The 144,179-nt window shown below is 47.3% G+C and overlaps 1 protein-coding gene across 1 annotated transcript; it reads left to right on the top strand.

Annotated features, from left to right (window-relative positions):
- Positions 1-24,544: 24,544 nt before the first annotated feature.
- PIN4 (peptidylprolyl cis/trans isomerase, NIMA-interacting 4) lies at positions 24,545-108,109 on the top strand. The gene is made up of 4 exons (XM_078663799.1): positions 24,545-24,673; positions 34,705-34,775; positions 86,404-86,523; positions 106,787-108,109. Exons 1-4 carry the CDS (start codon positions 24,634-24,636, stop codon positions 106,943-106,945), a joined length of 390 nt encoding a protein of 129 aa, XP_078519925.1. The 5' UTR covers positions 24,545-24,633; the 3' UTR covers positions 106,946-108,109.
- Positions 108,110-144,179: the final 36,070 nt, after the last annotated feature.

Genomic DNA, 144,179 nt, shown 5'->3' with positions numbered 1-144,179 from the left:
CCGGTTTGTGGAGTTGGAGCATCGCTGCAGAAAACACCCTGCCCAGCGGAAACCTGAAGAAGAGGGCCTCCAGGACATCTCGTGGCAGGAGAATACCCGCAAGAGGGGCGTCCCAGTGAGAGGGGTGCCTTTCAACCTCTCCCTCCTTTGCAATATGAAAGCTGCAAGACAGTGAAGAAACCCGACGGACTAGTAAGACAACCTCCATCAAGTCTACCATCTGGTCATCCTGTTCGGTGTCACCCCAAAAGCGAGATCTCAATGGGCTGAATAGCACACTGCCATGGCGCAAGTCCAGAAGAGCACGCCCACCGAAGACCAGGTCGCCGAGCCCAAGAGAACGAACATTTCAGCTGAAAGTTTCCACCGTCGTCATCTAGCAAGCAGCTGAAGAGACTCCTTCTAAAGTTATGAGATTGCATATGTTTGTATTTTTTCTCCCACAGGTTCGGACTTTATTTTGTCTCAACTTTTATTAAATTTGGGGAGGAATGTAGTGTCCTGCTGGACACGGTCTAGTTGTTTGGAGGATGTAACCCACATTCTACACCCACCCACCACTGGTGTCACGAGTCACATGACCCAGTTAATAAAGAGGGCCGGGCGCTCGTGCTCGAGGCCAGTTTAGTAACACACTACACTGTGTCCGTGTCTCCATGAGTGCCGTAATGCGGGCCTAGGGCCCAACACCACACTACGCATACAAAAATAAAACGTTAGCTAAGCGAAGAATGCAAAGAATGTCACTTAATTGACGAGCAGTAAAGAAAGAGAAAGCGGAAGGGACGTCATAGGATTATATATTGTGGGCTGTTACAGGATTGGACTATGGTTACCATGGAGACTGCTCCCCTATGGTTCATGGGATATGTAGTCTTATTGATTTTTGTATAATGTTCTTTTAACCTGCTATGTATAATAAAGTGAAGAAAGCTATGCATAATCTTTGCCTCCGTCCTGCGATAGAATGAACTCAGTCCTGACAGAATCAGACAAAAGGAGTTGATTTCTGCTCGGGCTGAGTGCAGGGATACACAGGGCTTTAAGTGGGCCGGGTCTGAGCACCAGCAGTTTTTTTAAAGGAGGGCTCGAAACGGGTCTCTATCGGGCTCTGTTTTGTGCCCTAGCACAGGCGGTCTGTCTTTTTTCCCAGACTGCAGTGACAGCAGTCTGCTGTTACTGCAGTCTGGGAAAAAGTGCCAGGGCACAAAACAGAGCCCGATAGAGACCTGTTTCGAGACAGCAGGCACATCATTTGTGCTGCTGGCCCTCGTCACTTCTCACCAGTGTGCGCTGCTCACTTCTCGCTAGTGGAGAAGTTACGGCATGTGGTCATGCCAGGTGAGCGTTGTAGGGGAAGGGAAATCCTTTAAAGAGAGTCATTTTCTCTCTGGATTTCCCTCCCCTTTCTGAGACTCAGGTGCAGCAACATTGTTGTGGTGTCACCAGGGCTTTAAGTGGAAGCTTTCTCAATATTATCTACAAGCCAAAGTTGCTGCATATTTATCTTTTGCAACTAAAAACCATTGACAAAGACAATAGTCCTGACTTGTAGATATGATGTTACTTGTTGTATAATATATTTGGATGCAATGACAGAACCAGCAAAATACAAGTCTGGCGGCACACTATGTTAAACACAGATTTTTGGTTTACAAGTTTTAAGCCACGCCCAAATTATTTTGGGCACGCCCCTTAGACAGACCGCCCCCTTTTTTTTATCCCACTTAAAGCCCTGGAGAAAAACGATTTCATGGGATACCAGACTGAGGTCACGCTATAAATTACCTGACGTTTCTGTAATGCTGGGACCACTGCTGCACAAGAAGAGACAGGAAGCAAATCGCAATTAGTTAAAATAACGAAAGGTTAAATAAATGAAAAAGGGGCAGGGGATTTATTTTTATTTATTTTATTTATGCGTTTTTATATAGCGCTGACTTTACCCGAAGGTGTCAGAGCGCTTCACAAAAGGAACAGAAAATTACAGGTGAACAAATTACAAAAGCAGACGATAAGTTACATGAGGTAAAAGTGACAATTGTGAGCAAGCAAAATACATGAGGTAGCAAACAGTGCAATACAGGAGGAGAGAGTGACAAGTGTGCAGGTTACAAGAGAAAACAAAGTACATTTAGAGGTAATATCCTGCAATATATGCTAGACACAGAGGCACAAGAACAAACGTTACGTTGGTAATGGTGGCACTTGTGCAAGTATCAAAAGCAAACAAAATGTGAGAGGTAGCAATCAGTGTGTTACCAGAGAAAAGTGGCGTGTGCATTTTACAAAAGAGAACCAAACAACGATACAAGTATAATACTGCAATAAATGGCATACACTCCAACCACACGAACGCACTGGGAAGGCACTTCCATAGTCATGGAGAATAGAGTTTTCAGTGATGGGAGATCTTCCTTCAGATAATAGAGAGAGCGTGAATTACTTCAGGAGGTGTCTTTGGAGTAAGAGAACTTTGAGGTCTGTTTTGAAGACCTGGGAGGAGGTGGTGGTCCGGAGCCGAGGCGGAAGTGAGTTCCATATTCTCACCGCATTGCCTGAGAAAGTTTGGGCCATCGATCTTTCCTTCTTGAAAGTGGGAGATTCAAGGAGTAGATTGTCCGCATTACGTGATGGTCTAGAGCCTCCAGAGAGTTTCAATTTATTCGCCAGGTAGCGAGGACAGGAGGAGTGCAAGGCTTTATGGGTAATGCAGGCAGTCTTGTAGATAGCTCTAGCCTCGATGGGAAGCCAGCGGAGGGTGGATAACATCGGTGTGATGTGGTCGCTTCTTTTGGCCCCATAAATGAAACGAGCTGCTGAATGGAGAACAGATCTAAGGGGGACAAGTGGGATTTGGGGAGGCCAGCAAGAAGAGAATTGCAGTAGTCCAGTCTGGAGAGGACCAGCGATTGCACCAGGGTTTTAATGTCCTGCTCCGGGAAAAAGCGACAAATTCCCCAAAGAAGGCGCAATTGGTATCGAGCAGACTTTGCAATGGAATTGACGTGGGAGATTAGATTGAGTTTTTTGTCGAGTATGACACCAAGGGATTTTGCGCTGTCGACAATGATGGGTTTATTGTTATGTAGATTCATCTGATCCATCCATGATTGAACCGGGGGAGGAGAGAGTGAGGAGGAGAGGAGGAGGAATTCAGTTTTGGAGGGATTCAGAATCAGTTGATGAGTTGACATCCAGTTTTGAATGGAGTCGAGAGTGGAGCTTAGGATGGAGAGATCGTGTATGGAGGCGACCTTGAGGTAGATTTGAGTGTCATCTGCATAGAGATGATAGTGGATCCCGGATTTACTTAGGAGATTTCCCAGTGGTTCTAAATAGAGATTGAACAAAGTGGGTGCAAGTATAGAGCCTTGAGGAACACCTTGACCTACCGCCACAGGAGATGAAAGACTGTTCTCTATTTTGATCATTTGGGATCTATCTGAGAGGAAGGAGGCAAACCATTTAAGAACAGTGCCCTCCAAGCCCATTCTCTGTTGAAGAGTGTTGAGGAGGGTATTGTGATTGACAGTGTCAAAGGCTGTAGAAAGGTCAAGGAGAATTAGAAGACAGGACCCCCCCCCGAATCGAGTATCCTCAGCGCGTCATCAACCACTTGCAGTAGGGCTGTTTCAGTGCAGCAGTTTTGGATGAAGCCGGACTGACAATCGTCAAGAAGATCATTGTCCTTGATATGACGAGAGAGTTGTTTCGCTACACATCTTTCTGTGATCTTCGCAAGAAAGGGTAGATTAGTGATGGGGCGGAAGTTGTTGAGGTCTTTTGCATCAGCAGTGGGTTTTTTAAGCAGAGGGGTGACCTGCCCAGTTTTGAAGGAGACAGGAAGGGAGCCTTGACAAAGGGAGAGGTTGACCAGAGTGGTCCAATAGGAAAGGGAATGGGTGTAGAAGTCAATGGCAATGGCACTGGGGATGGGGTCCAGAGAATGGTTGGAGGGCTTTGTTTCGCGGATGCACTTGAGGAGGTCATCTTCAGAGATGGGGTCAAAGTTCTGCCAAATGGCTGAGGATTTGTGCTCCTCTGGAGGGGTAGGATGAGCGACCTGATCCACATGTGATTTCACTTTTTCATCGAAGAATATAGCGAAATCCGCTGCTTGCTTTATAAAATCCTCCAACTTGGAGTTGGGGGGGGAGCAGTTAGGAATCTTGATGAGATCGAATTGTTTTTTAGGTCTATTTTTGGCTGAGTCAAGAAGGGTTTTGAAGTGCGATGCTTTCCCAAGGAAGATGTGCTTGTGGTACTTGGATCTTGCTGAGCGAAGCGTGGCCAAATTATCTGTGGAGGGCACTTGCCTCCATTGTTTCTCCAGGAGTCTTAGCTGCTTCCTTTCTTCATGGAGGGATTTGTTGAACCAAGGAGCTGAGGGAGTGGGCCTTATCTTTTTGCTTTTGAGTGGAGCGACGTTATTGATTTCGGCTGCAAGGATTGTGAGGCATTGGGAGGTGAGTTCGTCAACATCTAGGTTCGGGTCTAGCCTTGGAAGTGATAACAAAGCTGATTCACAGAGGGGTCCGACATCAATATTTTTCGCATCACGGAACCAGGAGGTAGCCCTCTTAGGTTGACCAAGGGTTATAGAGTGTGATAGGTGAAGAGAGAATGGGATGAGGAGGAGGTCGGACCAGTCTACATGAATGGGGGTTGTGATAGAGAGCATGCCTACTTTAGAAATAACAAGGTCCAGGACAGAGCCCTTAGAGTGTGTTGATTCTGTGCAGTGTTGGATAAGATAGTTTGCAGAGAGGAAGGTGGCCAGCGAGTTCGCTGAAGAGTTATGCGGTACGCCCCAGTGGAGATTGAAGTCACCCACGAAGGTCTGATTGTCAGTTCGCAAATATTGGTAGCTGATGAAGTCAGTGAGTTCCTCCATAAATGAAGGGCCACTACCAGGCGGGCGGTAAATGACATGGAATCTGAGGGGTGAGCGGTGGTGCAATTGAAGCTCAAGAGAAAGGCATTCAAAGGTGTGGAAGGAGCTCATAGGAGAAGCCTTAAGTTGAAGGGAGTTTCTAAAGATGACTGCAACACCTCCCCCAATGTTGTCAGTTCTGTCATTCCTAAATATAGAATAGCCTGTGGGTAATAGGAGATCAAACATAGAGTGAGATGAATCTTTGAACCAGGTCTCTGTGAGGAAGAACATGTCAATATTGTGAAAAGGGGATGTATCGGAGATTTCAAGTTTGTGTTTTACTGCAGATCTGCAGTTGTGGAGCAGACAGTGCAGCTCTGTCAAGAATGTTTTGGTGACAGGGGCACTTGGGCTCTGAAGGGTGATCGGGATATTGTACTTATGCGGGGGTGCTCGGGAGGGTTTAGGTGGATGCCTGGTTCTGACAGAGGAGATTGTCGGAATAGTGTAGATAGTAGGGTTACTAGGCGATGCAGGTTGAAGAGGGGTGGCGTTCAAGGGCTTGTGTCAGTTAACGAAGTTTGCGGACGACAGGTTGGACTTGGCTGTATTGGGGTGAGTGGGCGGGGTGCATCTCGTGGGAAGTTGGGAAGGAGTAGAGGTGCATGGAAAGGTAGAAATCTTGGAGCTTAAAAGTGAAATGGCAGCTACAAGCTGGGAGATGGAGGTGATAAGAGAGCCTAGCTTATTTTCCAGAGAGAGTAAGGCATGGCACGGAAGGTTGGGTGGCTCGATGGAAACAGGAAGGGGTGGAATTGGTGGTGAAAAGCAGGGAGAGGTGGGGGGACAGGAGGTGAGTTGGGGTATGGGGTTCAAGAGTGGGGAGAGGTGGAGGTTGAGAGCGGGAGTTGGTGAATCAGAGGTGAGGGGAGAGTTGTCTTTGTTGGCGTTGCAATAGGGAGAGGAATTCATGATATATTTAGGAGGAGATGGGTGCGGAGCAAGGCGGTAAGGTGGAAGGAGGGAGGAGGACTGTGTGGAGTCATGGGAAAGTAGGAGGTTTGGGAGGGAAAGAGGCGAGGTGGTTGTAGAGGTCCTGTCAGCTAGGAGAGGTGGCTGTGAGGGAACGGGCATCTGGTAGAGTGAGGGGGGTTGAGAGAAAGGGAAGTTGAGGAAAGGAAGTGGTTCTGCTGGGCCCGAGGGAGGGAAATGGAAAGGGTTACCAAGGGGGGAAAGGGAGTGGTACAGCATTGCTGGAGGAGTGGGAGGGAGGAGAGAGATCCAGTGGGTTTGTGGAGAAATCGGGGTAAATAATGAGGGGAGGAGGGGGTAGAAAAGAGGGTGGGAGGGAGAAATAAGGGGAGCGTAGGAAAAGTTAACTGTGGTAGAAGGTTGGAGGAGAGATGGACTAAAAAGGGGAGTGACAGGAAGGAATATGGGGGAGGAGAAGAGATTGGAGTACCGGGATGGTGCAGAATGGACAAGGAGCGCATTAGCTAGAGGTAAGGCTGAAGTGATGCGGGGGGCATACTGTGAGGGGGGAGGAATAGGAGAGGAGGACATAGGGGAGGGCCCCTGTGGTTCTCGAGAGTGCAGCCAATTGGAGTGTAGGGGGGTCAAGGGAGGAGAGAGGGAGTAATGGGTGGAGCTAGACGGAGAGTCAGGGGAAAACCCGGTCGCAGAGGAGGGGAGTAGTGAGGAGAAGAGGTGGTCAAAGAGTGAGAGACAGGTGTCTTTGTCTTGGATCATGACAGTACGGTTGTTATAGACTGAGATAGTGAGGTAGCCCTTGAAACACGCAGAGGGGGACATTTTTAGTTGTTTCCCATGAGGGATAGAGGAGGAGGAAGTGACGTTAAGGGAATTGTATAAGCTGGTGGACCAAGAGGGGGTGTCGTGAGTGAAGAAGATTAAATCGTTTTTTAGCCTCCCAAAGCGGCCATTGTAAAATTGATCAACAAAGAGGCAATCCGGGAAACGTTCAATAGTGTTATGCTTCAAACGTTTTATTGCAGCTTTTGTTTGGTTGGGAGGATAATTGATTTTGTAGCAATTACTTCCAGCCTTAACTCGGGAGGTGGTCATGTTGGGAAAGTGAGGCGGAGGAGGGTAAGGGGGATATGAGAAGGGTGTTACTGGGAAAGCGGTGTTGAGAAGAGGTAAAAGGGCAAAAAGGGGGCACATATTCCAGATGTTGGGTGAAGATATCAGAACTAATGTGCTGTCCGGGAAGTGAGGTGGGTATTTGTTGGGCCCTTCATCTAGGAATACATGATGCCACCTGGCACTAGATAATATTTACGAGGGAATTGTTTACATATGATAGGACCAACTTGACCACTTTCAGAACCTTCACAAAGCAAATATAGTTGAAGTAGAACAGAATATAAACGAGCACCCAGTAACCATTGGTGAACACTGTACTTAACACCAGCCGGTTAACAGAACCATATTTGGCACCAACCGCATTGTACGCCCATGATCTCATCAGACTACTATTGGACCCTAAGCTCCTGAGAATCACTAATGTTAGGGTGGGGCAAAATCTGACTAGCAAAATCTAAATATGCACAACAACCTCGTCATCTTAAGACCACCTGTAGAGGTATTCAGAACAGTGTGCGGAAATCATATTACATGAAAAACAATTCCTAGTACCACATATACGTACAAGGGCCTGGTGCCCTACAAACCTAGCAGTCTCCCTGGCCAACTGGCCCTGAATCCATAGTGTCAATGTTGCTGCCAATGCAGCTCGAGTCCTATCTCAATCAGAACTGTCCCCACGGATAAAGTTGCCTAGATGGCACTACTAGCCGCGCATCTATAAAAAGCCCTAAACAGTGCAGCTGGCACTACTTGCTGCGCAGCTGTAAAAGGCCTAAACGGTGCAGCTGGCACTACTTGCTGCACAGCTGTAAAAGGCCTAAACGGTGCAGCTGGCACTACTTGCTGTGTAGCTGTAAAAGGCCTAAACGGTGCAGCTGGCACTACTTGCTGCGCAGCTGTAGCTTAAGTATTTCATGAGCGCCTCTTCCAATGGTTTATTAGGAAATGAAATTAAAAACCGCACTGTAAGTTGTACCATTTAACCACATTCCACAAGCGTTGCAGAGAAAGACGCCAAAACGCTGGCGAAAGTCAGTTGTGTTACTTCGCTGGCCGGCTTGGTGCATTTGAGGTGTGAATAAATTTGCATTTTACCACTTTCGACAATTTGGTTTTGAGGCAGGAGGCTGGGCTGGAGGGAGTGACATTTGGGAGACCAAAAACACAGTTTGAGGTGACCTTGAACAACAATCTGCAAGGAAACCGAGAGGGATGGAAAAACCCACTGGAAGGGGGGGCCTGGGGCAGTGGTGGGGACCTTCCCCTTTTGGAGATCCCTTCTCTTGAGCTTTTGTCCAGTATCGTTTTTCCCGAGTTTCGTTCTCTTCCTCACTTGGCCAAGTTTCGTTTCCCCTTCTTCTCCCTGTTATCACTGGGGTGGGGGAGGGGTGGGAGCTGTGCACATCCCCTAGGCTGCTACTAACGTGGCTATAACAGGGTTTTCTGCGCGCAGAGAAAAGCAGAGTTGCAAAATTTTATTTCCTGCGGTATGTATGCGGTCACGCATAATTAATGAACATATTCGAGGACCCCCTCTGAACATTAGTAGTGTGGGTGTGCAGTCCTGCCAAGCATCACGCATCGGGTGTGACACCTACGCATTTCAGTGCGGTGCTCCGCATCACCACACTGAAATGCATTGTCACGCATATCTGCAGAAATGTCAGCTAACACTGTGAAGCGCTCTGGAAGTCACTGTGTGTGGTAGGTGGCAGCGCCCTGCCTGTGCCTTGTGAGCGCTGCTCCTGTAGTCAAGGGGACTCCCAGCGAAGCTAAAGCGCCGCAGGCAACCTCACAGTACTACAATGTAATTTAATGTCATTATTCTGGGGCGCAGCGCAGTTATAATTCAGACAAGCTGACTTCGGGGCTGAGCCTAGTCAGGTTTGTTTGCTACAATTGTCCGATGGCGCCACAAGGAACGTCACGTCACGTCCTACTAGAGCACCCCAGGAAGCTTGAAAGGCAGGTCGGTGCCGTGGCGCCTCACTGGTTTACGGTGGTGCTGGCATGTCTCAGTTCTGCTGTTTGTTGCGGGGTGCTCATAGGGCCTGGCCACCCGCGCTGTGGGGCTTATGTTGGCTGCTGCCTGCTGTGAATTCAGTATTGCCAAGCCCGGCCGAGGGAGAGTGCAGTGGACGTTGTGAGATTCGTATGTCCACTCACTGAAAGGTAAGATTTATTCAGTGGCTTCCAGGACTGACATAATTCACAGCAGAGGCAGTAAGCTGCTTGGACTAACTAGGCGAGCTGTGTTCTAAACAACAAAAAAATGAACCAATCCTTTTCTGTTTCTTCTGCTTATATTGTTTGTGCCTGGAAATATAGGCCGAATAGAAAATGCCCAGGCGATTGCAGCGGGGACGGGGAGTGGACCAGGGGCAGAGTCTGCCTGGCACTCTTGCAGTCCCCGACGGCAGTCACTCTGCTTCCCTGCCCATACATAACACTCTCACGTACTCACACTGCTTGCCTGTACCATCTCTTGCCTTGAGAAGACACAGCTTCAGAGTCCGAGGGCTCATTCACCTCTGGCCCCACCCTGTGAATACGGCAGCCATGCATCATGGTGAGCACAGAATGTGCAGCTCCATATACAGTACTATTCAGGAGTCCCGGAGTGGAGAGAGCCTGCATCCTCGTGACATAAGTTAAGTTTCACAGCATTTAGGGACTCACTTTAATTAGGCCACGCCAGTGATATCATTATTTTTTGTGTCAGTGAGCGGAGGGGTAATTTGTAAGATAATGCCGTTGGCTGTCAGTGGCATCTGCTACTTCTTTCCAAATCAATACCGGTGCCTGTGTGTGTGGCGGTGTCCACTAGTCAGCTGTGTTCACTGACTCTTAATTTTAAATTTAGGCAGCTCATCTGTCACGTGCTCTCTGTGCCTGCAGCCTGGGTGTCCCCTTAGGGGTGCGAGATGCACAGTAAGGCAGAGAGAGCACCACAGAACCCAAGGAGGGCTAGAGGTCCAGGTTGGCAGAGGTATGTTTAAGAGGCAGAGCGGCACACACATACACACATGTAGCATGACCCTACATGAGTTATTTCTGAGCGTCTGCAGCCTCGGTGTCCCCTTAGGAGAGTGAGAGGCATAATAGGACAAGCATTTGCAATGCAATAGGTCTCGCATTAGGAACGTTTGAGCTATTGGTATTGTAAATGACAAATTTTGTATTTATGTGTTGGCTTTGAAAATAGCTAAATTAATAGCTTTGTCATTTACAATGCCAATAGTTTTAACTTTCGCAAATGTGACACCTATAGCATTTGTAATGCAATATGTGTTGTATTTACGTGACTTACATGTCCCATCTATGTTAGGTGGAGAGGTCATTCATGACGTTTAAGGGGAGCAGAATGGCTTGCTGTCAGAAAGGCATCTGGGGCATGAGGTCTGGCTGTGTCGCTCCCTCCAATAGGTGCAGTAATATTGTAAAATAAAATATGCCACCAGGGACAAGAAAACATACTGGTTTTACAAGAATACAGAAAAAGTAAGCAGTGACATATTTACAAGGCAACACTGATGTTGATACGTTTGACATAGTGACATGATGCGTCATATGTCTACTTAGCAGTGGAGTGCATTATTTCATTCATACGTTTGTCGCACTGGTACACAACTTTTAAAGGAAAGACTACGGCTATTTACAGTTTTGAACGAGTAATCCAAACTCCCTGTTCTGCTCTTTTCTATTCTCCACCTCATCAGGTACAAGCAGAAGGCATTTCATGTGGCACACAAAAACGCAGCGGGAAAGGACGGACAAGTAAGGGTTAAAATCAAAGCGGATAAGGCTACTTCCGGCTTTGACCGGGTAGACCAAATTCACCGGTTCTGTTCTTTTGTCCCCCCTCACCTGGTATTGACCAAATGCCTTTCCTGGGCAGACTGCGGAAATGAAAACGCAGCTGGTGAAACTGATCTCAAAACATAGTGCCCCTAAGGGACGAGTCTACTCACCTGCACAGACACATCACGCTGACGATCACTGCTCTCTGCAGGTTACTTGCTCGGCTCGGGCCCAGGCGCCGGTGTTCTCAGGCATGCAAAGCAGATGCAGTGGCCCAATAAGAATCAACCTCTCAAGTGGACCAACCCACTGTTAGAAGACTGCAGGGACGTGCAACTGGCACGTGCAACCTTTGGAGCCTCGTAGCCAATGAAAATCGTAAAAACTCCAATCACGCTCAATCGTAAACCTCAGTACAAGCGTCACAGGATAGACATCCAATGGGAAACTGACAAGTGCTCTCTCAACCAATCGCATGGCAATGTTTTAAAAGCACTGGGCAGAGAGTATTTACGCTGCGAGGAGACGTGGGAGGGCGGGGCCTGCCCGCGCATGTGCAACATGCGCCATTTGCGAGCCCGGAGCCAAAGCGAAGTGCGCGAGCCGAAGTCCCGGGTCCCAGGAGGGGGCCCGGGTGAAGAGCAGCGGATAGCACGGCGGGGCTCCCATGCCTAAGGGGAGAGCCCCGCATCGTGCTGCCAAAGGAACTGGAGTACAGAGATGAGGTAAGGGGGGGGGGTGTGTACGTGTGAGCGTGTGTGTATGCAGTGCGTGTGTGCGTGCATGCGTGTGTGTGCCTGCCTGCGTGTGTGTATGTGTGTGTGAGTGTGGCTGTGTGTATGTGTGCGCACGCGACTGAGAGAGGCATTGCTGACTTCCTGGGAATCTGAGATAGGATATGTGCACGGCGCCGGCCTGGGCGTGTGCGCCCACGAGGTGCAATCGGCGCGCGTGTCCGAACCCTGTCTCAGATTCCCAGGAGACTGATAACAATAGTGGTCGAGCTAGACGCATGCTACGCATGCGCACTCTAGCTCGACCTAATAAAGGGAGCACCTCAGAACTCAAGAAGGGCTGAAGATGCCAGGGGTCAGTGCCATGACGTGCTTAGAAGCAGAGCGCTTCACACATTTCTACCAATAGCACAAACTGCACCTGCTCTCTTTGCCTGCAGCCTGGGTGTCCTCTTAGGAGTGCAAGTGGCATGATAGGGCAGAGGAGCGTCCCAGGACTTAGGGAGGGCTGGAGGTCCTGGGGGTCAGAGGCATGAGGCGCTTAGAAGCAGAGTGCTTCACATATTCCCATCTAAGTGCCCTTCCATTTCTGGTGCTTCGCAGCAGTTTTAAAATCTTCTTGAACTTTTTCAGTGCCCCAATGGGTGTTATTTCTGACAATGTATATGTTTCCTCGTCTCCGTTGCTTGATTTTGATCATGAAAAAGTGTCACTCATAGTCGTTGAAATGTCACCCATATTTGCAATGAAATTATGAACATGTCACACATAGCAGTCTGAAACCTTGGCAGCTATTGGTGTGATGACCACAGCACCCCTGGAAACGCGCCGCACACCGGCACAGCTCCGCCTATTACTATAGAGCCGCGCGCTCTGAGGAAGAGAATATCACGCGCTCAGTGGCTCCGAATTGAGTTGCCTCGAGGCGCTACGATCTCGGAGGACTGGGCACATTGGGGATATGTGTGTGCGTGGATGGCGGGGGCTGCGTGTTTTAACACAACGCACCACCACAAAGAAGGCACGCCGGGACTCAGGGTCAACTTTTCAACTCCTTTGAGGTCCAAGCGTGGTCCGGGAGTCGCGGGTCTGGTCGGACTTACCCGGTTCAGCTGTGGTGACCATGGGCATCCACAGAAATTTTTCCAGGGGGGGCGCGAACCTGGCAAATGAAGGGGCGTGGCTAATGTTAATCAGTAGGGCGGGGCTAAAATGGCAGACAATCAGGATCGGGTAATGCTCAGGCCAAGCTGAGAAAAAAAAAGTGGTGAATTCTGCATTTGAAACTGGACAACAATTAGAGCACACATATGAACCCTAATATTACACCCTGCCCCCTTAAAACTCATACATTGCCTAATCCCTGAAATTAGCCCCCTGGCACCCCAAAACCCATAACCCATACCCGCCCTGACCCCTAAAATTGTCCCCCTGGTACCCCAAAACCCATACCTGCCCTGAACCCTAAAATGTCCCCGCTTGCAACCCAAAACCCATACCCACCCTGAACCCTAAAATTACCCATGCCCCCCAAAACTCATACCCGCCCTGAACCCTAACATTACCCCTGGCACCCCAAAGCCCATATCCACCCTGAACCCTAACATTTCCCCTAGCACCCCAAACCCCATACTCGCCCTGAACACTCAAATTATCCCTGGCACCACAAAACTCATACCCATCTTGAACCCTAAAATTATCCCTGACACCCCAAAACCCATACCCACCCTAAACCCTAAAATTACCCCACTGGCATGCCAAAAGCTGAACGCTATGGGGCAGATTTACAAGCCCCTGCGCCACTTTTGCGTCACTATTAACATGGGAAAAGTGTCGCAAAAGTGGCCCAAGGGGCTTGTAAATCTACCCCTACAAGCTTACACTACATTTGCATATTCGGAGGGGACTGTCCTCCTTGAGGTTTCCATGCATGTAAGTCTAAAACACTGTAACCTAGATATGCAGCCAGTAGGTAATACTGGTGATGCTGCAGAATGCATTAAAGTTACTGGAACTTACTTAAAAACTGCTGCCTGCTCTTCTGATACTATTCGGTGGAGTCGGGCTGATCAGCGGCACTGTCGTCCTGGCATCCAGCCCCTCCCGAAGGTCTCACTTTCTAGATAGGTGTCGGTCAAATGTCTCCTGGATTCTCCTTGCCTGGGCCTCCTCTGCTTTTTCGTCTGTGCCCTTGGGTGCAAAAAGAGACAGATCCATGGCCCTGTTCACCATTTATCTGGTGAGCAGCGCCATGGATGTGTATTCCATACAAGTGCACAGACAGCAGGGAGAAAGGGATGGCAGTGCAGGTGCCGCTTTCCTTTGTAAAGTCATTCCTGCAGGCGTCATAGCCCATGGTTTGCTGTCTGTGCACTTGTATGGATACACACCTATACAAGTGCATAGACAGCAAACCCTGGGCTATGATGCCAGCAGAAATTCCTATACAAAAGAAAAGCGTCACCATCCCTTTCCCCTTGTTGTGCACATCTTCCCACTCCCACACCATGACCAGGCAGCTAGAAGTGGTGATTTGTCATTCTGAGGGGTGTGAATGTTATAAGAATGTGTGTGCCCGACTGAGACAGCTTCCCGGCACACCACACACAGCCGCACCCAAGTACTTCACACAGGTCTTTAAAAGACCATTTACTTGGTAATAAGGCTTTGTTGTGTTTTCACCCCTACTTAGAGCCCCTGCATCTCCACTCTGCACATGGCTTTGGCTGGATGAATTAGGCCCCCCTCCCGAAATTTGAGGGAGAGGCGTTGACGTGAGGTTTAAAAGAGGGGTGAACAAGGGATTAAAGACACTGAGTGGTGACCGTGATGGGGCAGACATTTAATGCAGTTTCCTTTACAAATAGGTTTATTGTACAAATCTAATTTGACATACTCGCAGACAGAAAATGCTGCTGCCTTTCCATGGTGTCTGAAAGTTTTTTTCAGGAAGTTGGGTCGACGAGCTGATCGGGTTATTTTCTTCCTTCATGTGGTGGTGATGAGTGGGTTGCAGGGCGCCTGCACTTGTCGCCTCTGTCATTGGTAGCCGCCTCCATCTGAACGCCAAGGATCACTGCCCCCCCAACCACCGGCACCTGGAGGGGTCGCTGTGATGCCTAGAGTGACCAACTGGCATGGGTGCAAATTCAGGAGAATGAGTGTAAAAATTCAGGACAAAGGGTCAACATTCAGGACAAAAATTCAAGATAGGAGGTCAAAATTCAGGACAACAGGTAAGGTTTAAAGACACATCAGAGAAGGTTGCGCAATAGTATATAAGTAAGTAAATAGACAACCACTAAAGTACAAGTGAACATAAGTTTATATTAGGTTGAGACAATTGCGCACTTCATGGTTTGTCAGTATACGCGCAGCTTTAAGCAAATGTGCAGGTCTTTTTATGGTAACAAAACCGGCCCCACCTTTCCAGCTCCCAGAGAAAACGCCTGATGCCCGTTCGGGCCAGTCTGGCATTGATACCACCCTCCAATGGCGCCCCTCATCTTCACATAGACCCTCTCTCATGTGTATTTAATTTCTTGTATAGTGCTACTCATCCCAAATATGTGGGACAGAGTTTTGGTGTGCGTTACATCACACACATATTATATAGAGACAATCACTCATATAAATGAGAAAGTCAATATATAGGAAATGTTGCTTAAGATAATGGGGCTTACAATGGTAATCATACTTTCATCCATCATTCAGTCTTTCACGATTCATTCTGTCCTTCCATATGTGTGCCGATCCATGTCCATATTCATCCATTTACAAACCTATCCATCACGTTTCCTTCCATCCATCTGTACACTCATCCATCCACTCTTCCACACATCCATCCATTAACTCATCCATCCAGCCATTCACCTGTTCAGTCATCCATTTACACATCCCCCTTCCTCTTTCAATTCCCCTTTAACTTAGCCATCCATCCTTCCATTCACCCACCCATCCATCTACTCATGAATCCATCCATTGAACCTATCATTCATCTATCCTTTCTCTCATCCATCCACCCTTTCACTCCTTCACTCATCTATCCATCCTTTTGTCCATCTACCCGCCCTTTCACTCACTCATCCAGCCTTACATCCACCCTGATACTCACCGTCCATCCATTCATCCTTTCACTTATCAATTCATTAATCCACCCTTTCACTTATCAATTCATCAATCCATCATTTCACTCATCCATCCACCCATTCACTCGCCCGTCATCCACCCTTTCACTCATCCATCCATCCATCATTTCACTCATCTATCCAGCCATCCATCCATCCACTCATCCCTTAACTTACTTACTCACTCACCTTTTCACATTAATTATGAGACCCATCAAGGACTCCACCCTCGCTGTAGTTCCTAAAGTAAGGGGTGGGGTGGAGCAGGGTTCACTATGCCCCTGCACATAGGCAATCTGAAAAAGTGGAAGGCATGAGTCATGCATGATGCGCAGGGCCTTGACGTGGGGCGACTGTCACATGGTGTTGTTTCCAGAGCTTTAAGTGAGATGAGAAAACTAGGGGGTCTCTTCAAAAGGGTGTTTGATGTAACAAAATGCGTGCCTTAAAACACATAAGCTAAAATTTTGTGCTTAATATAATGTGCCGCCTGACTGGTATTTTTGTTGCTTCTGTCATTGCATCCAGATATATAATACAAGTAACGTTACACTTAGAACAAGTAACGTTATACCTACAACAAGCCAGAACTATTGGCTTTGTCAATGGTTGTTAGTTGAATAAAATAAAAAAGCTAAAACTATAATCCTTTCCTTTCAACTTCTTTCACCGCCTTCCTTTGGCTAACTGGATTCTCACCTAGCAGCAGCATGGGCGTTTTTGCACTTTCATGTGACAGAATGCCCTGCCCTGGACCTAGGCTGGATGAGGCCATGCTGTGCCAGCCCAGACTGACCCATTGTCATTCTGTATGGGGCAATCAGCCCCACGCAGAATGATAATGGGCGGGGTGGGGCTGCTCTTGTGCTCAGAGGAGTGCGAGGCGCCCCATCAGGGAGCTGAGGCCTCTTGCAGGGGAACAGCTCTGTTCCCTGCAATGCTTAAAAGCCCCGGCGTCAGGCCTCACTCCTGGATGCATTTGTACAGATGGGCTTGCGCAGGGGGGGGCAAGGAGAGGTGCTCCAGGGGAGGGCAAGCGCCCCTCCTTGCCCCCCCTGCGGACGCCCATGCTGGTGACCCAGAGCGGCCGCGGTACTTCGGCCAGGGCCGGGCACCGGTGATGGTACTCTTTGTGCCGCTGCCTTGGGTTTGAGGGACAGGACCAACCGGGACTGCGGGCTCCGGAATCCCGACCATCTACCTCCGGACGCCAGGCTGGCTCGGGGCTGCTCCTCGTCGAGCCGAGAGCTGGAGGGAAGCTCCGCCGGTCCGGGCTGGCTGCTGTGAGGTCCTCGCTGCATGGGTCAGTCGCCCTGAATGCACCTCCGTGGTCCGTCCGGGGCGCCGGCGGGTCCAGGCACAAGTTTGTGTCTCTCTCCAGGCTATGGGAGACAGTTCAACAAATGCCGGGGCTGCCCCCCTCCCGTGAGTGGCAGAGGGTCTCATACACGGAGCAGCGCTGCTTTACCTATCATGGCCTCACGCAGCCAGGTACAGGTTCTCTTCGCTCCTCTAGCCCCTCGCTCCCAGTCAGCGCTCCGGTGCCCTCCCGTGAGTGGCACGGGGTCTCACGCTTAGAGCCCTCCCGTGAGTGGCAGAGGGTCTCACGCTCAGAGGTGCCCGCGGCCTAGGCCTCGCCACTGCCACCAAAAATCAACCCCTTCTGGCCGGAGCCCTGGCTCCAACTCTTCTCAATCGTGTATCCCCACGGGATTTTTTAAATTTATTTTTATTTATTTATTTATGCGTTTTTATATAGCGCGGACTTTACCCGAAGGTGTCAGAGCGCTTCACAATAGGAACAAAACTGATACATGAGAACATTTCAAGTGAGCAAAATACAAAAGCAAACGTTACATTAAATTAAGCAAAAATGACAATCGTGAGCCAACAAAATACAAGAGGTAGCAAACAGTGCATTACAGGAGGAAAAAGTGACGTGTGCAGGTTACAAAAGCGTACAAAGTAAACATAGAGGTAGAATACTGCAGTCGGGACACCAGGACAGTTCTTTGAAAACCGGGACTGTCCGCATAAATCCGGGACGCCGGGTCTCCCTACTCTTGTATCACCGATCACCGTCTGCAGTGGATTCATTTCTTTCCATCCCATTTCCTTAGGCAGTTGCGCTTGTTGTCAGAGCTGGGCTTAGCAACCGCAGCCCTACAGAACAACAAGGAAGCACCCCTTAGCAACACGAACACGAGCGCGCAGAATGGAGGGACAGTCTGTGAGAAAATTAGAAAGAAACGAGTCTGATTCCAAGAAAAGCAATGAGAGTTTTATGAACACGGATGTTGACTTTGAAGAAAAATATGATGAAGGTTTACTATTGCTCCAGCAAAGAAACCGGATAATAAAGCAATCGAAAACCAAGGACCCACTGCAAATTAAGTTGGAGTGTATGGAACAGGGGTTTTCGTTATACTTAAATGGAGCTAATTCGGACCTTAAAAAGCAGCCTCGACATCCAGTCCTAAATGATGAATTAAGAAGTGGGACTCGGACTGCAAAAACAAATGGTCGATCTTCGGCTTCTCCCTGCCGGCCCCCTCGAAAAGAGGAAACCACAGATAGTGAGCTGATCAAATCACCTCAAGATCCCAGAAGCCAGTGTGCCCCTGCCAAGACACAACGCAAGAGATGGAGTCAGGACTCGTTGAAAATGAAAACTGAAACTGGTCCTTGTGTGAACATCGATCTCCCTCCTAAATACTCAGAGGATTTTGAAATGGATGAAAGCGTTGACATGGGCATAGATGGCCTTCTTGCTGATGACTCCAAGGCAATACGGGCAAGCCCAGAGCTGTCAAACAGCCGCCAAACGAATATGGAACCTGCCTCTATTGAAGAAGATGTTCCTGAAGAATGGGATCCAGAAGCAAAAACAAACAGCAGTTGTAAAAAACTGTATACAAACACAGCTTCTTCACATATGAAAAGGAGTGAGTCAGAAATTCAGAAAACAAGAAAACAGTGGACCATAGATCCTGGAAGTTTATTTCTATTGGAATTTAGACCTAGCTCCAAATTGATACACAGGAAACAAGAAAAAATGTTGTCAGCACAACGGAAACATGATGCGGATTGCTACATTCCCCAAAAGGCTGTAATTGTAAAAAGCAAACCAGAAACGTCACATTTTGACTTTTCACTGTCACGATCGTCCAACAACCGAAGACCACTCTCTGCAACCCGGAAAACTCTAGATGGGAATGAAGATTGCGAACATTTCGCTTCAAAAGTTATAAGTGCAATGCAAGCAGAAAACAAGACTTTAAAGACAGAAAAGAGTTCTTTCTCACATGACATTGCTATTGGCCAACAAACAGTAGCCTAATATATATGTTTTTAAGAGACGTAAAATCCAAAGTGAATTAATTATCTTAGCAACATGTTTGAATAAGTGCACGGACTTCTTTTGTGATGTTGTCTTTTCGCAAATTAGCTATGTGTCTTTCTTACTTGTTAAGTTAGACTCTATTTCCCGGTTGTAACGCCCTTTTATTTTTATTTGTTGCATGCCTATGATGATAAAAAAGTTTTCCTTTTTAATTGCATAAATCTACTTTTCAAATACATAAAAAAAAAAAAGCTTGTTTGAGTAGTTCAGGCTAGGATCTATATTAGAATTAGATTACTGAAAATGTAATTCTCTGTTGACGTAAGATATATGCTACAAAAGGTCACAATAATGATTATCAGAAAAGAGGTTAAGCTTTGCTATTCAATAAACTAGAAAATTGACCATTTCGCACACATAGGAACGCCACCTGTGACTCTTATTTAGGTTCTTCTTTAGCACAAACACTGAGAAGTACTGTGAACTTCCAGCATAACTAGAGCTCTGCCAGGACACAGTGGACTTTTGGGAAGGCCATAAGGGAGACAAGGAAATGTGATTAAAAGAGTTTAATGCTCAAAAGCAGTTCAGCCCAGTGATTAGAGACCATATGTGAAGTGAAAGTGTAGTTTGCCAATTGTAACATACATACAAAGACTTGGTCTATTATACACCCACCCAAATGTCAAAGAAAGAACACTGCCTTTGAAAAAGGTACTTTCCAGAGACACACTTGTTCCCATTTCAAAGTGGGGGAGAGGGGGTATGAATCAATAGGTGACCAGTATGGTGGAAATATTGTTGCAACAGAACTATTCCCTGCATGGTATATGAGTGTGCACCGTTGTCCTGAGTGCTCAGCTGCTTGCAAAACTGATATATTTACTTTATATTTTGAGACTGCATCGCGTGACTCTAACGTGTGTACAGACCTTGGACTGGCCCTAGTAATGTGAGTCCGAGAACCTGTTCTGTGACCTGGTGGTGCGAACCAAGTCCCCATAGTGGATATTGAACTACTGTCCCTGCTTTGGGTGCATCACCTGAAGTAGTTTTGGCAGCGTACCTTGTTTTGCTCATTTTTAGTGTGACCACAACTTTTTCTCTGTCAGAGAGAGTGATGTCTACTGACACCTTTCATGCAAACTTCCTCTGTTATGTGAGCCCCAGAACCTTGTTCTGACATTCCATGTACATGTTAGCGTGTATGTAAAGTGAGTGTGAAGCACATTCATGGTAGCATGACTGTGTGTGGTATGAGATGCATAGGACTATTTTGGATGCCATATGTTAGCATAAGACAAGATGGAAGAGGACAGTATCCCCAAACAGTGGACGTGTATCGATTTTTCTTCTGTCTGTATGGTTGAATCTCTAACTCTGGTGTGAGGAAGGGTGGAGACTACGTTCCACTTACAAATTCAATGAGGATCACGTTGGCCAAAGTCTGCTGATTAGTTCTTCCTGAGCACTGTTATTTGGTAGATGTTAAGGGTGAGGTGTGGGACTGCAAGTTCTGTTGTTCTAAGTGAGGAAATTTCTATATCGAGCCGTTCCCCAATTACTGCTTTAGGAAAGCTGATACCAGCAAAGTTGAGAGATCTCACACTTCATTTATCTTTGTTCAGTATAGTCTTGCTTGAAGAAAACACTGTTGCAGCCAGCTGTGAGAGTCACCACATTGAACAAAAGCCATGTTTGAGAAGCAGACAGAAAATGTGAAAGGGAACCACTCCTAACCAATTTTGATACTGTGCACCGAGGATTCACATCACGTATGGAAAATTTGTATTATAGTGGGATCCGACCCACCCCACTTTACTCCAGTTCCAAGTTCTTCTTGATTAAGTGAGTACTTCACAAAGTACTCAAAGTGACCACAGCTGGTGTCAGCATTACAGCCAGTCTTCCACAGGTAAGGGGATATCACCTAAGTTTGAACAACTTGCATGAGAAGGTGAAGTTCTGCTAGCACCTAAAAGCCTGCCTGCTCGGGGATGAAAGGAGAGTGCCTGGACTTGCAAGAAGAGAGACTGTCCAGAAGGAGAATCCAGCTGTGTTCCCAGAGTGAGGAATATCAAGAAGTAGCTGATTGTCATAGGAAGCAAACATGGGGCTGACTCATAATGAACTGGACAACAGATTTACTGTATTTTTTTTTTTTTTTTTAGTTCTGATCTCTTACTCCCTATACTACCTAATTGAGAACTCTTTGACTGTTCGCTACCTAAGTCTTGTGTGAAAAGGGTGTACTTCGCCCAGTTGCAGAGCCATAGTAGGACGGACCCCATAGGCAAATTACCTCAACCCCCAATAGCTGGGGACCAGTAGCTCCTGTCTGTCTTAATCCTACACCTCCCCCAAACAGGAAATTATAGATATCCTTTGATGTGGAGAGGAAGCTAGTGATTAGCACAGGGAGACTAGGAGAGAGGTTTTGTGAGTTTATGCAGTTTTAGAAAATGCAGCAAATGCAAAATACAGGAGAGGACAGTTAAGGAACATTACCGTTATAAGTATAGTGTCACAATCAATCACTGCAGGATTAACAATACAGAGTAGGGCTCCCACCCTCTGGAACTCCTTAATGCTGTTGAAATCTGGAAATAGAAAAGTAATGCAACTGACATATTCCTACCACAGGAGACCTAAGACTAAATTCCTGATTTCATTTGACTTCCAAGATCTTAAGGCTAATGTCATGCTCTATAGAAACTGACCTCTTGCTGGTTTTGCAATGAAAAGAGACCTCACACTGAACGAAGATGGGCACTGCTGTTCATCTACTCTCATGAAGGCTGTGATACGAAGAGGTTCTCATGAAACAGAGTGCACTGGGATGGCCTGGAGAAAATCCGAAAGCCAAGTGTGGACCTGAAGAGAATGGTTGAAAAGTCCATATCACACCTAAAGATTTGGGGATATTTCACAATGAAATATTAGCCATTTGCTACCAGTTCTGAACGTTTGTTCACTTGTGTTCATCATTACTGTTGGAATGGGGCATTTGCTACACAGGTGACGCTGTGGTTCTAGACAGTAAGCATTTTCTTGTAAACTGAACTGCTTTAAAAAACATTCTCTGATGTATTCTTTGTTCTAGTGTTAAAAAATGCACCATTGTCCCCTAGTGGTTGCTTTTGAAAAGTGCAACCAAGTCACAATTGTACTGAAATACATTTTCCAGAACTGCTTTAAACACAATAAAAATCCAAATTCATTGTTTCAACATTGCCTCATTCCTACATAAGATTAGATTCTTTGTGTGACATTTTAAGCAACTATTTTAACTTTTTGTAATTTGAAAGAGTATTTCTGAAGTTGAATGTGTTCTTTTTTTAACATCTATTTATAACCCGTTGTGTTTGTGCACTGCTGTCCATAACCCATATGTACTTTCTCGGAGGGAAGCCTGCACACTTCTATGAAGTTACCAAAGGTAAACCCAGAATACCTCACAGAAACCTACTTTGATTTTTTTCGGAACTAGATTATTCAATTTGTGGGAGCTCAGCCACAATTTACATCAGGATCTCCCACCTTCCTACTCATCATTCCAATTTGTTTAAGAGCTATGTTCAATATACTAGTTCTGCTGCTAAAGTTCTGGCTCAGCTTGTCAAAAGAGCTACATATTTCAACTTCAACTTGTTCTAATTTCTTCTTGGTAACTATATCAAAACTTCCATTTAAAGAAACATTGAAATACTAACGGATTAATATACCTAAATGCAAAATTATAAACAATTTATTCCCAGCAATTGCTTGCAGAGACTCCTGGGTAAAATAAATGTGGCGTCAACCACAACGGGCAGATTTACAAGAAAGTGACGAATCTATAGAGGTGCGTCACCCTGAGAAACCCTTGCACCACCATGGATGCGCCGTATTTACAATACGGCGCACAATGTTGCAAGGATTGACAGATGCGTCAGAAATTTTGACGCATGTTTGCGCAAAAGTCACGCATTGCTGGTGTTATGTCGCAAGCACGATGCAACTCCAGCAATGCATGGGGAGACCTATCTTCATTAGGCTGCTTCACTCCTTACGCCTGCTCCAAGCAGGCATAAGCTTTTGACACACTGGTGTCCTAGAAGTGGCGCAGTGAAATCTTGTAGTTTTCCCTGTGTCACTTCTAATAGGCTTTTTTGCTTGGGAACGCCCACCCTGCATACATTATACCTGAGGCAGGTATAATGTGACCCAGGACTTTACAACTTGACGCATCTCCCTAGATGCGTCACGTAAATGAGCCGCATTGTTATGCAGCAGCTGCGTCACAAAAAGTTATGCAACTGCAGCGCTAAAGTGACGCATGGGTCTTGTAAATCTGCCCCTATGTGCCTTAAAATGCACCATTAGTTACAGAACTGTTCCAAAAATACTTGAAGCTGAACCCTTCATTTCCCATCTCCACATGAATTATTGAAACTAGCTTTCAGAAACGTAAGGGGAAAAAATAAGAGAGAAGTTCCTAAAAACACCATTTACTAGTTTTCTTTCTCTCTCACTGGACAGCATCTACTGCAAAATATTCGGGTGGGTGGCGTCGCTTGCCTTTCAAATTCATGTAAATCTAGTATCATTCATGGAGATTTTAAGATAAAATAAGAATAGTAAAGCTTTAATGGAGTATTTTTAAAGCATGGAGACGTAAACAATAAAAGAAAAAGTCACATTTTAAGTGGATGATGGCAAGGGGGTGTCTCCAGAATAATGAGTTTAATTAACTGTGAGGCGGTCAATGCAAAGTAAAGTAGCATAGACATCAAAATTGTGCCTATTTTTTTTTGCAGTTTCAATAGGGAGAACTCGAGCCGAAGGTATCAGAGCACTTTATATGAGCACCAGTTCCATTACAGACGTAAACATTGATTTCTAGACACGGGGAGATTAAGTGATTTGCCCAGAACCACAGGATGTTTGAACCTCCCGCCAAACTCGAACCCGGTTCCCTAGTTTAAAAGTCGAACGCTCAAGCCGGGTTACAGCCCATATATCTATTAACGCTGAGGAAACAGACTTCCATGCCTTAAGCAAGATCTACCATTCTTCATTACAAACCGGAGATGTGAAACGAGCTGAAAGTGTAATTGTCTTGTATTTTTTTCCTTAGAGTATTCGACGCAGAAATTACGTATGCGAAAACTCAAAAGTAAGAAAAAAAGACTAGAGATTCCAGCTTCCAAGAAGCCTTCAGCAGTCACGACAAGAAGCGGCCATATTGGAAAATTAAATTGCTATATTTACGACAAGAATTGCAGAGAAAAAAATGGTTTATGTACAAAATACTTAATTATAATATTTAATTCACTTTTATTACTTCCTTTTTATAATTATGTAGATTTTTTCAATTTCAAAAGTATAAATATTCACGGAGTTTATAGAACAGTTAGCCCATTATTACACGTGTTTAAACTATATCTGTATATGAAAAGGTCTGAATGAGCAAAACTTGTATTTTGCTTTCTCGTATATGGAGATTCCCCGCTTGTTCTAACAACGGCAGGCATTTCAGCGTCTAAAGAGCTGCGCGCAGCTTGCTCGCCCTTCTTTTATGTCTATGCTGTTGAAGTCCCCCGAATGAGTGAATCTGTGGATGCGGGCACCGTGCAGTGTACTCTGTAGGCTGCGGACATGCCTCCAAAGGGGAAAGGTGGTGCAAAAAGCAGCAAAGGTACTGTGAATGAACAGTCATGTAATCTTCTGTTAACTACTGTATTTTAAGTTTGAACAATAAATACATTTTGGTTGATTTACTTGCTCCGTTCACTAGTTGTTTGTAGAGGTGTGTACTCTGCCAAGTAGTGTCTTTATTTTTCCGGTATATACTGATTTCTTGGCTCCCAACTTCTAGCCCTCTACATGGATATTTCCCTCTTCTTGCATAGCTATTTTGGGTCTTAAAACTGTTCGAAGCTTCACATATATATAACCGAGACAATGGTTTGTGATCTATATTTCCCTATTGAGTTGGTAACTCTGTTATCGGCCACATTAGGAATTATGAGGTCTGCAAAGTTACTGCAGACCTGTAAAGCAGCCCCCAGATATTTCAGCTTCTGAAAGCAGCAGAAATCCTGCAAGGAAACCCACTGTACCCCCGACGTGCCCACTCAATATGGAGCTGCAATTAGAGCGAGGATCACGCCGCTAATCAGTGGGCTGTGCGGAATCTCACGTTTGCTTTGCATTAGGGAGCTGCAATCTTTTGTTGTGCTTGCCTGTTTGTCCATTGCACAGAAGCTGCCTGTCACTGGCTCTCTTCCTCTTCTTATGCTCCCAGTGTGGACCGGTCACGTCACCCTTACTTTACTGCTTGGGCTTTAGAACACGTGTACGGTGAAAGATGCACATTCGCCGAGTGGTGGCTGTCACCATCGACAAGAAGAACGTGGCATGCATCTATATAAAACCTTAAAAATAAATAAGTGACCAACCTGTGGTGGTAGCTGACAGATGAGGGCATTTACGTTTAATCCTAGTTTAACCCATAAGAGGCTATTGCTACCTGCTAATTCCTTAAATGTGAATGGTGAGCAGAGCCGGTCTGTTTAAAACCCCTGCATCCTTTAATTCACACCTTTGCAAGGCATTCTTTGGTACTGGGCCCCCAAAGCCCTCATACATCGCATGGAATCTAATTCAGCGAGCCCCATTTCTTTCTCACGCTCTCCAGGGCACAGTTCCTGTCAGTAATAATTGTTGGAGTTCTAGTCCCGGTGTCGCCTCAACATCACTTCATCTCGCTGGGCCTAAAAGAAACATGTGTCTTTCTGTACAATAACTGGTGTCAATATAACCTGGTCGTGCTCATGCAAAGTGCTCCAGTATGAGTTTGCACTACATAAAACTAAAAAAACAGTTTCAGGCACCATGACCCTTTAATCAACAAATCTAAATCAGTAGAAGGCGAGAGAACAACAAACATTCAGTCTTACCAAGGTTTTTTTTTTATTCCTGGTCCATGTATGATGTGGTGCTCAAGTTTTTTGTTAATTAATCAAAAAGAGACTAGCTCATGTTTATATTAGGTTACAAAAAATAAGAAAAGACTCAAGTATGTTTCGTCATCGGTTGGGAACACCTGGTGAGTGTGTTCATAAAGCCCTCACCCACCAACCTAGTTGGTGGCATGCTTCATCATCGGGCCCACCCAGTGACACCTAGCATGCCCCGGGTGTGCTTCGACGCCTGATTACAGCGGAGCTGAGTGTGCAGTGAAGATAGTAAAGAAACTGATGTTTAAAACGGCTTGGCGGGGGTCCCAGTACCCGAGGGTAAGATTAAACTTTAATACCTGGGCCTCCGTCAGCGGTTAAAAAATAAGGCTGGAGGATGTTAGAGGCTAGTTACGACCTCCCACATCCAATGGGTCAACATGTTTCAGCCAGTGCCTTATGTCTATGCTGGCTTTCACCCCCGCCCACTCCGAGAGAACCTACCCTACGGACAATTACTGCGCATACGCAGAAACTGCTCCTACATCTCGGATTACAAGAAGCAATCCGCGGAACTGGCAGGCAAGTTGGAACAACGTGGCTACCCCAAGTCCATTATTAAAAAAACCCAGAAGAGGGCGAGAAACCAGAATCGGGAAGCCCTACTTGAGACTGTCATCAAAGACCAAGAGAACCAACCCATCACCTGTGTGACGACCTATAACACAGCATCCAAGGAAAGGGCCAAAAATTATCAAAAAACACTGGAAAATCATCAACTCAGGACAGAGGAAATGGGAAACTCCTAGATTTGCATACAAGCGATGCAACAATCTCAAAGACCGCTTGGTCAATACTCGCCCTAAACAACCACCCCAAGCCCCCACCAACACCATTTTGAATGCATGGGGCCTCCCCAAAGTTGCCGGACATTATCCTTGCAATGACTGCAGTGTGTGTCACCTCACCACACACACCAAAACCCTGGACCTGGAGCCTAACAAGGTGTGGACTCAACGTAGCCACACTAACTGCAACTCCCGAAACCTAATATACCTCATCACATGCACGTGTGGTCTCTGATATGTTGGAATGACCACCCGTAAAATAAAAACGAGAATAACAGAACATCGAAGCACCATAAGATGCAAAAAGAACATCAGCAGAATGACCAACAACTTCATTACCCAGTGTCACACACCCAATGACCTAACCTGGACGGTCATAGAACAGGTGCCTGAAGGCACTATGGACAATGACAAGAAACTGCTGCATGCAGAACAGCGATGGATTTATCGCCTTTCCACAGCTACCCAGGGATTAAATGATGCCATCCCGTGGAACTCCTTGACCTATCATTGACTTACCCCCATTGTCACATCCCATTGAACTTTGAACTGTGAACTGGTTACCTGTCCCCTGGTAACACACCTCCCCCGAGGTTGAGCCTTACAGTACTGAGTATATATATGTTTTTAGATTGTCCCCCAACTTTATTTAAGGTTCCACACACCATTAGTGATTATTATATCCCATTGGCCCCACTCGCAGTGACTCCTGCAATCTTCACACTGAACGGGCACAGACGATGAGGACAACCGTCCTGTTCATGCGCGTCGGAGTCACTACCGACTCGCGCATGCGCAGACCACACCCGGTCACATTATGCATGCGCGCACATCGTACTGCTAGCTCCCGTCAGGCTCTCCACGGAGGAGGACACGCCTAGACTCACGCATGCGCACAACGCGCCCTAACGATAGCGCGTACGCACTCTAACTGCGCCAATACTCTCCTCAGGCAACATGACTCGGCTATCCGAGTCTTTCTACTCTTGCCTCCAAAATCTGCAGGTGCATATGGTTATCCAATTAACCAGGGTATTTAAGAACCGGGGAAAACTGCCATTCTTCACCGGTATGCGAAGGAGGCACTACAGGTCCAAAGAAGGCTCGGTCCAGTAAAGTTGTGAGTATGGGAAACAACCACCACCACTCCTGGTAAGCGCTTTTTCTACTTCTACAGGTCTCTCTAATCAGTGTGGTCAATTGATTGTTCCCCTTAGGGTCAAGCCCTTGCCACCTCTCAACCATGAGGTCAGACTGAGCAAAAACTAGCGTAAGAATGCTCTCTTGTGCCACTCTACACTTATGCACTATGTATGTGATTACCGTCTTTTAGCCACCTCACCCTCGAGTTATTTGTGCGATCCTCACTTAATGGTACCACCAATACCATTACACTTTAGTCGCCTATAGCCTACACGAATACCGCTATAGTGACGGCAATCAGATGTGCCCAAACCTCATACATCTGAGTGACTCAACCCCTTTTTTCCTGTATGTTCTGTCTTTGTCCATACATGTTACGTGTACAGGTGGTCTTGAGAAGGGAATCCCCCCTCTCACACATAGATAAACACTTTAGGGCGTGTAGACACATAGTCTGTATCACACACCCACTAGTTTACTTACACTCACCCTTTTATTTTAGGTCCTGAAGAAAGCCAGCATAGACATAAGGCACTGGCTGAAACATGTTGACCCATTGGATGTGGGAGGTCGTAACTCGCCTCTAACATCCTCCAGCCTTATTTTTTAACCGCTGACGGAGGCCCAGGTATTAAAGTTTAATCTTACCCTCGGGGACTGGGACCTCCGCCAAGCCATTTTAAACATCACTTTCTTTACTATCTTCACTGCACACTCAGCAACATACCAGCTTCGCTGTAATCAGGCGTCGAAGCACACCCGGGGCACGCTAGGTGTCACTAGGTGGGCCCGATGATGAAGCATGCCACCAACTAGGTTGGTGGGTGAGGGCTTTATGAACACACTCACCAGGTGTTCCCAACCGATGACGAAACATACTTGAGTCTTTTCTTATTTTTTGTAACCTAATATAAACATGAGCTAGTCTCTTTTTGATTCATTAACATATTACCCCGGGGATAAGGACTAGCTATCTGGTCCTCTCTCTCTCTCTCTTGATTTCGCGTGCTCAAGTTTTTCACATAGCGCTGTGACCAACATCGGTTTGACATTCATACATTCATTCAGCCATACACAGACCCTATCAGAGGAGAGACTAGGGCCGAGTATCCAAGGCTTATCAGTGAGTTTTGCTTAGAATAATAGGATGTTGGGCATCTGCTGCTCACGTGATGTCACTTCCTGCCGTGATGTCACTTCCTGTGACACCACCTAACTTAGAGAGTCCCCCCACTTTTGTTTTTTTGGACTTGTGCCCTGGAAACTACATAGGAAAACCGGCAACACCCCCCTGATTAGAGCTATTGTACTTACTGCTATTCTTTAATGAATGAAGGAGTTAAATTTAGCCCCAATATTTCACGTAAAAACTCACTCAAAACGTTATTACAAATAAAAATAACTATTGTTCATGAATCAGAGAGGTAATTTATGGTACTTTTGGGCCTGCTACAAATTGGCATTCTTGAGTGACTGTCAGGGTCCATAGCCTTGTTTGTAAAGTTATTTTTGTGTTCTTTTTAATGACCGAGAGATTGGCTGGACCATTCATGATGGCTCAATGCCGTTTCGTTCCTGTGATTATTTGCGAGATGATTCCCACTAACAAGGTAGGAAACATCAGGAGAGCTGGAAATACAGGCTCGGCCTGCCCATAATCTTGGCACAGCATCAGGGCTGTAATTCCCAGCATCCTTCTGTTTATATTCTCTGTTGATTTGAGAAGGACGTCGGGAGTGGAGTCCCCCTCGGCTTGGTCCTCCACTTCTTGTGTTTATTCTCCTTTCCTACTGGGTGAGGTGGACTGAGAAGCGTTGACGGACCAATGGCGGTAGGAGTGTGTGGCACTGAACCTCAGCCGTATCAGAGGATATTTAATATTGGACCTTGATTTGCCTCCTACATTCGCATGGTTGGAAATGCACCAGCAGGTATCGTTTGATTTCTTATGCGAGAATCGTCCAAGTGCTGCACATAAACACTCGACTTTCCCTTCAATCGACACAGATTGCCCAATAGAGCTACTAACATAAGTTAAATCAGGATCACCAAAAGACACCTGTCTTCCGCAGATCCTAAAAACTATCTCCTTCAACTCCGTCCACTATCGCTCGCTGAATCAGGGTGGGGTTCCCATAGCTTTCAAAGCTGCAATTGCGGTCCCACTCCCCTAAAAACCTGGTGAGGACATTCTCTCCCTAAAAAAATTATTGGCCCATATCCCTTCTCCTGTGCTCAGCAAAAATATTAAAGGCTCATGTTGCCCAGCATCTTAGTTTCTTCCTCGAGGACACAAAATTCCTAGACTCTCATCAGGCAGGTTGCCAACCTATCTACTCCTCAGAATCAGTCATCCTCTCAGTGGCAGATGACATGAGAGAGGAGGTGGATGGAGACATCACTCAGGCATTGAACCTCCTGGATCTCTCTGCGGCTTTCAACACGGTCGACCATACTCTCTCTTGGTCGACCGTGTTGAGGCTTTGGGTCTGGAAGAACCTGCCCTCGACCGGCTGGAATCCTTCCTGAGAGTGATCTCCCATTTCATACCCCCCCCCCTTTCTGTTCTTCTAGAGTCCAACTCAACTGTGGAGTGCTGCAGGGATCTTCCCTATCCCCTCACTTATTCAACCTCTATATCCGCCCACTGGCACACTCCTGAAATAAGCAAAAATAAGGATTAACAACACGCTAATGATATGCAGCTCTTGTTCACCATCAAAAACACTGCAGAATCAAGGGATGTCTTCCGCAACACCATGATACACTTACATGACTGGATACACAACAATCAGCTAAAACTAAATTCAGAAAAAACTGAAATTGTTGTCACCATAAAACAAAATCCAGCACTGGACCCCATCTTTCTGGCCCCCGGAGATGGACCTGGCCTCAACTCCCAAGAAGGCTGTGAAAAGCCTAGGGGTCCTCATTGATGAAACCTCAGATCGGAGCAGTATCTCTTCATGCTTCTATCAATTATGAAAAATCTGGAACTATTTCACCCATGAGGCGATCATCCTAATTGTTATTGCCATGGTGATCTCCCGGATAGACTATGCCAATACCCTTTACCTGAATTTCTCAGTTGGCCTAAACCGTAGATTGCAATCGGTACATAATTGAGCAGCTAGGCTGATCTGCCAATTGCCCAGACACTGTCGTATCTGCCCAGTAATGGAAAGGCTACACTGGCTCCCAGTGGTGCAAAGATCAATTTTTTAAAGACGGAATGTATCAACTTTAAATCACTGAACGATAAAAGCCCAGCTTTCATATCTTCCAAATCAAGTGATACACTCACACTTGTAATCAAAGATCCATATCCATGAATCTTCTAATGGTCCCAAAGTTAAACAAGCATTGGAAATGCAATAGGTCTCGGATTTATTTGAGTTAGAGCTAATGGCATTGTAAATGGCAATGTCTTTTAGCCATGTGTTATGGAGTGTATGCATCTGGTGTGTAGTGGAATTATGTGGGTTGGATTAGAATTGTAGCAATGGTGGCATCCTGCGCTTTAGATGAATATGTTTAAAAGTGAAGTGCACCATACTGCGATTGCTACAATAGTTAATTGTGGATGCATTAACAATTGATGTGTGCACTGATGGCTGGTGGTGTATGTGCCTTTAGAAATTTTGCGCTGGTGGTGTGTGTGCCTGGTGGATGCGTGCACTGCCGGCTGGAGGTGTGTGTGCCTGGTGGAAGCGTGCGCTGACGGCTGGTGGTGTGTGTGCCTGGTAAAAGCGTGCACTGACGGCTGGTGGTGTGTGTGCCTGGTGAAAGCGTGCACTGACCGCTGGTGATGTGTGTGCCTGGTGAAAGTGTGCACTGGTGGCTGGTGGTGTGTGTGTGTGTTTGGTGAAAGCGTGCACTGACGTCTGGTGGTGTGTGTGCCCGGTAAAAGCGTGCACTGACGACTTATGGTGTCTGTGTCTGGTGAAAGTTTGCACTGACTGTCTGGTTGCGTGGTTGCGTGTGTGTGGTTGCGTGTGTGTGGTTGCGTGTGTGTGGTGTTGTGTGTGGTGTTATGTGTGTGTGGTGGACTTAGTTCGAGTTTTCGTACCCTGCACACTCACACACTGCTCACCCTGCACACTCACAAAATGTTCACCCTGCACACTCACACACTGCTCACCCTGCACACTCGCACACTGTTCACCCTACACACTCACACACTGTTCATTCTACACACTCGCACAATGTTCACCCTACACACACACAATGTTCACCCTGCACACTCACACAATGTTCACCCTGCACACTCATTCACTGCTCACCCTACACACTCTCACACTGCTCACCCTACACACTCTCACACTGCTCACCCTACACACTCTCACACTGCTCACCCTACACACTCTCACACTGCTCACCCTGCACACTCTCACACTGCTCACCCTGCACACTCTCACACTGCTCACCCTGCACACTCTCACACTGCTCACCCTGCACACTCTCACACTGCTCACCCTGCACACTCTCACACTGCTCACCCTGCACACTCAGACACTGCTCACCCTGCACACTCTTACACTGCTCTCCCTACACACTCACACAATGTTCACCCTGCACGCTCACACACTGTTCACCCTGCACGCTCGCACACTGTTCACCCTGCACACTCGCACACTGCTCACCCTACACACTCTGCTCACCCTACACACTCTGCTCACCCTACACACTCTGCTCACCCTACGTAATGCGAAAAGACCTAGCTCTGCCCTTTGGCCTATGTTGTAATCGTACAGTAGGTTGTGAGTAGTTCGCTTTGATTGGTTGGGGCATCCCCTCCTTGCTGCTCCCCTCACAGAGGGCCGGCTGCCTCCATGAAGCTCCCAAGACACATGTTCAGCTGTTCTTTGTTTTAGCTCCTGTGTGTCAGTGCACCGTGTAAGCGCACAAGCATACCCTGCTCTCTCTGGAACACTCACGCTGCTGAGTCTCTCTCACACTGCTGAGTCTCTCTCACACTGCTGAGTCTCTCTCACACTGCTGAGTCTCTCTCACACTGCTGAGTCTCTCTCACACTGCTGAGTCTCTCTCACACTGCTGAGTCTCTCTCACACTGCTGAGTCTCTCTCACACTGCTGAGTCTCTCTCACACTGCTGAGTCTCTCTCACTCTGCTGTCACTCTCACTCTGCTGTCGCTCTCACGCTGCCTGCTGTCACTCTCACTCTGCTGTCACGCTCACTCTGCTGTCACGCTCACTCTGCTGTCACGCTCACTCTGCTGTCTCGCTCACTCTGCTGTCTCGCTCACTCTGCTGTCTCGCTCACTCTGCTGTCTCGCTCACTCTGCTGTCTCGCTCACTCTGCTGTCTCACTCACTCTGCTGTCTCGCTCACTCTGCTGTCTCGCTCACTCTGCTGTCACGCTCACTCTGCTGTCACATGTCTGTGGTAGGTACTTGCTTTGGTGTACTGCACACCCTAAAAACTTTCCTACAATACCAGCCGTTCACTGCCAAAAAACGGTTATCCAGGCCCTGATAACCTCGAGTTTGGACTATTGTAAAGCTCTCTATTTTGGTCTGGCAGAACACCTGGTGGATAGGCTATAGGTGGTCCTAAATGCTGCAGCTAGTTTTCTCCTGAATCTGCCTGTTAGAGGGCATATGTCCCCTCATCTGCGTGGTCTTCACTGGCTTCTTATCAGGAAAAGAATCTTGTTCAAGGCTCTAGTACTAGTTCACGGGACACTTTACCAGACCAGTGCGGTCTACTTTAGAACAAGGTGCACCGGTCTACTTCAGAACAAGGTTCGGTTTCTATCCTTCGTCAAGAAACCTGAGGTCTGCCAAGCAGTGACTCTTAGCATTCAGTGTGTTAGAGCGGGAGATATGTCACTTGCCCATCTAGGACCAGCAGCTTGGAATTGGCTCCCTCTCAAGCTCTACGCAGCAATCAATATTGCAGTGTTAAAAAAAAAAACAAAGGCTGAAAACCTGTCTTTGTGTAGGATGAAAACGTCTGGACCTTCTATCACATCTGAACTGTGCTCGGCGCCGGGATGCGCCTTGGAGTAGCTGTACGGGATACAAGTCAATTTCATCATCATCGTCCCCCCTCCAATCTACTCCTCTCCAAAGCTATCTACCCCACTCTATTCCAGTCTACCCCACTTCAATCTACCCAGATCTAACCCACTTTATTCTAACCCGATATATCCCACTTCAGCTACCCTGATCTATCCAACGTCATTCTACCCCACTCCACCCCAATTTACCCCATCCAATCTACTGCGCCAATCTACTCCAATCTACCCCACTGCACCTCCCCATGCTACACTCCACTCCACTCAACTCTACTCCACTACAATATACCCCACTCTACCCTTCTCCCCCACTCCACTCTACTCTAATCTACTCCACTTAAATCTACCCCAGTTGACCCAACTACACTCCACCTCACCCCACTCTGCCTCAGTCTACCCCATTATACTCTACCCCATTATACTCTACCCCATTACACTCTACCCCATTACACTCTACCCCATTACACTCCACCCTATTACACTCCACCCTACCCCACTCCATGCCACTAACGTTTTGCCTTTCTGAACAACAGCCACACTGGTGTACGACATGGCTAAAATACATTGCCAAACCCAGTGGCCCTTGCATAGGAGAGACCTATTGGCTTTGCCAGTGCTTGTTTACAGTTAGCTTGAGTACAACTGAAATGCAATGATGTCCTCGTCATGCAGTGCTGTGTACATCTGACCCTTCAACTGTGATAGCAGTCTTTTTTTTCTCTCTTTTTCTTTGAAGGTGGAGGAGCATCTGGCAGTGATGGTGGCGATAAAAAGGCTCAGGCTCCCAAAGGCGGCACTGCAGTAAAGGTGAGTTTACATTCCAGCCTTGTAGCTACTTGTTCAAGTAAGGTCCTTTTTATGTCTCGGCTAGACACTGCATGCTCTGTATCGAAGAGACATTTTTACAATTCGTGGGCTTCAGCCCTCCCATAGGCTTACCATTTGTTTGCTCCATCGTCGCTTTCAAATCCTTCCTTCGCGTTTGTTCATGGCATGGCATGGCATTCTTATGTTTAGCCTTCTCCCAGAGCATGTACCAAGTACTTGTGTCCATGATCCACTGTTCCCGTTTTAGGAGCTACTTTTTCTTTGTTTCAGCATTCCTCACAAGTGCTGCTACCTCTTCCCCCTCCCATCTGCACATCCCAACCAGATCTATCTCACATCCAACGAAGTTCAACTCTGTAAATGAGATTCATTAGTTCAACTCTGTATATGAGATTCATTTGTATATGAGATTCATTACTTCAACTCTGTATATGAGATTCAAGACTAAACAAGCATTTGCAATGCAATAGGTCTCGCATTTGCGAGAGTTTGAGCTATTGACTTTGTGAATGACAATGCTTTTTATTTATGTGTTTTGAAAACCTGCAAGCAATGCATAACCACACACTTTGTACTTATAGTCCTTGCTTATGAGAAGCAAGGCAGGCAGTAAAACAGGCCATTACGGCTAGCTTTGCTTCTTGTAAGCAACGCCTATAACTAGAAATGTGTTTACGCAACGCTTGCAGTTTTTCAAAACATATAAACGCAAGACCTATTGCATTACAAATGTTTGTTCTTCCTGTGTTCCTCTTCTGCCCTTCCCAATCCTGAAAATAGTTGAAATGTAAAGCATGCAAAAAAATGTTGAATATGGTAGTGTCTCTTCAAAACTAATCAGAACATGCACATGCAAGACCCATAAGGGGAACCTTTTGGGGTTTATCATTCGAGAAACACTTGTAAGCAGAATGGTGCTTAATCAATAACATATCCGCTTTCAGAAAAAAAGTGATGGTTTGCTTGCTGCTCTGAGCAGGACAGATCAGTCATGCTAAATCTAAAGTGTGCCTTGACCAGAAGTAGTGTGCTGCCTGGAACAAGTACACACACACACACACACACAGCAAACATGCACCACTACCTACTGCTTGTTCACATAGGGCCCAGGCCACCATCGGGGTGGCTTTGAGTTCCCCCACCTTGAGTCTGAGTCACTACAAGTGCATCTCTTATTGGCCGACAGAGGGTTCCTTGCGGTTGCCATTGTGGTCACCTTTTTAGGACTCTTCTGCTGACACTTTAAACTGTACTTGTTTTCTGTTGGAGAAGTTTGCACAGCTGCTGCCTGAGCTAGACCCAAGTCCATCCTGCCAGGTCCCACGCATCAGACTAACGCATTTCAATGTGGTCCTCCGCATCACTGCACTGAAATGCATTGAGCCACAAATTTGCATGATACGTTGGCTGTAACTAAGGCACTGCAAACCTGTGTGTAGCAGTTGTCAGAGTGCGCCGCCAGTGGTTGCACGCTGCTCCCGCAGGATTGGGGCGCTCCATGGTACTTAACAGGACTGGCAGCTAAGGTCACTCTGGCAAGCCCACAGTCAGCGCTATAATGTATTATATTTATTCAGTTTTATGCCGGCGTTGCCTGTGCAGCTCTGAGTAACGACACTGCTCCGAGACAGCCTGACGACACGGCCGGCCCAGTACTATACCCAATAGTAACTAGTACTACTGAGACTGTCCGGTTGTTGGATAGATTGGCTGCGGCGCCGCAGGGGGGGGGGCGTGATGTCCTGCCTCTTACTAAACCAGTATCACCACGGGATCCAGGAGTGTGAATGCGGGCGGCTCAGTTGTTTGTGGGTGGCACCACCAGCCACAATTATTATGGCGCTCCTGGCTCTGCTCGCAGCAGTCCATGCCGTCTCGAGCAGTGCTGAGTGATCTAGGGCAGTGCTGAGTGACTAGTGCTAGCACAGGCCAGTGCCGCCCGCAGACAATTCAATATTGCCGAGCCCTGTAGGGAGAGTGCAGTGCATGGCGTTGTCGGAGTCATGACCTGTGACCGACTGCCACACTCACTCACTTCAGCGGCCGCCAGGAGAGGACTCTGACAGGCTACCTGAACTAACCAGGCACTGGCGACAAACTAAAAACTAGCTTAACAAAAGAAACCCTCAGAAGCTGGGAGCAGAAATGGGTGTGAAAAGAGAGGCTGAATTCCAACAGCATGATCCCACCTGCTGAGTTAGAGACTTCTCTGCTCTCTTATGCCTACCTTAGCACTATTGTATTGCAATTGCATTTATATAACGCATACAACCCCTGACGAGGCATTGAAGCATGCTATTCAGGAACTCAAAGAATTAATGGCAAATCGCTGTTAGCGTCTGTCGCGTTGTCCTGGAAACAGAGTGGTGACATTCGTGTCACCCCCACCTCGGAATACGCAGCTCTTGTTTGACGCGCAGTAGATAGGACGATCACAACACAACTTACAAAAAAATCAATGGCCGCGCGGCCTGAAAGTGTAAGCAAACCAGTGGTGCGCACGTACCACAGAGGAGCGAGGGAACATGGCAGAGGCCGCGAAGCGAACGCGCGCCCCTGGGCGTGCTAGCCACGGACGGGAATGAGCGGAGCTAAGGCAGATCATGCGCCCGCCTTTGACCAATTGCGTGCCTTACTTTTAAAAAAAACCACTTGAAACCCAATGGCTGCCGGCAAAAGCAAAACGACACGCACAAGCGTGTGGTTAGCCTTCAAAACCCCCTACATAAGGTCTAGTGCTTCGCACTGCAAGGCAAGGCGCGAGACCTGAAAACTGTTAATGCTCGGCTAAGAAGTAAGCAGGTTAAACATGTTAGGGTGAAAAGTAAACAGTCATAAACTGGTCACTATGCACAGGGGACTTTACCGACACAAACTTGAATATAAATGTATGTATACTAATCAAATGGAGAAGGATCACTTGTCCTGCACAACCTTTGGTACGCAGGAAGGGTGTGGGGTGTCCCAAATAAAAGACCCTCATTTATTTGGGACACCCCACACCCTTCCTGCGTACCAAAGGTTGTGCAGGACAAGTGATCCTTCTCCATTTGACTAGTATATTTACTCAGGAAACTGAATGGATCAGTTTTTCCACCTCCCTCTTTTTGATTAGAAAATATAAATGTATGTAGCCACATATTTACTTCCAAAACATTACTTTTTGGGGCTGTTCCTACGTTCACAAAATGCTCCTTGCCTATATGCAAAGAGCTGTGCGTGCCCTCATTGGAGGTTTCCTCTACCCTCCTTTCGCCCGCCCCTTTCGCATGTGCTCCTCCATTGGTGTTTTATTGCGTCTTTCACTCCCAGGCCACGAAAACGCAGCTTTACCTGGGTTTATCCACGCATGGCGGACAGGAAATCGATCTTAACCCCTTAGCTGCGGCGGCTATTCCGCCGCAGCGCTAAGGGGGAGGCGGGGCCGCGCGGCGCTCCCGTACTCGTGACGGAACCGCTCCGTCACGGCCCTCGGGTGAGCTGTGCTTGTGACGGAACGGTTCCGTCACAGCCCCGCCCGCTCTTTAAAACGTCAGCGCAGGCGCGGCGAGCGGGCCGTGACGGAACCGTTCCGTCACCAGCACAGCCCACCCGAGGCTCGTGACGGAACGGTTCCGTCACCAGCACAGAAAGGGTTAAAGCAATAAAGATGACCCTGGTCTTCCTTCCCTTGTTGACTCTGGTACAGCCTAATCCACTTTGCTGTACAATGAAATTGCAGCTGATTTTTATTTTCAGTTTAGTTCTATTATTATTTTTTTTTTTTTTACTTTATTTTTGGAAGTTTTAGCTACAACATCTCATCAAAGAGTGCATTCATATGTACACATTTTAGTCCACAATCCATAATGCATGTACAGAACCAGGGAACCGGATACATATTCTTCAGCACAATAGTACTGTACCATTATCAGTTAGTCTTGTATTGTACTCAGCTATAGTCCACATTGCATCTCAGGTGAGCTGTATCAACAATATATTTCTACAAAGGGAGAACTTCTATAAATTAGCATATCGGAAAAAAGCGCCCAGCTTACTCCAGCCCAGGTTACAAATAACATCAGAACAGTTAATCCAATGCATGCCTGTATATTAACACTTCCCCATCCTCCGGAACAAGAAGTTACACAGTACTCAGTTCATCAGTTCGGGTCCACATTCTCATCACCTTGTACACGCCTGTGCACTTTAAGAATATCTTAGTGAGGACCCTTAAGGGACCTCTTAAGTGGTCGTCCCCTCCTCTGTATCTTCATTCTCTTGTAATAGGTAACAGTGCAATGGGGCCCAGATATCTTTGGGCCGTGAGGTGATTGGCAATAATTCGGAATATGTATTTAACTGTTCTTGGCAATAAGTAAGGTCACGAAGCCAGTCCTTAAATTTGGGGGCCCTGCCCCTGCCCCATCTACATGCAACTCTCCTTTTGGCCACCAAGAGGGCTAACGCGATAAATTTGCGGTGTGCTGCCTGGAGGGGCTCCACATATCCTAAGAGAGCTACAATAGGGGAGGGGTCTATCTCGGCATTAATCATTTTGGACAGTGCTGCGAGCACCTGGCTCCAGTAGAGCTGCACTGCATCGCACGCCCACGCCAGATGTAAAAAATCAGCCCCTGGGGCGCGGCATCTGTCACAATTGTCAGTAGTGCGAAGTTGAAATCTACACATTCGGGCTGGAGTGTAATACAGTCGGTGTACAAATTTGTAATGTATAATTCTGTATCTGCTACTGGAAGAAATACGCTCTGTCTGCTGGAGACAAAATTCCCATTGCCTGTCCGTGAGAGGTGTCTCCAGTTCTTGGCCCCATCTTATTCTAGCTGCTAATGGTAGGTAATCTATTTGTGTGTGTACTGATCTGTATATTGTTGATACCAGTTTACAAGAGGTGTCATTTTGAAGCATGTGCTGTAGAGGAGCAAAGGTTAGAGGCTCATGTGGAAAATCAGGCGTAAGTGCTTTCAGTCCCTGACATAGTCTAATGTATAGAAAGACGTCAAGTGGAGATGGCTGTATGCCTTCATATAAATGTTCCATAGAGCGGAATGTTCCATTGTGGTACAGGTCTCCCCATGTCGCAACGTGTATACTGTGGAGCAGCCTGCGAAAACCCGCCTCCTGTAATAAGGGCATATGTGGGTGGTAAGCAAGTGGCAATAGTGGCGCATAAAGCATTGCAGCCTCGAATCTAGTAGCAAGTCGGGTCCACGCGGTTACTGTGCTCATCACCGTCGTGGGCGTCTTGTCCCTGCCTGGCACCAAGGCGTATAACACGCCCTCTATGGGGATTGGATGGGCCAGCCAGTGCTCCACCGCCAGTTGAGGCATATATCTAGGCTGATGCACCCAAAAATTAGGCATAGTGAGCCTGAGCAGCCTGGTAATACAATACAAAGTCTGGCACGCCAAACCCGCCCTGATTATAGAGCCTAATCAGGGTGTCCCACTTTAGTCGAGGCGATTTCCCGCCCCATACCAGTCTGATGAGTTCTGTTCGAAGATGCTGGAAAAAATACCTGCCAGGGTAGAAAGGGATACTCAAAAACAGGTATAGCAATTGGGGGAGGATCACCATCTTAATCAAGGATTTCCTACCAGCCATAGGAAGGGGTAGGGGGATCCATCTCGTAATGTTATCAATAATGCGATTCATCGCAGTGCCATAGTTGGCTCTAATTAATTCATCTCTATCCTTCTCTATGTGGATACCCAAGTATTTGAAATCTCCCTCGCACCAAGTAATGGGGTAATCCAGCCCAAACTGTGTCGTGGATGTTGTGAGTGGGAGTATGCACGACTTACCCCAATTGATCTGAACTCCGGAGAGTCTACCAAAACGTATAAACTCTCTGAGAATGGGGTTCAAGTTTTCGCTGGGGTCGCGCACATATAAAGTGATATCGTCCGCATACATGGATATTAGTATTTGTCTCTGAAAACAACGCAGCGCACTGTCCTTGTGGTGTTGTCGCAGCTTCGCCGCCAGGGGCTCCGTAGCTATAGCAAATAGAAGCGGCGATATGGGGCACCCTTGCCTAGTGCCTCTGGTGATGGAGAATTCAGAGGAAAGTCTGCCATTAATAAGCACTCTGGCCACAGGACGCTCATATAGGAGCTTAATCCATGAGATAAATATTATCGGAAAGCCCATTCGCTCCAGGACTCGGAACACATAGTCCCACTCCAGAGAGTCAAAAGCCTTAGTGGCGTCGAGGAATACGGCAGCCATCGGTTGGTCTTCGTGTACCGAGTTGAGGACTGAAAAGAAAGTACGTAAATTATGTGACGTCGCTCTGCCAGGCACAAAACCTGATTGGTCGGGTAATATCAGGGTAGGGAGCAGGAGGCTGATACGAGTAGCAATTAGTTTGGCAAGTATTTTCACATCACAATTTAGCAAGGAAAGGGGCCGGTAAGAGTCACATTTATCCGCCGGTTTCCCGGGTTTCAATAGTGATGTAATAAGTGCTACACGCATAGAGGGCGGCAAGTGGCCCACCTCAAGGGCATATTCGTAGACCTCCCGTAGTACCGGAGCCATAAAGTCTATGTATGTTTTATAAAACTCTATTGGGATCCCGTCTAGTCCCGTAGCTTTCCCTGACCTCATACTCATGATCGCTTCTCGCACCTCGTCCAACTTGAAAGGGGCACTCAGAAACGCTCTCTGCGCATCACTAAGCCAACCAAGGGAAACATCGGCCAAATACTCTTGCAAGTGGAGGTCACCAGCCCTAGTGGACGTGTATAGCGTGCTGTAGTGCGTCACAAAGGAATTGAGGATTTGTGCGGTGTCTTTAAACACCTCCCCCTCCGGGTCCTCGAGCTCTAGTATAATATTAGGTGCTCGTGCCAATCTCATCGTCGCAACCAAGGCCTTCCCTGGTCTCTCGCCTTCGCCATATCGACGAGCGATCCAATACTTGCCCCTAAATTTCGATTCCCTAAGTCTGCCGAACGTAGAGTGATTTTCACAGGGGAGTGATCAGAGTACGTTCTGGGGAGATGCTGTGATTTAACAAGTGCAGTATAAAGCTGTGGTGCTAGAAATATATAGTCAAGCCTCGCCCATGAACGTGCTTGTGCCGTAAAATGTGTACCCTCCCGTGTGTCAATGTGCAAGTGTCTCCAGGTGTCTATCAAATTGTGATCCGCGAGTGCCGCATGCAGTGCCTTCCTTGCCCTAGTGTAATGATGAGGGGATGGGCGCGACCTGTCCATGGCAGGGTCTAGGGTAGTGTTGAAATCTCCCCCCCAGATGAGGTGTTGTGGGCCCGTTCCCACAATTGCCGCCCACAACTCCGTGAAGAACTGAGGATCATCAATGTTGGGACTATAGCAGCACACCAAGGTGACCGCAATGTGTCCTAGTCTGCCCCACATCATACAGTACCTCCCTTGAGCGTCCACTCTGGTACCAGCCATAGTAAAGGGCGTACCTCTTTTTACCAGTATCGCTGTGCCTCTAGCATATGTCGAGAAGGACGAGAATACCGTGTGAATCGCCCATCTGTTGGCAAAGGTGTGGGCAGTCTGTACCCTGAAGTGAGTTTCTTCGAGAAAGGCTATGTGCACCGAGTGGCGGTCCAGGTATGATGGAATATGATGCCGTTTCCTAGGGTCTCCCAAGCCCCTCACATTCCATGTCTACATTTAAATCAGTGTCCCCCATGAGTGGTGCGGTCTCTAAACACCAGGTCGCCTATCTGGGACATCCGTGAGGGCCTAAGGCCATGAGCAGCCGCTTCCGCGAGCTGCTCTTTCACTGTAGGCCAATGATCAAGCAATCCGGGCCCTAAAGTAACATACATGCTAGTGCAGTCTTGTGGATCAATGCTTGTGTGTACAAAATGCACTGCGGGAGTATCCTCCCGCCTATTATCATCACAAAGGCCTGACGGATCTAAGGTAATACACATGCTAGTGCAGTATTGTGGATCAATGCTTGTGTGTACAAATTGCACTGCGCGAGTACTTTCCCGCATACCATCATCACGAAAGCCTGTCGGATCTAGGAATAGCAACTCTTCGATAGTCATTGCGCCCAAATTTATACCGTAATCTGTAAACAACCACCCCTCCCCGTCCCCCCCTGAAACAACCCCAATACTTCAAAAGAAGAAACTCCTACTGCAGCTCGAATTGTCACTGCAATAAGTCCTATCCACTACAATGCAAGGTCCGTACCAATGCTTTCAAACACCTCTTCAATATCGCTCCTGGAAGCATAAAGCTCCGAATCATGCACAGAGGTCTCTCCCCCACCCACCTCCCACTGAAGCATCCCCAACTTGCCAGAATCCTCATCCCACCCTCCACCCCAAACAATAAGTAAACACCCCAACATCTGCAATGCAGTCAACATGTCCAATGGGGTACACCCTATGGGGGTCGTCTAAGGTATGCACATAGCCACCCCCTACACCTTGCCCTCCGTCCTGTTTGGCCTCAGGTGGGCACACTCAAGGGAAGGGGGTGGTGCCTGGAATACATTACCACCAACAGTCCAATACCCATCCATGGTATTCTCGATCAGCAGCGGTGTCTTTTCACAATTGAAGTCCTCGTGTGAGCCCCTAGGTTAATGACAATGGGACATCACTGCACTTCAGCAATCAGAACCCCAGATTAAATGTCTCCATTCAGCTATTGTTCATCTTCCTGCCCTTCGTCGCTATCGTTTCTATGCCCAGAACGTAATCGTCAACTTGCTGCGGATTCGTGAAGAAATGCTGCTTTGCTTGGTGGGTCACTCCTAGTTTTGCTGGGTACAGCAGCGCATAGTCAATCTGTAGTGCACGGAGTTTTTTCTTGACATCCAGGAATTTACGTCGCTGTTCCTGCACTATGGGCGTGAAATCTGGGTAAATGGAAAAGCTGACACCATCACACGTGAGATTTTGGTTGGTGCGTGCTGCCCTCAATGCAGCATCACGGTCTCGGTAGTTTAAAAGCTGTGCAATGATGGGTCTTGGTGGGGCTCCAGGCTTAGGCTGAGGTCCAAGCGAGTGGTGTGCTCTTTCAACGATGAATTGTTTGGAAAACGCTTCAGGCCCGACTGCAGCAAGAAGTATCTTCTCCACGTATTCTTCCATGCGCCCCGTGTTAGTAGATTCTGGCACGCTTATCACGCGAAAGTGTTTCGCCGGCTGCGAGCCTCCAACTCCTCATTCTTCGCAGCAATAACTCTGAAGACGTTGTCCATTCTCGAGAGTTGCGTGGTATGTGAGGCCGTGGTGTCATCATTATCAGATATTCGTCTTTCCGTTTCCGTGATGCGCTCTTCGTGGATGTCCATTTTCTGTGCGATGGCATCCATCCTCGACGAGATCCGGTCGACTTTGTCTACTATTGTGGCAAACCCCTGCCGCATCTCCTGCATCAGTTGTTGTATGTCCGACGTTGAAGAGCTAGAACTCGCTCCAGTTGTCGATGGGCTCTGGGAGCCCCCTGTGTCCGGCGCATTTCGCAGCCCCTTTTTGGGAGCGGTGGATTCAAATGTCAGCTGAGATTGCCGGTTATCTGGCTTACCCATAGTGGGTCTCTTGTAGGGACTCGCGGCGGCTGGTGAGGATCGCCTTCCACGTTCTTCCCGGAGAGGGCAGGAGCCTGTACTCATGAACACAGTGCAGTGCAACTGGGCGTCCCCACCACTAGTGTGCAGAGAAGTCTGTGCTGGTGACCCCCGCTGTGGCGCGCAGGTGGGAAAAGGGGATCAATACACTCCCTCTAGCAGAGTAATCTCCGCCTCATACAGCCCCGTGGTATTTATATCAGTCTCAGTGGGGGGTGGGGCTATAAAGGCAGCAATGGACCCTTACCGCCACGTCATAGCAAATCAGTGAGGCACCTTGAACAGTCGCTCATGGTCCAAGGCAGCAAATAGGGCTTGTCCACCTGGCACCTTAGTTAGCTACTTCACGCTGTGGACGAATGAGGGAGTAATGTGGGTCATACGTTCGTAGGCCAATAAAGTGCGGCAGGAGCCTGTAGAGCCCGTGTCACAATAGTACCTCCACTATGTCCGCATACGCCAGTACGCAGAGTTGTAGCACCAGCGACGTGCGGTATTGCGAATGGTGTGCCACCACTGCCCCTCCGCGTTATCAAGGCGTATCTCAGCTAATGTCTAGTAGTTCCTGGGCCCGTCTGCACATCCGCGGCGCCGCGTCGGGCAGCGCCCTGGTTCATATAGAATATCAAACTCGCGCTGGTTCGTGGCGCTCCTCTCCTGCGCAGTACCTCAGCTCCTGGGTGCAATCCGGCCGTTGATGCCGCCAATGTGCGCACGGAAGGGTCAGCGCAGAGAGTCACCTCATTGCCCCCACGCCACCCCTGTTGTAATAAAGTTTGTGCAGTCACCCTATTTAATTATAATTAGCCGCACCATGGCCGTGTATTGTCTCTGTGAAGGTGTTGCAGGGCCCTTCAGCGCGTATATCCTACTTCCAGCAGCTTTTCGCGCCTCTTGTTAGGGTGTGCTCACCCGCGGCCTGCCGGTCCCGTAGCGTGCCATATCAGGAGCTGAGGTCGTGCAATGCATCAGAAGCCATGGTCACAAGCATCCACAAAGGCAGGGTCAGTATGGCAGCGCACCACCCACCGGCAGGGTCCGGGCCTCCTTCGAGAGACGCTCACGGGCAGCTCAGACGTACTTGGGCAGCACAGCAGGGGGGCCGCGTCGGGCACCAATCGGCCCCCGCCAATGTTCAAAGCCTATTTATCGATTTCCAGTTGCAAGGGGGGGGCAACTATTTGTGTCTGTGCCCCACTGACCGCTGGCCTTCGCCCAAGGTGTCGCCCTCCATTCACGGTATGCAGCCGCCTGTAGTCACTCCCGCCGTCTGCGCTCCTCACCGCAGTCTTACGGTGTTCAGCTTTGCACAGTGTAGCCGCCTGTTGCACAGGAGCCCCGTTGGGTGCCTCAAACAATAGCGGCAGCTGGCATTATTGCTCCGGTGCCGTGTGATGCGACGTCCCTCAGCAGCGCCGAAAGGTGGGCGCTTTCCCTGCGTTCTGTCGTCCCGAGGCCTGTGCGCCTCGTGGAGCGCCGCGGTCTAGCGTAGTCTTCCGGTCCCCTCAGCTCACCACGCCAGCTCCAGCCCAGGTCTCGGGAAAAACTCCGCTGCCTCTAACTTTGTTGTAGTACGTCGTGGAGCTTCCAAACTTTCGCCGAGGCTGCAAAACTGCATTCACCGCACTCGTGTGTTGTTTCAGTCGGGTAAGGAGTCGGTTTAGCCGGATAAATGAAGGATTATTGTTCCAGGCTGCAGGAGCCTCACACTAGTGCGGCCATTCTGCGTGTGTGCCCTCTAGCGCCCCCAGTTTAATTCCATTATTCTCTTCGTTAACCCTGTGTGGTGGAAGCTTCTGGCACCCGCTGGCAGAAGATGGTACAGAGCAAGAATTCTGGCCGGGATTAGAGACCTGAAGCCGCCACAGGTTTCTGTCAGCTATAACAAGCAGCTAGGCTCTGCTTCCTCTGCACAGTTTCTCTGTAATAAGGTAAATATGGGCGTGCACTGGAAAGTTCCACACAATCTGACTCCAGCTGCAACTTGGTGACTTTGGCCTCATCTGTCATAAGTCTTCCCAGGCTTATTAGGTTAGATGAGACCCGATTTTACTACAGCACACAGCCCAAGAAAAAACAAGCTGTTTCATCTGCCAAACATAAAAGAAAATGTACCAACTGATTTAATTTCTGATGTAACTTTGCACTTTTTACTTCCTCTCTGTTGAAGCTCACCTTTTCTGGCAAATATTCTTTTTGAAATACAAACAGAAAAATAAGTGTACTCTGGTTCAAAACATGTTGCTTTTGATTGGACTAATTGGATGAAAGCAGCAACAACCACTCAACACTTTTGAAAAGCCAATAGCTCTCACATGGCGATTATTTGCGAGCTCAGTGCATTAATATACATATTTTGTTTTCTTTGAAAACAAAACTTCCCTTGCCCAACAAAGTGCACGGACTGTGCACGGGAAATTTCACTGCTCACTAATAAAAGTATTAGTGTTAAATCTGCCAGCACCATTATTTCCTCTGCAATTCCTTCAAGAGATCATGGTGGAACAAAGATGAACCCTCACAAACTGCAAAGTTTTGGTGATGGGTCTAATTATGTACTTGTGCGAAACAACCTGGTGATAAATGCAATAAACGTAAGTAAATAATCCAAAAAGACGTTTGTAGCTGCAAAATACACTTAGGAAACAAGGCTATACAAAGCCTATTAGTCTCACATCTGGGGCCTAATGGCTTTTCAAATGGTTTAAAACCATGCCCAACAGCATCCCTGATGCTGTGTAGCATGGGTAAAGCATTAAAAAAAAACGCTTTTGACTCGGCTACCCATGCACTTTTATGAGCATATAGAGGAAAATAACCAAAATATAGCTGCATTTTGTTTACATTTCAAAGCCATAATATAGAGAATTCTAATTGGTAATAACAAATGTTCTACTGGTCTCTGTTCCCACTTGTTCTTCAACAAAAACTGTCCCTTGCTTGTATGGCTGGTACTGGCACCTGCGACACACAATGCCCAAAATCCAACCTGGAGACATCATAATTCACACAGCAGAATCCACGCTTAAAAAAAATAAAAATGTTTACTATGTGGATAACTGGTGTTTAGGTCTTGCTAGCGAATCAGCGCATGCGCTGCTTCGCTTGGCGAGACCCTATTGTTGTCGCCTTGGTGCTGGAAGGGAGACAAACCATGTGCGCGCACGGACAGGCGATGTGCGAGCGCATGGTATCTCCTCGCTGCCTCACACCATGGCTGGACTTCATGGTTCACTGACTCGTGCCCCCACCCCCCTAACACACACACACACCCACAGCTGACCCGGACTAACCGCCAGGGCAAGTGGCGTCGCTAATTTTTTAACATTAACAATGCAGCCCCCTGGGCCCTAGTAGGGAGTGCCGAGGTCAGCAGCCACGCATCCACCTTGTTGGACAGGCCACATGAAGGGCTCGCTCCCTCCCCGCAGGACAGGGCCCGGGCCACCGTCAGCACCATTGCCCGGCCCAGCCGCCATCTTGGACACGGCACCACGCGGCCGCGCGGCCTCAGCCCGACCCCAACCCTGGGCCTGGCCAGGCCCCGACATCCCGGCACCACCCTCCACCCAGGAGGTGAACGGCCCACTTGGCAGGTCAATGGGAGTACGAAGTGTCGATGGCTCTCCCCCGCCAGGTGCCGAGCACCCCCAGCCTCCTCGGGCGCTGGCTCCGCCCCCCTGCTGGGTGTCTGGACTCCCTCATCCCGGACCTCCCGACCTCCAAGAGCGAGGGTCCGGACATCAAAGGGCGCCAGACCTATAACTGGGGCAGCCCCAGGACAGGAAGGCAGTTGTATCCTGGAGTCGAGAGACACCGCGACGAACTCATCCTTGACGGACTGTTGGCGCTGCCACAGCCCTGCCTTGTGAACTATTGTCCTGCCTGCTGGCGCTGCCGCGGCCCTCTGTAACCTTCATCCTCGTTGGGACCTGCTGGCGCTGCCGCGGCCCGTTGCAACCTGCATCCTCGTGGGACCTGCTGGCGCTGCCGCGGCCCGTTGTAACCTCCATCCTCGTTGGGACCTGCTGGCGCTGCCGCGGCCCGTTGCAACCTGCATTCTCGTGGGACCTGCTGGCGCTGCCGCGACCCGTTGTAACCTTCATCCTCGTTGGGACCTGCTGGCGCTGCCGCGGCCCGTTGCCACCTACGACCTCTTCGGGACCTGCCGGCGCTGCCGCGGTCTGACCCATCCGAACACCGAGCTCGAGGATTGTGAGCTATCACCGTTACACACCCGTACCCGTGGGTACCAAGACTGTCCCGCTACCCCCTTCCCTTACTAGAGACTAGAATTGAGAGGATCATCGTGTCCTGATCGCCTTGTATCGTACCACACTACTACCCGAAGTGCCTATAAAAGGTGTTACCCTAATCTTTGTGTGGTGTCCATCTGTGGGGGGAAAGTTACCAGTCTGTGCGATCACTGTGCTCGGCCGGCCCTCCCGGTCCCCGTCTAACATTGGTGGCTAGCGGCGCGATCCGAACCAACGCGTACCGTACAGACAGTAACTCACCCTACGACTAAAACCACAATGACGACCAAAGAGAGCGGATCGGCGGAGAAGTTCCAGATGGAAAAGCTGGAAGAATACAACCACCGAGAGCTCAAACAATTTTGCATGGACTTAGGCATTGCTACCACCGGGCTAAGCACAAAAGAAGACTTCTAAAACGCCCTAGAGGCCTGGACAGAGACAAATACCGCAACCCCCCGGGACCCCGCAGCCCCGGAAGTCAACACCACCCGGACGGAGGAACGGAGAACAGGCCCCTCCCATGAAGAGATCCAAGAGCGGGAAAGAAATAGATTACACGAGTTAGACTTGGCACGACTCAGATTAGACGGAGAATTGAAACTGGCGGAACAAAAAATAAACTTAGAACACTTACGGCTCAGAGAAGAGCGAGAGGAAAAACAGAGACAGAGAGACCTCGAAGAAAAAAGACTGGCATACGAGCACGAGTGCAAACTAGCGGAGATAGAAATACGCAAACTGAACAAAAACCATGGGGTGCCCGAGCAACCGCACTCCCCGGGTCCTACCGAGCAGAAGGTCCACATCCCCAAGGATGTGGTCCGAGAATATCACCGGAACGACGACATACAGCAGTGGTTCAAGGCCTATGAGATTGCCATGACCGCCCACCGGGTCGCTCGAAGTGACTGGGGAGCCGGTCTATGGGGGAGATTCGTCAACGATGGTCGTGATGCCCTGCTGCAGCTTCCGGACCATCAAATGACGTCCTATGACCACATGAAGGCCGCCCTCCTCAGTCGATATGGACTTACACCCGAAATGTACCGCCAGAGGTTCCGCAACTGCACCCGGATCCCAGGTACGACGTGGTTGGAATACGTGAACTATTTCAGCCGAGCCTTCGAGGGGTGGATCAAGGGTAACAACGTAACCACTTACGAACAACTCTTCAATCTCATTGTGTGGGAGCACCTCTCCAACAACTGCTTTGTCGAGCTCAGGCAGCACCTCCTCGACAGTAAATTGACTGAACCCCGGCAGCTCGCCACCGAGGCTGACCGGTGGGAGAGCACCCGAGTGGCCCGGAGTGGGCCGAATGAGCAGAACAGAACCAACCAAGGTCACCATCGTCCCCGAGGAGGAGGCCCGGGCCGGGGCAGAGACGCCGCCCCGGCCGCACCCACTAACGCCACCCCCGCCCCAGCAGGCCGGGGAAACCCCCCGATGCGCCCGGGGTTCCGAGCTAACGTGACGTGTCATCGATGCCAGCGAGTCGGCCACTATGCCAGTGACCCGACCTGCCCGAAGAACCAGGCCCCCGGGCCCCGCCAGATGGCGGCCGCCGCCCTGGGAGAAGAACAAGTCTCCGAAGACACGGAGACCTATGAGTCGGAGCAGTTCGAGTGGGAACCCGCCGCCATGACCCTGGCATGCCTAGGAGGAAGAGACATGGTCCCGCGGACTCCCCTGCCCGCCAACACTCGGAAGTACAGCCAATGGGTGAGCATCAATGGGCGCAAGGCCGAGGCCCTGCGTGACACCGGGGCCAGTGTGACGGCCGTCCGCTGTCACCTGGTGACCCCAGAACAAATCCTACCAAACGTACTTTGCCCCGTCCGATCGGCAGATAACTCGGAGAGCCTGTGTCGGATGGCCTGCGTCCCCTTCGAATGGGGAGGAGTGTCCGGCATGCTGAAAGTAACTGTCCGTGACGATGCCCCCGTAGACTGCCTCCTGGGGAACGATCTCGAGAGCTCCCCGTGGGCCGCTGTGGAAAGAAGAGAGCATCTGGGGATGTTGGGTCTCCCGGACTGGGCGTGCGTAACCACCCGGTCCATGGCCACCCGCACCATCCCTAGACCAGAAGAACCAGAATGGGCAGCACCTCCGCCCTCGATCACTCCAGAAGAAGACTTCCTCCAGACCGACCACCCGGACCCCACCCCAGAGGGGTCCACACAGCCCCCCGAGCTTCCCGACCTGGCTCAGTGGCGTCAAGAAGGGGGGCCCACCCAGGAACAATTCCGGCAGGAGCAAAAGACCTGCCCCTCCCTCGAGGGATTTCGACAGCAAGCGCTCGCCCAGAGCCAAGGAGACACCACCGGGGCCCACTGGGTTTATTGGGACAATGATCTCTTGTACAGCGAACAGAAAATCGCAGAACTGGGGGCCGGGCGAGTGCTGGTGGTGCCCCTCCACTTCAGAGACTTCCTGTTGAACCTAGCCCATGATGTCCCCCTGGCCGGGCACCTGGGCCAAGACAAGACCTACCACCGCCTGGTGACTCACTTTTTTTGGCCCAAAATGAGAAATGACGTATCCAACCATTGCCGGTCCTGCCCGACCTGCCAGGCCAGTGGGAAGAGCGGCCGCAAACTCAAGGCACCCCTACAACCATTCCCCGTGGTGACCACCCCGTTCGAAAGGGTGGGAATAGACATTGTGGGGCCCCTGGACCCCCGAACAGCACAGGGACATCGCTTCATCCTGGTCCTGGTGGATCACGCTACCCGCTATCCTGAGGCGGTCCCCCTTCGTACGATAACAGCCCCAGTAGTGGGTCGAGCCTTGATGGGGATCTTCTCTCGAGTGGGCTTCCCCCGGGAAGTCGTCTGCGACAGGGGTACGAACTTTATTTCAAAGTATATGAAATCCCTCTGGCAGCAGTGCGGAGTCACTTACCGATTCACCACCCCCTATCACCCCCAGGGGAACGGACTGGTCGAGCGGTTCAACCGCACCCTCAAGGGGATGATCATGGGGCTGGAAGAACCCCTACGCCGCCAGTGGGACGTGCTACTACCGTGCCTCCTCTTCGCCTACCGAGAAGTCCCCCAGAAGTCCCTCGGCTTCAGCCCCTTCGAACTCCTGTACGGACACCCCGTTCGCGGGCCTCTCAGCCTAGTGAAGGAGGAATGGGAAATGGCCCCCCTAAAGACCCCTCCGGACGTCTACAAATACCTCCTGACCCTCCGTAATCAGACCCGGAAATTCAGGGAGATCGCTAAAGCCAATCTGGAGGCCAGTCAAGAGGACATGAAGAAGTGGTACGACCAACATGCCTCCTCCATCGAGTTTGAACCGGGTCAACAGGTATGGGTGATGTCCCCCATCGAACCATGTGCCTTGCAGGACAAATGGACGGGGCCCTTCAAGGTGATCGAGCGCAGGAGCCCCGTCACCTATCTCATCGACCTGGAGTCCCCCCGGAACCCCCTCCGGGTCCTCCACGCCAACCGACTCAAACCCCACTTCGTGCGCTCAGAGCTCAGCCTGCTGATGGCTACCGACAGTGGCGCAGAAGGAGACTCCGAGCCCCTCCCTGACCTACTGAGGACCCGGGAAAGAGATGGTTCGGTGGACGGGGTCCGACTCTCTGAGGCCCTGACCCCAGAGCAGCGTCAAGATTGCCGGGCCCTCCTGCTGCCGTTCGCAAACCTGTTCTCTCTCGCACCCGGAGTCACCTCCTGGTGTCTGCACGACGTGGACACGGGGGACAGTCCTCCTGTTCGACACCGGGCGTACCGAGTACCGGATCGGGTACGTACATGCATCCAAGAAGAAGTCTCCAAGATGCTCGCCCTCGGAGTCATCGAACCTTCGGACAGTCCCTGGGCCAGCCCGGTCGTCCTGGTCCCCAAGGCCGCGGCCCCGGGCACCACCCCTGAACTCCGGTTCTGCATTGACTATCGGGGTCTGAACGCGGTCACCCGAACCGACGCTCACCCTATCCCCCGAGCAGATGAACTAGTCGACCGCATGGGGGCAGCCCGCTACCTAAGCATCTTCGACCTGACAGCGGGCTACTGGCAGATCGGCCTCACCCCCAGAGCCCAAGAACGTTCCGCTTTCTCCACCCCGGATGGGCACTACCATTTCAGAGTGATGCCCTTCGGCATGAAGAACGCTCCAGCCACTTTTCAAAGACTGGTGAACCAGGTATTGGCAGGCCTCGAAGAATTCAGCGCCGCCTACCTGGACGACATCGCGGTATACAGCCGCCACTGGACGGATCACCTCCACCACCTCAGAGAGGTCCTGCAGGCCCTCCAACAGGCCGGCCTCACCATAAAGGCCAGCAAGTGCCAAATCGGCCAGGGGTCCGTGACCTACCTCGGACACCAAGTGGGGAGCGGTCTGGTGGCCCCCCTCCAACTCAAGGTAGCTGCCATTCAGTCCTGGCAACCCCCCGAGACACAAACCGAGGTCCGAGCCTTCCTGGGGCTCACCGGATACTACCGGCGGTTTGTAAGGGACTATGGCAGCATTGTGGGGCCCCTCACGGAGCTCACGTCTAAGAACCACCCAAAAAGAGTCAACTGGACTCCCGACTGTCAAGCAGCCTTCGAGACGCTGAAGGCCGCCATGTGCACCGCTCCTGTGCTCCAGGCCCCCGACTACAGCCGCGAGTTCATCGTGCAGACCGATGCCTCCGACCAGGGTATTGGGGCCGTCCTCTCCCAACTGAACCCCGAGGGAGTGGACCAACCAGTGGCCTTCATCAGCAGACGCCTACTGCCCCGAGAACAGCGCTGGAGCACCATTGAGCGAGAGGCCTTCGCGGTGGTATGGGCCCTCAAGAAGCTCCGGCCGTACCTCTTCGGAACCCATTTCCGGGTACAGACGGACCATCGGCCCCTGCAATGGCTCATGCAGATGCGGGGGGAGAACCCCAAACTATTGCGATGGTCCATCTCCCTGCAGGGGATGGACTTCACTGTGGAACATCGCCCTGGCCAAGACCACGCCAACGCGGATGGCCTGTCCCGCTTTTTCCGCCTCGACGAGGAAAGTCCCCAAGAAGATGGGTGACTCTCCCCGCCTTCAGCTGGGGGGGACGCATGTTGGACAGGCCACATGAAGGGCTCGCTCCCTCCCCGCAGGACAGGGCACGGGCCACCGTCAGCACCATTGCCCGGCCCAGCCGCCATCTTGGACACGGCACCACGCGGCCGCGCGGCCTCAGCCCGACCCCAACCCTGGGCCTGGCCAGGCCCCGACATCCCGGCACCACCCTCCACCCAGGAGGTGAACGGCCCACTTGGCAGGTCAATGGGAGTACGAAGTGTCGATGGCTCTCCCCCGCCAGGTGCCGAGCACCCCCAGCCTCCTCAGGCGCTGGCTCCGCCCCCCTGCTGGGTGTCTGGACTCCCTCATCCCGGACCTCCCGACCTCCAAGAGCGAGGGTCCGGACATCAAAGGGCGCCAGACCTATAACTGGGGCAGCCCCAGACAGGAAGGCAGTTGTATCCTGGAGTCGAGAGACACCGCGACGAACTCATCCTTGACGGACTGTTGGCGCTGCCACAGCCCTGCCTTGTGAACTATTGTCCTGCCTGCTGGCGCTGCCGCGGCCCTCTGTAACCTTCATCCTCGTTGGGACCTGCTGGCGCTGCCGCGGCCCGTTGCAACCTGCATCCTCGTGGGACCTGCTGGCGCTGCCGCGGCCCGTTGTAACCTCCATCCTCGTTGGGACCTGCTGGCGCTGCCGCGGCCCGTTGCAACCTGCATTCTCGTGGGACCTGCTGGCGCTGCCGCGACCCGTTGTAACCTTCATCCTCGTTGGGACCTGCTGGCGCTGCCGCGGCCCGTTGCCACCTACGACCTCTTCGGGACCTGCCGGCGCTGCCGCGGTCTGACCCATCCGAACACCGAGCTCGAGGATTGTGAGCTATCACCGTTACACACCCGTACCCGTGGGTACCAAGACTGTCCCGCTACCCCCTTCCCTTACTAGAGACTAGAATTGAGAGGATCATCGTGTCCTGATCGCCTTGTATCGTACCACACTACTACCCGAAGTGCCTATAAAAGGTGTTACCCTAATCTTTGTGTGGTGTCCATCTGTGGGGGGAAAGTTAGCTGTCTGTGCGATCACTGTGCTCGGCCGGCCCTCCCGGTCCCCGTCTAACACACCTCAATTTTTATTTTACTGTAAAAAGTATACTGTGCAGAGAGAGTTATTATGAGTAAAAGTTTAATCGCACTATTGTTTAGAACTTATCGTATTTAAGGCATAGTAGATAGTGATGTGTCAGGCTCCCAAAATGTATAGCGACAGCTCCGTTCGTAATGAAGTTTCGAAATGCTTTAGTTGCAGAGTTTAAGTAGAGGAGCAGGAACACAAGCTAGCTATGTTTTAGGAGTAATAAAACATGAACACGTAATGGGAATGCAAGGAGATGGTGTGGAGATGGCTAGGTGTCATTAAAGAGCGTGTAAAAGTCGTAAAATGCAGATAAAAGGAGCCTAGAAAAGCAAATTGTCTGCTACCCGAGAAAGATAACAAGCATTTGCAATGCAATAGGTCTCGCATTATGAAAGTTTGAGCTATTGGTCTTGTAAATGACAATTTTTTTATTTATGTGTTGATTTTGAAAATAGCTAAATTAATAGCTTTGTCATTTTCAATGCCAATAGCTATAACTTTCGCACGGGACGACTATAGCATTTGTAATGCAACATGTTTTGTATTTACGTGACTTAGATGTATTGATATTACAAATAGCAACGGCTTTTAATTTTTTTAAATAATTAATACTTAAATAAAAGTGATTGTAATTTATATTGGCAATAGCTTAAACTTTTGTAAATAATGTTTGTGAAGATTATGTTCAGTGTATTTTTTTCAGAAAGCATCATCAGCGACGAGTCCCTCTAGAGTGCATGAAATGATGCGATGAGCACGGACCAGAGGTGTTCCCATGGATGCGTACATTTCCCCCCTACCGTCAGATTCACCTCCATTAGTACAAAATAAGGAACTAATTAGGGACGTGCAAGTCTGTGCTGGTGAAAAGAAAGGTGCAAGATCCCGGGAATAAGCAAAAAGATGCTCGTCTGTTTGAAATCTAAAATTGACGCGAGGACACCCTCAAAATAGGACACTCTTCATCACAGGCACCTGCAGCAGTAAGGACCCTTGCATGTACAGAGGAGTTCCTTAGTATACTACAGCATTGAGACTCTGCAGATAATGCAGTGAGAGAATACACTTACCAAGGGAAGCACTTATTCAGAAGAGCCGCACAAGTGACAGTGGCAGAGTCCCAATTGTTACAGATTATCATCCATCAGCACTCAAGTGGCAAATTCAGAAAACAAGCGGTGCTGTAATTTCCTTGGGACAAAGAAAATATTTATCGAGTAAGACTGTAAACTTTAGTGTCGACTAGCGGTGCTTCCACAGCTAGACTGCGGCGATGATAGTGGCTGTTTCACTCGCATTGCAACCATGCGTGCATTGCAGACAGTCACTCGCAGGCAAGTCATTGGAGGGCTCGGCCAGGAAGCTGACGACATCCTAAGGCTGAAGTTGCAAGTTCGAACCCAGAGACCATGCACAGCTCTCGCGTCTCCCATCTATATGTGCGAGAACCTCACCCAGTCCAGGTTTCCTTTGTCTTTGACCATGGGTCATCGGATCAAGAAGTCTACAAATCCCAGAATGCATAGCAAAGTCTGAACTAGCCGAGGTACCCGTTAATGGTTTTAGGGGGGGGGGGGAGGGAAGAGAAGCAGACCACCGAGCGGCCAATGCTCATATTTAAACCTGAGTCAGCTGCCAGTTGCACATTCTGGAACTTGCAATCCCGCTTTGGAAAGTAAAAAGCAAATAGCCAAGCACATGAATTCAGTGATGAACAAGAAAGGGTGGAGGGGGCAGGGGAGGAGGGGGCAGGGGAGGAGGGGTCCGGGGAGGAGGGAAGGGCCAGAGGGACTTGATGGGAGTGGTGGGGGGGAGGGGGAGGGTATAGAGAGGGAGAGGAGGAGAGACAGGACAGGGGGAAGCAGCAGAGACACGGCGGGTAAAATAAACAAACAAGCCTTTCACCGTAACACGGCTGGCAGGGGAGGGGGCGGAGAGGGGAGAGGTGCGACACGGCAGTAGGAGGAGGAGGGGGGAGGAGAGTAGGGGAGGCACGGCCTAGCGGCAGGCAGGCAGGGGAGGAGAGGAGGAGGGGGGAGGAGAGTAGGGGAGGCACGGCCTAGCGGCCGTGCAATCAAGTAGTGAGGGGGCGGAGCTGGGGGAGGCTGTGAGAGAGAGTAGGCAAGGCAGGCGGCTGGGGGCATGTGCACGCGCTTTTAAGCTCAATGCACATGCGCATTGAGCTTAAAAGTCACGGGCACTGCAAGGAATCGCCACGATTCCTTGCAAGTTAGATAAAGTCTGGATGAGCCCCTATAGTCTCGCTTGCTCGATGCGCATGCGCATCGACAGGCGAGACCTAAAAACTACAGCAGCCTGTTGAAGGGTTTGTTGCCAAGGCATTAAACTGATTACTCAGAGCCTGATTAACGCATTCCACAGAGTAAACAACAACATCTTATAAGATCAGATTTGTGCTTGCAGTACGACGTCCAGTGTTGTTGCAGGCGCAAGCATTCTTTAGTTGAGGGGATGAATATTTTCAACCTTGCAGGTTGAAAACTAACAGATAATCCTGATCTAGCATTGTCCAATTAATTTATTTAAAAGTTGTTCCTCATTCTGGCCCTTAAAAACGTGAAGCAGCCTTTCGTCACCAACAGAAAACTATGTATTTCTTTCCTCCCCTGCGGCTGCATCCTTGTGTTGCATCCGCGGGCAGTGATTCATATCTACACATCCAAATTCCCAGATGAGCCATGTGTCAGCCCCAGCCCTGAGTGTCTGGCTGCAGACCTCAAGCGTGGATTGTAATTACAATGGAAAAGCTGCAGCACCGAAGCAAGCGCCTGCTAACGAGACGTGGGTCCCAGTATCATTTACATTTGTTATTGCCAGGGCCACTGCAATTATGCGGCAGGAGAGGGCCAAATTATGCGGCAGGGGTGAGTAAATTATGCAACAAGAAAAGAAAAGAAAACGGCATCATGTGACACATTTTGTAATTGTATTACTTCATTATTTTGTCATTTTCAAATTTGTTACAAGTCGGAATGGGAAATAAGACATTAATGCTGTACGTATTTCTCCATTCCGAGGTTTGAAAATTGCGTGTTTGCTCTATATGCTTAGCCGATCTGTGTCGGGTTTCACTTGGCTAAAATGGGCCTTGCAAAATCCCTGGTCTGAGCAATTTGCTACTGACTCGGGTGTAACAGGAGTTTGTGCATGATTGGATTTTTTCATTCCAGAAGGAATTCCATCCTGATTGTGTAGAGAACGTAACCTGCTGAAAGAGCCCATCTTTTCTTTGGAAAAACACAATCCTTTCAGAATGAGTTATTCTTGGATTAGATAAATACTGGAACTTTAGAAATATTTAAAAGTAATACGGGATGAAATACCACAGATAGAGGCGCACAATGACATTTTAATAATGACAGTTTGAAACTTTAAGAGGTGCGGTAAAAACCTTGAATACTTTTACCTTTATTCCTCTGGTTTGCAGTCTGAGAAAACTGACTTTGCCCAGTCTATGTCCCCAGACACGATTTGTTAAGGCGCTTTTTCAAGTGTAATCTGATGCCTATTGTAAAGCCTGAAGACATGGCCTGACCTCCAGTCTATTTTATTATTTTATCTAAACTTCATGGGTTGCTAGAACCCTATCCTAAAACCATTATGTAATCTTTCATGACTCAAGGTAGTATTTAATTGTACATGAATGAAACAAGTGTATTCTCTTTTAGGTTTACGTTGTGAAATCAAGATATCTCGCTTATGGTGTTGCATGACAACGTTGCCTCCAGCTCCTGGCAGCCACTGCTAATAAAACAAGCATTTGCAATGCACTAGGTCTCGCATTTACGTGAGTTTAAGCTGTTGGCATTGCAAATGACCATGCATTTTATTTATGTGTTATAAACTAAAATAAAAGGCTTTGTCATTTACAATGTCAATAGCTCAAACGTGCGTAATTGCGAGACCTATTGCAGTGCCAATGCTGGTTATTCCATAGTGTTGCAGGGATTCTACTCATGCACAGAACTATGCACAGGGAACCAGGACCTCTGTGTATTGTGGTGTACCAAAAAACCCATCTCAGTGCCTAGAACAGCAATCCGACTATCATCAGCTTCTCATTCGTTCTCCTTTCTACAGCGAAGCTACCAATGATTAGACAACCCAGAACAAGCGACTTAGTGAACTCTCAGGAATAGTGGTAATCAAGAACACTCTTTCGTTTTTATTCTCATACAAGTCCACAATGTGAGTAATCTGAGACACAATATATTTTAAATATTTATTTTAACTACGTGCTCTAAGATGCAGTACTTTAGCCAATACCAATAAAAAGATGCATACTAATAATACAATCAGCATTGTTACAATTCCATAAAGCACAAAGGGAGAAATCCTATTATAATGATAGTGGAACCAGGTCTATAGCGCCTTGTGTACCACCCTCCCCTTGCTAGGAGCTAGCTTTTATAATAAAAGAAGATCTCTAGGTTAAAATGGGGAACCCCATTCCTCGAAGATCAGATGAAGTAAATAATAATAATAATAATAATCCACATTTGTAAAGCGCACAATCACCCGTTAGGGTCTCTAGGCGCTGGGGGCCGTCGGGAAGATTAAGAGAGCTATTGCCCAGAGTCACATGGTGCTGGGCTAATCTGCCGCCGGAGCCGGGGATCGAACCCTGATCCCCAGATTCCAGCGTCAGTCGCCCTGGCCGCGGCGCCACACCTCTCCCATCACATCCCAGGATCAGCACAGCTCTCTGTAGATGGAAAGGTTTTCTCCAAGTGCCCCCTTAATGCATGCAATGCAATATTAAAAGCACCAGAGTTTCAGTTATTTGCAGCTGGGTTCGGGTTATGTCTAAGTGCGTGGGCCTGATCAACCCGAATCAACAGCATACATTGTTATTCGACCTTGAACACACTGTGCAGACTGAGGTCGCAGTGTAAGCCTAGACCGATCTCATGTGAAGAAAAGCAAGCAGTTTCATGTACGAGAACAGAGGCATGTAGTGTTGTGTGCAAAAGCGGCAAAATGGTGTCTAAGCATATAAATCACTTATGCCAACATAGCAATGTCTGCAAGCAGTATCGTATCTTCTCTACATTAGCTTAGCCTCCGCCCAGGGAAACCTACCATACCTATACATTTCTGAAAGCTAGACTCCTAAGGCTGTCGAGGGTGGTGTGACTTGTGTGGCTCTCACCCAGTTTCTGTTCCCAGAAGCCCTTGCAAAGTTAAAATCTAGGCTAAAAACCACACATTTTCTTCAAATTTCTGTGAGGAAAAGTTCTGGAATTTGCAGAGAGCCACGACTTTCCTACCACCTACCATTCTCCAAGGGCTTCAGATAAATATGAATGTTACTTGTGTCAGTGGGGCTAGCGCCCATTACAGGAAAAGGCCCCAAAACGCAACATGGATAGATCAAATTTTGCACTCAAAACTGACTCTCTTTTTTTTTTGCAGTTTGGGTAGCTGTGGATTTGGGCCCTAGTTCAGCTGGCACCTAGGGAAACCTACCAAACCCACTCATCTGAAAACTAGACACCCAAGGTAGTCTAGGGTGGGGTCACTTTTATGGCTCTCACCAATCTTCGTCTTACCCATAAGCCTTTGCAAACCTCGAATTGTAGCTAAGAAAAAACATTTTCTTCGCATTTCATTTTGAGATGGGATCATGGCCTTGACCTTGATGGGCAGCTCCCACCCCTCCTTTCTTTCAGTCTGCACCCCCACACTCCAATGGGCAGATTTGGGGCAACCTCCAATGTGCCCCCCCCACCGCAGCACCCAGCCATATTTCATATATACTTCTATCTATCTCTCCATTAGGGCCGGGGCGTGGTTAAGCGCAGACAGAGATGGACGTGGTGTGAAAAAGCTCCCGCAATCGAAATCCCCCACTGCCATATATCCGACCAAAGTATCCACCAAAAGGGAAGAGAGGGGCACAGCAGACTGCGGTCCTGTGAGCGTTGTCCCGATAGTCTGCAAAAATCGTTTTGCCCGACTTGGAACTCCAAGCAGGCCCGACCTGGAATCGCGGGCTTGTTTATCCTACGTCGCTCCACGTTGAGGTAACCAGGGCGGACTCAGAGAAAAGTACGGCTCGCAGGAACAGCAATCCTCTGTTCGCCACAGCGACTGCCCGAAGGAAGAATCAAGGTGAGGACCCGGACCCCGTGATGCCCCACGGCTGGCCCTGTGGTGTATGGAGACTCTGCTGACATGTGCGAAACGACTCGTACCAACGCCCGGACCTGAACGAAGGCCCAGCCTCAACTTCCTGCGTTAACAGAAATAGAAACAGGCTGGCAGCAAGTAAGAGGTGCTGCTTTACAAGGCTTGTAAATTGACTCGTCTGCCGTGAGGAACCCCGATCGGCCACGCATATAATAAATGATTCCGCCGGGCGGCAGGTGTGTCATTAGGCAAAGGAGTGGTGTGGCCGGGACGGAGCTTCCTCTTCACGTCACAGAAGCACATATTGCAGGCTAATCAGTATTATGAACTGCAAGCAAGGATGTGAGAGCACTGTGCACACTGTATACCCAAACATAAGTCAGTAATGGCAATAATTACACCCAGTGACCACTGCCAGGCAGGACAGACAAAATCAACTTGGTGCCAGCAGCCCTAATTTTGCGAATTAAATACCGTCGACGGGTGTACTTGTGAAGTGAAGGTAATTGTAAAAAGACAGTCTGCAAACTGACAAGCAATTGTTTAAGTCACCACCATGATAGATTGAAGCGGACTGGCAGATTGGGCCATAACCCTGGGGAGAACCCCGACAGGCCACTAGGAGACTTGTACTCTGCGCTCCAGGGCCAGTCGGCAGAACGTACCCACTAGGGACTGCAGAACAGTCTTGCGGTGGGAGTTTGGTGGTGCGACCCCTCCTCCCCATTGGTGATGCAAGCAGGCAATGTCTGGAAACGGGGGAGCAGAAACCACGCACCTGACTAAAATGGACAAATATGCCTCCTCCAAGATTGCGGAGGCAGATGGGGCCGGAAAGACCAAAGTGAAGAGTGCGACCAATCAAAATGTCGAGGATCCCTCCCTGAAGGCTATCATGGATGCCATCACTGGTGTGCGTACATCGCTCGATACTCGGATGGACTCAATCACAAATTAAGTCATATTAATTCGAGCATATCTACAGAAAATCTGTGAGAAGGTTAAATCGATAGATACAGTCACAACAGAATTTTCCCAGGAGTCCAAAACACTGCAGCAACAAATCAAAGACCTGCAGGCGAAGAGTAAGATGATGGAAAATAAACTAGACGATTAGGAAGGGCGATCACGCAGGAATAATGTTAGAATGTTTGGAGTGCCGGAACAGGCTGAGGCATCTACTCCTGATCTTTGTTGAAAATCTGATCACGAAACGCCTTCCGACCTAAAAATCTCTTAAGCTTCTTTTCAATGGAGAGGGCGCATCGGGTCCCAGGTGGAAGGCCGAAACCTGGGCCCCCCCTAAGACCTATACTGGCCCGCTTGTTCAACTTCAGGGACCGCGGCGTGATCTTACAGACGGCCCGCACGGCTACGCCCCTCAGGATTGACAATAGCACAGTGACATTCTTCCCCGGTTTTACAATGAACGTGCAACGACAGAGGCGATCTTTTCAAGGCATTAAATCTTGACTCTGAGAAAAAGGGATTAAGTATGCTATATTTTCTGCGAAGGTCTGAGTGGAGGCTGATAGGAGGGTTTAGTTTTTTTTTTATAACTTCTTTTATTAAACAGTAGTCAGCTTGCATAAACATGATCTTATTCTTAAGTTGGGTTACATACATTTTCAATGGCATACCAATTCCACTTAACAAAACATGTCATGATACTCATAGTTCCTCTTGTTTCCAGCTGTCGGATTTCCCCATCCCCGCCCCTCCCCACCTAAGTAGTCTATACCCCCTCGAACCCACTATAGTCTTCCCACCGTTGCCAAATTTTCTCCAATTTCTTGGGACATCCCCGGTTTTCGAAGATTGTTTTTTCGGCCGCGCAGCACCAATCCATATCTTTTTCCCACTGGGAGACTCTAGGCGGCTGAACTACCCCCCAAGCCGCAGCAATGTTACTTTTGGCCACCATTGCTGCCACTTGTCGCCATATTCTCTGATATTTAGGCCAGTTTGATTCACCTGACACACATAATATATGCCACCTGGCATCAAGGGCGACTTCTTGTTCCCACACCCCTGACATGATTCGGACCACCTTTCTCCAGTATTTTTGTATGATCGGGCAGTCCCACAGAATATGGAAAAGGGTCCCCTTCTGAGTACACCCCCTCTGACACTCCTCCGTTAAGATGCGTCCTAGCTTATACATAAGTGTGCTAGTGTAATAAGACCTATGCAATATCCGTAATTGGACACATTTTTATCTTGCTCTGATTGCTACCTCTCTGGGACTCTGTACAGCCTCTACCCAATCATCATCTTCCAACAGTCCTACCTCAGATTCCCATGCTTCTCGCACCTTGGTTTGTAGATCTGTTGAGTTGTTCATGATTTTTTTTATATGTGCAGGACAATGCCTTCTCCGGGATCAGATCCAATAATAATCTATCTTCTAATGGACTGTACTCGGGGACCTGGTCCCCATCTTTAATATGGCTGCCCAGCGCATGATTCAATTGCAGATATTTGTAGTGCTCCGTGGATGCCAACTGAAATTCTTTCTGTACCTCTGAGAACGACATCAATACCTGACGTCATCTCACATCCCCTAAATGTACAATGTCAATCATTTTCCATTTTGAGAAACCATGCAGTCGACCCTCCTCACGAAGCATTTCGCTTGTCCATAGGGGAGTGTGCTCCGTCAGTGTTCCAGCCCATCCCAGGAATCGATTAGCCTTGGTCCATGCCGACGGTTTTGTTTTTTGATACCCCGGAACTGGCACAATACTGGCTTGATGGCTGGAGAGTGGTTAACGGAAACGGTGCTAAGGAAAGATCAATTATCCAGACAGTCAGACACAGCAGAGACTGCTGATGAACGAGCGCTATAAAAGTTCCTATAAACATAACATAACTCCATTTTTTTTGTTAAGAGTTCACTATGGGGCGACAGGCACCCTGCATCGTTGGGGATAGGGGCACTGTTCTGCCCAGATTGCAGGGAAGCAGGGAGGAGGGATGGCGATTGCACTCATGTTTAGTTTTGTCACTTAGATTAGTTGACACTACTACATTAGACACAAAAACAGGTGACAACTGTTCAAGATACTAGTCTGAAAAAGTTATCCACAGGCTACCTCAGCGTATTGGTTGCATATGCGAGCGGGAAGCAAGCGCAGAAAGAATCGTTCAACAGACTGGGTTGTATAGACCAAGAGATAGATAGGCTAGATCGGGAAACAAAGCTTTAAGCTACTGTTGTGGAATGTGAATGGCTTGGGTGATGAGTTAAAAAGGGGGATTGTAGTCCAGCTCATAAAGAGGCACTCACCGGATGTGGTGCTCCTCCAGGAGACGCACCTGATGGGAAATGCGTGTTGGGCCCTCACTAGATGGGGATATAAACTAGAGGCACATTTGGCGTTTACGTCCAGCTCTAGAGGAGTTGGCATTCTGATCAAGAAGAGCTTTCCACTTCCGATTGACTGCACATGGACAGATAATCTGGGCAGATACACTGCACTATCAGGTACGTGGGTGGGTCCCACTTTAACACTACTCTCCATGTGCGTGCCCCCCGGCCTACAGGCGGCAGCATTTAGGGATCATGGGCACCTGCTTCTGACTCTCCCAAATGGAATATTATTAATGGGAGGAGACTTTAATTGAATAGTCCACGGACAACTAGATTGTCATCCGCCAAGGGAGGCCACATCCTCGAACGCAGATTCAAGATTTCATGGAGGCAATGGGTTTGGTAGACCCATGGCGAATTCTTCATCCAATAGACACCTAGTTCACGTATCATTCCTAAGCTCACCGATCTTTATCCAGACTAGACTATATAATTGTACCAGCGGCACAGATGAGCCATGTTAGGGAGGTACGGCAAATGGCAAGAGGCATATCCGATCATTCCTCACTGCGGACCATAGTGGAGACTGGAGAACGACAGATGGGAAGGGTGGAACCGATAAATCCCTGGTTTCTCAAAAATCATATAATATAAAATATAATAACCAAAGAAATAAAGATGTTCTTTTGTGAAAACGGAATGATGTTAGAATCGACACAAACGCTGTGGGAGGCCTTTAAACAGTGATCTGGGGTCATGCACTCACCCAGATAGCAGGGGTACGCACAGAAAAAGCCAACCAAGTGGTGGAGCTGGACAAGGCAATACTTGGACTAGAGGGGAGGCTGGGAGAAGAGGACGAGACAACAGTTAAGCACATGCTGGAAATGAAGACCAAAGAATATACAGACCTGGCCACAGAAGCGGGCCGAGGGCACCGTAGAGCCACTCCGAGTAAATTATACGACATGGGGGACAAAGCTGGCAAACTTTTGGCATGGTTGGAGAGATGGCAACAAGCCAACAGACTAGTGGTAGAATTGATGATAGAGACAGGCCAACACCTGACAGAACCGCAAGACATAGCGCAATGGTTTGCTTACTACTTCCATAACATATACACGTCACACACGACCTCCACGGAAGAAGACGCTAGTGCCCTTCTGGTGGATATGGCCCTCCCTGCTCTGGAGAGGAGTCCTCTAGCTTAGATGAGGTACTCACACATACTGAGATTGCACAGGCGATCCGGGATCTGCAATCTGGGAGGGCGATGGGTCCCAACGGGCTACCCATCGAATTGTATAAACTTGCACCTTGTATAATAGCGCCACATCTCACTGATCTGTTCCTGGAGAGTCTGGATAAGGGGATGTTCCCGGAGGACCAGAGACTGGCCACAATAGTAATTGTAGGCCCAGAGACAGATGCTCCTCATATAGACCGATATCATTGATAAATGCTGAAGCAAAGATCTTGGCCAAGTTATTAATCACCCGTCTCCTGGGGGTAATCGCAAAGCTTGTACATCCGGATCAATCTGGCTTCATGCCGTTAAGAAACACCTTGCTCAATCTCCTGCGTCTACACAGAGTTATGGGCAGAATAGGGACATTGAGAGAGGAAGCAGTGGTGATATCCTTGGATTCCACATTTGCTTTCAATACGACAGAGTGGCCCAATACGATAGAGTGGCGGTCCAAAAGAAAATGGGCTTCGGCCATAACTTTGTTGGTTGGGTGAGACTCCTATATAATAAACCACTGGCGCAAGTAGTAGTTAACACCAGAAAGTTAAAGACGTTTGTGCTAGAGAGAGGAACCAGACAGGACCGTCCCCTTTCCCTGTTGCTCTTTTCCCTGCTGCTTGAATCCCTGGCGCTGTCCATAAGGAAGGACCCAGTCATGAGGGGACTTTGGTGGGCAGAGGACTGGAAGGATCAGATCTCCCTGACCGCGGACGATATACTACTATGTCTGGCGTCACCAAGAGCTTCCATCAATAGAGTACTACATATCTTCACGAACTTTGGTAAATATTCTGGTTATCAAATAAAAAGGTCAAAATCGGCCATTTATGTATTGAGGGGAGACATTTCGGTCCTGCCTAGAGGATACGAGATACAGGAGGCAAAAGAAGGGTATCTTCATTACTGAGAGTCAGCTATCTATTATGAGCGCAATCACCTCCCCCCATTGCTGAAACTCAAACGCGATATTCTACATTGGAGATTCCACCTACTGTATTTTTTGGGACACGCCGCACTATTTGAAATGATTGTATTGCTGCAATTCCTGTACATATGGCAGAACTCTCCGAGCCCAGTACATGCAGAATACTTTAAAAGAATTGAGAACGCACAGGGGAACTGGTTTGGGAGGGGAAACCATCACGAATAGCGACCCGAACGTTGACGAGAGGGTGGTACGCCGATGGCATAGGGCTCCCGGGCATCAAAAAATATTATTGGGCGGCGCAATTGACCGCAATCAACCATTGTATATACAGAACCAATGACGACCCCGGCTAAAGGATGGATAGATGGCTCCTCCCTGAGGGGCACTACACCCGGGCACTATACACAAACTCGGCAAAACTAAACTTGACGGGCCCAACCAAGCATGCAGTCCAAATATGGCACACTGTGAATAAGAGCATGGGATGGTAAGAGAAAATAACACAGGCAACCTCTTTGTGTGTCACAGAAAAATTAGGCACTTTAGGAAAATGCAAGGGATTCACAGCTTGGGACTTGATAGGCATCTCTCATGTAGGTGACCTATGTGGAAAAGGAAAGGTGATTCTATTTCCCCAGTTTCAAAGAGAAAATGACATGGCAGAGACAGAAAAGGTCGATATTTGCAGACCCGACACGCACTGCAAGCAGTCATTCCGCGGGGTCTGCAGCTCCCCGAGTCCTCCCCACTTGAAGATAGGATTCTAGAAGAGTATATCCCCAGGAAAGCAATCTCATTGGTGTATAGGAAGTTAATAAATAACATGCTCGACCCCCTTTTCCAACTTCGAGAATACTGGGGAAAAAGACACAATGGAAATTGTAGACGAGGAATGGCAAGAAGCTATGTCGTCCCCTAAAGAGGTTGCAATCATGTCAAAACTGCGACTGGTGCAACTAAAGATACTACATTGAGTATATTTAGCAAACACTGTTCTCGAAGAGGATGGGTTATAAGGAAGATCCCAGATGTAACCGGGGGTGTGGCCACGAGGGATCCTTTTCTATTTCTATTTTATTTGCTTGTAGAGCGCCCGAATCACCCCATAAGGGTATCTCCGCGCTAGGACCGCCTAAATGAGCTGATGAGGGCCGATCAGAACAGCAAGGTTTTCAACAATTTTCTGAATTCCAGGTAATCCGTTTATTGACGCATGTGAATGGGGAGTTTGTTCCAGTAGTGTGGGGCCAGATGGTAAAAGGCCTTACCACCGCGGCAGGATTTTTTAAAGCACAGGACTTGGAGCAGGGCTTTAACTTCGGAGCGGAGGGGTCTGGAGGGAACATAGTTAACAAATTTATCATTTAGGTAGCTGGGGCCTAGGCTGTTACGGCTTTGTATGCCATACAGCTGATCTTAAATTTGATCCTTTTCCGTATTGGCAGCCAGTGTAGTTTTTGAAGCAAAGGGAGTGAAGCGGTTCCTGGGGGGCATTGGTCACCAGTCGGGCCGCGGTGTTCTGAACCACTTGGAGTCTGTTTAAGGAACTTTCATTGGCTGAAATCAGCATCACATTACAGTAGTCCAGGCGGCTTAAGATTAGAGCCTGGATCAAAGTTTTCCTGGTTGATAGTGGCAGGAAGGGGAAGACTCTTCTGAGCATGCTGAGGCTATGGAAACAAGCTCCAACGGTGGAAGAAGCGTGATCTCCCAGAGTGCGTTTGTGGTCCAACCGAACTCCAAGGTTTTTTACCACCTGTTTGGGACATGGGGTAGGACCTAATTCCTCTGGCCACCAGCTTGGGGACCATTTCACAGTGGCTTCGCCCTGACTTAGCTGCATTAAGTTGGAGAAAATTGACTTTCATCCACTCCGCTATGGCGTTCATTCCTTCAGCAAAGGTGTTCTGAATATTGGAGTTGGATTTGTCAAATGAGAGCAATAATTGGGTGTCATCAGCGTTGGATATGGGGATAAATCTCAATTTCCTCCACAGTCTCGCAAAGGGAGTAAATATTAAACATGGTGGGGCTCAGGCATGAGCCCTGTGGTACTCCCTTGGTCACCCTGTTAGTCTGTGAGTGGAATGGGCCTTGGTTAACGGAATGAGTTCTGTCGGACAGAAAATTGGACAACCATTTTAGTGTATTTCCTCTGAGGCCTATGTCTCCCAAACTTCTAAGTAGAGTCTGGTGGGAGATGGTATTGAATGCTGCGGAAAGGTCACGCAGCACCAAAAGCACTGCTTGACCATTAGCCAGCAACATCCTGATGTTGTCCGTGACTGCCACCAGTGCGGATTCTGTGCTATATCTGGGAAGGAATCCCGATTGTGAGGGTCCAGGCAGTTAGTGGATTCAGCGAAGTCTGAAAGGTTGTTATTAATGTGTTTTTCCAAAATTTTGGTGTGAAGGGGAAGAAGAGAAATGGGGCCATGGTTACGTCTACCGTAGAGATTTTAGGATTCCTTCTAATTGGGAGGATCTGCGCAGCTTTCCAATCCAGGGGGAGGGTGCCTTCCTTCATGGAACTGTTTAGAATAGAGTAAATGGGGCCGGCTAGTTGTTTGGACAGAGTAGCAGCTATTTTCGCAGGAATGAGGTCCAGTGGGGACCCTGATTTAGCGCAACTTAATTGAGCTTCTGTCTTCTCTGTTGTGAGTAACGGGAAGTTCTCTAACACGTGAGAGATAGGCAATTCTGGTGGGAGATCAAACTCTGGGTCAGTCTGAGGATCTTTAGTAGAGGTAATTTTATTATAAATCATATCAATTTTCTGGGTTAGATGGCTAGCTATATAGTCACACAATGTTTGAGATGGGGCAGATACAGTGTCGCAGGCCTTAGGGTTTGTGAATGTTTTTAGGATCTGATAGAGAATTTTCTGAGAGCTCCCTGCTTGTTCAAGTGTGGTTGCGATGTGTGTTTTTCTCGTGTTTTTTTAAATTATGGTGGTAATGAGTTAGTGCATACTTACATTTTTCTTTATCTGTAGGGTCATGTGAGCGCCGCCACAGGCGTTCAAGTTTTTTACATAAACTTTTTTTTAGCCGCAGGGGGCAGAGTACCACGGTGCCTGGCGTTGTTTTATGTTCGTGGGGCATTGTTTCAAAGGGGCTAGGCTGTTCATGGTGGATAGAAGGCTGGCATTGAAGGAGGCTAGGCGTTTTTCTTCATTTTCCGATTCAGAGTGTTGAGGTGGACAAAAGGTGGCTTCAAAGTGTGCTGGCCTTTATACATACCATTAGGAACTGTGTGTATATCTAGCGTTATTGGGCAAAGGTGACTCAATGCATGACAACTTACAGTGTAAGCAAGTAGAGCCCAAGATACAACTATGTATTCTGAATGTATGGGGCCTCACAGACTGGATAGGGAAAGAAAGAACCTGGGTGGCATTGGGATTGATAGTAGCTAAGAGCAACATTGCCAAATTATGGGGGGGGATTGAGACGCCCTCACTGAACTCATGGAAAAAAGATATGGACTGGTACATGGTAATGGAAAAGACGGTGTATATGTCACATGGCTGTCCTAAGAAGTTGTTGCAGATTTGCACCGGGGTGGGCAACATTCATAAGTTATAGATAAGAATGTATGAGAATGCTGGAATGTATAATATGGAGAATAAAAAGTTTAATATTTACTTTTAACTATTGAAGATGTCCACAATAAAAAGAATTTTGTAAAAATATTATAGTTGGGACCAATTTTTCCCATATACAAAGCGTTTTTTTTGTTTTGCTAATAACTTTGGCGTTGTTTGATGAATTTGTACAAAATATTCAAAACTAGTTTGCCACTCATTTTAGCAGCGGTCTGGAAGTTTGGGGGTCATTTGTCAAAGGGAGGGGTCGGGGTCACAAAACACTTCTTCCCCATGCAATGTCTGAGTTTTTTTTAAACACTACTACAGACCAAACCACTGAACGGATTTACACCAAATTTGGCAGAAGTCTAGCTCTTGGTCTAGAAAGAGTCCCTTTCGTAGTTTAGTGTAGATCTATTCAGTAGTTTGGGAGTTATTAAAGAAATAAAACATTCTATATCTGGGATGTGGATCATCCGTGGATACTCACGGATCCGAAGCCCAACTTGAGGGAAAAATATCTTACCCACTCACACACCATACTCCTGCTACAAAGTCCCGTGTGCAACATGGGGTTGAGTGCAGGACCTGGCCATAGGCCAGGCCCTGCAGCCATCCCCCGCTGCCCTCGGCTGAAAGCAGTGTGTGGCAGTACTTGTGTTAATGTACGGTAATTCTGTATTACTTAGCGTTAAAATACCTTAGGAAGTCACGGAAAAAAACAAAGGTTAGAGGGACATTATAGTTAAGTTTAAGCTTTACCCACATAAAACCATAGAAATTGAGCAATTATAGTTATACTTATCGTTATGCTGTTAAGTAACCTTAGGCCATGGGGTTTAGCTTCTTAACACAAGTATAACTATAACGCACCAATTTCTATGGTTTTGTGTGAGTAACATTTAAACCTTCACTATAACCTTTAGCGGTTTTTTTCAGGGAATATATATATGTATATATATATGTGTGTGTATGTATATAATCACTCCCTGGTGTCTAGTAGGCTTTCTGCTCCCCCCACCCTTCCCCTAGAAAAGGTAGATTGGGGCAAACCTCCAGCCCCCCTGGGGGAGGGGTGGAGGAGAGATCTCTTTCCACAATTTCATTTGTCTTTCGAGATCTTTTTGTATATGAAGAAACATATAAAGCAATAGAAATGTCAGCAACAAACAATGTTTGTTTGCATTCCGCATAGTCAAAATGACATAGTTGTATCCTCAAGTCTCTTAATGTTGTAGGAATATTTGGGAGATTTGCCAGTACCGTATGTCTGACTGCAGAAATATTTATTTTTATCTTTAGAGATAACAGGCTTAGGGAAGTTAGAGCATCATTCTGTAGTGTTTCCCTTTGGCTCTGTATCTGGCTCTGTATCTGGGACAACCGTTTTGTCCACATTTGTGGCACTGGAATTTAAATACTTGCTGCCTATGGGTTCCATTTTGAGACTCATTTGGAATCTCACAAATAATCTACAGCTCACTGAATGATAGAACTGACTCATCCGTATCCTGCCCGGATTTGGCAGCACCTTTAATCCACAGTAACTTGTGAATATGTGGAGAGTCTACAGGTTAGTACTCTAGTCTCCAAAAGATGTTGGTAACCTCACCAAGTGGAGGATTTGTTTTTGCTGCAGATGAAGCGAAGTAAGGCTTGAAGCCTCTGATTAAAGTACTTACAGGCATTCGCTGAATCCATGGAGCTCAGTTCTCCAGGCTTCTTGAAATTGATACCAGCAATATTTCAGTTACCCTGCCTGAGGAAGTACTGCAGATCATCTCAACTACCATCTACACAGCTGAGAGTTACAACACAGGTAACGGCACCTAAGTTACTCAACATGCACTTTAGCACATCATGCCAATGGAGCCAGTACTTGTTTGCAACTATTTGACATGCTATTAGATTAATGAGGTTGCAGTTAACGATTTAATCTTTGCAAAAAACTTCCTTCTCAGATTTTCATATTAAAGGAATCCTGCTAGTTTTTTTTTTTTACAAACATGTGCTACAGCATAGCGCATCCCAGCCAGATCACTTTCAAACTGAGGATAAAAAGAAAAAAAGATAATAAACATTCTGTCTGATATGTGGATCTTCAGAATGTTACCTACACTCAGAAGCGGGACTCATTAGATTAGACGATCATCATAACGACTCTTCTCCCGTACACTAATTGGGTCTGTTTAATTAGCCTAATTTGATAGGCCTCTAAAGCTTCACCCATCCCATCACTTGAGTGTAGAGGGTGAATACTGTAATGCTTATAAATGCCATGTGCTTTAAGATAAAGAGCTACACTATTTTACATGCTATGTACGCCAGTGCAATTCTCAGACAGTTCACTTTACAAAATTCTCTAACTTTGCTGACAGAGAAAGAAGAGTAAACCCCAAACTCCAGGATAAAATAAACAGCAATTTATAAGAAGACGTAAGCTGACATTTGACCTCTGTCTAGGAACATACAGCAAATGTGACAAGATAAAAACAGGATTTAAAGGAATCTGTAGCACTCATTCACTTTCTGAATGAACATAACAAATGTTCCTAGCCAACAAAAGTTCACTCGCCAGAACGAATGGGTGAGTTTTCCCACCTAAACACCCAACTAGGTAGACACAGTAAAGAAAGGTAAACTACAAAGAGGTTTAACGATCTTATACGCAACCAAACCCCCAAAAGATAAATTACTACTTAGGTGGCAAGTAATAGGTGAGGCTAACACTGAGTCACCAAACACAAACTCAAAGATCAGCCCACAGACTATCACCCAACCTAATAACAAACCACCACCAACTAGACAGACGCAATAGAAAATAGCTAAACAATAGAAAATAGATAAACCACCAACTAGCACTAAGTAGAGATGAGCATTGCCCAGGATATCAACTAAACAGACAACACCCTTGGACCGCTATCCAAAAAGGCGGTGATTGCAGTCTTTCCCAAACCTGGGACAGACCTTCTGCTATGTGGCGGTTACAGGCCTATTTCCCTACTAAACTGCAACATTAAAATCCTGGCCAGCGTTCTGGCAGACCTTTTGAGTAACCTTTTGAGTAACCACTTGCAGGTAGGCTTCGTACCAGGCCTCTCCAGAAATCCTCTCCATACATTGACACACACCTTTTGGACAGACTAAGATCTCCAGACGGTTGTGTTGACTCTGTCCATTGACGCCGAAAAAGCACTCTACCGCATGGAATGGGACTACCTATTTGCTACAATGGACCGCTTTGGCTTGGGAGACCAATTCAGTGCCAAGGTGCAGATGCTGTATGACTGCCCAGATTAACTGGGGGGGAATTCCTGTCCGACCTTTTTCCTATTCGGAGGGGCACACCCCGGGGTGCCCTCTCTCGCCACTCCTATTCCTTTTGCTATGGAACCCCTAGCTTCTACTATCCGCAACTCTGCCAGCATTGTAGGAGTCTCACCCCTAACCGCCACTCCAATATATACCTCCATGCAGATGACGTCCTACTTACTCTGACTGATCTTAAACTATTCCTCCCGGCCTTGTTGTGTGTAATCGATGACTTTTCGATCCTCTCTGGCTATAAAGTAAATTGGGACAAGAGTGAAGCCCTACCAATTTCGGTTGGCACCACTAAAGCAACCATACATGGATACCCCTTCCGTTGGCTGCCCTCCAGCATTAAATACCTAGGGATACTGGTGAACAGGGGCACTGAGTGGATGATCTCGGATAACATGGATCCATTAATAGTCCTGATGAAACGAGACTTTGAGAAGTGGTCTAACCTGGGGTTCTCCATGTGGGACAGTGTGGAGGCGGTACGAATGGTTATTATGCCGTGCTTCACATACACGCTTAGGATGCTCCCCATCCAGGTGTCTCTCTCCACACTACGCCTCATTGATTCCCAAAATCGATCTTTCGTATGGGGATCTTCGAAACCCAAACTAGCCATGATCAAACTGATGCCGTGCCATTCATGCTGTCAGTCCATACTGATGGCCGTCTGAGCCTCAAATCTGTGGAGCATTATGCCCTTGCTCTCCTAACTGGGATGTGTGCTGCCTGGTATCCTGGACCTACCACAATGGGTCCACATTGAATGGTAAATATTCTCTGCTGGCACAGGACTTTCTATTCTATACAGGGAGCGCACCCATCAACCAGGGCCTACACATCCTGTGCTACGTGCCGTGCACAAGGCCTGACTGCAGGCCCACAACCTCATGAAAAAGCTCCCCCCGTGGGGCAACGAGGGTATACACATAGACGGACAGACTTTGTCTTGGATTCAATGGAGGGCAGCGGGCATATACACACCTTAGATCAGCTCCTACTTAATGGAGACCTTAAACCATTTCATCAGCTGAGAGGGAATTTGGCCTACACCTGATAGTTTGCGCTTCATGAAATTGCAGCACTGCCTAAGGAGTGGCCTGGGCCCTCACCCCTGATCCCTACAGTCCTTGGCCGTAGTATCTTAGATGACCGTGTGGGGGCGGCACAAAGGAGTGATGCCAGGATTATACGGCACATTCTTATTCCACCTTTTCTCGCAACTGTGTTTCGCGAGCTCTTCATGCCAAGTGGCACACCTGCTTACAGGTCACCTATGAGGACGATAAATGGGCAGACGTCCTAGAAGCTCTGGACAAGTGTGCAAGGGAGGCCCTCTTGAAGTTCTGCCTTTTCAAGACGCTACACGACTGCCACTGGACACCGACAAAATTAAACCAAGTAGGACTTCTCCCCCATGTGGAATGCTGATGATGCACAAACACCCGCTGTGATATAACACATCGTCTGCGAATGTCCTTTGATCCAACCCTTCTGGTTGCACATCGGATCGGTCTTGAATGTCTCCATGCCCATACAGCTACCACTTACCTCCTCAGTTATCCTCCTCCCGACATAAAAAATTCACCGGAACTCTCTCGCCTACTGCATCGCCTACTCCATATCACCTTGGCCACAGCCAAGATATGTATTCACTAACAGTGGAGGTTACCCGTACCCCAATGACGGGACCCTTCCTCAGCGACAAGACCATGACAGACGCCCTGCCCCAGATTCTCCGCCCCCTTGAATCACACTGAATTGCATTGAATCGCATAACTAATTACTGTTGTAACAACGGGTTGCTTATTTCCCTTCCCGCAGCTAATTCCCCCCACCTTCGCTACCTACATAATGCTGGTCTGCCTCCCCTCTTCACCCCCCACACCCACCCCCACTCCTACCACACTTTACCTTCCCTCTCCCCAAATTTACCCCCTTCTTTTGCCCCTCAGTCCTACTCTATGGCCTATAAAGGTCATCGGTTTTCATCAGGGTATCAGGTACACACCTCCCTGGTTCGTCAGGTGCATGCCTAGGTAATGCACGCTTCAATAAGGCCAAAGACAATACTTGCCCATTCTGTTTTTCAATTTTTCTGTTCTCACCTGTAATAAAAACAACCCACAATGTGTGATTGTAGAGAAAAACATTGGGAGCAAACTACAGATGAGTACACAACATGTTGTGATAAAAAGAAGGGATGCTTGCTAACTTGCTGCATTCCACTGCATGCATATTTTTTGCACTTGCCTGTACTAGAGGTTTGTGCTAAAGTTCCTTGTATCCCTTAACTGCTGCGCAGTTACAAGAGTTTGAATTGGTACTCCTTATGCGACTATCAGATCACCCAACCAATATGCCGGGGTCTATCTAGGTGGCGGTATAGTAGCGGCCCTTTTGTGCGATAGTTTAATTGTGACTATCCGTGTGCTATTATCATGGTTTCAACATGTACCCATTAACACATACGCAGACACACATTTAAAATAACAACTGACACCCAGTGGCGGCTCGCAGAGGGACTGCTGTGGGGCGGGCGGGGCAGGGTGCAGGAGTAGTGGAGTCAGACATACGACGGCAAGGAGTAAAGTAAGTAAATAAATAAAAGTTCTTACCTTGCGCTAGCTGCATCACCGAGTTGGCAGTGCAGCGAGTGCAAGGCACGTAATTTTATTTATTTATGTACTTACTTTACTCCTTGCTGTCGTATGTCCGACTCCACTACCCCCACCCTACCCCACCCGCCCCACAGCATTCCCTCAGCGAGCCGCCACTGCTGACACCATACCATGAAGCTTACCCCACACCAGAAACAATGGCTATCTTGGAACAATGTAAAAACTCCCTTGACAATGAGGAGTCCCTAGCAGACATACACCCACACCTAAAACAGAAGACGGAGGATAAAGAGACCGCAGTACATCCATCCCTGCTACCCTTGAGAAACCACACAGTATGACAGATATTCAAAACACGTGAATGAAATTGTCAAAATCATATATGATCTAAATCCAACAACACAAATTACTGACCCCTTCCTATCACTACTAATTAAAGTACTCAAACACATAAAAGCCCCTATTTGGACCAACATAATCAATGCCTCATTAACCTAAGGCACAATACCAGACTGCCTTAAGCTAGGTCAAATTGCTCCACTTCTCAATAAACCAGGTCCAGACCCCAAAGTCCTAAACATCTTCTGCCCAGTAATCAAGATAAGCTCCTTCTTGACATTCTCCCGTCGGGCTTAAGAATAGGCTACAGTACAGAAACAACCATCTTAAATTTAATCGATTACATATACAGGAAGCTTGACTCGGACGTCATGTCTGCTAATACTTCTAGATCTTTCCTTAGCCTTCCACACAGTTGATCACACGACACTACTAAACGCCCTAGAATCCTGCATGGGAATCAAGAACGCTGTCCTAAAATGGTTCATCTCTTACCTTGACAGACGCTCACAGTATTCAAAATGAATAGCTCGCCATCCACACAGTCCCAGTCAACAAAGGTGTGCCGCAAGGCTTAATTATATCTCCTACATTATTCAACCTTTACATGGAACCGCTGACGAGGATCCTGAATAAAAATAACTTTAACTACCACTTATATGCTGACGACAAGCAGCTATACCTTAAAATCACATCACCAAAGAATATCCTCCACCTAAGTCAACACTAATGGAAGTCCAACATACAAATCACCTGTAATTCCATTACCAAAAGATAGATTTTCGTTCTTGTGTTGCCGCTACTTTCACCACTTACCTGCTGCACCTTGGATCTTTGCCGCCACCGCCAGAGGAGTCAATTGGGTGGCATTTAGTCCCAGTTCCGGCCGTGAGCAGAGGACGCCGGCCGGGACTCTAAATCCCAGCAACCCATGCGGCACGAAGGCTGCCCACACACGCCAGGAGGCGTATAAGAACTGCGCAGTGCTCCCGTGACACGGGACGCGCTTGGGGGAAGTTCGGGCCAACGGCGGGCCCGTATGAGCCCGTCGGAGACCGGACGAGTCCGGGACGGGCTCCCCCCTCTAAATCTGCTGATTCAACAAGGGACGTGCCCTTTATTCTGAACCTAACGGGTGAGGGCAACGCCCATCTCAAAGTTGCCTGGATTTGCCTGAGCTGCGCGGGTAACGGCTTCTTGAGGTCGGGGTTTTATTCCCAGTAGCAGCTGATTCGCTAATGGACAAAGGAGAAACAGCTGCCCTCATTCTCCTGGACCTCTCAGCCGCCTTCGACATGGTCTGCCACCGCACCCTAACAGCGCGCCTCCACGACGCCGGAATCCAAGAGGAGGCCCTGGCCTGGACCACATCCTTCCTCTCCAGCAGAACACAGAAAGTCCGCCTCCCACCCTTCCGCTCCAAGACCACCGAGATCATCTGCGGTGTACCGCAAGGATCCTCTCTCAGCCCTACGCTGTTCAATATCTGCATGGCTCCACTCGCCCTCGTCGCCCACCAGCAGAGCCTCAACATCATCTCCTACGCCGACGACACCCAACTAATCATCTCCCTCACCGAAGACACTCTCACCACCAAAGCCAACCTCCACAGGGGAATAAAGGCCATCGCCGAATGGATGAAGGACAGCAGGCTGAAGCTGAATTCTGACAAGACGGAGGTCCTCATCCTCGGATCCACCCCCTCAGCCTGGGACGACTCCTGGTGGCCCACCTCGCTGGGAACAACCCTAGCACCCTCCAACCACGCACGCATTCTGGGGGTCATCCTCGACTCCACCCTCTCCATGACCAAGCAGGTCAATGCCGTTTCTGCATCCTGCTTCAACACCCTCCGAATGCTCCGCAGGATCTTCAAGTGGATCCCCTCCGAAACTAGAAAAACAGTCACCCAGGTCCTCGTCACCAGCAGGCTGGACTACGGAAACGCCCTCTACGCAGGAACAACAACCAAGCTCCTGAGACGGCTACAACTCATCCAGAAAGCCTGGGAGACGGCTACAACTCATCCAGAAAGCCTGAGCACGACTGGTCCTCGACATCCCCCGACACAGCCACATCACCCCCCACCTGAGAGACCTACACTGGCTCCCCATCAACAAGAGGATAACCTTCAAACTCCTCATCCACACTCACAAAGCCCTACACAACGCCGGACCAGCATACCTCAACGAACGACTCAGCTTCTACACCCCCACCCGCAGCCTCCGCTTAGCCAGCCACGCCCTCGCCACGGTCCCACGCATCCGGAAAACGACCGCCGGCGGCAGATCCTTCTCCCACCTCGCCGCCAAGACCTGGAACACCCTCCCCACCAACCTTCGACAAACCCAAGACCTGCCGACCTTCAGAAGACTTCTCAAGACCTGGCTCTTCGATCAGTAGCGGCGTCCCCCCTTCCCCAGCACCTTGAGACCCTCACAGGTATGTAGTGCGCTTTACAAATTCCTTGATTGATTGATTTGCGCTGCCTCGATAAGGAGCAGCGTGATAGAAGATAGTAACTGAGAGCTCCTGCCGCCCGAAATAACTTTAGTGCAGGTATTGTTAGTCCTGGAGTCCATTTGACATTATCCTTGTGTCAACGATAGGACTTAGGTGTGTTTGATTACCTGGATACTCCCGGACTTGCTGCCCGTAGCGTTTAAATAAATTCATACACGTAAGAATGATTTCATTGGTGTAGCAAGAATCTACTTTTTTAAGATACGTGCACTTTAGTGTTTTGATGTGCTTGATTGTTCAGAAGAAGTATTAGCTGAAATAACAATTGTGTACAGCATAAGTTTGTTTGTATTTTAGTACTGAGGAATATTTTATCATTGTGGCTTGTTTAGTTTCATGTATCTCCTTTTATTCTTTATCGTATATGTTTATTATATTGTATATGTTTATTATATTGTAACAGGCACCTATTTTCATTAGCTAAATTTCACAATAGAAGGGAGTTGCTTTAATTTACACCGAAAGTTGGAGGTTCTGCTAAAAATGAGTAGGCGGAAAGTAATTTCAGGGAAAAGCGTAGTAGGAACCCTAGACGCCTTCTTAACAAGGGCTGAATCGGTTCTTAATAATGAAATTTTACTAACAGAACGCAGGCTATCCCTGGAGCCCCTAACGTCACATGGTAGGCTCTCTCTCACTCCTGCCTTTCCCGAAGCTCCATCGATCTTAAATTAGGTTACACCGCAAGATCGGTTGAGTGAATCCTTAGTTGGAGTTCCAGTAACATCGAACATTTCAGTTTCCTCTATGTCTGTGGAGCAGGAACCCAGCCCAGTTAAACCTAAATCAAGAACTGGAGGGCAGAAAGCTAAAATGAAAACGAACCACCCGAAAAAACTCACCTGCTGTAGTGAGGAAGACTCGGGGTGCCTTGAAGCCAAAAAACCTTTGACAAGCACAACTAGGAGAACTAAGGATGCTGTCCCCTCTGCGGGTGTTAGCAGCGAGGCCAACTCTCCTATTTGTTATCAGAACAAGGCAGGGTCATCACCAGGTAGCAGATTAGAGGGAGATGTTTGGGGAGGCTAGAAACTATGATGACTACCCTAATAGGCCCTATAATCCAGAAAATAAGTTCTGTTGAAAATAGGCTGTCTAAATTAGAGAAGTTGATGGTACATGCCCCTCCAGAGAAATCAACAGTAATCTCTAATGAGCTTAAAACCACAGTAACCACGGAAAGGGTAAGAGCGGGACAAGACAGAGAAGGAGGAGCCCCCAGTGTCAGGCAATCTTCCATCAGTAGGGCGCCTGATAAGAACTGTTCCACTAGTTCGAAGATCGCTAGTATAGATCCTGCAGTTCCCAGACAGCTGTCTTCTTGAACAAAAGGGCCCCCTATCTTGCAGAGAGATAATAGACAAGAAGATAAGACTCTGCAGGCCTCAACTGCCCTGAAGAAGCTCCACTGGCTCCCAGTGAGGGAACGGATTTCTTTTAAGGCCTTATGTATTACACATAGGGTCATGCATGGACAGGGTCCGGCCATTCTGAGGACCTTGATTAGGCCCTATAAGGCCCGGAGAGACCTGCGCTCAGACGATCAGAATTTAGCTGAGATCCCGAGAGTCCGTAGATCCAGGACCGGGGGTCGTCTCTTTTCTCTGAACGCAGCTAGGCTGTGGAATTCGCTACCCCCCCCCCCCCCGCTGCGACATGAACCCAACCTGCTGATCTTTAGAAGGAAATTGAAGACCTGGCTTTTCAGCAGAGTATAAAGCTAGATTTATACAGTGATGTAAATAGCTCCTGATCCCGTCGCTGTGTACCCTCTGGGCTCCATACAAGCGCTGGGATGCTCCTGAGTAGCCATGCGCTATATAAGAGTCTGAAATAAAAACTCTCCCTACCATTAACCTTCCAGCGGAATCTACCCCGTACGTAGTGATCTTGGGGAGTGTTCCTGCTCTTCCACCAGGGAAGAGCGAAGAATATGATCAGCTCCTCAATAAAATAAATCACTGGTTCACACACAACACTACTGTTGGCCCGTGCATACTTAATAACATACTTATGGCACGTATGGTTAATTGGATTGGGGGCTCACGTAAACAAGGGACTGGTGACTGTATTATCATAAATATTGATAATCCCTACACTGCTGGTCGGATACTTTCTAGGGACTACAGTCTTACCCCCTTAGTGGGCTCTGCCATTAAGATTTTACCCTTGGGCTATTTTTATAGGCCGTTTAATAGTAGGGACAGGACAGCAGTTGGCATGGGTGAACCTTTAGTTGGGGGTGGCCAATTAAGGCCATATCCCAGCCACCACTCCATTCCCCAGGTTCATCCATTGTTATCTGTAGATAGGCCGTTTGGCCCTGTCTATAGATTGGCGCTAAACAACAGATTTGACACCCTGACTGGTATGGAAGAATGTGATTGACTGCGGGGTCCAGATTTAGCAGGGCCTGAGCAGGCCGCATTGTCCCAGGATCTCGGGGATGTAGTAGTAAGGTCTCCAAGGCTGTCTCCTAATAACTTCTTATCCTGGAATATAGCGGGGTTGGCAGCTAAGCTACAGGATCCTAGATGGGTAGCTTATGTTAAACAATTTTTGGTAATAAGCCTACAGGAAACGTGGTCGATAGACTGCGATCCTTTCCTGGAAGGCTATAAGGCTTTCTTTGTCCCGGCTAGACCATCTCTGAGCGGGAGACCCAAGGGTGGATTAGTTACGTACATTTCCGTGGCTATTAACTGCAAACTACAGGTAATGACCATTTAACACCAGGTATCCTGGCGAAAATGGCCCATAAGGGGGGGCTCGAGCTGGGGAATTGTTAATTTCTATAATTTATTTTCGTCTTCGTCCGAGTCCAGTAACTTAGTTGCTCTTGGAGATGCTATAAAACAATCTCTGAGCGAAAGCCTACACAGTCTCCTGGTGGCCGGTGAGCCACTTACGGCTTGTATGTCTGAATTAGGCTGCCTTCATATGCACGGTTTCCACTTTGAACATTCTGTTCAAGGAGAGCTGTTAAACACTATGATTAATGAATTAGATCTGGTGGCCACGATGTCTTTAACTGACCCGCGTACTAACTTTCCCCGTGCCCACATTGAAGGGTTACGGTAAGGGGTTCTTTATTGACTTTATCTTAATTTCGTCCTCTTTACAGTCATCTGTGAATAACTTCAAAATTCTAGGGAGTGAATTTAGAGACCATAATCCACTAACGCTCTATCGGACAGGTCCACTGGCAGAAAAGGGTGGGGAGGCACCAAATTAGATCCTATTGCGGCCAACTGACAGGGGGCGTAGATTAAAATGGTCACAAGTAACTCCAGAAATAATTTACGATAAGGTTAAAACAGCATGTGCCAATGAACTGTCCCTCTGCCTAGAGCCCTCGCCAGCAGAGATCTTAGACGCTTACAAGTCTATTTCTCTCAAGGTGTCTGCGCTTTTATCTGCCCCAGCAAGAGGACATGTTAGGTGTGGTCCCAGATGGTTCGACTCCCACTGTTCTAAAGCTGCGAAGAGGTTGAGGGAAGCTATGACACATAAACCCAGAATTCAATCTGACGTTATATATTGTCGTAGGTAATATAAAACAGCCCTCACTATTCGAAAGGGAACACTAAAAGATGAAGCATGGAGGCAGCTGTTGGAATCCAGCACCCTCAGAAACAGCTCGAAGTTCTGGAGCATTGTGAATAAACCACTGTTTACTCAGGAAGGGGGGGGCATGAATCACACATAACTGAGGAGGACTGGGTAGTACATTTTGAAACCATGTTTGATTGTCGGCCTGGGCATAGTGATAGGGATTCTTATGGCACTCAGGAGGTAGTAATAAAATTTGAGAGGGGCGAAATCCTGGAAGGTATAACAGGTCTAACTGCTGGAAAAGCACCCGGTCCGGGTGGGATTCCTCCAGATCTCTTTGTCTGATCCCTCCTTTTGGGCGCCGATACTGGAGTCTGTATTTAACGCGGCAGAACAGTATGGTTGTCCTCCGTCATGGGCAACATCTACTATAGTTCCTGTTTTTAAAAAAGGCGACAGAAATAGCACTCAGTGTTATAGACCCATCTCATTAATAGACTCTGTGGTAAAGGTGGTAGGTAGGGTCCTACTTCAGAGATTATCATCCTGGGCAGAGGACAAAATGATTTTGTCGGAAGTCCAGTATGGTTTTTGGCAGGGACGGTCTACTGTAGCTCAATGTCTTAATTTATTTCTGATTTTGAGCAAGTATACGGTTGCACGCTCTGGAACCATTCACCTTGCCTTCATGGATTTGTCATCAGCATTTGATTGTGTTAATAGGAAGAAGCTCTAGCAATCCATGGGAGTGGAGAACAGTATCATTAATTTTTTGGAGGACTTGCACAAGTCCACTAAAGCCAATGTTAGATTTTCACAGGATCTGCGTGTCACAAGGGATTTTCATATCAAAAAGGGAGTCTGGCAAGGTTGTATATTGGCTCCTTTCTTAATTATTGTTTATATTAATGAACTGGATAACGCATTAAGGGCAACAGGTGTTCATTACCCTAGTGTAGGACGGCGGGGGATTCCCGTCCTGCTATATGCGGACGATGCCGTGCTCATATCCAGGACTGAAAAGGGGCTACAAACGCTTTTATCTGCTTTCTCGAGTTTTATGTCAGACCGGGATCTGGCAATTACCAACTCCAAATCATATGTCATGCAAGTGGGGCACTTGGGTAAGAAGAACTTCCAATTTAGAGTGGGAGATTCCAGGATTCCCCGTACTAACGTGTTTTCCTACTTAGGGGCCTGTTTGATGGCAAGCTTAATTGGGGCCCTTTGCTACAGAAAACAAAAGGGGACCTGGTTAGGGCGAACTCGGCAATCTTCAATTTTGCATCCAAACTAGGGAAAAAGCCTACTGGAGCCATGCTACAAGTGTACCAGGCGAAAAGCCTGGCCATAGCTTTGTATGGCAGCGAAATATGGGGATATAACGCAGGTCAAACCCTTCAAGTATTGGAAAACGACTTTTTGAAAAGCCTATTATGTGTTCCACGGGGTACATCCAATTTAGTGGTCCATGAGGAGCTGGGGGTCCCTTATTTAAATGGTGTGCTTTCTTTGCGACCCCTGTCCTGTTAAAAAGTTGGCTGAATATAGATCTCCCTCTCACCCACTTGATTATAAGAGATTGCATGGCCCTTGATAACTCGGCTCGCATTTCGTGGCTGAGCTATGTGAAGAGAAGCTTTGCAAGGCTAGATCGGGGGCACCTATTTAACAACCCCGAATGCATTGTGAAGAAGGATGTGGAGGCAATTAAGGTAGTCTTTCTGTCGGAAAGGAATACGGAAAGGGGAAGCCAAGGAGGTTCAGAAATCTAGTGTGCAGACATATATCATGCTGAAAATAACCCAGAGGGCAGAGCGATACTTTATGGGGTCCCTGTCCACACATGAAAAAATTCTATTAACTAGGTTTCGGCTGAACCTTTTTCACCTCTTGCTTTCCAGACCCAAATGTTTTACTAGAGGCAAGGTGGCAGCTCCCTGTGGCTGCGACGAACAGTCTCTGCCGGATATGTTGCATTTTATGTTCCAATGTAACTTTTATGATTTCCCTTGTAAACGATATTTGGTCCCAATTTTAAAAAGAATGAATTTTAGACAGGCTCGTCCCGTATTGGTGTACCTGCAATTACTGAAAGAGGACTGTTTATTTTTTATAGTGGGTTTTTTAAAAGCTTCTGTTAACTCCAGGAACTATATGGATCAATAATGAATGTTTTCCTCAGGTTCTTAATTATTTATTAATTTTATTGCTGTTTTGGTTGTCATCATAACACATGTACTGTCACTTAAATCGTGTTTATGTTGTGTAAATTTTATGGTTTGAACATCAAACCGGATAAAGTTTTCTTGACTTGACTACTCATCTTATTTCAAAACACATCTCAGATAAAAGAAGGGATTACTCAATTGGACGCTCCTAACTGCCAACCTCCAATTTTAGACCACACCAGATCACTAGAGATCATGCTTGACAAACATCTGAACATGCGTACCCACATTAATACCACAGCAAGAACTAGAAATAAAGAATATCTGAGGAAGACCGCCACACCACAAAGTTAAAAAAAATCAGTTTACACCTCAGGCGCAGGGTCCCACTGCACCCCCATTCCATCCAGGGGGTAGGGTACCCCTTCCCTGCCCCCGTTATATTATTTTTAATTTATTTATTTATGACCTAGGGATTGAATTCTGAGATGGCGGCCTCACCTGTTCCTTCAGGTTGTGGCCAGTCAATCACAATGTGTGCTTAAGCTCGCAGATTCACTGCAGGGGTTCTGTGGTGTGAAATATACATACATTTGTAACCTTAGTTTCTTCAAAATTCCCAAGCCCACCATGTTGCTTCTCCCCCACCCCTCTTCCACAATATGTTCATCTTTTTTTTTGTTTTTAGGTACCCATTTTCATACTGGGGTTTAAAATAGCACTTTCACACTTTAAAAATTAAATCCTAGCCCTCTTGGAGTGGTAAATAAAAGGAAAAAATACCCACTTCATTTTGTAGGTGGGGGCTTGCACGTACCTACAAAATATGGCGGCTGTGTATTTGTTTGTGTTAAATAGCCATACTGCACAGGAGCTGCTATTCTGTATGGCATGGCTAAAAACGTTTGGCAAAGCCAATAGATCTATTAGGCAAGTCCTCTTGGCATTGCCAATGCTGGTTTCTGCTAGAATTAACTTCACCTTCTGCAATGAAGTTCTAAGCATTAGTAATCCTAACTGTCTCTCACATTCCTCTTCAGAGGCATTTATTAATGCTGTTTTGTCAGCAAGGAGAATACTACTTCCAGCCTTTAAAGAAATATTCAACTTCCCAAGTGATGCACTGTTAAGGTTTCCAAAATCCACAGCCACCTCTGTCTCCTCTCACCTTCCTCTGACAGCATGCCAGCTGGCTCACTGTGCAACACAGACCTTTCTAGACAGAAAGATCAGTTGTATTGAGGGGCTCAGTTTCAAGACAGAGGCATTGTTTAGACAGAGGTAATAGTTTAGTGAAATGGTTTCTCTGAATTTTATGTCCTATAAACTAGTTTTTCCATGAAATCCCATATAATTACTAGTGAGAAGTGAAGAATAAAACGTTGAAGTAAACCAAATTAAATGTTAACGAAGTAGATATCTTGGCTCCCAGCATTTAAGTGCAGACCTGCTGAGACTTCAAGGGTTCAGAGGGAAGGCATATGGTTACCGCCTGTGTCAAAGGTAGACAATGGATACAAAACTTTAAACAAATATATTAAATAATGTAATAGGTTTGTATAGTGTACATTTAAACTTTTTTCTACAGGCCTAAAATATTATGTTGATTAAGCATGACTAAGAAAAGTTGTAATCAAGAGAAGCGCAATCTCTGGATGGACCTGGAGGGGCTCCATTGAAACACAAGAATGAATATTGTTGTCAAAAATTTTTAATTTGAAGGTTTTATTGTACCTCTAAAACTCCAAAACGAGGTGAATATCGTCATGATAATACCCAGTGTCAACAAAGTGATGGATGCTGTGCATGAGTAAAAATCTGTTAAATTGTGTTTTCTTGTACTGCTATTGCTCCTTAGGTTCGACACATTCTCTGTGAAAAACATGGCAAAGTAATGGAGGCCATGGAAAAGCTGAAGTCAGGAGTACGATTCAGTGAAGTGGCAACACAGTATAGTGAAGACAAAGCCAGGCAAGGGGTATGTATTCATTATCCTCACTAAACACAATTGGAATACATAGGAAATTGGGTTATTGGTTGAGGGGGGTGAAACCCATCCCAAGCAACAACCATAATCCTTGTCAGGGTGAAGCGCAAAAGTCAGTAAATTAACCTGTGCTTAACCCTCTGGTATCTTGGTACAAAGCAGTCAGGCTTAACTAACACAGGTGCTTGGTAAAGTATTAATGCAGCACACAAGCAGTAATGAAGTAAAAACACAACAAAAATCCTAAATCAAAATGAGAAATATAGAGTATATTCTAACAAACAAAATAACACTAGAACAGCAAAAATCCAACCAGTAGAACCAGATATATGTAATTTCAAAGTTTTAAGTAAGTAGTGCCTAAAAGCACAAAGCGCCAACTGTGGATATCTGGTCGCGCTGGACAAGGATAAAGTCACAAGTTTAAGCCAACTGTAAAGGATCCTGTGCAGGCTGGGCACAGGACAAATTTTGGTCCGCTGGGAGTTGTACCTTGTGTCCTTTTTGTGAGGTCTGTGCAGGGTTCTTTGCAAAACTTTGCGACTTTTGGCATCGGTTACGTTGAATCTTGCAGCTGTAAGGCGAGACTTCTTGCTTTGCATCGCTTCCCACCTGATTTGATGGACCTTTAGTTAGGCAAGGAAGAGATCTCTCTGATTCCAGCCAAGGGGATCAGGGACTCACACCAGCAAAGCTGAGCAGGTCCAGTGCAACAGGACCGCTGAGCAATTTAAGGGAGGCCTGTTGACCTTTTGCCCCTGTAGCTCAGAACAGGTCAGCCAACTGACCCTTGGAGTCACTCGGGTTGCCTGGGATCAAAGAGATGGTCCAGTACTCTTTCAGCAAGGCAGGCTTCATTCTGCAGAGCAGTCTTTTTGGGAGCAAGGCAGGCCTCTGGCAGCAGTGCAGTCCTCTGGTAGCAGTGCAATGCTCTAGTAGCAGCAGGGCAGCCCTGTCGGGGTCCAGACAGGCCTGAAGCAGTAGAAAAGTCCTCCGGGGAACAAGGCAATCATGGAGTCTTCCACAAGTCTAGAAATGTACTGAACAGGTATTCAGAGGGTCCAATATTTATACCTGGTGCCAGTTTGTGAAGTGGGGTAAATATCCTGGCCTACCTCCCACATCTAGCTCTGGAAAGGTCTTCTCGTCACCTTCCAGGCTCAAAGTAATTTGTGGTGGCAAGTGTTCGGTTTCTTTGTGTGTACTGGATGGAAGTCAGTTTGAAGTGCAAGTGGGTCATGGAACAGCTCCACCCCCACTCATCCTGTCAGGAAGGCACACCTGCCAACACCTAATCCCTTTTGTCACACTGTTTGGGATGAATATACAAAGCCTAATCATGTAACACAGAACAGTGGCAGAGGCACAAAATGATTTATACAAGAAAATGCCAACTTTCTGGAAAGTGTAATTTTCAGAATTGTGACTTTAAATCTGACATTACCATTAAAGGTGATTTTAAAATACAATTAGAGTGTAAACAAAATTTCTACCTGCTCCCAATCAAACGTTACCACTTCTTAAATGTAATAATGCAACCCAATGCTATCCCATGGGAGAGGTAGGAATGCAGCAGTGAAAAACTAAGTTGTGAGTTTTTCACTACCAGGCCTGTAAAACTTAAACCCACATGCCCTACATTTTGAATACAATGCATCATGCCATGTGGCCCTATCAGGCATACCTTAAAGGGTGACTTACATGTCTTATAAAGGATGGGTTATTTTGCCAGGTCGAAATGGCAGTTTCTAACCAAACTTTACTACAGGCTGCAGTGGCAGGACTGAGACATGTTTTAAAACGTGGGTGGCACAATAAGTGCTGCAAGCCCACGAGTAGCATAGCATTTAGTTTACGGGCCCTGGGTTCATGTATTACCACTTTACTGGGGCCTTACAGGTAAATGAAATATACATATTGGATACAAGTCAATTTTACAATGTTTGAAGGAGTGAGCACATGCAGGTTAACATTGGTTAGCAGTGATAAGTGCACAAAGTCCTAATGCCAACAAAACCCAGTTCAGAAAACAGGAGGGTTGAAGGCAAAATGTTTGAGGGCGACGCTGCAGAGAGGACCATGTCCAACAGAATACATCCACGTTGTCTGATGCATGTGAGTCTGAAAAGAAAAGTCTGCTTCTATCTCATAATCAAAACTTTAATTACTGTAATACACAGTCCTATAAGAATACTCCGCTTCTATGTGAACGGTTGTTAGAGCTGAAATATTTTTGTGCCAAGGAAAAGGCGGCATGGGGGCAGTCGTGCCCTAGTACCACCTTTATCGCCTGATCAGATGACCGCGTGAGTGTAAAAGGAGTGCTGCCAGAAATAGACCTAGTGAGGCTGACCAGGAGGCGAGGCAATCGCTCACACTGATTACAGCAGAGGGAGATTGATAGCCAAGAGATCTGGATCCCAAGCCCAGCCCGGAGATGTCCAATGAAGGGTCAGTATCGCATACAGATGGGTGCCGGTGCCCCACCCTATCCAGTAAGGAATCCCTCCACAGAAGGAGGTCGGGGCACAAGGGTGCCCTTAGCAGAAGCACACTACTAGGCATGAGTATGGCCAATGATTGTTACCATGGGGAAACCCAGACAACAACACTCCAGCAGCACAACAAATTTGACAAATGCACCAGGGCGACTCCTAAGATACCAGACAGGTCGAGGCTATTGGGGATTGCGCAGAACATCAGATTATCCAGGAGCAAATCTTCCAGATTTAAGGAGTGGACCTGGAGGTCAGGCTGCTCAGCTAAGACATGAGAATAATTGCAGAGAAAAGTCACAGAAGCTGAAAATCGGATCTCCAAAGCACAAAAGACTATGCAGATAATGATATGACCGATATAACAGTAGCTCACTTCAAACTTTAGGTGAAGGATGCAGAGGAAAAAACTCAAGGGAAGAACCTACGCTTTGTCAGAATGCCAGAGGAAGTGGAGGGCTCTAGTTGTCAGACTTCCTAACTGCTTGGCTATGATACTGGATGCCCACTGATTCACTGTCTACCTGCTTTGTGATCAAGAGGGCACACTGACTGACGGTCTGGCCACCCTTGGGGCTTCACCGAAACCATTGATTTTGCAATTCCAGAACTATGCTGACAGGGACAGGGACGGTCCAAGTTGACACCGACCTAACAATAGACTCAACTCACATTTACAAAGACTATACTACGCGTGTGCTGCAGCTTTGAAGATACTACGCAGCAGTAAAACAGAAGCTGAAAGCGATGCAGTTCACCTATATGTTAATGATCTCAACACAATTAAAAGTTACACACAAGAAGTATTGCAACAATCGTTATGGGATTGGCTCAAAATATGAAGACCAGGACATGGAGACTAACACGTGAGGCTGCTCCCAAAGGAACAGAGGGTGCACACAGGACTGGGCAGATGAAGGAGCGCCCGAAATCGTCGATTATGGAACAGGAAGGAATAGGATAATAAAAAGGAATACCCTATCGGTGACATAGCTCAGATGGTGGCGAGAGTGGCAGTGAGATACATGACATTGATGAAACAGGCCCAGAGATAAACTCACACTGACTTCAGACCATGAAGTTTATGGACTTGTCAGTATACATTCAAGCTTGTGAACTGATTTATATTGGGCCATGGAACCAGAATGGGGCTGTTACTTTTGCATATCTGAAGCATGTTAGCATAATAAGAGTCTACAGAGTTCAAACAGGGTCGGTAGTACAATGATATCCTTGATTTCACTGCATTTCTCATCTGTCAGGGCCTCCTTCCCCTCAACATATGGTTACGTCATTGGGGCGCTATGTTGACCTGGGTAGATTTGTGGTGGTAAAGGGGAAACTGGGGAAGGTCAACTGGTCCACTGCATTGGTTTACAACCCTCTAAATTAATAGAAGAAACAAAACACTTACCAACATGTTACTACATTCTCCAGTGGGACATACAATAGTGGGGTATGACTTTAACACAGTCATGGCTCCTGAGGTCGATACTGACAGCGTCCAATCCCATAAATCTACCCCACTAGGCACATTGGCCCGGACACTGACCCTTTCAGACATATGGCTCCTGCTATTTACAAATGCTGAACAGTTTACAGTCTACTCTGACTCCATCATCCCTTGTGTGGCCATACAAAAACTGATGGATGCCCAAATCCTTTCCCGAGTTTTAATCAATCATGCCTTGATATGGCTAAAACTAAAGTTAACGGGTAGCAGGCAGCCAGACTATGGCGAATGGGTGCCTGGTGGCTCTGTGGTGTCGAGTTCGACAAATTTCTTAGAAAGCCGATTAACTACTACTTCAAACTTAATAGTCTTCTCAGTCTAAGGGTGGTACCAGGGTAAGAACTCGGATCCCAAAACGACTTGGTGTCATGACTGTTAGGATTATGGACACCAAATTGAAGACCCTAGCTGTTAAAACAAAAAGAATGCCTCTAGTGCACCTGCAGTAAATGCAGTGGTAAGTCTCCAGATGGGATCACAGGTGGGCCCTGACTATGTCAAAGAGCTCACTGAGGCAACTATAGTCATAGAGGGTGGGGTGATTATAGAGCAGCAGATTGAACGCTGCCCCGGCCAAAACGCTCGTTTTTGCCGCCATTGCCTGGTGAGGGAGCCACGAGACACGCCCACCTCGGTCGGCCCCACCCCTTTCTCCAACTCCCAGAATCTTTACCATAAATCATGAGTCTCGGCTGGAAGCGCAGCGGACGAGTGCAGCGGGCGCGACGATGGCGCGCCGAAGGCGCGCTTAAGGCAAGCTCGTCTGCGCTCGTCCGCGACCAGGACGCGACTAGCGCGGCCCACTCTGCTCAGATCCTCACGAGGCCTAGGATCTCTACCCCGCTCTACACTCGTGAGACCTTGCTCAATCTGAGAGAGCATACGCAGGAAGGTCATCTTACTTTTGCCGACACGGCCTTTCCAATACATGATTTCGCGAGTAGGGGTCTGCTCCTGGGAGGACTTCTCAATGTTAGATCCCTGCCAAAACACGCCAATGAAATTCAGTTACTTATTGAGAACCATCACTTAGATGCTCTTTTCCTAACTGAGACGTGGACCCACGCCGACTGAGACATCGAATTAGACTGGGCCTGTCCTCAGGACTACAAAATTCTGCATCTTCCTAGGCCCAAAGGCCGCGGTGGTGGAGTCGGTATTATCCACAGAGCTTCCTGGCTAGTTAACATCTTAGACATGGACCCGGTCGCTGGGACCGAGATGCTCGGCCTATCCATAGATTGTAACACTGGAGCCACGTTCACGGCCATTATTTGTTATTGCCCTCCAGGGATCTTTAACTCCCAACAACAACAACCGCTACTCACCACCCTCACAAATATGGCGACCTCCCACAACAAGCTAATAATTTTAGGTGATTTTAATCTCTGGCCGAACGGTAGTCTGGACAACGGACTGCACAATCTCCTGCTTTCTTGTGAAAGCGTGGGACTCCACCAATTGGTCAAAGAACCAACTCACATAGCAGGTCACCGACTCGACCTTATCTTCTCCACCCCTCAGTTAGTACACCTGAACGACATCATGCCTATGGGCTGGACTGATCACGCTCTTCTCAAATTCCACATTATCAGTAAAGGACCCAGACTGCCGGCACACAGCACCGCCTCAGAATTCTGGTAGAGAGACTGGAAAGCTCTGGAAAAGCTGAGCTCTACCGGTGCGGTGTTCCACGTAAGAGATACTTTCTCTCCCGCCAACCCGGTAGAGGACAACTACGAGGCCTTTTGCACGATGATTTCCTCCACGACCGACTCTCATGTTCCCCTAAAAAGATGCAAACCTAGGTGCAGACCATCAGCCCCGTGGTTTGACGACTCTCTGAAAGCCCTCAAATCAACCTGTAAACAGGCAGAGAGGAAATGGAGGCAAGGTTACTCCGACACAAATAAGTTACTTTGGAAAAATAAACTCCGGGAATACAAAATGGAAATTGTTAAACGCAAATCTACCTACTTCTGCTCCACTATACTTAATGGTGTTAACAGCTCTAAAAGCATTTTCCAGATTCTAAACAACCTCATCCACCCTGAATGTGCCAAAAAAACTATCCCTCCCACACAAGCACTCTGCGATAATCTCGCACTGTTCTTCAAGGATAAAATTGAAACCATTATCCACAACCTGAATGTCTCCCCCTCATTGGAAAATATCAACGGCCCTGGGACTGTCTCCACTGACACCGACTCGGTGAACCTAGGGAAACTACCCTCGGTATGCTTGCGGGACTTCCCCCCCATTTTGGAAGCGGACTTTGAGAGTCTGGTGCATGGGATCACTTCAGGCTCCCCTCTCGACCCTTTGCCCCCTAAAACCTGGAAAGCTTTTAGAGCAGAACTTTTCTGCACCCTTCGCAGGATCTGTAACCAATCCCTGCATTGCGGATTTGTTCCTACTCCTTGGAAGCAGGCTCTTATCACCCCGCTGCTGAAAAAACCCTCCTTAAACCCCGAGTGTTTACCAAACTATCGGCCTATATCTCTCTTACCATTCCCGGCAAAGGTTGCCGAGCGCTGGGTGAGCTCTTGTCTCTCTACACATCTGGAGCAGAATCACATCCTGGATGACTTTCAATTTGGCTTTCGTCCAGCCCACGGCACCGAAACAGCTGTCCTCACGGCCATGGAGGATCTTCGTATGCGTGCAGACAGGGGCCAAGCAGTAGCTTTGATCTTACTGGACCTGTCTGCCGCATTCGACACGGTCAATCATGTGATCCTGCTGAAAAGGCTAAAGGAGGCTGGGGTTGATGGCACTGCCCTGCTCTGGTTCCAGCCCTACCTGCGGGACAGGAAGCAGGCTGTGTCCCTTCCTCCATATCAATCTGCCTTCTCCCCAGTGCCCCATGGGGTGCCCCAGGGCTCGTCTATCAGCCCCATTCTTTTTAATGTTTACCTTAAACCTTTGGTCACACTGATAAAATCCCATAGGTTAAAAGCCATAAATTACGCGGACGACACCCCATTCTCTCGTGGGAGGTGGAAGAATCGATCCCTATAGAATCGTTTCATGAATGCCTGAGAGACACTGCTGGCTGGCTGCACAAAAACTCTCTGCAATTCAACTCTGCTGGAAGTCGGATTCCTCGCCTGTTCCCAACCGAATTCTGGCCCCCGGAAGCCCCGGAAAAGCCACTGCCAGTCACCAATGTCCGCAACCTGGGTGTCATGTTGGACAACAAGCTTAGCATGGAGACTCAGGTGGCGAAAACAGTTTCCACCTGCTCTGCCCTGCTGCGCTCTCTACGCAAGATCATGCCACTCCTCCCCGCACAGGCCCGAGCGTTAATAGTCAGGTGCACTATTCTTAGTCGCCTTGACTATTGTAACGCTCTGCTGCTCGAGTCCCCTGCTGTACTGTTAGATCAACTCCAAAGGATTCAGACGGCCGCCGCCAAATTAGCCCTTGGCTGGACTAGGAGATCCTCGGCCACAGCGGCCTTAGCCGAGCTGCACTGGCTCCCGCTGAAGCAACGAGTGGCTTTCAAAGCACTCTGCCTCGTGTTCAAAGCACTGCATGGAGTCGGGCCCAGACCCTTGCAAGCTATGTTCACTTGGTACACCCCCACAAGAGCTCTTCGCTCAGCCTCAGCCTACCTTGTCACAGTACCTAGATTCAACAAGGTCAGAACTGGGGGTAGGTCCTTCAGAGTCGCAGCTGCAAAATTATGGAATAGACTGCCCCTGGACATTCGCCAAACATCGCAACTCCTTCCTTTCAGGAAACGTATCAAAACTTGGCTCTTCCCCTAACTACCTACGATGGCTACCCGCTCTCAGTTCCCTCCTACTTTCCATCTGAGGAGCAATTTCTCTTGTCCAGCGCCAGGATACCTGCAAGGTGACAGCCGCGCTATACAAATGTTTTAAATAAATAAATAAATAATATAGTTGCCCTGGCAGTCTGGCCCAGTAATCTGGAGAAATATAGACAGCAGAGATAATGGTGCCAGTGTCACCATGGTTACTGAGCAACTGGTGTCGTGAAACCAGTACTTGCCTGTAGATACCTATACAGTCCTCAATGTTGATAATCAGGCAAAGGAACCACCTATTGCGTTGGTGTCCATAGAATGGGTAGAGGTTACTGGCTGCAAAAGGGTGGTGGTATCTTCTGCAATTCTTGTACAGTGTCTACTTGGCAATGAAATGGAGTCCTCCGCAATGGCTGAGGTAGAAAGAAAGTCACAATCAGCCATGCTGGGTATACCTTACTGGGTGTGGGTGTAAAAACAACAGCACTGAGTGGAACTCCGGGTGAACAAGAAGTGTTGGAGCCTGACATTGTGGACCAACCTTCCAAGAGAGAGGGCAAGAAGTCTTGGAAACCAGCTTCTAAACAGACACCGGATCAAGTCTCCTCTCCTCAGGGAGAAGACTTGTCATCCCCAGGAGAAACTGAGCCCCAGGAGCTTGGGCCTTACCCGGCAGAACTATTGGGCCCAGGGGGCCCTCTAGGGAAGATCTGTGCCAGGGGCAAAGAACCTGCCCCACTCTTGAAGACCTGAGACAGCAAGCTGCTGATCAGGAAAAGGGAACTATTGGGAGTAAGTACTCCTTTACACTGAGGTCAGAGACCCTAAACCTGGTGCCACTAGGAAAGTGGTAGTGCCTCAGCAGTTTAAAGAGTGTCTTTTTACATTGGCCCATGACTTCCCCCTAGCTGGGCATCTTGGCCAGACCAAAATATGGAGTAAGTTGGTGAACCACTTCTACTTGTCAGGTATGTTCTAGAAGGTGACAGAGTTTTGTAACTCCTGAGCCTCCTGTCAAGGCAGTGGGAGGACAGGTGGCCACCTGAAGGCCCCCTTAATTCCACTTCCAGTGGTTGGGGATCCTTTTGAAAGGGTAGGGATTGACATTGTTGGCCCCCTTGACCCTCAAACAGTATCAGGAAACAGATTCATACTAGTTGTAGTGGATCATGCTACCAGGTATCCTGAAGCTATTCCCCTTAGAACTACCACTTCCCCTGCAGTGGCTATGGCTCTCCTTGGTATCTTTATCAGGGTGGGTTTTTCTAATGAGGTGGTATCAGACAGAGGTACAAACATTATGTCTGCTTACCTAAACACATGTGGGTTGTGTGTGGAGTGACGTACAGGTTCACTGCCCCATATAATCCGCAGACCAATGGAATTATTGAAAGGTTAAAGAAGACATTGAAATGTTTGATTGGTGGACTTCCTGAAAAATTCAGGAGATGGAATGTATCACTACTATGCTTGCTTTTCGCATACAAGGAGGTGCCACAGAAGGGAGTAGGGTTTTCACACTTAGAACTTCTGTGTGGTCATCCTTTAAGGGGACCATTGTGTCTTGAGAGAGAAAGGGTGGGAGAAGCCTCTCAAAGAGCCTAAACAAGATATTCTGGACTATGTGCTTGGCCTTCGTTCCAGAATGGCTGAGTACATGGAAAAAGTAACCACCCAAGGGCACCGCAATCTCTGGTATGACCAAACATTTGCCATGGTGGAGTTCCAACCAGGGCAGAATGTGTGTGTTTTTGAGCCTGTGGCTCCTAGGGCCCTTCAGGACAAATGGACTGTGTCCTACCCTATCCATGAGGGAAAAGGGGAGGTCAACTACCTGGGGGTCCCTGACATTTGCAGGAACCCCCAGGTGGGTCATCCATATAAACCGCCTAAAACCCTGTCATGACAGAGCCGTAGTGACCATGCTGATGGTCACAGATTAGGATCAGGAAGCAGGGAGAGAACTTCTCCCACAATTCTAAAGATGGGTCAGTTGATAGAGTGGTCTTGTCAGATGCCATATAGTGTTGGGTCTGGATGTTTGCACTTTGTTTTTCTTCAAAGAAGTCTTTTACAGTCTCGAGGTATGTGACTCCCCTTTTCGGTGATAGTGCACAAGGGCATCGACTCCATTGTTAGATTGTTTTGTTTTTTCCGCCATCGAATCCGGATGTGAATTGCTGCACTCCGTTTTGACACAGCTTCTCGGGTTCCTCTCAGTGCGCAATCCATTTCCCTCAACGGAATTGTTTCTCGAGCACGTTTTCGACTCTCCACGTATCATATCGGTTCAAGTCTTCGATCGGAAAATTCGTGGAGGGCCGTTGGGCCTAACCGTGTCAGGCCAGCTCGCAGTCGATGAAACCGGCTCCATTTAAATTCTGTCCCGGGAGTCACGCAAAATTTCCGCGCACCGACTTGCAGGAAGTGTGCAACTTGTGACTATCCCCGGAACACGACGAACAGGACTGCAACACGTGCCGATCTTTTTGATCCAAGAAGATGCTCCGTGACCTTTGGGCTCAACGTCACGAAGCAGCTCCGCACCGGACATCTTTGGAGAAGATTCCGACCATGAAGAATTTCATGCGCAAAGGGCCGAAGAAGAGGAAGAACACATTTCCGTGTCCGAAGCCGACATGGAAGAAGTTCAACTGGGTCACCGTACAGTGAGTACTGATAATCCCCCGCCCCAAAATATGCAGAACAAAAAAGCTCTGGTCCTTCCTCTGCCTTCCTGCCAAGGTTGGCACCGAGAAAAAGTTTCGAACGCCCTGCCTTTGGGCCTGGCATGAAACACACATCGAAGCCTTCCGGCTCTGGATTGAGTCAACCTCGTTCGGGCACCGAACCGAAACCTTCGACACTCATATCCAAGCATGTCATTGTGACCATCCCTTTGGCACCGAAACCTAAATCTTCGGATCCAAAACTCTCTGAGCCAAAACCTTTGGTACCGAAAATACTGTCGCCTAAAGACAAACAGTTCCTCCCCTATCCAAGGAGCCTCATTTTGACATTCTGCCTTCCAACACGGGACTGAAACAGAAAGCACTGGTGATTAATCCAAAAACTGGACATATTCACGTAAAATTGCCAGTTAAAAGCAAGACAGAGATTCAGGAAGATTACCACATTCCACTTAAAAGGAAAAATGTTGGTACTAATTCCTCTCCTCCTCCTATTACACCATCTTCCCCACTTAACCCAAATTTGTTAATTACACCTACAAATTCACCACAACCACAGTCACCTGATCACCAAGACGATGGGGATGTACCAGAGGACGTTACTCCTAATCCATGGGAGGACCACAACACAATTCCTAATACATATAATGATCCGGATCTGTACCCTTCTAAACCCTCTCCACCTAAAGACAATATAGGGTACATAGTTACTCAATAGGGCTGCTGAGTGTCATGGGGTCCAACTTCATAAAGAGGCCCTTGAGGAGGATTTTCTCTTTGAAACTTTAAGTTTCTCTCAAAGAGCAACACACACTGCCTATGCTCAAGGGTATGCTCAAACATGCAGACAAAATGTTCAAAGACCTTGTGCGTGCGAGGATTGTCACACCCAGAGGAGACAAAAAATATAAGCCGGCACCGACAGACCCAATCTACATCAAAGGTCCAGTTCCCTTCGACTCCCTAGTGGTCTCTAACGCTTGCAAAAGAGCAAACTCTCAAACCACAGGAGATGCCCCTCCTCCTGATAAGGAATCCAAACTTATAGATTGCTCTGGCCAGAGAATAGCTGCGCAAGCAGACACTCACTGGTGTATTACTAACACCCAGGCTCTTTTAGCACGTTATGACAGAGCTCATTATGAGGAGCTCGAAAAATTGATCCAATTCTGGCCAGACGAACAGAAAAATAATACAAGGCGGAAAGCTGATTTCTAATACATCCATTAGATGTGCTTTAGATGCAGCTGATACCGCAGCTCGCGCAGTTAACACTAGCGTTATTTTGCGAAGACTCGCCTGGCTCAGAATTTCAAGGTTTAAACCCAAAGTCCAAGCCTCCATTTTAAATCTACCCTTCGATGAGGAACACCTCTTCGGCCCGAGATGAAGGCGGACACAGAGGTTGCAAAATTTATGGGGGCTTTGCAGTTCCCTTGCAATCAGGGCTCCTTTTGCCGCTCCTTTTACAGAGGGGCTCAAAAACATATTCTGAGAAAATCCCTCCGCCTCCTACAAAGGCAACAATCAGTCACCCTCTTCCAGAGTTTACTTTAGAGGAGGATGTAGTGGCAATAACGGCATGGGAAGAGGTAGAGGTAACTCAACACATACTTCCCCTGCACCCAACAAACATTGACTTCCTTCTTCCACCCCCCCCAATCATTCCACACCTGTCGGGGACGTCTTTCTCAATTTCTACTCCTCTGGAATACAATAACTTCAGACGTATGGGTTTTACAAATTATCCAAGCTGGTTATTGCCTATAGCTTAATGACACTCCCCCACACATTTCTCCAAGATCACACGTCATGGGAGCATTTGAACCTTCTCAAACAAGAAGTTCTCTCTCTGTTGAAGAAAGGAGCTATAGAGCTAGTCCCATTACAGTATCAAGGAACCGGCGTATACTCCCTATAATTTCTCATACCCAAAAAGGACCGCTCTCTCAGGCCTATAGTAGTCCTCAGAGACCTAAACCTGTAAATCCAATCAGATAATTTGCACATGGTAACACTCCAACAAGTGCTCCTTCTCCTTCAAAAAGGGGACTTTCTCTCTACTTTAGTCCCAAAGAACGCCTACATGCATATTCCAATACATCCCTCTCATCGCAAATACTTCAGGTTTGTGGTAGCGGGACAATATTACCAGTTTAAAAGGCTTCCATTCAGAGTCACCACTGCTCCCAGAGTATTAATCAAATGCCTAGCAGTAGTCGCAGCTCACCTACGAAGACCACACATTCACGTCTTCCCATACTTAGACGACTGGCTCATGAAAGCCAGTTCACAAACAAACTGTCTACAACACAAGCGCAAAATTGTACAGCTGCTCCACGATCTTGGATTTCGAAGACCCATCTCCAACCCTCCAACACACAAACATACTTGGGAGCCACTCCCGATATACGAAAGGCTCTAGCCTGTCCCAGTCCAGCCGGAATCCGCAACATTCAGGCTCTAATTTCACAATTTCAGCCCCACCAAAACCACTCATTACCGGTTTGGGTATTCTTGCAGATACTAGGAATGATGGCGTCTTGCATCTTAATAGTACCCTATGTAAGACTTCAAATGCATCCACTTCAGGAATGCTAAGCACGTCAGTGGATTCAGTCTCTGGGTCAGTTATCAGATCTATGTTGGTGGACGGCCGCACTCATTGCTCTCCGCATTGGTGCAATCCATAAAACCTTTCCAAAGGACGGCCCTTCATCGACCCAGTTCCACAGACCGTGCTAACAGCGGACGCATCGCTTACTGGTTGGGGAGCTCATCTCCAAGCACACACAGGGAGTCCACAGCAAAAGCAGCTTCACATAAATCCTCTAGAGCTGCTATCAGTAGTTCTAACACTCACGGCCTTTTAGGTTGTCCTTGTACGCAAAGTTGTCCTGAGCTGTACAGACAACATGACAGCCATGTATTCTATACAGAACGGGGGGGACACTCTTTCCAACTGTCACAACTTGCACAGGCCTTCTGGAGGTGGGCCATACACAAAATCTATCTCCTAGCGGAACACCTTCCTGGAGTAGACCATCAGATTGCAGATCTGCTCAGCAGACAGAGACAACAGATTCACGAGTGCGCACTCCCCTCTCAGGTTCTCCTCCTGTTCTTTCAGATGTGGGACTTCGCAGACATAGATCTGTTACCCACATACCAAAACGCAAAATGCCCAAGCTTCGCCTCCAGTTATCCACACCCATTTCCCAAGGCAATGCACTATGGATGAACCTGTCAGGGATATTTGGCTACGCTTTTCCGCCTCTCCCACTCATTCCACTAGTGGTTCGGAAGCTCAGGCAAACATACCTCACACTAATCTTAGTACCTCCCACATGGGCCCATCAACCATGGTTCACCACCCTGTTGGCGCTCTCAGCATCTCGCATCCAGTCTCCTCACACAGAGTGATGGAGAGATATGACACCCAGATCCCAGACATCTCAACCTAGCAATGTGGCACCTGAAGTCATAGAGTTTGGCTACCTTAATCTTACACAAGACTGTATGAACATTATTAAAGAAGCTAGGCGACCTACTACAAGAGCTTGCAGAAATGGAAGCGGTTTGTTATTTATTGTAATTACAACCATATCAACCCGCTTGATGCTTCAGTTCAGAACATCATTTGTAATTTACTGCATTTACAATGCTCAAATTTAGTGTACACATCTATATACTTACATCTCGCTGCAATAGCCACATACCTTCAGAATAGACTGCATCTGTCCCTCTTCAGAGTGTCTCTATTAAAGCCTTTGTGGAAGGACTCAAGAGAGTTATTCCCCCAAGACTTCCACCTGCCCCAGCGTGGAATCTTAATATTGTTCTTACCCGGTTAATGGGTGCACTCTTTGGGGCATTGCATGAATGTGAACTGCAATTTCTCACTTAGAAGGTTGCTTTCCTCTTTGCTATCACATCACTGAGGAGAGTGGGTGAGCTTCAGGCACTAACCATAGGAGAACCTTTTTTACAAGTACACCAAAAGAAAGTGGTTCATCGTACTAACCCAACATTAAATCAGGACCCTTCGCGACCCAAAAAGGGGAGGTCCCCTCTGTTCCTACCTACGGTATTTGTGGAGGGTATTCGTAGTCAGGCAGAGATACCTGAACCACACACAAATCGTGTTAGTTTCATAGATAAATTCTCTAGAACTAGCGAGTTGTGGGGGTGACCCCCGTAGTAGAAGTTCCTTACGCGAAGTGGGACGAATCGGCCCGGAAACACAAAGGAGCAGAAAGATATCGAGATTACAGCTACCAAGTGTAATGGACTAACATCAAACTTTGCCCATACACCATAACGGGGATATGAAATGGAGTAAAGCGAATCGCAACCCATTACCCTTGTAAAGATAAGATTGGACCTAAATAACTTAAAGATATAAAAAATAAGTCACAGAAATAGATAATGTGAAGAGTGCAAGTATGAGTATGTTAGGTTGTGAGGTGATGTGAGATACTTGTGGTGCAAGGTGAATATCAATTTAGGGGTAATTCACACAAAATATGAAATGTATCTAACAACATAGTGCACAGAAAATCAAAAACATATATAAAAAAGCAATTTTTTTAAATTTAAATGTCGTTTTTAACTTTTGATAAAATGAATTTAATAAATAAGAATGGATTTGAATAAATAAACTGTTGAAATCATTGTAACAATATAACAAAGGGGAATCCAATGAGCTTTTTTTGAAGCCATTAGTGAATTGGACTTAGGTCGAGTGGGAGTGCTCTTGTAGCCTTTATATTGGTGACCCCCTGTAGTCACACTTACATAAAGATGGGTGCACCGCCCGTGAAGGTTTCCAGCATCTCGCCGCGAAGTTGGAGCAACTAGAGAATGTATCTGTGAAACTTGAACCTGATTTGTGTGTGGTTCAGGTATCTCTGCATGACTAGGAATATTCTCCACAAATACCGGAGGTAGGAACAGCGGGGACCTCCCCTTTTTGGTTCCTGAAAAGGTCCTGGTGAATGCCGTGTGACCCCTTCTGTATGGGCACACCTTCCACGGCAGAAACATGTCGACACTTTGCAGTAAATGAGGGGTGAAGGAATCCTCAATTTTCTCCTTTCACCTCAATCCTTCACGTTTTTTAATCTAGCCGGATGGCCCCGGAATATAATTGACAGTGGGTATACATCTGAGCTAGTTTTAAACTTCCCTATCTGCACTTAGTCTTCGGTGATCCTAAATCATGTAATTGTTTGTATTGTCTTCCTTTCCCTGTTTCTCCACCCCAGGGGTTGGTCTGCCCGGGGGTTTCTGTGGCACGCCCTATGATGAAGCATGTCACAATTTTGTTAGTGTGGGTAGTTTTCTCCACATCACACACATGCCACTGGTTTCTATGTGTACACATTGTAGTACACTTCCTCTTTTTCCTACTCCTCTGTGTGATATTCAACAAGTCAAATGGTCCTGCAAAATCCAACCCTACCTTGGTGCTTCTGGCATTGGTACAAAGTGCACTGGAGTCTGGTATGTCTCGCAATGTTTATCCAACTCTAGACAGGTGTTACAGTTAGCAACCCACCTAGACACTTGACCATTCAAGGAGGGCCACCAAAAATGTTTAAAATTTCTACAGGTTCCAACAACCCCAAGCTTGTCTTCGTGGGCAGCTTGGATGAGCGTCTCACAAATAGACACAGGTGGAACACAGATATCACTGCGGATGAGAGTACCTTTTACAATAGACAATTTACTGCCAACTTGTGCACATGGTTTGAGGGACGGAACTAGTGATCTCTCTTTGGACCAATCTTTTAAAACCCATTCTGTGGCTACACAAAGTGCTTTATCCTTCTGTATCGAAGACAGCCATTCTTCATATGGCAAGATGCCAGTGGAATCTAAAACCTCTTCCACTAAAGCTACTACACACTCAACATCATCATGCTCTTTATCTTTGGCGAAAGCTTGTAGCAGCATCATGGACAAACAGCCAGCCCTTACATTCCTCCCTCCCAAAATAAATTTGAAGGTAACGTGTTATTCTCGCAAGCAGGGCTGCAGCCTAATAAGTCTCGAAGAGCTCTTACCAGATCCATTGCCATACAGAAGTTTTTGGTCGCTGAAATGTTCAATATTTGTCCCCCATCTGAGTATTCTAAATTTCTTCACCGCACACGAGCAGACCAATTCCTCTCTTTTAATTGTGCTATAATGCGCTTCTGCTTGTTTCAAGCACCTAGAAGCAGACGCTACTTATTGTTCTTAACCACACACCCACTGAGATAAAACAGCACCTAATCCAAATTGACTGACATCCACAGTAAGAAAACATTTGTTTTCTGATGTAAAAGGTGAAAGAGCTGGTGCATTAACAATCAATTGTGTAACTTTTTCAAAGGCGTTGTTCCCAGCTGTGTCCCACGCAAATGTAACTTCTTTCTTTTAAAAGATGAAGCAAAGGTTGAATAACTTTGGCATAATCGAGAATGAATCTGGAATAATAATCACTCATGCCCAAAAATGACCGAAGTGCATCTTTATCTTTAGACGGTGTAGCTTCTGAGGTGTATGAGGGAAAACGTAGGTTTGATGCCCACAGAGGTGATGTGATGACCTAAATAATCCAAGTCTCTGGTTAGAAACTAACATTTATCACGTCTCTGGGTAATACCAATATCCCTGAGGATGTCTAAAACTTATATCAGTATTTTACTGTGCTCACTGACCGTTTCAGAAAATATTAGAGCATCGTCCTTCTAAGCCTGAACACCATTAATCCCGGCCAAAACTCTGCCATAAGTTTATGGAACACACTCACCGCAGAAGTTACATTTTGTAGGCTCCACCCATGTTACAAACGTGGTCTGCAATTCTGCTGTGAGTGGAGTTTGGTGATATGCTGACCTGAGATAAGGAGAAAAAATTGGCATTGGCAATATTGGCCAATAAACCTTTCATTTTTGGCAGGAGGGTGACAGCCTATTATGATATTTTTATTAAGTGTGCGTAAGTCTGCACACAGACGATTATCTCCTGTTTTTTCCCCACCCGCACAATAACAATTGGTCTGACCCATTCAGAGGAATTAGTTGTGGTAATAACGCCCTCTTCAGAAAGGTAGTCCAATAATTTGTATAGGTCGTCACTAAAACTCAAAGACCGATCAGACATTGGGATTCACAGGAACACAATTTTGTTTGAGTTTGATTACATGTCAAAACCTGCTAATATTCCCTATATTTATATTAGAAAACCTCTGGGTACTTTTCTAATATCATATTTATTTAATTTTCGCTTCATTATCAAGCAGAGCAATGCAAGCATCATTAAGTCGAACAAGTAACCAGTTTCAGACCCATCTTTGCAAGATCTTGCCAACCTACAATATTCTTCCCTTTGAAAACCATATACAACTTAGTCACAAAATGTCTTCCAAGACATGTTGCATCATCCAAAAAGAACCCTAGCATCTCAATGTCTTGATCTCCATAGACCCGGAGAAGAATATCTGTGGGTTTAAGAGATTTGTTTTTAAACCACCATTGGTTGTATAAAACATCAGGAATTATTTTAATAGGTGCTTTTGAATCCGCCATTGTATTTAAAGATACATTGCCACTTTAAACTTCACAGAGGGGAATTATCACTGTTTTAGTTAACTGTACCTCAGCAACAACTGTGAGAATCAGTTTTGTTAAATCAAGCAAGTCTAGCAAGGAAAAAAGGAAAAGAAAGCACAGAACACAGGTGATGGCAAATTATATTCTTATTTGACAGCTATTCGTAGTAAGATGATCCTGACACAAGTACAACTCCATGACAGAAGAAACCCTGAGGAAGAGAGACCGAAAATAAGGATTTGCATCAACTGCCCTTCGTGGCCAGTGTCATCATTTGGAATTCCTGAAATGCCCCTGTCACCTCAGCTCTTCTGGCAGCAAGCCAAACGCTAGTGAACTAGGCGTGATGTAAGGCCAATGATAGACAGATGACAGGCTGAGTATCTCAAAGAAGTATACTTACAGAAGCAGTGCAAAAAAAATAGAAATGTGAGTATAAGTGAATTAAAAAAGTTCAACAATAGTCCAGAATACATTTATTAGTGACAACTGGTGAACTTGTTAAAAAAACACAGTGTCGGCTTTGAATTTATCTACCGAGAAAAAAATGGTCTACTAGTTTCAGCCGTGATGGGCTCAAGGACCCCGGCTTTCTTCAGGACCTAGTTATAGAAGCTACTGCATTTAAGTGCTGGTTTTGAAACAGCGAAAACAAAACAGCAACATAAAGATCACAATGTAATTGCAAGTGACCAATCACAGTCCCTCTACACTGGATGATAAATTATTCATACCTATCCAACGTGAGGTAACAAACCTCACCTCACCTGGCACTGACTCAGGTCAAGGGAGGCACCGCCCTCTCCGTCGATACCTCGGGGTAAGTCCTGAGGCAGACTTCTTTAATTCACTTATACTCACATTTCTATTTTTTTTCGCACTGCTTCTGTTAGTATACTTCCTTGAGATACTCAGCCTGTCATCTGTCTATCATTGGCCTTACATCACGCCTAGTTCACTAGCGTTTGGCTTGCTGCCAGAAGAGCTGAGGTGACAGGGGCACTTCAGGAATTCCAAATGATGACACTGGCCACGAAGGGCAGTTGATGGAAATCCTTATTTTCGGTCTCCCTTCCTCAGGGTTTCTTCTGTCATGGAGTTGTACTTGTGTCAGGATCATCTTACTACGAATAGCTGTCATATAAGTATATGATTTGCCATCACCTGTGCTCTGTGCTTTCCTTTCCTTTTTTCCTTGCTAGACCACCAGTTTGTTGTTGTGTTGTTTATAAATAGAATTGGGGATTGAAACTGGTATGGTCTTTAAATATTTTCCCTGAGACCCCCTTTCTCTCCCCCTATGGGAGTGGAATCATGTATGAGTAAATCAAGCAAGTCATCATCTACATCACACTGTACACTGGAATACAATTTCTTTCACTTCTGCGCACACTTTGAAAATGACCCAATTCATGTCATTTGTTGTAAAGTTTACCCAAGGCAGGACATACAGGATCGTTACTCAGTGTGTTTTTGATCCACATTTGAAGCATACTGTACCATTCTGCTTTTTCAAATGACTTATTTGATCTGCTTGTGGGAGGCCTCCTTCTTTTTCTTCACTGTTTCACGAGGGTTTCAGCGTGTCCTGGCGAACCTCACTGAGTTTAAAAGCTTTTCCTTGCATTGCTGAATTAGCTCAGAGGATTATGCGCCTGCATCAGTCACGTTTGTAAGCCGCAGCTTCACGAACTCAAACGGGGCCAATTTACACTGCTATCTTTTCAACGAGGATTGAAATAAGTACCACTTATTGTGATAATGGTACTAACTAGTAAGGGGTCGCCAGCAGGCAATACTGTTTGTGTCTGCAGCTTTTGAAACGCTTAACTACTACTTAAAAAATACTACTCCCCCTTTTCAAATCCATTCCTATCATTATATCCCTATTCCAAGCTCTACTCAACATGCATGAAATTAAGAGCATAATCCTAACACAATTTATGCACAAGAAAAAATAATTGTACTAACCTAGTAACTACTAATCTTGTGTTACAAGTAGCATACTCCTCTCCAAAAAAAGCATTTCAATACATTGTCAGGAGTCTTAAGAGCTATATAAATCCATTTACAATTACAGTGCATGTAACGGCAAGTAACGATGATCGCAATCTCTTGTAAATAAGTATGTCTAAAAAACCTTGTTCTCTAATTCTGTACCTTTCTTTTGATTCTTGTAGGGAGACTTGGGTTGGATGACCAGAGGATCCATGGTTGGACCTTTTCAAGAAGCCGCCTTTGCTTTGTCTGTCAGTACCATGGACAAGCCCGTGTACACAGACCCTCCTGTCAAAACCAAATTTGGATACCACATCATCATGGTGGAAGGAAGAAAATAGACGTCTGAAACAGTAAAACATATTGAATCCTCTCCAAGATCAAATGTTCCAGTCAGCAAGATTGCCTGTCTCGAGTGGCAAGACCCAACTACACAATTTGTCCACCCAATATAAAAATATTAAAATCTGGATGCATATGCGACACAAACACAGATAGTAGAATGTACCACAGTTCAGTACTTTGCAGTACGTTTTGTGTACTCCGTAATTAGAAGGCTACCCTGTGCTAACTTGCTGTACTGTGAAGACCGAGAGCTTGAAGAGATAGTCTCAAAGGTGACTCCTCGATGTAATTGCATTTGTCTTTTTACCCATCTCTTATCTTGGCATTTATGGCCACATGCTTACCCACCACAAGCTGGTATGAAGAGTCCTTCTTCATCATTTTTACCAAACATCCGACAAATCACGTATGTAGAGATATACTAACTTTGGGCATAAAAGCAAGAGCCATGGCAGGTTGTCAAGCTATCCAGAAGATGGTTTTCATGCTCACTGGTTATCCTGAAAGCCTGGCATGGCTGGGGGACTCGACCACCACCCTTCAACTCTGTGGATCTAGGCAATATTGTTGTTTGTGCCGTGCACAATACTTTGCCTTATTAATTCACTAAGACAGGCGACAAAGTACGAATACATCACACTTTAGTATATCACAGAAACATCATTTGAATATAAAAGTAAAACATCCATAATTTTCTAGCTTGGAATTAATAGAGACAGCCTACTTTACATAATCTCCCCTAGAAGCAAGAGGAAATAGTAAAGGTCATTTTCAGTGTTGTCTGTCTATTGGTAAGAAGCTTGTGGCATCTTTTGAATACGCCCTATTAAAATGTTCTCAGAGAGTTATGCACAGAACAGAAATAACATGCTTAAGATGCCTTTTCAGTTGAGAAAGTCAGAGCTTATAAACTATTCAATACCTCCACAACATGTCAAATAATCGGTTTGCAAATAAAATTGATAAACAGTTTATTCTTTGAAAACTCTTAAATATATTTGATTGAGCTAATTTTGGGATGTTTTAAGCTGTAGTTCCAAATGTCTTGCAGACTCTTTTATGGCATCAATTTATGTTTTGTTATAAGGTCATGCTTTCGTTCATTCATTTCTTACTAAATCTTATTTTATTGTCCAATAATAAAAGCACTGCCCTTTTTACATGTCTAGTAAGCTTGTCTTTAAAACTATCCTCCCGCAGACACCACTTACGGTACACATGTTTGCATACACTTTGTTGTGTTCAGTATCTTTATGGGGCATATAAATATACACTGCCAACCTGAAGCCACAGAAGAATGAAAGAAATAGGAGGGGGTCATAAAAGAAAGGATGTAGCAAAAGAAATTGAGGCTACTCAACTTTAGACAAGATGGTGAAAATAATGTTTTGACAGTATTAGAGTGAAGAGATGAGAGGAACGAGATGGGTGAGAATAAAGCAAAACAAAAAGAGAAATAAGGACGACAAAAGACACATTAAAGGAGTGATGAAAACTATACAATAAATCAGGACGAGAAGTGCGGCCGAAAATTTTTGGGGGTGGAAAGAGACAGGTGAAAGAACAAAAGTTTGGCATTCAGGCAAAAGATAAGCCAGTTAGTTAACAGAGGTGAGATAAAGTGAGAAATTGAAGTAATCGAATCAGATAAAGGTAGTCAGGTAATCGTGACTCGGTTAAAGAATTTGATGGATGTCCTATAAAGCAGGGTGGCCCAGGCACTTTGCAGAGTGTGACCTAGGCATTCTGGTGGCATAATGTTGTCCTTCTTGACATAATGTGGGCTTCACAAACACCTCGGAAAAGTTCCGTGCCCATCCAATCTTTCCTTTACCTCAGTGCCATTAAAGACTTGGGGCCTTATTTACGACAAAGTAACGCAGCACGGTGCCGCAAGCCATTTGGCTGCGCTACGCTGCGTTACTTTGGAAGCATATCTACATTGATATGACAGATCCCTCTGCTCTGGTGCACAAGTGGCTGCCATACGCCGATGCAGGCACTGTTGCACCACGGTGGTAGAATGCAGCACCCATAGAAAGAGGAAACAAGCATTGGAAATGCAATAGGTCTCGCATTAGAAAAGTTGGATCTATTGGTTTTGTAAATGACAATTTTATTTTTATGTGTTGGTCTTGAAAATAGCAAAATTAATAGCTTTGTCATTTACAATGCCAATACTTTTAACTTTTGCAAATGTGACACCTATAGCATTTGTAATGCAACATGTTTTGTATGTACGTGACTTAGATGTATTCATATTACAAATACAAATGGCTTTTAATTTTTTTAAATAATTAATACTTAAATAAAAGTTCTTGTAATTTATAATAGCAATAGCTTAAAGTATTGTAAATAACTTTTGTGAAGAATATGTTGAGTGTATTTTATGACGACTTTAACATGTTGTACATTATAAACAGTTGCATGATTTCAAGATTTATCTATAAAGGTATTTCTAAAAGGCCCCACCCCCTTACATCCGAATATTTACCAATTCTCATGGCAATACATTTATTTAAAGTACTGTTTTAAAAATGTGAGTCTTCATTTATTTGAAACGGTGTGGCACCAGTACAAAGATAGCCCCGGAATAACTGTGAGCGCTGGCAGGAGCGCTAAGTGAGGCCACACACACAGTGAAGTGAAGGGGCTCGCAGCACTGCACACTTCCCTCGTACAGATTTCGTGATCACAAAACCTGCACGTGCCAGTCACTGGGCGGCTGTTGCATGTGGCTGCAGGCGAGGGGAAGGCAGCGACAGTTGATCCAGTGAATTGCTGCGTCCTTTCAACCACTTGAATATGTAAATGTTGGTGGCGCCACTTGCAATCGCTCTGCAGGATATCGCAACGAGTTTAAGAAAATGTATGCTGTTTGAGATGATGGGAGGGGTGGGTGTTAACAGTAAAAGTAATACTAACATCTAAAAAGGAGGAGGCAGCAGGGAGAGAGGAGACAAGAGGGGGCGATATCACAACCTGTGTTAGCTGATTAACAACAATGGGGGCCGCTTCTCAGACATTTCATAAGCAGCTACTCCTAATGAGATTATCCTAAATTAGTCTTGCACCATTCGGTGTGCCTAGGGTAAAATTATTTTATAAACTGTTGTGTGGCATAGTATGTATGAGACATACTTGCATAACATACCTACACTCACTTTCCAAACTACCTCTGTAGAATGTAAGGAATGCATGCCAAGCTTATATGTGGCTGAATGTGCCTTCCTGTAATGTAACTGATGCTTATGTAAAGCGCCCACCTCTGTATCGAGTTTATGCTAGATAAAACAGCAGCGGGAAACAAGACGGAGGGCATTGCTGTGGGGAGGGGGGAGGAGAAATGCGACACGGGGTGGAGCGGGGAGAGCGGCGAGTGTGAAGCAGCAGGGGCCTTTGAAGTGAAGCTAAGCTTCACTTCAAAGGAGTGGGAGGAGTGCTGCTGGGGAACAGATGGCGATTTGATGATGTGCACGCGCATTTTAGGTCAATGCGCTTGCGCATTGACCTAAAAGCGCACGGGCACAGCATCAAATCGCCAGTGTAGTTAAACCTTGTTTAAGCCCCTATAGTCTCGCTCTGCTCAATGCGCATGCGCATTGAGAGGCGAGACCTAAAAACGAGGAGAAATGGGAACATTTCTCTTCGTTGTGCTTCCCTACTCCTCCCCTAGGGGGCGTAGCCATTCTGATGCATTTCTAGGTTTACGATTTCTAGTAAATCTGGAAATGCAGCAGAATCCATGGGTGTTGTGTGGGAGCACCCACAGCACCCCTCACCAATGGCACACCCCTTTCAAGCAAAGTGATGCGTGATAAGGGGCCGTATTTACAAAGACACGAAATGCGACGCAAGGTGGCTTTACCTGGTCTTGTAAATATGGGGCAGCACACTGCGCCGCTGGTGTGTTACAAAAAGTGAAGCACTGGGGGCCCAAGGATCTTGTAAATATGCCGCTTCGTTCATAGTGGCTGTTGTTTTACGGTTCTAGCTACTTTCCTGATTTAGTTTAGAATTATTACTATTTTCACCATTAGCAGGCATTGCACAAGGAGCTACGCTGGCGGTCCCACTTCCACATAAAACTCCAGCAACACTTTTGCCAGCTCTGAAACTGGAAGGGGCGTCTTCGCGCATGTTTCCTGCTGCTGCTGGTTGCTCGGCTTACCATACAGAAACCATGTTGGTGTTTAAATTTAATTACAACATGTAAAGAAATGAGTAAATGATTCATGGAGAAGGGAAACAATGCTTTTGTAACCATGTTCAATATTCAGAGCCTGCCACACTTGAATCCACTCTCCATCTAAGTGTTAGCATAAAAGGAGGGTTTAAGAAAGATGTAACATAAAGACAGGCGTTTTACAGACAAAAGGACTTCTGTTTTAGGAGGTTCAGTTAGTTCCACTATAATGTATAAAATGCATTTTTGCTACACAGACACACGAAAATCATGAGCTTTACTTCCCGGTAGGGAACGTCCTGTCTTGTGTGTTCAGTTGGTGAGGGAAGTTTTTTAGGTCCGACTTTGATAGCTTTACCTGTATTGTCAGACTGCTGTTTTTTCTAAAAAAAAAACATTCATACAGTTTTTTTTCCATCTGCAGGCTTCATCCGTCGGTCTTTTAAATTGCCATTCACATTTTCTTCCACCGATCACACCGAATGTATGACATTACTACGCATGCTTTTACCACGCATGCCTTTACATCGCAGTTTTTACAACTCATAGCGCAAAGGGGTGCTGGATAGTGAATAGTTTAGTTTACTAGGAAACAAAGATGGGAGCACACTGCTAGCCTCTCCTCCAGATCGCCCCTCTGCATTCTGGTATATGCAGTGCGTGTAACTTGAAGAGTTTGAGAAAGTTTGTGAGTGTTTCACCAAAGTTGGTGCAAGTAAGTACTTGATATTTCCAGAATCTCTAGACACGAGACATGGCTCGTGTTTCGGGATAGTACCCCTCATCAGTAGAGAAAAGTTCTGGGGTGGTTGAGAAGGCCGCCAAACAACCGTCACAGGCTTCGTTGCCTCTTAGGCACGCAGGTGCATCTCCAAAAGCTCGCCAGCTTGGGGGCTCACGGGAGCACTTTTAACAGGAAACAAAGATGGGAGCACACTGCTAGCCTCTCCTCCGGATCGCCCCTCTGCATTCTGGTATATGCAGTGCGTGTAACTTGAAGAGTTTGAGAAAAAGTTTGTGAGCGTTTCACCAAAGTTGGTGCAAGTAAGTACTTGATATTTCCAGAATCTCTAGACACGAGACATGGCTCGTGTTTCGGGATAGTACCCCTCATCAGTAGAGAAAAGTTCTGGGGTGGTTGAGAAGGCCGCCAAACAACCGTCACAGGCTACGTTGCCTCTTAGGCACGCAGGTGCATCTCCAAAAGCTCGTCAGCTTGGGGGCTCACGGGAGCACTTTTAACAGGAAACAAAGATGGGAGCACACTGCTAGCCTCTCCTCCGGATCGCCCCTCTGCATTCTGGTATATGCAGTGCGTGTAACTTGAAGAGTTTGAGAAAAAGTTTGTGAGTGTTTCACCAAAGTTGGTGCAAGTAAGTACTTGATATTTATAGAATCTCTAGACACGAGACATGGCTCGTGTTTCGGGATAGTACCCCTCATCAGTAGAGAAAAGTTCTGGGGTGGTTCAGAAGGCCGCCAAACAACCGTCACAGGCTTCGTTGCCTCTTAGGCACGCAGGTGCATCTCCAAAAGAGTTTAATTTACTATTCCAACTCCAGTCCCCGTGGATAGTAGGGAAGGTGTTGGATAGTAAATTAAAACTATTCCCTATCCTAGAGCGCCCCCAGTGCAATGCGTTGTAATAGTTGCGTCGTAAAGGCACTGCGTGGTAAAAGTTGCGTTGTAAAGGATGTCTCCCGATCACAGCATACAGCATGGGCTAGCCACTAGTGGGTCACCTAAACGTTGTTCTTTTCTCTTTAGTGACAAGTCTGCTTCAAAGTGGGCTTTTTATATTATCTGTTTTTATTAACTTTAAATACAGTATAATTATTTTAATTGCATATTAGAGGCTCAGTTGGATAGGGATTTATTTTAGATCTCCTTTTTAGGTTTCGCCTGCACAGCACTTGCTCTGTGCATGTGAAATCTCTTGTATTTAATATATCTTAAAAGGGGGCTCTTATCAGTTCCCGTCGCTGAATTACTGTTTCATCTGCTGTTGTGGGGAACTTTCTTTTTTGTTTACTTTCCCAGCCAGAGAAAGGAACCGCTGTGTTTATTCCTGATCTTTTCATCATGACGCCACCGAGGAGTATTCATTTGGTCTCACTTTACATTTTAGGTGGGCTTAAGTTCTTGAACTCAATTTTATGACTTTGGTTTCGTTGCATATATTAGTGTGCCTGTATGAGCCCATGTGAAGATAGTCACTTTCTCCCCATATTGAAAGAACTGGACAACACTGCCATCTACAGGTTATTTTTTTAGTTGAATATAAGGAGTGCCCTTGTTCTAATTGACACTTTCTTGCCTCTTGTCATTCATCACCTAGCATTATCCGTTTATTTTTCCCCATTTAGTTTCAGTTTGGTTAGCATGTGTTTGGCATTCATTTGTCAATATTTTGATGTCCATGAAACGGCTTTACTCTTCATCATGTGGGTCAGCAAACTATTTTCGAGCAGTAATCTGGCGCATCTTCTCCTGTTACTAATATGGTGTAGTTCAATTAGAGATATCTAAAGAATTCTGCTGTGAGCATCTCTAATTCTTATTTAGGTGGGAAAAAGAATGCATAGCATTCAGTCTCCATTTGTCTCATGTTGGCTATTCCAATTGTGTCCTTGTCCCGGTTTTTGAAACCTAGGTTGCTGACCTCTGTAATACATATTTCAATCCATAATGGAGTATTATGGATTGCTTTCTTTACCATCCTGTGCCATTGGCGGTCCTGCCTATCTTATCACCACCTTCGTTGGAGAGAGCAGGGATATGAGTGTACTTCCCCCTAAACCAGTAGTGCAAGTATCCCTTCAAGCCCATTGCAAATCTAGCTATCTAAAGAGGTGGTTCACTCTGATCCATAAAAACCCACTCGTTGATTATTCCCAAATAATAATCCTGCTTATTAGTCAGGGAGATCCTTTCATACTAAACCTCTTAAAGAGGATCTGCAATGAGATTCTCGGTCCCCCACCTTCCCATACGAAATCCTGTAAGATGTGAAGTGAGTTTTTTTTATATATATCTGGGCTCCACAAGGGCACTTTCCAAAATATAACATGATATAATGCTTTCGAATTCTTTATAAAACTAACCTTTCCCAGTAGAAACAGTAGGGGTAGCCCACCTGCCAGGTGTAAGCGGTTCCTAACTTAGCTAAAAAAAACCTCTTTTCAGTTCTTGTTGCAGATATCCTCAGATATTTAAAAGCCTTCTGCATTTATGTTAAGTGGGACAGTAGTGTTGGCTGTGGGCTGCCTCTCGCTTGCATGGTAGAGTATTCCCTTTCCCCAGTTAATTCAAAAACCAGCTGAACTCCTGAAATATTATTAAATATCGATTTATTGTTTTGTGAGGACTTGTAATATGCAACAAAATATTGTCTCCATTCAAACTGATTCTGTCTTTCCTACTCCAGGCACAATCTCACTCCCCAAATTATGCATCTTTCTATCCCACATGCAAGTGCCTTGAGCACCACAGCACAAGGAATTGATGCGGGAAAAACCTGTATGCCACCTCTCCGATAAGGGGTGAGACAACCCGCAGTTTAACCTATCCCAGGGCTTTAAGTGGGATGAGAAAACTGGGGGGGGGGGGGAGCGGGGGGTTGTCTCGAATGGGCGTGGCCAGTATCATTAGGGGCGTGGCTTTAACAAACTTAGCTAAAAATCTGTGTGCCGCCCGACTTGTATTTTGCTCTTTCTGTCATTGCATCCAGATATGCGAGACAAGTAACATCATACCTACAAGTACGTAAGCTGCAACTATGGCTTATTACATATAATATTGAGAAAAAGCTTCCAATTAAAGCCCTGGTGACCCTACCACAATGTTGCTGCTCTTGCGTTTTAGAAAGAGAAGGGAAATCCAGAAAGAAAATGACTATAAAGGATTTCCCTTCCCCCACAACCTCCCCTTGAATGTGACCAGGATTTCTGCAAGCTGCTATTTCGTTTTTAACAATTTTAAAAACCTATTGATGTGAGAATATGTGTTTTTAAAATTACACTTCTGCAAGCTGCTATTTCGTTTTAACAATTTTAAAAACCTATTGCTGTGAGAATATGTGTTTTTAAAATTACATTTCTGTGCTCTTACTTGTTTTCTGGTCGCTACTCCCCGGTCCACCACAGCCTGTGCTGATTGTGTGGAGGGAGGCTTAAGCGACACCACTTCCTGGTTGTCCCATCCTGGGCAGCCATCTTGGGGAGGTTGACGGGCTAGTCTCCACCCTCGCCTAATCTATATGACCTCTTCCCACCCCGCGCAGCGGTGACGCGCAGCGGTAGCGCCGTATACGCGCCGAAGAGGCGCCAAAGAGAAGCCAGTCTGCGCCAGTCCGCGTCCAGACGCTTCTCGCTGGCCCGGGTCTGGGGTGGTGACCGGCACCATGGTGGGTACTCGAATTGCCTATAACTCCACGAGGTTACACTCCTTACGTCCCCCCGTCAGTCTTTCCTGTTGCCATTCTGTCTCCCCAGCTAATATCGACCATCACTGTAAACATTGTACATGGAGCACCTCCCGCCCATATAGCGACTCCCTCCCTTTGGGAGAGACTTGGAGAATGTATCTCCTTAATTGCCGGTCGCTACCCAAACATTTCACAGAGCTGCATCTGTTGATCGATGAGCTTAATCCTGACGCCCTATTTTTAACGGAAACTTGGCTTCAGATTGACAACGACCCGTCCTTAATATGGGCCACACCTCCAGGCTACACACTTAAGCGCCTCGACCGCCAATCGGGGAGAGGCGGAGGCCTAGCAATTATATACAGGGACAGCTTTAAGTGTCGGGTCACTCCTAATTCCCTGCTGACTTGCGAGAGCTTACACTTTGCACTTGATCTCTCCCCTACCACCACTTTTTCTGGTATTTTACTCTACCGCCCACCGGGTTCCCTGAATAATTTTATCACTCAAATTACTGATCTCACTGCCAACGCAGTCTTGACCTCATCTAACCTCACCCTGCTTGGGGATTTTAACATCCATTCAGATGACCCCCAGGATATGGCAGCTAATAACTTGCGTGCCAACATGCAAGCGTTAGACCTCTGCCAGAGAGGCCATCAGGCGACCCACAAGAAGGGACATCTCCTTGATCACATATACAGTAATCCCAACCTTAATGTAGAGTCCCCTGTTCCACTGCCTTGGACTGATCATTTTTTGATACCGTTCACCTGGCTTTCTAACTCCTGTTCCCCCCGTGAGGCCTCTACCAAGTACATGGGCAGGAAATGGTCCTCACTTCCCCTCACCGACTGGACATTGGCTCTCACTCAAGACCCCCCGAGAAGGGCCTTGACCCCTGCCTCTGCTTCTAGCAACTTTGATCACTGGATCTCCAGCACCCTAGACCGAGTTCTTCCCAAACGCCCCTGTAAACTCATCAGAAGACCTAAAGTTGCACCCTGGTACACTCCTGCTCTGAGGTTATTAAAGCTTGACTGCCGCAAACTAGAGAGAGCGTGGAGGAAGGACCATTCTCTGTCTAGGAAAGATGATTATAGGTCCGCAATAAGGCTCTATAAATCAGAGATTAAATTGGCGCAAACCTCCTTCTACGAAGGGAAAATTAGTGCTGCAGCCAACGCGCCTAGGGAAATCTTTAGGATAGCCAAGTCCCTTATTTCACCCCCGGCTGAGCGTCCTACTGCTGAAGGGGCACAAGACCGCTGTAATGAGCTAGCTGCCTTCTTCTCCAAGAAAATTTCGACCATATACTCTTCTTTTAGTAATCCTACGGTCAACGCCCCCTCCGTCCCATCTAAGCCAGCTGATTCTCCGGCTCTCTGCAAACTGGATATAATTCCGCTTCTTGATGCCGGCAGCCTGGATAGATTAATTTCTAAAGTTTCTTCCGGGTCTCCCAATGACCCGGCACCCCCCGGATCCTTGTCAAGGCACTGGACGTTATTCGTCCTGTCATCCTGGAAGCCTTAAACACCTCCATCGTGGCCAGGTCGGTCCCACTCCCCTGGAAGTGCGCCATGGTGAGGGCGCTTCTCAAGAAGCCCTCCCTGGACCAGAGCAACTTGTCCAACTATCGCCCCATTTCGTTGCTCCCCTGGCTGAGTAAACTGCTGGAGAGGCACGCCAACAATATCTTAACAGACTATTTGGAGTCCAACTGTCTGTTGCGTGCCTCCCAGACAGGTTTTCGCCCTCAACATGGCACAGAAACCGCTATGTTAGCGGTTACAGAGGAAGCAAGAACGACTTTGGATCGGGGAGGAAAGGTGGCCATTATCCTGTTAGACCTTAGCGCCGCGTTCGACACGGTGAACCATGCCACGCTATTACACCGACTGGCGGGCATGGGCGTGTCGGGCGCGGCTCTAGACTGGCTTACCTCCTTTCTGAGTGAGCGCTTTTTCCAGGTCTTCGAGGGTGAGATAGTCTCTCCCAAACACCCTCTCAGGTGTGGGGTCCCTCAGGGCTCCTCCCTGAGCCCGACCCTCTTTAACGCCTACATGGAACCTCTGGACAGGATAGTCCATCCCTTTGGTGTGCGTATAGTCACCTACGCGGATGACACGCAGCTTGTGGTCTCGTTAGACCACGCAGATGGATCATCCGACACCTTAGGCCCCTGTCTAGAGGCTGTTGCCAGATGGATGCAAGCCTCCTGTTTGAAGCTTAACGGGGAGAAGACAGACATCATTCTACTCGGAAATCCCTCCCCGTCTGCTCTTGCACCCGTCTGGCCACCATGTCTTGGCGCTCCTCCTGCCCCCAAGTCCCAGATAAAGAGCCTCGGGATCTGGCTTGACACCGCCCTTGATTTCTCGGTCCAGGCTACTAAGACTGCCGCCACTTGCTTTGGACTAATGAGGATGCTCCGGCGGGTGCTCCCTTTGCTCCCTTTCCAGGCGAGGAGGACCATGGTCCAGGCCCTGATTCTCTCTCGCCTGGATTATGGGAATGCTCTCTACCTAGGAGCACCGGCTTCGGTACTGCAGAGGCTTCAGGTCACACAAAACAGTGCGGCCCGCCTACTGTTCAATCTCTCCCGTCGGCAGTCGGCGAGGAAGGCTCTGAAAGACCTCCACTGGCTCCCAATGGCTGCCAGAGTGCAGTTTAAAGCTTTGTGCATTATGCACAAATCCTTTCACCGTGTAGGCCCAGCGATTCTGCACCCTTTGGTCACGCCTTATGTCCCAGCACGCCCCCTTCGGTCTGGTACCTTGCAGCTGGCCACCTCCTCTAAAATTAACACAGCCCGTTGGGGTGGCCGCTCTTTTTCCCATTCGGCGACCAGACTTTGGAATGCCCTCCCCTTTGCCATCCGAGGAAATAGCAACCTCCTCTCATTCAGAAAGGCCTTGAAAACGCATTTGTTTGCTAAATCCTGCTGATCTGCCCCGAGCCTGCGCTAAACCATTTTATCTTCAAGCGCTGCGAGGCCCTAGGGCAGTTATGCGCTATACAAATGCAATTTTTCATTTCATTTCATTTCATTTCACAACGCTCACCTGACATGACGTCATGCCGTAACTTCTCCACTAGTGAGAAGTGAGCAGTCTGGGCAACGCACCTCGATGTGCCTGCTGTCTCGAAACGGGTCTCTATCGGGTTGTTTTGCGCCCTGGCACTTTTTTCCAGACTGCAATGACAGCAAACTCCTGTCTCTGCAGTCCGAAAAAAAAAACGGACTGCCAGGGCTCAAAACAGAGCCCGATAGAGACCCGTTTCGGGGCCCCCTTTAAAAAACTGCCAGTGCTCAGACCCCTTGAGACCCGGCCCACTTAAAGCCCTGACCTATCCCAAGCATTGCTGACCTATAAAGCAGCGTAATCCATGCCACTTGCCTTGATACCACTCCCATTTTCTCAAACACCCATAATGTTAAGGACAATTCTACAGAATTAAATGCCTTTTTCGCATCCAGAGACAGAATTAAGTGTTTGTTTTGCCCTCTTGTCATTGCATCACAGTTATGTAACCTTCTAATATTCATGATGGTGGTTAATTTTGCATAAAGCTGGATGATCAGAGTGCATTATGGACCCCACTGTACCTATCAGTGGGTTTTTATTATCTCTGCTAAAACTTTCTTCTGACATTAAGATTTGAGTTTGGGTTGTACTTGTATGATGGAAGAACGAAAGCCTTTATAACGATGGCCTGCACAACGAAAACAGAATAACACCAATGCCTTTATAATGCATGGTTATGGTACAAAGTCAATTATCACGCCACCTCATAGGTATTTATTAAAAGTACTGCTACAACGAATGTCATTTAAATGCACACATTTACAGCAATTATATTGTCGAAAAGAAGTTGAGCTGTGCCTCCGTATGAATGGGGTTGAGTGGATTGGTGGATTAAGGGATTCGATGTGGCTGATTGCCGTGAGTGAGAACCAATGAGGAGTGTTTGAGGTATTTTCTGTTCGATGCTCCTGATTTCTTCCTATTTTTTTTATTTATTGCGATTTTATATAGAGCAAACATTACCCGAAGGTGTCAGAGCGCTTTACAAAGGAACCAGTTGCGTTACATAAGGACTTTGGATTACATGAGTTACATAAGAGATATAAACAGGAAAATAATTGCGAATGTACAAGTTGGGCGAAAGGAGGGAAAAAATTGCAAATGTACAAGTTGTAAAGTCACTCAAGGAAGAGATACAAACAGATAGACTAAAATAACAGGAATGGTAGTAAGTACAAAGGTCTACTACATATACTAGTGGTTAGAGATAAATATATATACAAATTGCAAATTCACTCAGGATTACATTTTAACAGTGATTAGGCATGGACAATTATAGATTACATATTTACAGAGCAGGAAATTCTTGCCATCGTTCAGCCAGGTGTTCCACTCAAGGGTGGTACAAGCAAAGCTTGCCAGAATGAGAAAGATACTGTGTATCATATATGTAGTTCATACCCTACAAAAACAGGCACCCCAGCTGAGACAGTTGGCCAGGATCATAGGATTCCAGCATTTAGACCAGTAAGAGAAGGCGAAACGCGCCCCGCACTTCACAAAGGGACGCCATCTCAGGGTCAGGTCATACAAGCAGTGCTCACCGGAGCGAAGATCATACTTTATATCAGAGGCAGAAAATTGTACCTTAGGAATGGGAAGTGAGGACTTCATGAACATCCGGCAACGGGCACTCGGAATGGAAATTAGGCCCTTATCTGTTTCCACAGCGATGCAGCCTGCACTGTTGTTGTTCGTCAGACTATTAAGTCCATTGCGTTTTTGAGAAGTCACCATTTTAGGGTCAAATCAAAATCAAATTAGGTGTATGTTAAGCGCGACTACTCGCCCGTAAGGGTCTCAAGGCGCTGGGGGGGGGGGGAGGGTTCGCAGGTTCCAGTCCATCAAGAAGAGGGTCTGTCGGAGAGCCAGGTTTTGAGGTTTCTTGCGAAGATGGGGAGCAATGTTATCTGTCTGAGGTGGAGCGGAAGGTCGTTCAAGGCACTGGCCGCGTGGAAGGAGAAGGAGCGGCCTCCCGATCTGGTCTTTCTGGTGCCAGGGACCACGGCATAGGAGAGCTGGGCTGATCGTTGGGTCCTTTGCGGTGCGTGGAATTTGAGTCGGCTGTTCATGTATGCTGGTACAGTGTCGTGGAGGGCCCTCCGAGCGTAGGTTAACATCTTGAAGGTGACTCTAGCTTCGAAGGGGAGCCAGTAGAGTGCCTGCAGATGCTGGGAGATGTGGCAGTGTCTTGGCAGGTTGTGGACCAGTCTTGCGGCAGCGTTTTGGATGTTCTGTAGCTTGCGGGTGAGGTTTTTGTTTATTCTGGCATAGAGTGTCTTGCCGTAGTCGAGCCTGCTGGTGACCAGGGTGTGAGTGTTGGTCTTTCTGTGTTCGAGGGGGATCCATTTGAAGGTTTTACGTAGGAGGTGGAGGGTGTGGAAGCAGGAGGACGAGACAGAGTTTATCTGGTGGTCCATTTTGAGCTCTGAGTCCAGGATGATTCCCAGGTTGCGTGCATGGTCAGTGGGGCTTCTGAGGGGGAGGGGGCTACCAGTTGTCATTCCAGGTGTCTGGGTTTGGGCCCATGATGAGTACTTCCGATTTGTTTATGTTTAGTTGTAGGCAGCTGTTTTTCAACCATTTGTTACGTTTTCCATGCCTTCTCGAAAGTTGTGTCTGACGGTGTTGGGTTCGTTGGATAGAGAGAGGATGAGTTGGGTGTTGTCTGCGTATGACACAATGTTGAGTCCGTAGGTTCTGACGATGGGGGTGAGCGGAGCCATGTAGATGTTGAAGAGCGAAGGGCAGAGGGTGGACCCCTGGGGGACTCGGTAGGTGTAGGGTCTGAGAGGAAAGGGGGGGGGGGGAAGTCTGACCCGCTGCGTTCTGCTGGAGAGGAAGGAGCGGATCCAGTCAAGGGCCTTGTCTTGGATCCCTGCGTTGTGGAGTCTGTGTATTAGGGTGCGGTGGGAGACTGTCGAACGCCGCTGAGAGGTCGAGGAGGATGAGGGCTGTCCAGTTGTCGATCGCTGGCTACAGGGTTTCGGGGGTGGTTGGTGAGGGTTCAGTGTGTTGGTTGTCTTCTTCGAAGTTGTTGTAGATGCTCTTGATTTTGTGGTGGAAAAAGGTGCTGAGTTTGTCGCAGAGGACTTGTGAGGGAGGGATGTCGGTGGACCCGCTGGTGCGTTGGGCGAACTCCTTGATGTTGAAGAGTTCTTTGCTGTTGTGTGCATGAGTGGAGATTCTGTCTTCAATCGCTTTTTTCCTTGTTTTTCTGATAAGTTGGTGGTAGGCGTTGGAGGCGGCTCTGTAGTTGTTGTGGGCTTCTGTGGATTTGGTGTTCCTCCAGGCCTTTTCGAGGCGGCGGCAAGTGCGTCTGGACTCTCGAAGTTCGGTGGTGAACCATCTAGCTTTATTACCGTGGGTGTTGTTGTTTTTCTTGAGGCGGGCTATGGTGTTGGCGCTGTCGGAGATCCATCTGTGCAGGGTTCGGGCTGCAGTATTGGCGTCATCGTTTTCCACGATGGTTGGGGTGGAGTTGCTGAGTGATGAGGTTAGCTGGTCGTTGGTGATTCTGGTCCAGGTTCTTCGTGGGAGCAGGTGCTGGTGTCTGTGGATGGTGGGTGTTCTGAAGGTGAAGTGGAGCATCGACGGTCAGTCTATGGGAGTTTGGTGTTGTGGCTGAAGGGGATAGAGTTTCCTGTTGTGAAGAGGGGGTCGAGGGTGTGTCCTGCTTAGTGCGTGGGTTCGGTCACGATCTGGCGGAGTCCATGTGGTGCTGGGGTCCAGTTGGTTGTGGAGGTGGAAGTTAAGGTCTCCCAGTAGGGTGGACGCAATGGCATGCAGGGAGATGATGTCCGTGATGGAGTTGGCGAAAAGTCAGCAGGTCCAGGGGGTCGGTAGATGAGGGTTCCACGGAGGGTGGGAGGTAGGGCTGGCCAGTATCTTGAAGTGACCATCAGGTCTGTGGGCTCGTCTGGGAGTGTGCTCAGGCGGACGGTGGATTTGTGGACGATGGCGATTACTCCTCTGGGGCGGATGGGGCGGTCCTTCCTGGAGATCTTGTATCCTTGGGGAATGGCGATTTCGATGTCTGGTCCCGAGGTAGTGTTGGTCCAGGTTTCGGTAAAGAATGCTATGTCCGGGATAGTGCTGTCGCGGAGGTCCCAGATTTCAGTGGGATCGGACATTGAGGAGGATGAATTGCAGGGTCTTCGGTCCGGTTGTGTTCTTGGGGGCGGATTGGGCTGGGTCAGTGGTCTTGGTGGTGCTGCAGTTGTGCTGGCAGTGGTGTCAGCTGAAGGGTCTGAGGGTGTCTGATGGTGATGCTAGCTAGCAGTTGTTGTTGCGGCCTGGGCTGAGAGCGTGGAGTGCCGCTGGGTCGTAGCGTTGGCGGTGCAGAGATCCAGGGTTCATGGCGCTGGTCGCAGTCGGGTCTCAGACAGGCTTGCCTTTGGCGCCCCGGCGGCATGGCCACCATTAATTAGGGGTCGGGGAGGGCCTGGCAGCTGGGAGGCGGGGAGGGGAGCTGGATTGGGCCGGTCGCACTGGGGGGGGGGGGTGGCCGCAGGGGCAGCAGCGGCGGGGAAAAACGGGCTAAAAAAGGCAAAAGGAAAAGGGAAAAAAGAGAGAAATGTGCAAATAAGGCAGCAAAAGTGCAAGAAAGAGTGGAGGAAAGACAGAGGACACAGGAGATTGAGATGAGGGTAAAAAACGAGTGAAAAACGGAGGAAAGACACAGGAGAGTGAAGGGGGAGCTTGAAATGAGGGGCAAACATGAAATGGAGGAAAGACCCAGAAGGAGAGTGAAGGGGGGAGATAGAAGTGAGGGAAAAAAACAAGTGGAAAAGGAGAGAAAAGCAGAGCGAGAGAATGGAGACAGAGGTTCACCGGGTCACCAGGGATGAGGCGCAGGTGAAACCTGTGGGTGGAGGAGAACCTCGAACACCAACACTCGAGAGGCCTCACTTAATGGTGGAGCTGCGAGGGAGGGAGAGCAATTTCACTGACAATGAGTCAGGGTCAGGCTGAGTTGAAAACCAGAGCGAGCCTCTGAAACATACAGGGCTCAGAGAAATCAAAATAGCAGAATGCCTTGTATGTGCATGCCCCGTTGAGTCCCGCGTTGAACTTCGGTCGAGATTTGTGCTCCAGGAGGGAAGCCAGAGCGTCGGTCCGCAGCAAGCTCCGCCAAAGAGCACTCTGCCATCTTGCACTCAGTGAGAGCTCCTCTGACTCGGGAAATTCAAGGAAGATCCACTCGACCACAGATCCGCACAACCAATGCCAAACGGCTCGGGAGAATACCCCAGGGCAGGGCCAGGCCTCCTGCATGGTCCTACTTCCTGTATATGCAGTGGGGCCGTGGGTGTGGTACTGTTTCCGAATGTGCTTGCTCCGTGGGCCTAACTGGCTAATGCTTCCTGCGTCGCGTCGCGTCACGTCACGTCACGTCACGAGAGAGCAAAGCATGCCTTTTTAGAACTGCCCCTTATCCAACCCTGAAGCCCTAAATTCGGCAACTGGGCAAAACCACCCTCCAACGCCCTTAACCCTAGCTGATTGTGAGTGAGTGGGAGACACAGAACTTACAACACTGTCATTAATACTCGCATTTTCCTTCCCCAACCCTGAGAACTAAATCTGGCAACTGGGCAACCCCCCTCACCCTTAGCCCTAAATCAATCCCCTTATTAAAGTCTGCTTGCGTGAGTACTAGATTTCGTTGTAGTGGCTTGGGTAGTGATGCCATTTATTGTAATAACACTTTTGTTGGAATAATTGACAATGTAGTGACAGTTGTTGTGATTCAGGTTTCGTTGCAAAGGCTTTTCGTTCTTCAACTTCGTTGTAAAGCACGTGTCCCATGAGTTTGGTCCATATTAATTACATTTATCACATGGAGTGCCCTTTGACCTGCCTGCAAGGACACATATTGACAGACTGCTTTTCTTTTGATTTCTTGGCCAGTGCCTAAGTTCCTCTCAGTGTGGTGAGATGGAATTCACAACTGTGCATCGCCGTTCAATCCCCTTTATATTCCAGCCAGTAGACACATCTGGCTTTCACCGCATCGCCCAAAGGCACAGGACCGCTTTATATAACCACCAGATACTTCACAATATATTGCATTTCTCAATAAAACAAGTCTTAACACTTTTACGGACTTTATTCAACTTATATTGCACAACTGCTCACAAGCTTAAAACTTACCAATGAATATATTATTAATCACATAGGTGAAAACTAATGCATTTACCAACGCTTGTTAATAATTGCTATTATAACGTGTTTATGTGACATTGTAACATGGTGGCTGCCTCCATTATGAGTACTTGGTTAGGTTGTGATTTAATCATGTCTCCTTCCCAAATAGTAACAGTAAAATGCTTGGCAAAACTGAAAGGTTTATTAGTTAAAAACACACAAGTAAAACAGACACTTCTATGCATGTTGTTCTTAATTATCATTTTTATGGTAAGCTTATGGCACCACGTTTATGCGGTGGTATATTTTATTATTTAGATTCTTGTGACCTAGGCTTTCAGTTACAATATTAACTATCGCACTAGCTTGCCAAGGCCAGACTTATAGGCTTTGCCAATGCCTGTTTGAATTTTGTTAAATATTGTTTGGTTTGTGAGCTGACCCTGAACACTGATCTGGCCCTTGCATATGCCATGTTCACTGGTGAGTGTTTTCTATGTTTGTTGGTTCTAGGAAGACGTGTATTGTTAGCAGGTCTTTGAGAAATCACATTCCTACAGACTGTGTAGAGGCTTAGAGTTTTTTAAATGAACATAGAAACAGCTGTATGGAAAAACTACTGATTTCTTGTAGACCCAAGGTGATTTATTTCAAGGTTCCAACAAGTAAATGTAAAAAAAAAACATGTTAACATGAAAATGCACCAAAGCAGTGGAAAAAAATATACAAAGCAAAACTTTAATTGAACCACTTTTGTTTAATATCTGGCACATGAACATCTTTAAATACATGTTACTTCTTTCGAGGAGTGCATATAGTTTATATTTTTGTTTTTACTATTAAATTATAACACTTATTTGACATGGGGGTGAATGATATCAGCTTTTTGACCTGCTGCCCCTTGTGAATGACAATGAGTGGGACTTTTAAAGTATGCTTTAGCCTCATTAGTATCAGTAGTATCTACCTTTTGAAAACATGTCGATAATAGGTAGACTTCAGAATTCCTTCACGCACAAAGCACAGCAACATCATAGGTCTGAGTAGGGTAAGGTTGCCAGCACAGGGACAGCATAGGTAACTGCAGGCGACGTGTCCCCAAATGCAACTGCATTGACTCATCCATGCACTAAACAATCATTTTCCAACTTTTGATTCATTCTCACATTCATCACTCACCCTGCCACTCATCCATGCAACTCCCCACTCAGTTAAGAAGCCCTTTAATTATAAAATGACCAGAGGGGTGGGGCCATAATGGAGGATGGAAGGAAGCTTCCTCCCGCTCAAAGGTGCAATGCAGGGCTCTCCTCTGGGACCCCAGTGGGGGAGGGGCTCGAGAATTGCTCTGAATATTCCCTGTGACGCCCTGGAGCGGCTGCTGTAGGAGGGCTCACAGCCGGCACGTGAGCTCTAGGGGGGCTCGGCCCTAGCGGCAATATTGCAACACCCTCATGACCACGGACTGGAGGAAAGGGCCTAGCAGAAGCGTGCAGCAGACCCAAAGGGCACCAATGAACAACTTACCGCTGCATATGCTGCAGCCCACCTTTAGAGTTGCTTTGCCAGCCCCACTGGCCACTGCTGTTTAGTATGTGGCCAACAGTGTTAGCTGATATGGACTCTTCAGATTGCCATAGAGAAAGCGGCCTGCGCTCAACCATGCTCTGCCACAGATACTGCAGAAGGAGCCAGGTAAGGGGTCTAGCCTAGCGTCCCTATTTGTAACAGAACAGGGACTAACCTTGCAAGAGAACTGGTGAGCAGAGGGATGGGCCCATACAGCCTTTTAGGAGTAACCATATTGCCTGCATGCCAGGCACCTGTACTCAGACTGCGGTATAAGCACTGTGCAAGCCTTCCGGAGTGGTAGACGATGCTGTGGTCCCAGGCTAGAGAGTTAGCAAAGCATGGATCGGAAGGAGGTAGCCATCTTGAACTGCTCTATACCTGCATTGATGCTGGCCAAGTAACTGGTGGGAAAAGGCAACACACATAGACCTCTACAGGCAGACTTTCAACAGTGCTGCCCAAGATGAGAATTAATGCTTGGGTGTAAAAATTGGGGATTCTGATATTCATGATGGCAAAGCAGGCATGGAATATGGACCTCTGGGTCCTGGGAGTTCTGACTCGCCGGCTCCCTCTTGGTCCTGCCCTGGCAGTGGAGAGAAGTATGCTGACCAGGTCTACTCATCCAAAAGCACACTCCTCACAACTACCGCTGCAAAACCTCTCTGAAAACCTTCATGGAATCCCTTTTTGGTGCTCTTCGGGTTGACCTGTTGGTGGTTAGGAGGGACCTTACAAAGGAGCTGTGGGAGGTAAAAAAAGGACCATACAGCAACATGGTAGCAGCACTGGAGGACTTGGACGTGAGGTAGAAGTGGAAATGCACAAGCAAAAAATAATCACTTTAAGAGATCCACAACTGGAGCCAAAATGGTTGACGCCAACGAAAGGAGCTCCGATCCCTCTGGTCTCCTATATCCGACAATATCCTTAAAAACCCAGTGGGTGAGCCCGTTGATATCTAGGGCTGGTGGCAACTTACCCGAAAGAAGAGATGCTGAAGTTTTATACAGCGTTTTCCAGACAGGAAGCTGTGAGGTGTGCCTGGTTGTGCTGTACCCCACCTTCGCCAACATCCTTGTCCCTCATAGCTACCGAGCCTTGTGGATATAGACACCGGTGGCCTCATCGACAGAAGGGGTCGCGGACCCAGCTGGTGCGTGTGGTGCTGGCCTGAGAAGGCCCTTCTGGACAGGCGAGGCCAGATTGTGGTGGGGGCAAAGTGGAGTCCCGCAGAGTTTGGAGCAGACCAGAGCTCGTCTCGAAAGCTGGAGGGCGGCTGGTGTGGTGCGAGGTGGCCACGCAACTTGGAGGGCCGTGCCATCTGGCCACTGTGTTGTCCATGATGCAGGAGGGCTTGACATCGGGTGGCTGTGCTGTTCCCCACGGTCCTGGGGGGCAGCTGTGGAGTGGGCAACAATCCCAGGATGCATCGGCCTGCATTGGGCAAGGAAAGTAGGCCTGCCACAGAAGGTGGCTCCCTTTCCTCTGACCCACCTGCCCCCCTCACCCCCGGAGGCACTTTGACCCTACGCCACTGCCTGGGGCTGTCCCCAGGGGCTAACTGACCACGTGGGCCGTGGCGCTGGGGACTGGATCCCGCCATCGGACTGCAGCAGGCCCAAATCTCAATTGCCAGCACTGCCAAATAAAAAGAAGGTGGGTCTGCTGACAACCACTGTGCTGCCGAGGGTAAGGGCCACTTCCTCTGCCTAGTGCTCTGGTCCCTACATCATTGCTAGGGGCAGCCCTCGGGGCTCCCGGTCACCCACTCTGCCTGGGACTTTGGGGGCAGAGAGGTCGAGTACCACACTGCTCCACCTGGGGCCGAAGGCCATTGCGAGACAGACTGCACACGTGACGCACCGGGGCCATGACCTGGAGACCGCCGTTGTGTGGTGACGGACCCCAGGGGCATCTAACACAGCATCAGGCCTTGGAGGGCATGCCTACTGTGGCTGGCCTACTGAGGGTTGCTAAACTATTTATGAGTCGGTCCCCCTGACCTGCCCAGAAGACCCTCTTGCATTATTTAGTCTCACACAGCACTACTGGGGCATGGGAGGTGTGTTGACACGTGGCTGTGCCTGGGTCTCGGGTGCATTAGTAGGAGTGCCAGCAGCTGGGAGGCCTAGCTGGCATCTGGAGGGGGACTTAGCAGGCTGGTGCAGGGGGTCCAGGGTCCCCTCCGGACAACGCTGCCTTGCTTGTCACCATCATGCAATCACGCGACATGCTGGACACGAAGATCGGTGCAGTTGGGGCGGAGGTATCGTTTCAGTGACAGGACCTCAGAAAGGCGGTGGACAGCATCACCGAGACGGAGGCCAGGGTGTCTACAGTGGAGGACACAGTCACGACTCTACAACAGCAGGTCAACAAATTGACAATGATGTCCCCGGAGTTGGTCGCGCGGTGGAAGATGCAGAGGGCCACGCCCAGCGAAACAACCTGCATTTCGTGGGATTCCTAGAGGGCTGCGAGGGTGCCTCTATTGAGTCATTCTTCACACACTGGTTGCGCTCCTCCTGCTGGAATATTTGCTTTCTTCTTGCAGGACGCGCCCACCAGGCCCTCACAAAGAAGGCCCCCATCCACCCCCAGACCGGAGCGAGACCTGGTAGTGAGATCCCGTCCTTTGATTGCCAAACTCCTTAACTATCACGACATGGATGTTAGTCTTAAATTTGCTCGGGCAATAAAGCCAAGCTCACATACGACTCTCTGGACATCATGTATCCCAACTATACAAGAGTAGTCCAGCAACAGTGCCAATTGTTTGCGGCAGCCAAACGCCGGCTCTGAGAACTCAACCTTCAATATATGCGTCTTTATCTCTCTCGGATGTGAGTCATTTACAAGCGCAGTCCCTGTTTTTTACACACCTGGGCGATATTTGTGTGGACTTATGAGACTGTACCCCTTAGGCTGCATACACTGCCACCACTAGGATCAGAAGCCTCCCAGGGACATAGACGGACCCGCCCAAAGAAATCCACATTGAAGCGGCGGCACAGGTTGCACTCCAACTGGCGCTCTCAGATGTAGGGTGAAGACTCCTGATGGAGTGATGGTATCACCACGGATGTATACTAACCAGCCCCATACTTTACATTTGAAGATAATCTGATCAGCCCGCTTTTGCAGGGTCCATAGGCCAGCTGGGACCTTAATGAGTCATACCTGAAGCTCTAAAGACCTATGTTTGAGAGTGTTGGGAGGTTGAGGAACCACTGGCGTGGGATCCCTCTGAGTTGCCATTGAGGCTCCGGCGTTACCTCCGCCGCAACAGATACTTCATGTTCACAGAAGTATTGGGGTGGGGGGAGAGGGTGGGGAAGACAGACATTTGATGTTATCCGTTTCATACTTTCATGACACAGATATAGGGGTACTACTACTCTCGAACACACTGTCCACAAACAAGACCACCTGGACTGTAGATGACTGCCAATATTTCTAGGGATCATCTTGGAGGGATCTGTATCATGATGTGGATCGTGCAGGGGATCCTAGACAAAATCAAACGGGGGAATCCTGAAGCAGGCTAAACGACTAGAAATTGACGTATTGCTACTACAAGAAACCCACCTAATGGGAACCAGGGCACAGTGCCTGGCCCGCTTTGGGTTTGTTCAGATCTTCCACTCTGGGTTCACTCGAGGCTCCCGGAGCACCTCCATCCTGATCCACCGCAGGGTCCCATAAAGGCCTGCCAAGTCCTGGACAGACCTGGGTGGGTGATATACTGACGTGACTGATCACTATACGGGAAATCACTGATGCTAGGCAGTGTTTATGCCTCCCTCCCCCCCCTGGGTCAAGCTTTTGTTGACAAGGTCCTACACCTTTGGGGGAAACTAACAAGTGGACTTTCAGTGATGGAGGGAGACTGGAACAACATCATGGCGCCGGAGGAAAGATGGCGCACGGAAGGTCCACGCTGGAATGTGGAGGCTTCAAAGTTGACTTCTCAAGTGGCTTCCTTGGGGTGGACGGACGCATGGAGAGCCTAACGCCCGTCGGATTCGGGATATACCTTCTTTTCCGATGTTCACAGGTCCTTTTCTCGATTGGACTATTTATTTCTGCCAGGTCCCCAAATACATAGGGCCACTGCGGTATCTATCCTACCACGGAGCTATGGGATCACTCTCCAGTAACTCTTCAGCTGCATGTGTGGCCTCGGAGACCCGCTCTAAGTTGGCGCATGTCACCTTGACAGCTACATAACTCATCCTATAGGACCACATTACACCAAGGGATCACAGACTAAAACAGCAAAAGAATGATGGATTTAACCCAGATCTCTTGACTGGGGGTGAATGTCTTGATTAGTTCAGCATTCCGTTCATCAATTGTGTGTCTGCCCCTTCTGGGGGTAATCCTGTGGGAAGCCCTAAAGCCCACTCTGAGAGCATAGATATAATTTCTGCGCAGGAGAGCAACAGCGGAAATAGAAGCCCGATAGAGGACTCTCAAGGCTGAAATTAGAGACGGGTGGAGCCTGGACTAGACGTAACCTGGTTCTCTCCCAACAGCAACTACACCAATTGCTTATGAACGAGGCTCGGACAGCGTGGCAGGCGACCCAGTGTAGGATATATCAGTGGGGGGACAAATCAAGTCGGATGCTGCATCACTTGTGTCAAATCGCACGGGAGCCAAACCAGGTGCCGGTACTGCGAGACGCAATGGGTAGGCAATATACCGACCCCCAAACGTTTGCTCAGGCCTTCGCTACATATTACTCACAGCTATTTGCCAGGCGAGAAGTCTTGTCCCGTGACTAAATCCAAGAATTTGTAAAAGACATCCCGCCAAAAACGATCTCGGATAACACTCTAGCACAACTTTACATGCCAATTACCGAGAAGAAACTCTCGAATGCAGTCGGACCAGCACACCGGCTTAGCCCTGGGACCCAACCGGTTCCCCTGCGAATTCCTGAAACTACACAGGTCTCAAATAAGGATACACCTACTGAAGGCACTGCAGGAGACCTTCGAGTCACAGATCTCCCACCGGATTAGCGACATGCTAAAAACGTGGTATTCCATAAGCCAGGGAGGCCCCCTGAAGAACCCTCTTCTTCTAGACCTATATCATTGCTGAATATAGAAGCCAAGTTGCTGGGTAAGATTCTTGCGGAACTTCTCCTTCCACATATATCTGATCCTGTCCACCTTGATCAGGCTGGCTTCATGACTAACCTCTCCACACGCCACAACATCAAACAGGTTTATAATGCCCTGGCAAGTGCATCGGAGAGCGGCTGCCTCACAGGGATATTACTAGCAGACATATATAAAGCCTTTGATTCATTCAGTTGGGAGTACCTGTTCCTTCCTTTACAGGCCCTCAACTTTGGTCAACGGTCGCTGACATATATCCATCCCCTTTACACAGACCTTACAGCCTCGGTGCGAGTGGCGGTCGGACCAATTCCATATCCTCACAGGTACTAGAGAGGGGTGTCCTCTTCCCCCCTATTATTTGCCCTGGCGGTCGAGCCATTGGCCACATGGGTAAGGCGGGACTCCCTGGTGCGCAGGTTTGAATAGTCTGTGGGACTGTCGGCCAGGATCGCACTATACACAGATGACTTGCTTTTCCTTGTTATGGATCCAGGGTGCACAAGTCCACCGATCCTGCAGATTCTTAGTGTTCGGAGGGACCTCGGGCTTAAGTAAAACCCTGTTGAGTTTAGTGCTGTTTCCCATCTGTGGAGATTCGGGCCTGGGCCACTCACCTGACCCATGCCAGGGAGGGGTTTCAATACTTTGATATCTACATATCCCCTAACCAGACTGTCTCCTGGACATACAACCTAAATCCTCTACTGCCACGCATCTGAGCTCAGACGAAGATGTGGTATTCCTTTTTATTTTTTTTTATTTTTATTTTTTATAGGAATGGCTCACTTTTATTGACCATTTATAAAGGACTTTGCAGACATGAGTAACAATATATCTGCCACTTTGAAGGAGAAACTAACTAAATGTTTTTCTTGAACTCTTTTTTTTTTTTAAAAAACCTTTATTGTAACATAAGGCAGATACAATCACCAGCCAGCAAGAACACAGCCGGCTATCATCACAAAGACGGGCAGAGCAAATCAATAATTCAAACCACATACATCCCGCCTCGAAAAGTCCGGATCAACAACCAGGATATTGTCGCACCATAACGGCACTAGGATAAGAGAGGTTTCATTTTTTCTTTGAAAAGAATCAAAAATAGAACAGGATCCGATGACATACAGTGTAGTAACACCAGGGGTAGGGGATGTCACAAATCAGGATATGCACATTCGGGACCACTTCAAGCGGGGCGCATGCAAGAACGCGCATTAAAACAGGATAAACAACAAACATTACAGCACGCCCCCCCGCGCAGCACCCGCCCGCTGGATCTAAAAAGAAGTTATTTTTGTCCTTATCTTTCGCGACTGCTACGAGTTACGCCTACTGCTACGCCTACTGTATTGAATGTAATGTATTTGTTTAAGTATATATACTGTGTCATGTTACTTTTCGGTGTGCAGCTGCCGTCCCGTGCTTCCAGGCTGTTCTGTCCCTTCCCTTATGCCTGATTAAAGCCTGAAGACTCAAGATACCTCGAATCCTGTCTCTTATTTATTGAGCTATCTGTTTTATTCACTGTATTCAAAAATAGTACCGGTAATTAATTATTTATTTACCACATAATGGCTCCCGAACAGGGACTTGCCCTTTCCCCACGCGCCGGTGAAGCCACGCAGGCCCCTGATCCTCTGCAGCCGTGACGGAACCATACCGTGCACGTGCAGATATTTCTGCTTCAAGTATCCCTCAGGCCCACGGAGGAGACAGAGGTTGCGGTCCAGCATCCAGACGAGGCGGTGAGGAACGCGGCGAGTCCCGACCAGAGCCCAAGCCGAGAGTCCAAGGTCCGAGGTATCCGGAGGCCCACCTGTAACTGAAGTCCGAAGTTCGTAGTCCGTCGTCGTAGCAGTCCAGTCCAGTCCGAGGCCTTCCGTTCTTGCTGCCCGGTGAGTACCGTTGCTGGGGTAGTATCTAGACAGGGTCAATTAATTTGTCTCTGGTCCGTGGGTTTGGGTACACAGATCCAATACGAAGTGTTCACCTAGGTGGACGCGAGTCCTGACGTGTCTCTTTATGGGACCGGTAAGTTTCGTACTGTTTTAGCAGTGCATCTAGTCATTCTAGTAAGTTTCGTTCTCGAGAAATTCATGTGTTCTGTTCTCAGTATACCAGGTAATATTCTGTTCGAACTGTTATTTTAAATATCGCTTAATGTGTTTTCAATGTCGTGGTATGAGTGATTTGTTTTTCCAGTCATTATTGTGTTTATCGTGTATTGTATTGTGTTCGGATTCCAGCCTAGAGAATGCCTCTATTCTCCAAATTACGTCAGTTAAAAACCAGAAAAGGGTTATTAGAGGAAGCAGTTCCTGTTCCGCCTAGGGACAGTCCAGGTCATTTTATGTATCATAAGCATGGCTTAAGTGCCATATTATATCTAGACTTATGGGTGGATTATACCAAGGAGTTAGAGGAAAAATACAGATGGCCCGTATCAGGTACGTGGGATGCCGAGTGCATCATGCGAGTAGAAGAAGCATTATGGAAAAAGAAAGCCAGACAGTCCCAGAAAGATGCCATCGAGTTATGGCGCAAAGAATCTCACAAAAGAACCGAAAAAGAAATCAGGAAAACAGAATTAAATAGGGAATCCTCAGAAAGAGCCCAAGAAAGGGAATTAATCGAAGTAGGTGAACGAGTTAAAGCAGAACAGTCAGACAGACAGAGAAATGCCCTTATTAAGGGTATGTATCCTCTTCTTGCCGAGGGCTTGCCGAAAGCAACCCCGGAAGCACCATGTAATTTTCCGCCGCCATTAGTTCCGATTAAGCTACGTCACAAACCGACCGCAGCTGATATTTTTCTCTCGTCCTATTTGGACGATACAGTCCCAGAATATGCAAATCCTGTTCCGCCTGCTCCCGTAAATAATGTAATTCCTGTTCCTCCAGCCACCGGGGCACCCGTTGCAGCATCTGTTACGGTACCCCCGGTCCAGCCTACAGTACATGTACCCGCTACATCAGTCACTCTACCAGCACGTACCGTACACACCGACGATTCTAGTTTAGGAGCCACGGGGGGGAAGTCCTCCTGGAACCCCGCCTCAACACAGACGTATGACGCTGCTTGAACTACATGAACGAGCGTTACAGCGTTCGCCAAAAATCCAGACATTTACAGATATCAAGCGAGCACTTACCGAATGTCGTTATGATCCAGTTTCAGGCGACGGTAATATGGTCATATATTCATTACGTTTAAGACGGATGACCGAATATTTGGACACCCTGCCCAATATGAAAGAATATCTAGACAGAATATATCGTTTTATCCGTACAGGAGTGGATCCAGAAAGTGTTCGCGACGCCATGATTCAAAGAAAAGTCGAGATTCAGCTCATGCTTTTAAAGTTTTTAATTAATTGTTTAATAAGAGAACAAGATTATCCGGATAAAGATCCAGAAGAAATGAAAGTTTTGACCAGGTGGAGTGACCATATAACCGAGGGAAGACACAAGACACAGAACTGTATAGAGAGTATGTACAAGAAAATCCGTAGGGAAATAATAAAGTTACACGAGAAACGAGAAGCAACACAAGTAACAGAGAAAGAAGACAACTCTGATAATGAAGAGGTAGACGACGAGAATCCCTCCAGAATAGCGTATGTAGGTAGAACTAGACTTCCCGACCGACATTCACGCCTAGATCACAAGAAAGTTTTCCCTCCTCCTGTACCAGAACAAGGTTCTCTTGAGCAAGTATTCCAAGCTACCGATCACATTCTGAAATCACGAATCGGTTATAGTGAGCTTAGCACAATGCATGAACAAGAATTAGCCCGATCAGCAGTCCGGTGGACTACCGATTCTACCACTTTTCCAGATGAAATAGTGGCACAAATGTTTCTGAAACTGCCCCCAGCCGAGCCGCGACTGGTGGGTATGTATATGATCCAGCACCTCATTACACTGTATGAGGGACAGCATTCTGATCCAGGTCCACTACATGATGTTTTGAACGAGTTACTCCAGTATAGATGGAGAGGTCTAGGTACTGATTTAATTAGTATCATTCTAGAACAGCGCCACAAATATAGAACGTTTCTAAATCCGCATTTTGTTCATGTCTCACCTCCAGAAAGTAAATCGTTTTACATAGATAGACAGAATCCGTTACGAGAAGTACACCCAGTTAGGGGAACGGGTGGTGATCTAGAACGAGTATTTGTTTACACCCCCATCACAAAGATGGAACTCTTACAGATGAAAAAGTTAATTCCCTGTCACGATAAAGATCCAGCAGGGTTCCATCGAGAATTAAAAGACATGCTCCGTATGGGAGAATACACGTATCCTGATATCATTAAAATGTTAAAGGTTCTGTTGCCCGCAGGGGTATATGAAAAACTCAAGGAAAAAGAATGGGAGGTGGGAGAGAAAAAGATTGATTGGACAGCTCTAGAAGCTGAAGATGGTTTACGAGTACCAGGTACCGGTCTTGGGGAGAAATGTAAAGATTTGCCCGAGTTATTGATACAAGTTTTGCCAAGATTACTAGCCACGAAAAAGGAGGATTGGGATGCAATCTCAGCTTGTAAACAGAAACAAGATGAAGACACTAGTGATTTTTATTCTAGATTTGAAAAATGTTTTATTATTAACAGTGGTCTGAAAACAAGTAGTGAATCGTTCCCTCATCTTTTTGTTACCAAACTAGTCGAGAATTCTTTACCACAAGTTAAAAATCGAGTATTGAAAGTCGAAAGTACCTGGCAAGCTAATACTCCGTCACAAATGTTACAAATGCTCCAGTATCACCAGAACAGAATCAGGGAAGAGCAAGAACATGAAAGGAGACGTATGAAAGACACGAAAATGAAAGTATTAGTTGCACAATCTGTTCCACAAGATAGTCAGAAGAGGGGTCCGAATCAAGCCAGTCATCCTGCAGCTCCCGTTAAAGGGACATGCAATTACTGTAAACAGCCAGGTCATTTTATAAACGAGTGTGCAGTTCTGAAACACAACATAGCTACTGGTAAAACTAAAGAAAGACCACGTCCGCCTAGACAAGAACAAGTTTCACAGACTTCTCAGACACCACAGAATGCACAACAGACAGTTACAGCACCGCAGCCTATCGCTGCAACACAGCATGTTACACAGCAGATGTACCAGTATGCCCAGACAGAGTATCCAGATTATCAGCCGTATTCATGAAACAGCCTAGAGAGGGAGGTAGGCTTGCCTCTCATCGAGATACCTGTAGATCAAGAGGGTCCCTATGTACACAGTCAAGTATTAGGGAAAGACAGAAAGTTTCTGATTGATACAGGGGCAAGTAGGACTACTATCAGTCATGACGAGGTTCCAGGGGCTCCGCTCTCAGGCTCTAGAAATGTTTCCCTTGGATTTTCAGGAAAGCCGATTGTTAATGAAATTTCGAAACCAGTTACTCTAGAAGTTGGTCCATTGTCCCGAACTACTGATTTGTTACTCACGAAATCTTGTCCAGAAAATTTGTTAGGCATTAAGACATTGAAAGAATTAGGAGCAGTAATTTGTTGTTCCCCAGAGGGGGTCCGCTTGTTTTTGAGAGACTTCAAAGGTCATTATGTATTACGTGATTTTAATCCAAGATTGTTGAATGTACCACAGCATTTATGGGCGCAAGGTCCAACTGATGTAGGTTGTATGCATATCACACCTCATCGTGTGACTCTAAAGCAAGGTGTAGTTTTGCCACGAATCAGACAGTACAAATTGCCACCTGAGGCTGTAGCAGCCTTATCCAAAATTATTGATGAACTTATTGCCCAAGGAGTGGTTGTAGAAACTGACTCCAATGTATGTAATTCCCCTATCATTCCAGTCCTGAAACGTACTGATCCAAATGCACCTCCAGTATATCGATTAGTGATTGATCTCCGAGAACTTAATAAATGTATCATACCTCAGTACCCAGTAGTCCCAGATATTTCATCCCTATTGACAGCCATTGATTCTGAAGCTACGTTCTTCACAGTTATCGATCTCAAGAACGCATTTTTCAGTGTCCCCATACACCCAGACAGCCAGTACCTTTTCGGTTTCTGTTTAAATGGAAGAAGCTATAAATTCACACGGGCTCCTCAAGGTTTCACAGAAAGTCCTAGTATTTACAGTCAAGCACTTAAGAGACAACTAGACAATATTCACATGCCAACTGACACTGCCCTGCTCCAGTATGTCGATGATCTACTGATCACAGCCCGTTCTGAACGTGACTGCGAGCGTGCGTCACTTACAGTTCTGTATTTTCTGGCCGAGCAGGAGCACAAGGTGTCCCCTTCCAAATTACAATTCTGTGTCCAGCAAGTGGTATACTTAGGACACTTGCTGTCCAAGTGGGGTAGGCAGTTGACACCTGACCGTATCCAGTTAATAGCAAGTCTTCCACAGCCCAAGACACAGAAGGAGGTACGAGCTTTTATCGGCCTTACTTCTTATTGTAGACAATGGATTCCTCAGTATGCATTTCTAGCCAAGCCACTGATACAGTTAACGACACAGGAGGCAGCCGTATCGACTGTCCTCCCTTGGACCCAGGAACATACACTTGTTTTTAATGAGTTAAAGAAAGCCTTATGCCAAGCACCTGTTCTAGCAACACCGAACTACAGTAAGCCTTTTACACTTTTTGTCACAGAACGTGATGGTACTGCATTATCTGTTCTCACACAAGACCAAGCAGGACAATACAAGCCCTGTGCTTATTTTTCGAGCACATTAGATCCAGTAGCCCAGGCTCTGCCTGCGTGCCTCAAGTCAGTTGCAGCCACAGCTCTAGCGATCAGACAAAGTGATTCCATAGTGTTAGGACATTCCCTGACAGTACAAGTTCCACACTCCGTGGAAGTTCTTTTAAACAGAACCCAGACTCAGCACTTGACAATTGCACGTTTAACAGGTTATGAACTGACACTGTTCCAGCCACACATAGAAATCAGACGCTGCAACATTCTAAATCCTGCTACACTGTTACCGTCAGTTACTTCAAATCCTGCCACACATGACTGTGTGGAAGTTGTTAACACTATGACAAAGCCAAGACAAGACCTGACAGACATTGCATTACCTAATCCCGACCTGACACTTTATGTGGATGGTTCATGTATGAGAACAAGTACAGGAGAACTAGTAGCCGCGTATGCAGTGACTACTGAAACCGAAGTTATAGAAACACATCGTATTGATACCCTGTCTGCTCAAGCAGCAGAGCTGGTCGCTCTGACCCAAGCCTGCATACGTGCCAAGAACCAGAAAGTAAACATATACACAGATTCACGTTATGCATTCGGAGTCGTACACGACTTTGGAGTGCTCTGGCAAGAACGAGGTTTCATGACTTCTCATGGAACCAAGATTCAGCATGGTCTCCTCATTCAAGCTCTGTTAGATGCAATACATTTACCGACAGCTATCGCTATCATGAAGTGCAAGGCACATACGAAAGTCACTGACATCATTTCGCAAGGTAACGATCTAGCAGATCGAACAGCCAAGCTTACAGCTCAGACTCCAGACATTCCAGTTGACACGACACAGACACTCACTCCAGATCAGACTACTTGTATGACAGTTAAGGACCCTACACAAGATGTCATAGACATACAGTTACATGCTACTCCTGAAGAAATAAAGAAATGGTCCGAACAAGGAGGGGTCCAGACAGATCAAGGATGGTTGACGAAGGGAAAAGCCACATGGTTTCTCCCCGACTCTATGGTTCAAGTCATTATTAATACCGCACATAGTCCAGCACATCTAGGAGAAAAAGCTATGTTAGACAGTATTCAGAACCTTTGGTTCAACAAGCATTTACGAGCTGCAGCCAAACAGAAAGTCCGTACCTGTATGATATGCTGTCAGTTCAATCCAGGTAAAAGTGTCCCGGTGGAACAAGGTGGATTCCAACCTCCTGACCACCCTTTTGAAGTCCTCCAGATGGATTACATTCAGATGGAGCGATGTCGAGGTTTCAAGTATGTCCTCGTAGTTGTATGCGCTTTGTCCAGGTGGACAGAAGCATATCCAGTTCCAGATTACACAGCTGCGACCACTGCCAGGCAGTTGGTTCGTGAGTTCTTTCCCCGCTATGGACTCCCTAGGGTCGTGTATTCAGATAACGGCCAACCATTCTCATCCGAGCTCATGAAACATGTTTCCCTTCTGTTAGGGTACCAGTGGAAGTTCCATTGTGTACCGCATCCTGAAGCAGCCGGTCTCGTAGAGAGACATAATCAGACTTTGAAAATCCGCATTGCTAAAGTATGTAGAGAAAAAGGTGTAGATTGGTTAGTTGCCCTGCCAGTTGCTCTATTCTACATGAGAATGGTTGCACATTCCAGATCAGGCCTGTCCCCGTATGAGGTCGTATTCGGCCGTCCTCCAAACATGTGGGGTACACCTAGACCCCGTAGTATTACAGACGTTTCCAGTAATATGCTGACAGATTACCTAGCTTCCTTGATGTCTGCCCTACACTCTTGTCGTTCACAGGTTGCCGCTGCATTTCCAGACAACACTGAGGTGAAACCGCATGAAGTCGTTCCTGGAGAACATGTCTTGGTCCGCAATTTTGATCGTTCAAGTTCGCTGGAGCCCCGGTGGAAGGAGCCTCGAATGGTGTTATTGACAACAAGGACCGCGGTCAAACTTGAAGGCAGGAAGGGGTGGGTCCACCTCAGTCATATCAAGAAGTTCCATGGATTGCGACAAAAGACATTTATTAAGGACTGCATTATTCCTAAAGACTGCCTAAAAACAGACTCTGAACTCAAGCCTCCCCTGTTAGAGAAAACTCCGCAGCAGGAGTATAAAGATAAGCTAAGGTCTAGTAAAATAAGTCAGCCAGTTTAATTGTCTAAGTCCCTCTCGGGTGAAACGGTTAGACAGGTTCCTGACATGTATGAGACAGACCCACACAGTGAGAGAGTTAGTCAAAACTCTAAAAGATGTATTATCGTTCTATTCTTCTTGTTATTTTTGAGTCTTATGGTTACCTGCACAAGTTATGCTTTACATTTATGTTTTCCAATTTCACATGTACATATGTTTTCTAATGCTACAGTAGAGCACACATTTAGTGATCTGCCTCCTCACGAGCTATCCTATCGTCTCGCTATGCGTAACAATACATTCATCCGAATGTTACACTATTCACACCAGACCAGCAATGCCACTAATTGTTGGGTGTGTGGTCGACTCCCCCCTTTCCAGACACCGAAGGGAGTTCTGCCACTCTTTCCTTATCCGTTTTCACATAATGGTTCGTGTGGAGCATGGTCCACGTTAACGTCATCCTCGAATGATATGTCCCTTCTGAATCGAACATGTTTCCCAGACAAACAAGGTATTTCCCATAGAACAGGGTTAGATCTAGAAAATGAAGTGTATGATTTAGGTAATTATTCTTCGAATTTCATGGTCCCGAATGTTCAGTCCGATACCACTCCAGACTTGCCTGCTATTTCAGTACTACCAGTCAAAGGCGAATTATGTATCAGAAAGAATGGTTCCGCACATGTAGGACATAGTGATTGTACTACTACTGTCAAGTATAGTGACAGTGGGAAATCTATTTTCAAAGCCTCACGTCATTCTTATTTTGTTTGTGGTCAGACCGCATATGTTCGTCTGCCCCTCGATTGGGATGGAACATGTTATATTGCCTTCCTACTGCCACCAGTTTTTCTAGCCCCATCTGATTATCACAGAAACACACATCTAGTACACGTCAGACATAGAAGGGAGATCGAGTCCCCAATTGTCGATCAAACTGAAACTACTCTAGAACAATATCAAGACTTCAATAAAGGTTTCTTTTTCTTTATAGGACCTATCCAGAATAGTAAGTTAATACGTAGGTTAACCAGAACCCTTGAAGCAGTAGTGAATGAGACTACTTCCGCTCTAGGTAATTTAACAGAAGAGCAATCTGCTATGCGTTTTGTTGTGCTCCAAAATCGTCTCGTTCTTGACGTCATACTGGCCGATAGAGGAGGAGCATGTAGAGTCATCGGATCTAGTTGCTGCATTTTCATTCCTAATAACGCGCCGTCTGTTTATTTAGCTATAACCAGACTTCATAAAATTGCCCATCAGTTACACCAGAATCCAGGCACCTGGACATGGTCCGGTTGGCTCTGGAGTATTATATCTGCCTGGGGATGGAAAGTATTGTCATTCCTGGGTATTGCAGTAATGATCGTATTCAGTTGCTGCCTCTGTATACAATGTGGCCCTGCGATTTGCGGCATGTGTGCTACCTCTTGTATTCCTAGTCCTAAATCCCGTTCCAAGACAATTCGAGACGAGCAAATGATGCTATATGAAATGATAGATGGTATCATGAATATTGGTGTTTCCTGATGGAAACGTAGGGCACAAGGAGGGAATGTGGAAAAGTAAATTTTGCCATGTTATATGTGCCTACGTGTTCCCCATCTTATACTATATGTGCATGATCGATATGCATGTATCCCCCTATGATCGATTAAAGACGCAATTACAGTTGTGTCCATCTCTAGTATGCCAGTTTCCAATTCTCGTGAAAGCAACGAGTATTAGGCCTATATCGCCACATTTTACAGTGCGCACGTTAATTCATTGAATTGTCCCCGCTTCTAGGCCTCAAAAGGGCCCGGACATCAGATTCAGCTCCAGTTTCCTGAACCCTCTCAGAGGAGCGATACAGCCCCCACCTGCATCCCTGACCCTTCGCTTACTTCCTGCCTCACAGTGCCCGGCCCGGCCTGGCTCTGCCTGCCAGTCTGCCAAGAGTATGTTATGCTTCTAGTTATCAGTCCAGCCCTCCTTCTCTGCATTCCTAAGCTACTGAATCGCATCAACAGTTTCAGCCATGGTCTAGCCTTCCTGTCTCCATGTAAGAGAAATACTGTATTAATATTCATAGAATATTCCTAGCACACGCAATACATGTAGAATTATGCATGCACCAGTCTTAGTGTCAAGTAGCCTTTGCCCTGATAACTTTTGGATTCTATCAATATGTACTCCAAACACCAGATACCAGATATGATATAGGTACATGTCGTTCTGACACTGTAGACTGTAGTCTCCTCTTCTAGCGCAGAAGTCATAGCCCCCAGTTCTTCCTGATAACACGTCATTGCCCGTTTGCGCGCACCACTAGGTTAAAGGTCCCAGCTGCTCAGGTAGCCCCCTCCATGCTTCTGCCTCTTTTATGACACTTCTGTGACGTTCACATCACATGTCTATGTATACGCCCTGTACACGCCTTCTTGTTACACCCATTTTTGTCCTTATCTTTCGCGACTGCTACGAGTTACGCCTACTGCTACGCCTACTGTATTGAATGTAATGTATTTGTTTAAGTATATATACTGTGTCATGTTACTTTTCGGTGTGCAGCTGCCGTCCCGTGCTTCCAGGCTGTTCTGTCCCTTCCCTTATGCCTGATTAAAGCCTGAAGACTCAAGATACCTCGAATCCTGTCTCTTATTTATTGAGCTATCTGTTTTATTCACTGTATTCAAAAATAGTACCGGTAATTAATTATTTATTTACCACAGCTGGGTAAGATTCTTGCGGAACTTCTCCTTCCACATATATCTGATCCTGTCCACCTTGATCAGGCTGGCTTCATGCCTAACCTCTCCACACGCCACAACATCAAACAGGTTTATAATGCCCTGGCAAGTGCATCGGAGAGCGGCTGCCTCACAGGGATATTACTAGCAGACATATATAAAGCCTTTGATTCATTCAGTTGGGAGTACCTGTTCCTTCCTTTACAGGCCCTCAACTTTGGTCAACGGTCGCTGACATATATCCATCCCCTTTACACAGACCTTACAGCCTCGGTGCGAGTGGCGGTCGGACCAATTCCATGTCCTCACAGGTACTAGAGAGGGGTGTCCTCTTACACCCTATTATTTGCCCTGGCGGTCGAGCCATTGGCCACATGGGTAAGGCGGGACTCCCTGGTGCGCAGGTTTGAATGGTCTGTGGGACTGTCGGCCAGGATCGCACTATACACAGATGACTTGCTTTTCCTTGTTATGGATCCAGGGTGCACAAGTCCACCGATCCTGCAGATTCTTAGTGTTCGGAGGGACCTCGGGCTTAAGTAAAACCCTGTTGAGTTTAGTGCTGTTTCCCATCTGTGGAGATTCGGGCCTGGGCCACTCACCTGACCCATGCCAGGGAGGGGTTTCAATACTTTGATATCTACATATCCCCTAACCAGACTGTCTCCTGGACATACAACCTAAATCCTCTACTGCCACGCATCTGAGCGCAGACGAAGATGTGGTATTCCTTTTTTTTTTTTTTTTTTTTTTTATAGGAATGGCTCACTTTTATTGACCATTTATAAAGGACTTTGCAGACATGAGTAACAATATATCTGCCACTTTGAAGGAGAAACTAACAAAATGTTTTTCTTGAACTCTTTTTTTTTTTTTTTTTTTTTGAAAACCTTTATTGTAACATAAGGCAGATACAATCACCAGCCAGCAAGAACACAGCCGGCTATCATCACAAAGACGGGCAGAGCAAATCAATAATTCAAACCACATACATCCCGCCTCGAAAAGTCCGGATCAACAACCAGGATATTGTCGCACCATAACGGCACTAGGATAAGAGAGGTTTCATTTTTTCTTTGAAAAGAATCAAAAATAGA

The sequence above is a fragment of the Lissotriton helveticus genome, chromosome 10 (genome assembly GCF_964261635.1).
Source record: "Lissotriton helveticus chromosome 10, aLisHel1.1, whole genome shotgun sequence".
Taxonomy (NCBI): domain Eukaryota; kingdom Metazoa; phylum Chordata; class Amphibia; order Caudata; family Salamandridae; genus Lissotriton; species Lissotriton helveticus.
This window is presented reverse-complemented; position numbering and strand designations above follow the sequence as displayed.

Bases quoted from the DNA above. Each gene is read 5' to 3' on its own strand.
- PIN4 (XM_078663799.1), top strand. From the start codon at position 24,634: ATGCCTCCAAAGGGGAAAGGTGGTGCAAAAAGCAGCAAAG. The intron at 34,776-86,403 runs GTGAGTTTACAT...ATTGCTCCTTAG, and splicing joins AAGGCGGCACTGCAGTAAAG to GTTCGACACATTCTCTGTGA. The intron at 86,524-106,786 runs GTATGTATTCAT...TGATTCTTGTAG, and splicing joins AAGACAAAGCCAGGCAAGGG to GGAGACTTGGGTTGGATGAC.